General features: G+C 41.3%; 7 protein-coding genes across 10 annotated transcripts; 2 read left to right on the top strand and 5 right to left on the bottom strand.

Moving 5' to 3' along the window:
* Window positions 1-5288: 5288 nt before the first annotated feature.
* Window positions 5289-55239, bottom strand: chd3 (chromodomain helicase DNA binding protein 3). 4 transcript variants are annotated; one of them, XM_083937000.1, is made up of 40 exons: window positions 54858-55239; window positions 52285-52412; window positions 51990-52178; window positions 51788-51912; window positions 49686-49924; window positions 48955-49088; window positions 48698-48833; window positions 48428-48603; window positions 46456-46719; window positions 45302-45505; window positions 44973-45196; window positions 43803-43934; window positions 42394-42499; window positions 41458-41649; window positions 41162-41362; window positions 40186-40323; window positions 38537-38658; window positions 38220-38393; window positions 36953-37094; window positions 36534-36665; window positions 36196-36313; window positions 32940-33064; window positions 32619-32850; window positions 32347-32531; window positions 31899-32076; window positions 31483-31569; window positions 30989-31074; window positions 30358-30491; window positions 29756-29900; window positions 28523-28685; window positions 28234-28397; window positions 27492-27687; window positions 27265-27375; window positions 27040-27171; window positions 25243-25351; window positions 23748-23880; window positions 21563-21758; window positions 20460-20623; window positions 20026-20152; window positions 5289-7407 (listed from the first exon to the last, which is right to left on the bottom strand). In XM_083937000.1, exons 1-40 carry the CDS (start codon window positions 55024-55026, stop codon window positions 7304-7306), a joined length of 6216 nt encoding a protein of 2071 aa, XP_083793126.1. In that variant the 5' UTR covers window positions 55027-55239; the 3' UTR covers window positions 5289-7303. The 4 variants fall into 4 exon arrangements, with proteins under 4 accessions (XP_083793126.1, XP_083793123.1, XP_083793124.1 ...); XM_083936997.1 differs by lacking the exon at window positions 5289-7407 and adding an exon at window positions 14242-14776 and having other exon boundaries at window positions 27265-27378; XM_083936998.1 differs by lacking the exon at window positions 5289-7407 and adding an exon at window positions 14242-14776.
* A 6261-nt stretch (window positions 55240-61500) lies between these two features.
* On the top strand, window positions 61501-63790 carry naa38 (N-alpha-acetyltransferase 38, NatC auxiliary subunit). Its single transcript, XM_083937217.1, has 3 exons — window positions 61501-61593; window positions 61762-61936; window positions 63074-63790. The coding sequence occupies exons 1-3, from the start codon at window positions 61555-61557 to the stop codon at window positions 63196-63198; spliced, it is 339 nt and encodes a 112-aa protein (XP_083793343.1). The 5' UTR covers window positions 61501-61554; the 3' UTR covers window positions 63199-63790.
* A 3380-nt stretch (window positions 63791-67170) lies between these two features.
* dnajc3b (DnaJ (Hsp40) homolog, subfamily C, member 3b) lies at window positions 67171-73624 on the bottom strand. Its single transcript, XM_083936765.1, has 12 exons — window positions 73218-73624; window positions 71040-71150; window positions 70659-70783; window positions 70441-70515; window positions 70189-70332; window positions 69846-70027; window positions 69596-69715; window positions 69407-69512; window positions 69190-69310; window positions 68593-68731; window positions 68329-68477; window positions 67171-67329 (listed from the first exon to the last, which is right to left on the bottom strand). Exons 1-12 carry the CDS (start codon window positions 73300-73302, stop codon window positions 67181-67183), a joined length of 1506 nt encoding a protein of 501 aa, XP_083792891.1. The 5' UTR covers window positions 73303-73624; the 3' UTR covers window positions 67171-67180.
* Window positions 73625-75870: 2246 nt separating this feature from the next.
* On the bottom strand, window positions 75871-79078 carry cldn15a (claudin 15a; the record flags this gene model as incomplete). Its single annotated transcript, XM_083937172.1, has 5 exons — window positions 75871-75967; window positions 76926-77033; window positions 77119-77200; window positions 78513-78677; window positions 78862-79078. The coding sequence occupies 5 exons, from the start codon at window positions 79076-79078 to the stop codon at window positions 75871-75873; spliced, it is 669 nt and encodes a 222-aa protein (XP_083793298.1).
* A 6677-nt stretch (window positions 79079-85755) lies between these two features.
* On the bottom strand, window positions 85756-90468 carry fis1 (fission, mitochondrial 1). Its single transcript, XM_083937173.1, has 5 exons — window positions 90406-90468; window positions 89032-89164; window positions 87839-87915; window positions 87634-87739; window positions 85756-86609 (listed from the first exon to the last, which is right to left on the bottom strand). The coding sequence occupies exons 1-5, from the start codon at window positions 90448-90450 to the stop codon at window positions 86506-86508; spliced, it is 465 nt and encodes a 154-aa protein (XP_083793299.1). The 5' UTR covers window positions 90451-90468; the 3' UTR covers window positions 85756-86505.
* Window positions 90469-91193: 725 nt separating this feature from the next.
* Window positions 91194-93640, bottom strand: LOC310964056 (cytidine deaminase). The gene is made up of 4 exons (XM_083937045.1): window positions 93523-93640; window positions 92167-92278; window positions 92030-92087; window positions 91194-91396 (listed from the first exon to the last, which is right to left on the bottom strand). The coding sequence occupies exons 1-4, from the start codon at window positions 93593-93595 to the stop codon at window positions 91283-91285; spliced, it is 357 nt and encodes a 118-aa protein (XP_083793171.1). The 5' UTR covers window positions 93596-93640; the 3' UTR covers window positions 91194-91282.
* A 2993-nt stretch (window positions 93641-96633) lies between these two features.
* tm4sf5 (transmembrane 4 L six family member 5) lies at window positions 96634-104134 on the top strand (the record flags this gene model as incomplete). Its single annotated transcript, XM_083936908.1, has 5 exons — window positions 96634-96807; window positions 98667-98747; window positions 99688-99830; window positions 101777-101969; window positions 104000-104134. The coding sequence occupies 5 exons, from the start codon at window positions 96634-96636 to the stop codon at window positions 104132-104134; spliced, it is 726 nt and encodes a 241-aa protein (XP_083793034.1).
* Between the last annotated feature and the right edge of the window lie 9908 nt (window positions 104135-114042).

Here is a 114042-nt window from a genome sequence, read left to right as displayed (position 1 = left end):
ATATTGCTTAAATAAAAATTTCACAACAGCTGAAAGTTATTGAGAACCATAGTAATAAATGGTAAATGGACTTGTACTTATATAGCACCTTTCTAGTCATCTGACTACTCAAGGCGCTTTCACAGTGTCCGTCACATTCACCCATTCACACAGACATTCACACTGATGGCAGTGGACATCTACATACCATCTAATCTGATCTGATCTAACCATTCACACCACATTTACACACCCATGCGCAGCACGGGGAGCAATTCAGGGTTCAGTGTCTTGCCCAAGGACACTTCGACATGTCGACCGGGGGGAGATGGGGATCGAACCACCAATCTCTCGAACAGAGGACGACCCACACTGCCACAGCCGCCCAATAATAACCCTTACACTGAACAATGCCTCTTCTGTTCAAAGTAGTTCATTACAAACTGCAAAGGATGGCTGTAAACTTTATATTTAACAATTTACCATCTTTTATTGCAGTTGTGTCGTCTAACCAGAAACCTTTAGCAGGTCAGAATTACAAAATTACATAACAGTTGTAATTAATCCAGGTAAACACAGAATAATACGTCATCATTGTTGTATATTTATCATTATACTCAATTTATTGAGATACACGACCCGGCCCTGCTGTAATAATGTAACGCGACTTTATTACAGAATGTGTCCATTTGTTGCAATAATATAATAAAAAAATAAAATAATGTTAATGGTACATTTCAACACATTTAGGTACATTCTGCAGTGAAACTTAAGCCGGTGGTGGACTAAGTAGCTAAGTACATTTGTTCAAGTACAATTATATTAAAAAAAAATTCCCTTTTCTGCTACTAAATATCTCTATTCCACTACATCTCAGAGGAAAATATTGTTCTTTTTACTGATCTGAAACTTAAGTTACTAGTTAGTCATTGTTATTATAACCTGCCTGCTTTTATATTATTATTACTGATAAATAATATTTTTGGTATTATTATTATTATTATTGTTAAAATTAAAACCTGCCTGCTGTTATATTATTACGACTGATAAATATCATTATTATTATCATTATTATTATTATTATTAATATTATTATTATTATAATAACCTGCCTGCTGTTATATTATTATGACTGATAAACCTTATTATTATCATTATTATTATTGTTATTAATATTATTATTATAATAACCCGCCTGCTGTTATATTATTATGATTGATAAATATTATTATTATTATTATTATTATTATCATTATAACCTGAGTCATGCAGCCTGAGTACTGATAATACTTCTGTACTTTACTTAAGAACATTTTGAAATCAGGATTTGTACTAAAAATAGAGTATTTGTAACTATGGCAATTCTACTTTTACTTTAAAGTTTCTTAACATCATGCCTTAAACATAATTGTAAAACGAACGCACAGTACAGAAGAGCATATACGGTCGATACATCATCTATAACGAGCCCATCAGTGTGGGAGTCAACCTCATCTCCAGACTCTCCCAATAGAAATCATGAAGCAGCGATAACAGTAAACAGTGACCTGTGTGGCATCAATCTGTCCTGAGTAACAGAGCAGGGCGACTCCCCACCTTCAGTTCCTTTAGTCATCATGAATCACCAACCATCTGCTCCTCAGGGCTGTCGTGTGTGTGTGTGTGTGTGTGTGTGGGAGACACAGGAAAGTGTGATAAAGGCCTGTGAAGAGGAGACGCTGAATCACTGCGTCACTCCCACGGCCGCAAACAGTGACGTGTTCACGCTTCCACGCAGCATCCACAGGCGTCAGAGCAATTATTAGCCTCTGTTTGCTCAGTTAGAAGTTTTATTCACCTATATTTATCAATCAAACGCTACTTTTTTCCTGCAAAGCCATGCTTCAAACTGTCTCTTGAGCATCCTGATATCTACAGGCTTGTATTTAGACTCTGGAGCTGAATAAACGACATGATATAAAACCTGTATTACGTTCAAATATACGCAGGAAATAGGACAGAGGACATTTTATTTGATCATTTTTGGACAAGAGTGGCACCCTAAATGTTAATGCCTCTCCATCTGCCTTTACATGAGTCAAGCGTCCACTGTGCGATCATAAAACAAGTTAAATAAGCAATAAAGAGAGCATCAATGTATATGTGATGGTTTGCACAAATTAAGACATGGCAGTTATGGTATTTCATTTGTTTTGAGATTTTAAAGTAAGACTATGTAACTGTTAATATAACACAACCGTACTCTTACATATGAAAAAGTGAAATTCATAAGCAATAAAATGCAACCTTGTTCAAATACAGTGGGGAGTCGCTGCACCAGTACAGTCTCACTTGGTCTGGAAGAGTAGATTAGTGTCAGCAGATGTTCATAGAAACTGCTGTGGTCAATATCCTGGAGTTAATGACGCTTCTGTGCGACCAATGTTCAAGGATGGACAGAGTACTAGAATATTTAACTCAACTAAAACTAATGCTACTTTAAAGGCATTTCACTCAAGTACACTTTATTTGTTTTTTTCAACTGGCTCCTTTCAACTCAAAGGAGCAGCGGCTCTACTCCGAGTTCCTCACGGTTGCTGAACTTCTCACCCTCTCTCTAAGGGAGACTCCAGCCCCCCTCCTGAGGAAACCCATTTCGGCCACTTGTACCCGTGACCTCGTTCTTTGGGTCCTGACCCAGCTTTCATGACCATAGGTGAGGGTAGGAACCAGGACTGACCGGTAGAATGAGAGCTTTGCCTTCCTCAGCTCTCTTCTCGTCACAACGGTGCGGTAGAGCGACTGCAACACCGCCCCTGCTGCTCCGATTCTCCGGCCAAACTCACGCTCCATCGTCCCCTCACTCGTGAACATGATCCCGAGGTACTTGAACTCCTTCACTTGGGGTAAGGATGAACCCTGGGCGCCTCCCTAGGGAGGTGTTCCAGGCACGTCCAGCTGGGAGGAGGCCTCGGGGAAGACCCAGGACCAGGTGGAGAGATTAGATCTCCACACTGGCCTGGGAACGCCTCAGGATCCCCCAGTTAGAGCTGGTTAATGTGACCCAGGAAAGGGAAGTTTGGGGTCCCCTGCTAAAGCTGCTGCCCCCGCGACCCGACCCCGGATAAGAGGTTGAAGATGAGATGAGATGAAATGAGACACTTTATTTGTGTAAAAACGTACACAGCTCAGTCAAATGTACTCTAACGCTAAATGTTACTTGATATGGCAAAAATCTTCTATCACGATATAGTTTATTTTAAATCACCACAACAATATATATAAATATATAGATATTTTTTTTTCCTGTTATGCTATTTTTGTCATTTAAGTCAATTTCCTGAACATGTTAAAATGATACAAACGCAAAATAAAACTTATAAACAACAAAAAGGAAAGAAAAAAACTCAACAATAATATCATTCATGTTCAAAAAGAGTAAACAATATTATTTGAGTTGTTCATTTGTTTTTTCCTATTTTATTATTTAGAATAGAAGATTCTAACATGTTCAATAAATTGACAAAATACAATAATAAATATATTTCTGAAATTACCAGAAAACCAAAAAAGTTAGATTCACAAATTGTACATATAGTGGATAAAAGATACAGATTACAGCAATCACTGAGTTTTTAAAAAGGGGTCGGATTAAATCAGTGTAAACTTCTTTCTGCTCCTTTTCAGACAGAATTAACTGTATATATGTTGTTTCAGGTTGTTTTTTTCTCTCTTATTTGTTAAACTAATTTAATTTTGTATACTTTTGTATTGTTTTTTTGTCTGAAATAAAATTCAAATTCAATTAAAAAAGACAAATACATTAAAGCACAGAAAGAGCCTACTCATGGCACACAAGTGACAAAATAAAAAAGGGGGGAAAACGGTTGCAACGTCATAGCACAAACTGTTACTCTACTACGCTGCTAGGCAACAGCAGCAGTTGTGTGTTGTGTGTTGTGTGTTGTTGTTGTTGTACTCACCTTACTCTGTGAGTCTGGTGCACCTGAAGTCCTCCTAAATCTGCTCCAGGACATAAAACAAGTCCACCTTAACTCTCTCCTCACAGTTTTCCATCTAAAGATGACTAACACACTTCACTGAAGGTCCCAAGTAGATCCACCAGTTAGCATTTAGCTCATCTTTTAGCTACACCCAGCATGCACCTGGGGCACCTGCTGCTGGCATCATCATGGGTGTGTTTGATCTGGGTCTCCTGGCAGGCCGGCCGGGTGGTGCTGCATTGAATAAGTCATTAATGTAGACACATGTTTTTGTTTGTTTGTCTTTGAAATACATTATAATCTTTCATAATATGTGGAGATAAATTAATTTAGCACCACGTTAAAGTCAATTATGTTTCACTGAAATGCTTGCTGATTCATGCTAGCTTTAGCTAGCTCTGTGAGACCTTGCTTGTACAGTGTTGCTGTGAGCTAAATGCTAAGGTCAGCATGCTAACACATTGCTAACATGCTGATATTGAACAGGTATGCTTATTATATTCAGGCTAAGTTTAGCATGCTAACATTTGCTAATTCGGCATAAATACAAAGTAGACTAACATCTGTTTTGCAGGAATAATGTCATAAACTACATTTTAGAACCAGTTGACCTGATGATGACGCTGGATTCAGAGTCAGGGGATCACCAAAGTTATTACAATTTATCGTCTAAAATAATTTGAATATACGTAGCTAATTTCATGTCGAATCCATCCAATACTCGCTGAGATATTACAGTCTGGACCAAAATTGTTCCCGGGGTACTATGTTCCCCGCATTGTTTGTTACTGGGGAACATCGGACCCTTATTTTGAAAAAAGGTCCGGTGCTCCCAGTTTGCCACAGAAAGGGCCCTGTGTTCCCGGTCTGTTTTTTTTTTTCAGAATTCCCCCGGCAAATAGGCTCATGTAGACCCTAACACTACCCCTTAACCCTGACCCTAACCATAACCTCTAACCCTGACAAAATACTGAATTAAATCTGCGAGGGCAGAGGCTTATGCTACCGGGGAACATGGGACCCTTTTAGGGAACATAAGGATGACCCCAGCTCTGTGAGGCCTTACTTGTACAGTGTTGCAGTGAGCTAAATGCTAAGGTCAGCATGCTAACACATTGCCAACATGCTGATATTGAGCAGGTATGTTTATTATATTCAGGCGAGCAAATTGCACGTCAGATCCATCCAATAGTTGCTGAGATATCACAGTCTGGACCAAAATTATGGACCATGAGCTAGGCTAGGCTACTAGCGCTACTCGCTAAAATAAAAGATACAACAATGTGCGTGAAATACAAACACCTACTCAAACACAGTTTTATCAGTTCATTCAATTTTATTACAAACAAAAAAACAAAAGAAAGAAAGAAAAAAAAAAAGGAGTTGCGTCATCATTGACATGTTTCACTGCCACTCATCATTTGATGGGCACCACTACGTACACAGTGACACAAGATACCCAGAAATGAACACAAAGATCTGGAGAGAGGACAAAGTAAGTGATAAAAAAACAACTGAGCGCTTTGAACATTTTAGGTCAGGGGTTGCAAAAACCTTTGAATGAAACATAATTTGTAAAATGGACTGGATTTCGGTGTAAAGTGTCCGGGATTTATTCATTGATTGATTAAATTATCTCCTACGTTAGCGTTTTTTTTTTGTTTTTATAAACTTAAAGCAGACTGACTGGGTTCAACAGGTTGACATCGGGTTCTTATTTCAGTTTGATGACTTTACATTTGTTCAGCTATGTTTATTAAGGCGTTTTTTTTAATGATGCGGTATATAAAACGGATTTCCAGCCTTCGATTTTTCCCGATATTAACCGTGTAATTTTACGGGGGTTAAGATAGAATACATTATCTTTCTGCTCATAGAAGCATTCAGGGTTACATATGGCCTATTTTTCTATATATGTATATGTCATTTGCAAGCCCCAAATCTAAAACGTAAGCAAGAAAAACAATTTTCTTGTAATACATCTACCTCTGAAGTTAGCTCAACTTCTTCGTTTGCGCGCGCGCGCGTGTGTGTGTGTGTGTGGTCGCACATACTGTATCGTTTTTCATCGTTTTCCCGTTACAAAAAAAACATCTCTTTTGGTAGAAGCTCTTTCTCGGAATAGCGACAGCGAGAACAACGGCAAACGTCGACAATACTCATAAACCGCGAGAGTAAAAACACGAGAACACGAATGAGCTGTTTAAATATGCAAAGTATAATCACAGGATTTTGTAGAAAGAAACAGAAACTTTGAGAAAAAAGAAGATTGAGAGGGAAAGGGAGGAGAGGGAAGGAGTGTTCAAGGTGTTGGAGGAGTTTTATTAACACTGACTTGCCTATGAAAGGTTATAAACATTCATAGGAGGTTTTTATGAGAAATAGCATCGCCGCAAACCCCCTAAAAGACCTCAAAGCTCTTTACATTAACTAGATCCAGGGAAGCGGGGGGGTGGGATGGCGGCAAATACTTAATGTGGTCGAACAAGTCCTGAATACAATTATCATCTCATACCTTGCTGCACGTTGTTTTATTTTTTTATCCGAACATGTACCACTGAAAAAAAAAAAAAACAACATAAGAAAAAAAAGCGGTGCTCGGAGCTGCTCGGACTGAGAAACGAGAAGCTCTGCCTCTTCTGGGAGAATTAGAAACAGTATTAAAACGCGCTTTTTTTCCAGCGGACAGCGTTATTGTGATTAGAGCATGCTTCAGGGGATGGAGTGAGGCGGGAAAAATGATTTTAGTTTCACATGCAGCTTCCTGTCGAGGGGAGGAAGAGGAGGATTACATGGTCTATTGAGAGATCTTGAGGGTTGAGGTGGGTTGAGCGTTGTGTGAGTGTGTGTGTTTAAGTGTGTGTGTAGATGAGGTTAGAAGCATCCCAAGAGGAGGAGGAGGAGGAGGAGGAGGAGGCCTGTGTGTGAAGAGGCCCGCTTATGAGGAGTATAATGGTTTGAGGCAGACAAGAAAAGGTCACAAGAAATTATGAGACAACATGGACTGCATGTATTTAAGGTGTGTGTGTGTGTGTGTGTGTGTGTGTGTGTGTGTGTGTGTGTGTGTGTGTGTGTGTGTGCGGACAGTAAGTGCACATGTGCTCATGTGTGTGTTCATGTTCCGTATGTGTGTGAGAGATTGTAGACTCTTGTGGGTGTGAATGAAGCAACTACAATCACAAAGCGGGTCAGTAAGTGCATCCTCAGTCAGTCGATTCGTTTTAATAGTGGGCGCGTGTGTGTGCGATTAGCGTTTCAGGGAGAGAAATTGCAAGGTATCGTTGCAGCAGATGGGTTTCAGTGTGTGTGTGTGAGTGCGTGCGTATATGTGTGCGTGCAGTCTAGTCGTCGATGCAGATGACCTCTCCGCTGCGCTGCTCCCGCCGGTTGAGTAGCAGCTCCGCTTCCCGCTCCTTCTTTACGGACATGGGGGGCCCATTCAACACTGCAAGGGGAGAGAGAGAGAGAGAGAGAGAGAGAGAGAGAGAGAGAGAGAGAGAGAGAGAGAGAGAGAGAGAGGGTTCGTGTCAGTCGGTTCAGCGTGTCTTTAGTTCCCGACGTGTCTCCTCTGAAAACAGAAAATGATCTGTGACACGTTGTTCTCACTCACACAGGAACGCGCAACGTGCAAACACACCATTTTAGATATCGTTGCAAGACTGCTTTAAAACATCTTTTAAGCATCTTTTGAGCATTTATCACAGGTTTGTGAAGACCACTTGTGCAGAAAAATGACTCAAATACATAAAAACATTCAACTTTAGATAGAGACCAGTAGTCCTGAGTCTATTCTGTATCTTCGTGAAAAGTTGCTGGGGACTTGATTATCTACGGATGTACAGTGGGATTTATAGAGCTGCACGATATGAGGAAAATAAGCAATAACGTTAATGACAGGATAACAATATTTCTGGCAATAAAAAACGTATTAAAATTATAAATTATATTTCACTGAACACAAAAGACACAATTAAAAAAAGAACAATAGTTAAGTTATAGTGTCTTTCACCGTGTGTTTATTGAACAAGTTGATGACGGTAAAAGAAAGATTTATTGTGCAGACGTTGCATTTATGGACACAGTAGTCCAATAGGACATCTGGACATCTGGACGTTTGTGGATGTACTACTAGAGTTATTGTTTCTCATGTTATTCAAACATTTTAAGGGTCCTGCAGTTGATTTAGCATTTTTTTCATCAATGACAAAGTGTCATTACAGTCAATCAGACCATTACGGAGAAGTTCATTCTCATTCTTGGGTATTTATCTGTGCAGAATATTGATGAAATCTGAAAATAAAATAATAAATAAAACAGATGATGAAACTACAATTTGTAGTGCAAACACAACAATTTCTTCCTAGTGCACATTTACCTCAGAGGAGGTCATAATTTTGTTGGTCTGTCAGAAGGATTACTGAAAATCTACTGGTCCCCATATCCAGGAAACTTGGTGGAGCACAGAAGAATGGACCCATTAAATTTTGCAGCAGATCCTATACAAATAAGCCATGGAGACAGTTTTTTTCATTGATCGCATATTAACAGAGAAATCCCGGGGAGTTGCTAGCAGCCAGACATGGCTAACACTGATTAGTTCGGCGTGGAGCGCTGAACCATCCAAAACGTCTTTTTTAACCACTAATATTGTTCAAAATAGCACCAAACCTCTAACCTGAGTCTCGCCAGATGAATTTCCTTCCGCCTTGCTTCCGCCTAGCTCCACTCAACCATCTGGGATCGATCCAATCCCATCGATACAAGCCTTAGCAGTCGGCGTCTTCCATATTGAGAGGCAGTCTGTACAAGTGTAATAGAACTGAACTCCGTTATCGACTTGTTTGGGCTGCCAGTCAATATGGACATAGCCAGGTGCTTAGGCTTGTAACATTGTAAAACAGTCTTTCATTGTAAAACAGTCTCCGCCCCGAGCTCCTCAGTGTTAGCCATGTCTGGCTGTTAGCGACTCTCTGGGATTTCTCTGTTAATAGGTGATCAAGGAAAAAAATTGTCTTAATGGCTTATCTGATGAATATTCATGCCGATCATGCCGATGATTGGGAGGAATCAAAGTGTTTTAAAAAATCAGGATGTTTGTTTATCATGGCTTTGATTTATAGAGCGTCTTTCTCAGTGCTCAAGGCGCTTTACAGAGTCCAGGTTCCGTTCCTTCACACAGACACGCATGGGGGTGGTAAACTACGCAGTAGTCACAGCTGCCCTGGGGCAGACTGACGGAAGTGTGGCAGCTAATCAGCGCCTACGTCCCCTCCGACCACCTCCGAAAACATACAGCAGTCAGACACATTCACACGAGGCGAGGTCGGTGAAGTGTCCTGCCAAAGGACACAACGACCATGACACAAGTAGGGCAGGGGGATCGAACCGCCGCCGGGGGATCGAACACCCTTCGGACATTGGCCGACTCACTCTACCAACTGAGCCACAGTCTCCCCAAAGTGGATATTTAAATTTTTCCACGGACAATTGATTTGATTGTGTTATTCTCTTGAGGAAATCAAAATCTTTTGCAGCGGAGGTGACGATTGGGACAGGAAGCAAAGTTTATGATAAATACGACCTCATATCTGTGGTTCATGGGGGAACCTGCCAATCGTCTCCGTCTTATTTACTCACGATAATGCAACCATGGCAGCATGAATAACTGAATAAGCAAACAACTTGCATTGGAGGCTGGCTTGATAATACTTAGATAATCTTTTTAATGAGCAAACATACTGCATAATACAGTACATCAATATATCATATTACATATACAGTATCATGATTACAATGATGGTAAAACCTCAGAATGTAGAACTGTGAACCTGGAGAAAGTGAGGACGGCGATGAGTGCAATCACACACACACACACACACACACACACACACAGAAACACAGACACACACACAGGCACACACACACACACAGGCACATAAGGTCACAGACACTCGAACACACACATGCTTGGAAATTAACTTCTTTCTACACGACTGCACAGCTGGCCCGGCTAAGCTTCCCACATTTGTGCGCTATCATGAATCTGCTCGGGGAGTGGAACGGCGAGTTTAGCGCTCCTTTCTAAACAAAGCCAGGAATAGACTAACAGTGCACTACTCTCACTCGCGCCACGGGGAAAGATAAACTGTCATAACACCCCCGTGCAGATCAAAGATGCGATAAAGAGCGTATTGAGTTGAAGACATTTTTCTGGTGGGGGGCTGTAACTCTGTGTGTGTCTTTAGAACTTATGGGAAAACTCGTGGCACTTCGCCAACGGAGGCCAACAGAAGGGAAGAGAGAGAAAGAAGAGAGACCGAGTCAGTAAGTGTGTGTGTGTGTGTGTGTGTGTGTGTGTGTGTGTGTGTGTGTGTGTGTGTGTGTGTGTGTGTGTGTGTGTGTGTAGACAAAATCTGATAAGCAAAACAAATCAAGGTAAAGACTAGGTGAAAGAGCAAGAGGAATTACTGGTGCAGAGTGAAAGAAAGATGCAGATGCAGATGATAGAGATGAGACGATGAGATGGGGAAAAGAAAAAAGTGACAAAAAAAATAGAGCCTGACCGATACGTTGCCATGGCGAATAAAAGTGCGAGAAAGATGTGATTACATACGTTGTCCAGCGGAGAGCGCTGACAAGTATATTTTTCACTGTAAAATGTCTGGCTCCAAATTCGATTAAAAAAAATTTAAAATTAAAAGATCCTTATCAAAACTTGTCCTTAGCCATTATGTCAGATCTTTTATAAAGATTTTTTTAAACCTCCTCATCCAAAAATTTCCCTTAGCCATAATACTTTTGGCAAATTAAAAAAAAAAGTTTTAAACTTCCCTATCAAAAATTTTCCTTAGCCCAAAATATTATATTATTATTATAATATATTTTTTTTCAATCCTCTTGTAGATTTTCATGAAATCGGAACAATTGACCACATCAATATCAGTTTCAGTGTTCACTCTACGGACTCGAACTATAATCTAACACTTCCTCCGTCTGCTGCTTCACATTAAAAGCGTTGAACACAGGAAGGCTTTTATTGTGAAGCGGTCAGAAAAACGTAACAATTTTGGCATCCTCCTCCTCCTCCTCAAAAAAAAATGTCCTGTATGAGTTGGTCTCTACAACAACAATGACACTGAAGGTAAAGAAGCTTTGAAGATAAAACCGGAGTGACCAGACACTTGTATTACACCGGATTACACCAAATTCACCCTTCCATGCTTCACCTCTGTCCATCCAAACTCCTCCTCTATCTCTTTCTCCACACAGATCCCTCGCTCTCAGCAGCTTCACAGTAGCAGCAGACGTTAAGACGGATATGCTCTTGTTCCAAATTAGGCTGGCTGATAATTATAGTTACAGTAAAACTATGATAAATCCAACAGCCCACATCTGGACGAATCTCTAAGAATTCCTAAAACCTAAACCATTATTCATCTGCTACGTCTCAAACTCTGGATGGAGCATCTCAAGTCCAGAAAGGCAATAAAAACATTCCAGGCCATCCACTATCTGATACAAGTGAACGCTGCCATCTTGGCAGGAAACAGCAGCATTTTCTGCTTTGCTGAAAAGCTCTGCGTGAGTGTATCGATGCCAGGAGCTTTCATCGGGAACAACCTTCTGCCTATGAACTGTCAAAGAGTTTGACTTCAGAATTAAGAGTCTGGTCCAACTGAGACTTGAAAAGACTTTCAGAAATCCATGTGTTGCAAGAGTTCAATCGAATCATCAATCAAGGATTCCACCGTTCACAAAAAAAATAAATATTTGCATGCATGTCTGTGCTCCTCTGTGTACATGTAAATGCGTGTTGGGATTTCTGTAATCTCGCATTCAGGTATGTGGGGGAAAGAAAGCTCCGGGATCTTTTTATTCCTCCTAACAGATCACAATGGTTTTGGGTCCGTGCTAAGCTCCAGATGCAGCGACGGTGCTCTTGCATAACAGATAGTGGAAGGGGCCTGACATCCAGGTTGGCACTAAATGATAAATGCTCCACTGTGTTCACCGGCTGGTCACTAACTTTGTTTGGTGCGGGTCGGGTAGTGCACAGTGGGTTTATCAGCTGCCTGCAGCTGGTTAACAACGTTCAGGAAAACGCTGAGACTGAAACCAACCTGTACGACTGCGGACCTTAAAAACCAAAACAACGAGCTGAAAGATGCTAAAACGCTCTGTAGAGCTGTGCGATAAATCTTTGTGGGTTTGTCATGATGAGTGACTCCAGCCAGTTGAGCTTGTCACTAACGGTTATGCTGCATTCACTTGTAATCGGAAATCGGGAACTTCCAACTTCTAAATCAGGCTTGTAGTAAGGGCTGAAGTGTTATAGGAACGTGTGTGTGTGTGTGTGTGGATTTAAGAGGGTAACGTATAGGGGACGGACTGGAAGTAGAGAGGTGAAAGTGTTTCAATAAAGTTTACAAAAGAGCAAAAAAAAGAGTCAACAGGCACACCTGCAGTTCCATCTTACCACCAAAGAGGCCGCAAGAAACAGCGTTACGCAACTCTTCCGGATTATGACTTTAACTGTATTTTAGAATGTACTTTGGTCAAACTATCGTACGTTGCTTAGTGTTATATTAAATATTTGAGAAGTGAGAGGTGTAGCTTATTTGGTGAAAAACATTCTTATATTTCTTAAAGTTAGGTATCCAAAAGAGTTTGGATTTGGATTTAGTAAAGACATGCAGCTGTCACATTGGCAATAATACCCAGTCTTGAGAAAAATGGCAGTGCAACCATGCACACAAACACAACACGTACTATTCGCGCACATGCACGCACGCACACGCACGCACGCACGCACACACACACACACTTGAGTCCTCATTGCAGGTCGCACCACTACCACACTTCTCTGGTCTTTAAGTTCTTCTAGCTTTAAAGGGAAATATCACTCAATAGTAGCTTAAAAACACTCATCCTTCTGGAAACAAGGCAGCGGAGTTTGTCCTGCTCCTTTAGTTTGGGATGTCACACTGATGTACGGCTTTACGGCTCTACTGCGCGCACACACACACACAGACAGACACACACACACAGACAGACACACACACAGACAGACACACACACACACACACACTGAGCTGGAAAGAAACGATGACACAGCCCAGAGTGTTTTATTTTCTCGGGGATCAGGGGGACATTTTCCAGCGTGGAATCCATCACACTGTCACAATAAAGAAGCTCGAGCAACGGGAGAAAAAAAAAAAAAAAATGTCTCCTCGGGCTTCAAAGTGAGTCTCCCCTTTTTTTCTTTCAGTGATAGATTACAGTCTGTAGCTTTGGGGAAGAGCTGCTCGTAAATACAGATTTTTCGCCGCGTGGATAAAAAAAAAAAGGAAGTTCGAGTGGAGTGATATTCCCCTTTAAGTGCCCCCCCCCCCACAAAAAAGGTGCAATAGTAAATATGCTTTGTAATACAGTACATGGGTCAGAGCAACGTTGCTACTGACTGTTGGACAAAGGCAAAGTTTTTTTATATCTATGGTTCTTGCTTCTATGCTCGGTTGGACTCAGGAATGCTAGGCCAAAAGAGTCCATGGGAAGAAAGTGTTTTATACTTAGAAAACTCTTTTTTCCTTCTCTTTCTTTTCCTTCCTTTTATTGCTAGATTATCTGAGTTCATCCCTTCTCTATTTTGAACTTCGTCTGCCCGCGCTACGCGGAGAAATGAAGTCCTTTGCAGGTTTTTCAGGTTGTGTGTGAGGTCCACGGTGTATAGATTATACAGTTATAATGTGTGAGGCTGAGAAAAAGAGAGAAAGAGACGGAGGAGAGGAGTGGACGGCTGCGGAGGAATGAGGGAGTACAGGGTCAGAGCGAGGGGACAGGCTTGTTCAGTCAGCCGGCGGATGAAGAATTGATCCGGGGGGAGATCTTTTTTTTTTTTTTTCTCGGCGCAGAGGGAGAAACAGAAAAAGAAAGAAATCTGTCTGCGTTTAAAATAAAAAAATAAAAAATTCCTCCGCCTTCATATCTGAATTCCTGAAAACCTGTGATTGCATTAACATACCCCCCCCCCCCCCCCCCTTCTTCAGTCCAGACATATTTCCCTTCAAAGTCTTTCTGGGCCGTTTTTTTTTCAGTAGCGCCTTTCCTCTTTACTCGAGGATTTGTTTGTTCCAGACAGGTCATCTCTCTCTTTTTTTCTGTCTCTCTGCCTCGTTCCGCCCCCACGCATCATTAGTGCTTGATCTCAGAGCCAGTTTTTCACCTCTCCGCTCTCGTTTTGGCCCTCTCTCCCTCCCTCTCTCCGCAGTTGATTGCTTGTTTTCTTTCAAGTGCCGCCACGTCTTTTTCAATTTCATGTCCTCTCCTTTTTGTCCTTATTCCATCCATCCAGTGAGCTTTACTTCTCCCTTTTATATCCCTCGCATTCCAGCGGTGTCAAAGTGCTCTGTCCTTTTTTTTGCTCCTCGTGCATTCACGTTTTTCCTCCCTCCTTTTCATCTTTTCACTGTCTCTTTTTCAGTCTCTGTGTTTTGTTACATTCCTGGATGTTTTATCCAAATGTCCTCTATTCTTTGTGAGTCCACCCCCCCTTCAGGGTTTCTTTGGTCGCCCGTTGCGCGGTAGGTTCTCCACAGTGTTGCTGAGCCGGTACTTGACGATGATGCTGTGCACCGTGGACTTGGGCATCCTCAGCTCCTGCCCGATGGCCCCCTCTGACTTGCCGTCCTTCCAGAGGTCCACCACTCGCTGCCGCTGCACCACATCGTGCTCCTTGGTCTTCTGGCAAGCAGCGTTTGGCCCTCCGGCGGCTCCCCAAGCAGCTCCCCCGGTGGCCCCAGCAGCGGCGGCGGCTTCTGTGGGGGCAGACAAGCGGCAGACTGTAGTGGAGACTCGGAGAGGGGAGCAGGATAATGTCACACTTTACTGGTCCCCGTAGGGAATTTCTCTTTTAGTCTGCCTCCCTCCTCTGCAGGGAGGTCAGAGGTCAGGGGGGGAGCTACTGCAGCTGGCGGGGATTCAGTGTCCTGCTCAAGGACACTTCAGCTGGGCAGGTGCTCGCAGACATGAGGGCTTGAACCAGTGTGCTCCACTTATTTCTACGCCCCTAAAAGATGAAGTTTTGTCTAGAATGTGGGACTCCTTTTTGTGCAGATGTTCCTCTGATGGCTGAAACAGGTTTTCCAAAAATGCATTTCAAAATATTGCCATGTGTGAGACAGCACAAAACAATCCTTCATCGGAGCATTTGGTGTATCATTACATTTTGTAGTTCACAGAGTGCAGCTAAAGTCGTAGATGTGCAGTTAAAAAAGTGCCACAGAAGACAAATGCGTATTTCTGGATATGCTTTGTGTACTCAAGTGAGGGAGCTTCTCTCCGGAGAGGGCTATTAACGGAGGGAAGCTAGGAGGTCGCAGAATCAGAGAATTTTGTTGTTTTAACTCTGTCCATTTCTCCTGCTCATTTTCTTCTCCCTCCCCGGCTGAGTCTGAAAAAGGTCAGGAACCAGCGCGACCCCAATCAAGACCATAACTGTGGCCTCATTTGCTGCATGCTTGTGCCCTGCCAGAGTTCAGGATGTTCAAACTGCATTTTCGACTCGGCTCAGCTCGGCCTGTGCTCAAGCTCGGCTGCTGGCCGCGAGGGCCCCCGCGAGCGAAAAAAGCCACGGAGCAACACAGCTCGCGCGTGACTATTTCTGAACAGCCAGCGCCGGGGCCCAGCCCTCCGTCGGTTCACAAGTCACAAAACGACGTTTACACAACCAAACTCCTCCTGTGGTTTCTGTCCCTCTCAAAATACCTTGGTACAAAGTCCGAATGTTTTCTTGGCACGGCCAGGCACAGAGCATAATGACATTTTCAGAGATAGGCCCTGGCTCTCTAAAATGCAATGCCTTTGACAGATGTCTAAGTCTACAATTACATAAATCAAGATACACTGAGTGAGAGGCAGGCGCAGCACTGAGAGAGCTGGGTGTTGTGGTTTTTTAAGGCAAAGCTATTGGGGAATATCAGGTTTTACCAGTTATCTCTGCCACATCGCTGCTATCTAAACATCTCCAAACACGAACGCACATGCACAGGGGATAGTGTGTCTGGTGAGCATATGCTGTTATCAAAGTAATTATGAGAAAATAAATTCACAAACTGCCAGTGCTGCTCTGACACACTGCAGGCGAAGGAGGAATGGACGAGAGGCCAAAACCGAACAGATTCTTTGTTTTTAAGGATTTAAAAAAAATATATTCCGAAGCTCTTAACTCAACAAGTAATGAGAGCCACAATAGGTCTTCATAAGGGAAAATAAACACTCTTGAAAAAAAGAAAAATACTCCTCAGACAGGTTTGATAGCACCCCAGACTGTGCTTTATGGTCCTACGGTTGCACAATGTGTCGTTACTGCTGAGTATTGAGGTTTTGAGGTTGGACATGTTAGGAGATGAAAATGCCTTAATATAGCAGCGCAGCACGTTTGTGTTTGAATTTGGTAATGTCTATTTCAGGTGTCTATCTGGCAGCCACATCAGACACTCAGCAGCAGATGTGTTTTTCCAATATGGACTCATTTCTGGATTATTGCAGGTTTCACAACTTGAGCTGCTCGGGGAGATAAAGTGTCTACTCAAAGTGCATTAAACGTGCTGCCTTAAAAAGCCATGAGGTAGTTCTTTGCTCCACATATTAAAGGATTATGGTGAAATCTAAGACTTAAAGGGCACATATTATGTTAATGTTCAGGTTCATGCTTGTATTTGGGTTTCTGGAAGAACATGTTTACCTTCTTTAATGTTCATAAAACACATTATTTTTTCTCATATTGTCTGTCTAAATATACCTGTATTCACCCTCAAGCTTCACTTTATAAGCCTTTGGCGCTGGGCTCACTGCGAGGTCAGGCACAGGGACCCAGTTAACGGCTAAATCGGCATTAGTTTATAGCAACTGTTAGCTCGTAAACTGCCTATTCATAAACCTGGTGTGATGCTTATAAACCCTAAGCGTTACGTTTTCTTCTGAGATCGCGAAACGACTTCAACGTGACGTTATATAGTTTGGGAAACTCCATCTTTCTGAGCGGTTTCATTTTGCTCTGTAGTTGCCTAGGAAACGTCACACTCAAAGCTTCTATCTTATTGGTTGTGCTTTTGAAAGGTCAGCTGCATCTAGGTCAAAGTTCAACTGATTTGAACATGGAGCTTAGCGGCAGAGGGGCAAATCTGAGCGGTGCGCGCCGCTACATTGGGCGCCACTGCCTCCTTGGATGGTGCAAAGCCGGGTAATGACTGTAACATCACCGTAGCAGCACTTTTTGATACTTTCCCAGTATTTATATAGCAACTCAATCTGCTTTATAGTAAAAAAAGACAAGAAAATTTCTCTTTTACAATATGGGACCTTTAAATGACGCTTTACTTGATGATAAAACTTGCGCGTAGAAATTGTCCTGTTATACTAACGTCCCAGAGTGAGTAATTTTGATTCTCCTGACTGAATGTTTTTCCACTGCAACATAACCATATAAAGATGGAATTCCTCAGATGATATCTTTAAATAGAAGCAACATTTTGGACTGGCTTTGCCCATCATCAGTGCAAGTCGTCAAGTAATCAAGTCCAGATCTCTGACGCCGGATCTATGCTTCTCTGTCGGGTTGTCATCGTGCACATCAGCTCCAGAGACCACAACAACTGGGATTAGTGAGCTTGGTGCGTTTGTGTTTTCTCACACAGATTGGTAAAAAAAACAACACGGACAAAGTTGAGTTATCGCTCAGTAACTGTCGGAAATGTTAGACAACAACTATCGTGCATTCACCTCCTTGCTGAAGATTTGCAAGAGCTGCATTATTATGAAATATTCCTGTCTTTTATAACATTAAGCTACAAAAACACTGGATCCTACATTTCCCACAATGCAACACAGCCTTTCCCTTAGACGCTGCTCTTCTGCATCTTTCAAACTCCATGCACTCAGTTTGTAGCGCTTGCTTACTGTTATAAACTAGTAGTGTCCAAGCCCGAGCGGAGATCACCCTGATGACATCACTATGACGTCATCAGGGCTATTTCCCCGTCCAAAGCCACAAAAGATTTTAGTTAGTGTTCACAGGCTGAGTGATACACCTTAGGAGTGGCCCCTTTGTCATCCTTTAATTTGATAAATTAGTTTTTTACCATCTCTTCACATAATTATCCTCTTTCACCAAGTACAATCATTCACCTCCGCAAGGAAGCATAAATCTGGCTTAAAGTGCCAGCTTGCCAACTGTCAAACAAATCAAACTGGTATTGTTGTGTAAATTATCTTAAATACTATAATTAAGGATGCTTTATAATCCCTTCTGATGTTTGTTAATACTGAATGGAACACATCCACCTCGCTCTTTTCTCTCTCACAGATTCACACACAGAGCACAGAAGCCTGAGATGGCTCTTCACTGCCTCCTGAAGCAGTTTCAAAGTAACAGAAAACATTTTTACACACATTTACTGAGATATCAAATACCAAAATGCTGCACCTAAATGGAAAACGCCACACTTGTAGGGCATCATTTAAAACACATTTAACCTGAAATTCAACATATTTCATATACTTCTGAACTAAACTAAACCTGGAAGTGTCATTCCTGCGCAAAATCATCCAATGGTCTTTTTCGCCACTTACATACATCAAATAAACCATCGAGACAGTTTTTTTCGTGTATCAACTATTAACGGATCAATCTGGTAGAGTGTCTAACAGCCGGACGTGGCTAACACTGATTAGCTCGGGGCAGTACGGTGAAGGCATTAAAACCTCTTTTTTAACCACTAACACTGCTCAAAATAACACCAAACCTCTGCAGCAGCATGAGAAGAGTCTCTACACATAAAACAAAGCACCAATGGGCTCCTTCCTTTTGGATTGACTTTGGTAATCCACTTGAATGGACTTTACTATGAGAGGAGCTGGTACAGGGGCCAGTTGGTAAGTCTTTAAAACACTCTTTTAATAAACTCTGGGTTCACTAACTACATTTTTGGTGCTTTGTTTTATATGCAAGGAGGTTTGGTGTTATTTTGAGCAGTATTAGTGGTTAAAAAAGACCATTTAATGCCTTCACAGTTCTGCCCCGAGCTAATCCGTGTTAGCCACGTCCGACTGTTAGTGATTCTCCAGGATTTCCCTGGTAATAGCTGTTTAATGAAAAAAACTGTCTCGATGGCTTATTTGATGTATGTTAGTGCTGAAAAAGACCAAGGGATGATTTTGTGCAGGAACACTTTGAAGCCCCCCCACACTAGAAAATGCGTTTTTCTTATGTTCCCTAAAATGTCTGATGACACTCACTAATCTCACTTGTACGTGCAAAGTTTGTCACTAGAGGTGTTTTTTTTTACATTCCTGTCTTGAATGTGTCGATGACTGTGCACCTCTATGAAATCTGAGATTCAAACGTATCCCGTCCAAGCTTGATTAGTTACGTCACAAAGTCGAAAGGCAATCGCTGGCTTATACACAAAAAGCTGGCAAAGAAACCTGAAACCTCCAGCACATAGCGGACTGACAGTCCAGAGAGAAAACACACCGTCATCGCAGCTGTCAGCCACTGACAGATACAAGCTAACAAGCTAACAAACAACAGGAACAAATAAAAGATGCTACCTTCACTCACCGTTCTGATACACCTGCTAGGTGAGGATGGTAGTACGCAACATATTCCTCATTTGAGTCTGGGTCTGACTGATGCTGGGTGTAGACAGGGCGCCAAAACTACGGTTCCCCAAGCTCACAGACCTCGTGAGACCGCTGTGAGCTAGCGTGGCTCCGTAAGTCGTCTATCTGAACCCAGTGTGAGGCTAAAACCTGTAGGCTTATGGCTGAATCTCTTCGACATTTCGTCGCTAGGTGCTAGAAATCCTCCTTTTCAGAGCTTTTTTTATGTGTGAAAACCATGAAAAACAAACTATGAATCACCATAAAGTATTTCTACATACTCCAAAACGTATCTGGAGAATTTCTTCTGCTCAATACTCGTCTGCCCGACTACATGGCTGCCGTTGCTGACCAAGCCATTGTTGACAGTTGTAAAGACGTCAATGGAGTTTCAATCACTGACCTGATATGAAGGATCCAGGCGGCATCTGATTGTAGTTGGCCCCTCCCATGTGTAGGGCGCTCGGGGGGGCGGGGGTGAAGGGGGCTCCGTAGTTGTGAGGGATTGCGTAGGGTCCTGGAGGTATGGGCTGCAGAGAGGACGTGAAGTTAGTTTATTTTGTGCATGCTGCATGTGATTTATGAAAATAAGAGGATATGACAAGATAAATAAGACAAACCATTTTAAAGTTGTGTAAGCTGACAAAAAAAACCTGCAGACTAAACAGTTACGGAGGGAAAGTCCACAGGTGGATGACAACATAATGGGCTCTCTGTTATTTATTGGCCGTCCTCCATCTATTATTTCTCCACTGAATGCAACTTGAGCGAGTTTCAACTTGTGAATGTGGCTGGTTTTTCTTTCGTGTGTGTGTGTTTGAAAAGCAGGCTGCTGACCGGGGGTGTGTGCGTCTCGGTGCCCTTGCTGGCCAGCCGGCTGAGGATGCTCCTCTCGGACATTTGTAGGCGGGCGGCGATGGGCGGGACTCTGGAAAGCGTGGCCGGTAGCCGGGTCACGTCAGCCTTCATGTCACTCAGCAGCTCCTCCAGCTGGTTCAACACTGCAATGACAACAATAAACATCCACAATTACTACGACTTCACTTCTGAGCCTTAATTTCACGTTATATCTTGTACTTCCTGCTTCTTTTGCACATTCTAATGAATCATTTAATACTTTGCTTGGATACTTTATTGATTCCTCTGAAGGTTGAGGCTTAGGAGTTGGTATGTATTCAGTTTGAAAAGTGCAAAGTCAAATCATTTATTTCCAAGGGTCACTTCAGCAGTTCAGAAACCACTGATATGATGGACTACTACTCTGCACAAAAATGTCTCCCTAGTTCTTAAAAGTTATTATTAGTTATATTATCATTCACAGGGTCTGAAAACTATAAACAGTATGTTTAAAAGTCTCCTCTTTACAGAGTTATGGGCTGTTTATTTCCACAAAAAGCACATTTCTCCTTCTATTTTTACAAGAGATTTCTGCTCCCATCATTAATTATCTCCTCGCTCCGTCATCACATCCTAACACAGAATTAATCACTGATTAGAGAGCAGCACAGTCACTTGGAAATATGATATGAAAAAAAAGGTTTCATGAGAATTCATTAAGTTCAGCACTACGTGCAAAAGTACAGAAACGACAACAGTAGTGTATTGAGCATGTTATCCTTTTTTCGACTGAACAATATAAACATGGACAGACTTGCCAGGGAGTCAGTGAGGAAATGTTTGGAGCTATCACTTAACAGCGTGTAAGCTTATCTGCTCAGCTTCACGAAAGTTGGCTTCAGGCAGAGTGATACGGTCTCTGCAGGAAGGAAGAAGGATTGCACAACAGCGCAGTGAGATGTGTTGATGTGTACCTCTTGCGGTACGCCTATGATTACCTCTCCCACTTTGTCCAAATCTGCCTGCACGCCTGTCTCTGCTTCAGTTTTTTTTTTTTACACACACAGATTTTTAACCCTAATTACTGACTTATCATCCCCGACCTTTGTGCAGGACAGCGTTGGCTGGCTTGTTGCCCGCCAGCGACTCCTTGCTGAGGTGCTGGTGGGACTCGGCGAGGCACTCCACCTCTGTAAAGCGTGCGTTGAGCGCCATGGCCGGGTGGCTGGGGTCCTGGGTCATGTTCAGGTAGGCAGCCCGTCGCAACTGCTCCTCTATCACCAGCGCCTGCTCCAGCAGCTGCAGGAGAAATGGGGTCAAAGACTGACATCAGTTAATGTAGAAACAAGACAGAATCATTCACTTGCCTTTTTCAGTTGTTCTTTAATTTCATTGGGACAGTTTGGTCCGATTTTATGCATCTTTTCCAACCACATAAGCACATTTTATTGTGTCTGTTACAGAAGTAATAATGAATAAGAAAAGACCAAGAGAAACAAATGTTGATTTACTAAAAAAACAACAACATCGATTGGTATTTTCCTTCAAGACTTTTCTAAAGTGCAATAAAGCTTTTTTCCTGCTTTATTTTGATATAAAAGTTGCAATTACACCTTCTGTCTCTCTGTTTTACACTGTTTCTATGAAAAAGACAGAAAACTAAATGTTTACCCAAAGACTTTGCACTTTTTTGTTCCAGGATCATCCTCAATTCCAACAAACAATTTGTTTTAATGTTTTACAGCTTTGAGAAACTCCTCTATTTCCACTCTGCGCTGCTCGTGGGACGCCATTGTAGCGGTTCCAGCGTGAACACACCCTCAGCTCCGTTAGCTGACCCACGGGTCACGTGTTGAATCTCTGTGAGGAGGGTCTCACCTCAGCGATTATTTCTTATCAAACGTGTCCTCATCACCACACAACATGCTCAAAAGCTGCTGAGAATTAGTATCAAGTATGAAACACAGCTTTGAAACTGAAAGCTGAAAAACAAACGTGTATTCCTTATGTTACAAAAAAATTATTTTAAAAATGTACTTAAAGCTCTTATAGGTCTGATTGTCCCTCTGTTTGCACCGTACTCTTATTATATTCTGTCGGAAAACTACTCCAATCAGCAATATATCAGTGTCTTTCTTGGTTGGCATAGCAACAGTAATGCAAGAATTTCAAGGGAAACCAAGCATTATACAGTGGATCAGTTGTGCGTGTTTTGTCCAATAAATAAATGTTGTAAACATGATACACAAGAAGGTTTTTCTTACTAAAAACAAATTAAGGGGAAATCGATGTGACAGAGTTTTATTTTGCGCTGTCTTGTGCATTGTTGATGATGAAACAAAAAAAACAACAATCATTTACGAGAGAGATAACAAGAAATGCAAAAGAGACAGAGATACAGTAAATGAGGATGTTGAGGGCAGGATCTGAAACATGTGCGGCGCTCAAAAACAGGATGAGAGCAGTTCCAGATATGCAGCGGTCAGCATTACCCTCCAGCCAATATGTGGGTCTAGGGGCATCTGTCATCGGACCATCAAACGAGTCAGGTGATCGAAGACACTAGTACTAGTATAGAAGTATGGCTGGCACCGCAACGTGTCCGTAGCACAGAGTATTGAAAGTTGGCTTCGAATGGTCATCGTCGTAATCTTCTGAGTTAAACCAATCAATGACTCACCACGCGTTACCTTGAACTCTTGAAGGAAACTTGTTTTTCTTGGACGCGTCCACGGCAAGCGAAGATTCCAACAACTGAGAAAAGTCTTGATGAATTGAAGTCAAAGGGTTCCACATTTACTAACAGCAAAACTACATCAAAACATCCGTTTAGAAACTCTCACGCAACTGGTGCAGTTTAATCAAGCCTTGTTTATCCAGTCGTGTGCTCAGTGCTTCCCAAACACACGCATTTGCGCTAAAACTTCACAATTCAAAAGACTTCCACGCAAGTGTGAGATCATTTATTAAAGAATTTATATTTGATTTCTTCCTTCATCATGGAGGCATTCGAGAAAAGTCTTGTTCAAGAGTCCAAGGTAACACGGAGTGAGAGGTAATTTTGCGGTATTAATATTATATTATTATATAAGTATTCCTGTTTCATTCTGGCAAAGTTCTTGTGTTTGACGTTGGAGAATGTTGGCTTCTTTTGTTAAATGAAAAAAATAACATGTTTATACTTCTCAGGTACTGGAAAAAAATATAATTATGTTATTAGTAGAGAAAAAAATAAATCAAACTGACAAATAGATGTGGGGTGTCTCCACTCGCCGCGCCCCGTCTTACCTTGAAGCGTCGAGCCAGGAACTTGTTCTTCATCTCCAGGAAGTTGCCTTTATTAGCCTGCGATTTGAAAGGCTCATTGACGATGGCGAACTGGGGGTCATTCTGGATGTCCTGCCACCGGGCGTAGCCATGACTGGCACAGGGGTCAAGGGTCATGAAACATTTTTGGGTTATAGACAATGTGAAGCAGCGCTGTGTGATAAAGTAGCAGTAAGGTTGAACAGAGGAGGTTTTCAGATTATATTTGCAATGAAATGAAAAAGTCAGAAAGCACAAATATGTTTCATGAGAAGGTCGTCGCTGTGTTCATAGAGATTAGCATAAAGAACAAGGGGAAACAGCTAGATCACACCTACCAATCGAGTCTGGCATCTAAATTAGCAGCTAGCTAACGTTAGCTATGAAGGTTTATGAGATTTATAAGGTTAAAAGACAGGGTTAGGGTCACATCTCGTTACTTATAAGGTTAAAATATATAAATGAACATCTGAGTGTTAACGCCTGTGTGTCAACACAAAACAACCTTAACCCTGGATAGCTAACGTTAGGTAGCTGCTAACTTATATGGTTTATTCTGTGACTCATCCTGTGGGCACGATAAAGCATCTACCCAGCTAGCCTGGCTCTATCCAAAGTTCAAAAATATGCCTCCCAACATAATACCTGAACCCTAAAAAGCCAAACTGCACATTTCTGTTTTGTACGAACTAAACAAATGAGATATAAAATGTTTATTAGTGAGCTTTAGAAAGCGTTATGACAACCAAGCTAACGTTAGCTGTTTCTGGCTCCTGCTGGCTTTAGCTAAATGCCTCTCAGCTCTAGCTTCAACACTTAAATATGCGTATCCATTTTCTTCACGAGTCTCAAAATTTTACATTTAAACTTTATAGCCAGCAGCACATTAGTTTACCATAAAAATGGGAAACAGCTAGCCTGCCTCTTTCTGAATGTACGCCGACCATTTCTGTAAAGACCACTGATGAGCTTACTGTAACTACTTTGCTTAATACGTTCACAAACAGAATTAAAGTGCAACATGAAGGCTATTTTGACCTTTAGACAGAGCCAGGCTAGCTGTTTCCCCCTGCCCCCAGTCTTCATGCTAAGTTGAGCAACAGACATGAGAGTGCTTCGATGTGACCAAATGTTGAGCTATTCCATCAAAAACAAAATTGCAGTTATTTTAGCACTAAACAGGTTTCAGGCAGCTTCTGAAACGGAGCTGTTCTCTCCTTAATTTCAGCCGACCCAAGCCTCACAATTAGCTTGCAGAATAATGAAAACAGTTTTATGGGAATGCTGCATTGCCTTAATTATCATAATAGAGGGAACAACATGAACTAAACGACCCACTACATTGGCTTCCAGCAGACACAGTTTGCTGTTTACTGAGCTCTGGCTGGCTTGTTGACTTATTACGCTGGGCTTCTGCCGGCTTATAGAAAAATAAACACACCGGGGTCATCGCTCGGGCAACCGCCGTCAAGGATACATCACGATTCCCGCCAGCAGCCAGAAGTCGTGTCGGCGGTGCCAGATCTCGTTCATCTTCCCCGAGGAGATGGCAGCCCGCTCCTCGTTCTGCCAGAGAGTGTGCAGCTCTGCGGGGTGAAGCCAACACAAGCTTGAAAACTAGTCCGCTCTCAAAATGCTTAGCTAGCTGAAACCCGGCTGCAGGTGTTTCCACGGCACAAAGAGCTTTTCTGGGTTTGTGATCAAGGCGGAGCTCATTTTGGCTTTTCTGCAGAAGCTCGGGTGAAGCGAGGGGGAATGTTTTTCTTTGTTTCACTTGAGAGTTTTATGTTGTTTGGACTGCTTAGTCACATGTTTGGACAAGTTTATAAGTTATTTTCACCTTTTCACCTTTCTCTCCTCATCTTTCACCGTCTAAGCTACATTACATGTATGTGTGTTTACATGTGTTATTAGGAATAGGGATGCAGTGGTTAAATATTGCCCAGTCACAGCTGTCATTTATAACGTTTTAACCTGTTTTTTTTTCATAAATCAAATAGCTGAGAAATTAAAACCAACTAGAGAACATCTTGTGACGCCAAACCGGACCAGGGGCGTAAAATGTTGCTGTCTGCCCCCTTGCTCAGATCACAACCATCTCAGAACTTGGCTTCCAACTACACACCTTTAAGGTTTCGTGACTGTGTCTTGCACGGTTGTGACGCTAAAATCCGGCTGCAGATTAAACACCAAGAAATTTTTGCAAACGTCCTTTGTGCTAGTTCCCGCTACACCACGGTGACACACACAAAGACTTACAAGGTGAAAACAACACCAGCGTAACTGTGGAGTCTGGTCAAGAACTACCTAAGCTGACAGAAACCATCTTTTGGAAAAGTATATTTGATTTGTACTTTGTGTAATTATTTTCTATTTTGAATAATTTGTCAATATTTCCATGCTTTTATTTTATGGATTGCAACACTTTGTCGATCGATTCTGATCAGTTCCTTTATGTTTTATGTCTTGTTTTTATTGTTCATATTGTAATGGATGTATGACTATCAAGTGCGAAACTAGTTTACCCTTTGGTATGAATAAAGTAATCATGGGCCGATGCAGGCTGCTGCGTTTGCCGGCGTTATTTACTGACAGGCGTCCACAGGCAGCTCCGTGTGGCCGGAGACGCCTTTTTTAGGTTCAATTAATCATTATATCATTTTTATGATGTAAATTGAGGGAGCAATAGTAGTATCGGCTCCAAATTTCGTCTGTATCAGTCATCGGCTAAGGCTGATGAAAAAGAAAAAATCAGTATCGGCATCAGCCCTAAAAAATCCATATGGGTCGATCCGTACAGTAAAGTAATCTGAACCTGAACCTTGGTCATTTTGTAGTTTGGCCTGCTAACACTGCTAACACGGAGGAGGCGGGACTTATGACCTATACAGCAGCCAGCCACCAGTGGGCGGTCCAGATGTTTTAGCCTCAGTTTAAGGGGCCGTCAAGCTTCCTACTCAACAAGAGGCTATTGCTGCATTCATGTCATATCTCTGAGGTAATATAATTTCCAGATTCTGACTCGTAAAAGACATTGTTGTCAACATACGAGTCAAAATTGTAACTGGAAAACTCACATTTTTTCGGAAGGTAATTCATTATTTGCCCTTCATTTCTTGATTGTGTGAGAGAATTGTCTACAAATGGTCAAAGTTGCCGAAAGAGAATGGAGTAAAATCACACATAGAATCCTAAAAGCTATTTACTGCGTGTACGCTACCACCCGGATCAGATGAATCGGCTCCACAACTGCAGCGGGTGAATCAGTACTGACCCGTGAAGCCGCCGTCTGCAATGTTGAACATAAAGCGAGGCCGCTCGATGGGAGGCCTCCCGTTACCCTTTGGAGCATCCTCCTTCACGGCTCGGACTTCTTTCCCAGCATCCTTTTCACCTTTGACTTCCTCTGTTATCGAGAAAGATGGTATCTTTTTAGCTAAAAAAACAAACACAACGCTCATGTATTTACGCTGGCTCACTATCAGACAGTGAAGCGCACCTTTTTTCACATCAGACGCCTCGGTCTTTTCCTTGGCATCTGTCGTTTCGGTTGCCGCGGGGGTCTCTTCCCCCTTTTCTTTGTCTTTTTCCTTCTCCTCCCTGGCTTTTTCTACTTTTGCGGGGAAAATACAAACATTATTATTACATTATTATTATTATTATTGCACGTCGTTGGATATCATCAAACTGACTCGTCGAGTTTCTTTTCTTTGATTTCGTTTTTACCTGATTTCTCTTCTTTGACCTCAGGGTCTTGCTTCGTCTCTTCTTTACTCTCCTCCTGCGCTTTTTTCTCGTCTGTTGAGGCAGCTGGAGCGCCGGTACTTTCCTTCTTCTCCTCGTTCAGGTCGCTGTCGTCTTTGCCTTCGATTTTAAGACTAGGGGACGCATTTTGGGCTGCGTCTTTTGTCGAAGAGGACAGCTAGGGAAAGTAACACAATATGCTATCAGCCACCAAGTTAGTCTGTTTTGTTGTGGTGTGGTCAAATCTTCAAATGTCCGCTTTTAGTAATTTATATATTTTTTAATTCTTATTCAGTTTATTCTATTTGTAGTTCATACATATACTCAACATTTTCAGTATAGTGACTATTTTCCAGAGCATATTGTAGAGGTTTTATTTGTGTTTTTCTACCTTAAAGGCAGTTTTTATTGACTATAGCGCTATAATTCCACTGAAAGCATGGACTTTTTGAAGTCTGCACTCTTTGCCGTGCAGTAACAATGTCCCCTTTGATTTTCAAGCTCTATGAAACTGAACAGAAACCAACACACACACAGAAAAATAACAAAATGCATTGGAAAACTGTTGAAAGTAATGTAAAGTCTATGGGATTTGTGGTAAAAACACGTTTACTACAATGCTACACATCTCATACAAGATGCAAGAACAGAAATCTATATTAAAATTCATTAATTGGCTGATGGAGAACAGAGAACGTAGATGTTTCAGCTGACAGTGACCCACCTCTTCAGCGTCTGCGGTCCGGTTGCTGTCAACCTCTTTGCCTTCATCCTTTTCTTTCTCCTTCGCTTTCTCTTTTTCAAACAGGGCCTCGTCTTCCTCTTTGTCCTCCTCTTTCTCCCCCTCTTTTCCGTTCTTTTCCAGCTTGTCGGATGGAGCAGGGGTCGCTGCATATCAACACGTAAAAACACACACACATTGGACTGGATTCAGCTCCGACTCTATCTGGTTGCCCTTTCCATGGAGTGCCCCCTGCTGGAGCTGGTAAATGTGATCATGCATGTTTGGCTACCTGGCTTTGAGGTGCAAGGTGTGTTGTTATAGCTGGCGTCGGGGGTGGGCGTGGTGGTCTTTACAGCAGGAGAGGAGGCCCTGGAGGAGGATTTGTCGATGATGACCTCAGGCTTGAGCTCTGGGAGACTCCACCGCCCGTTGATGTGCTCAAACTCCTGGATCTGGACACAAAACACTCAGCAAAATGAAAAAAGCTTGGCACGCGCTCGCTTTACTGAATACACCCTTATTTAAACTCGCCACCCACATGCCCTGCTCGCCTGGCAGTAAATCATACATTCCCCCTGGCGTAGATAGCAGACCAGGATGTCAGCAGGTTTCAACACGTCAGACTGAAAACTGGATTTGAAGATGTTTGGATGAATTTAAACTGGAACACTGAATGTAGGAGGGTCATCAATCAGAACGTCTTTCAAGATGTCATGATTGATTTCCTCACTTGAAAAAGACCTCCGACATTTAATTTACGGCCAAAAGAATAGCTTGTCTTTGTAGTTTGTTGGATTGAAGACATATTACTGCTGTAGGCACCCTGCTGACATGGAGGCGCCCTATTCAATTTATAATCCTTAGGATTTTCATAAAAAGAAAACACTTTTTTTCAGTACAATTTATGATCTGTAATTTTTTCGCAATTACCATTTAGAGCTGCAACGATGAGTCAATCAACAGATTCCTCCTTAAAGTCATTTTTCATGCACAAATGTCAGAAAATGCTGTTTTCAGCCCCTCAAATTTGGATATTTCTAGATTTTCTCAGTTTTTTTTAAATAATCATGGATATCCTTGGGTTTTCGACAGACAAAACACAACATATAAAGTCATGATTTTATGTACAAATTGTGGAAAATAATCAGCAAACTAATTACTTACTACTTATGAAAATAATCATTATTTAGTTAGTGGCGGGGATCGCCGTTCCCTCAATGGACTAGAATTAACAGGAAATGATACATGTATGTATTCTCGTGTTAGTATTTTTAATAGTTTCTTTAAATATTGATTTCCACTCTCCGAACATGATATCAGAAGGTTGCTTCACAATAAAAGAAGGCTTTTATTGTGAAGCAATCGCAGGAAACTGAATGTTTTGGTGGCAGCTGAAGGAGTTTACTGTTGTATAACACCGCATCAGGACTGAAATCTTGAGGATTCAAACTTTAAATTGTCATAGCTCGCTTCATTCACCACATTTGTCTCGACTTAGTAAGGCGGACGGCGTTGGTCTGACCTTCTTCTTGACGAGAGACATGACGCCGATCCGGGTGAGGACAGGTTGGCGACACAGGCCCTCCCTCGGCACTCCGTCTGCAAACGTCTCGGCCCCGTCGGCCACCGGCTCGCACAAGTGACGCATGAAGAGAGACACGTAAGCTCTTGTGGAGAAGAAGAAGAAGAAGAAGAGGAGGAAGAAGAAGAAGAAGACGAAGAACAAGAACAAGAACAACAAGAAGAAGTACAAGAACAAGAAGAAGAACAAGAAGAACAAGAAGAAGTACAAGAACAAGAAGAACAAGAACAGGAACAGGAACAAGAAGAACAAGAAGAAGTACAAGAACAAGAAGAACAAGAAGAAGAACAAGAAGAACACGAACAGGAAGAAGAAGAACAAGACGAAGAAGAAGAAGAACAAGAAGAACAAGAAGAACGAGAAGTACAAGAAGAAGAAGAAGAACAAGAAGAACAAGAAGAACGAGAAGTACAAGAAGAAGAAGAAGAAGAACAACAACAACAAGATCAAGAACAAGAACAAGAACAAGAACAAGAAGAAGATAAATATATGGTGAAAGAGCCCAGAAATGATCAATGTGAATGACTTCAGTTTCCCCTTACTTGAATTCTTTCTCCGTCTTGCCCCTGAGGTCTCTGACCAGCCACTGGGAGGAGAAAGCGTCCTGCGACGGCATCCCCCAGCGCATCACTGCGTTCAGGAAAGCCTTTCGCTGGCGCGTGTTAAAGCCCAGCACCTAACGAAATTACAGCATATTTCACAGAACATTTTTCTTCGTTAGAGCTGGCCGTGGAACCAGGGTTGTTCAAATCTATCCTTGTATTTTGATTATTCTGGGAGACTTTAAATGAAATAAGAAGGATAAGATAAGAAAACACAACTTTCGTCCGTGTATTTCTTAAACTTCACAGTGCCTTCTTTGAAAAGGTCTAACTGCCTAATAACGCTAAAATAAACGTTGAGTCTTTGCTCGAACAATGCAGGCCTTTATGAGCACGTCCACCATTATCTGGATGATAAATGAGTTTGGAAGGAACGGAGTCTTTGGAGATGTACTGTAACAGCCTCGCTTCCATCTCTGATTGATTGTTAGAAAAATATCTAAGCGTGCAAGTTCGATTTTAAAACAAAGCTGTCGGATTCCAGCAACATCATAATTATTTAAAACACACACACACACACACACACACACACGAAACGAGAGCAGAATTGGTTCCAGAGAGTTGTACGAACCTCAAGGTTGCCTCCCACTCTGGCCAGGAGAGGAGGCAGAGGTTTATCCTTCTCATTCCTCAACTGGCGACGGGACTGCCTTCGACCTGCAGGTAACAGGAGGTGAAAAAAAAACACACGCGGGGGTTGCAGTTTTATTCAAAATTAACAGTTAGTATTTCATCTGTAACGTCAACGTCCACTAAATCAAAAACTTGAAAATGCTCCGAGCGTTTTTTTTCCTCTAACTGTGTGAATTTCAGGGTGGAGGAGGTGGATGGCGGCTTGCATTTTTTGGCAATCTAACGCGCTCGACTCTGCCAGGCAACTGTTACGACTAAATCAATTTCAACATTTAATTCAACACAGACCTGAGTGTGTGCGTGCGTGTGTGTGCGTGGGTGTGTATGTGTGTGCGCGCGTGTGTGTGTGTGTGTTCCAACAGGCATCTTTCATCGTTCATGAACAGCTCTGCTCGGATTCTTTGACGTCTCTATTATTTCATCTTTCCCTACCTTCTGGCCGATCGTCAAAGTCCTCGTCCTCCTCCTCGGAGCCCACTGAATATTCGGACTGGTTATCTGAAATGTCAGCATGCCACTCTGAAACAGCACACAGTGGTCTGTCAATAGGCCAGGCCCATTCACTTCCACTGTGCAAAAGCCATGACTCAAACACAAGACAGATCATCTAATGTCCTATTAATTCCACTAAGATCATAGGATTAGAACAAGAAATGCCATAAATCTTCATAATAAATAAAAGATACTTTCATGTAGCAATCAATCTTAGGATCCTGTGAAGGAGGATTCATTCTCAAACCCAGTGCTTGATATGAAACAGCTTACAGGAGGACTTTACTCAGCTTACTTGAGCTTTTTTTCTTCTTTTTTTTTTACAATACCCGGTCCAAACAGCACCGGGTCCCTACCTTGGTCTTCCTGCGCGGCGTCGTTGTAGTTGACGGGTTTGCGGTTCCTCTTGCCTTTGCCCAGTTTGCTCGCCAGGTCCTCTTGCTGCTGCTCGTAGTGGTGCCGCAACAGTTTCTCCCAATAATCCGGATCCACGTTCTCCTCTTGTTTGATGATCTCCCGCTCGATCTCCTCGATCTGGAGCAAATTATTAATACTTGACTGAACCCAAAGTGTCCTAAGAAATCAGTTTAATTTGGAGGAGGAAGTGTCAAAGTCCAGATCTAAACCCCATAGAGAGTCTCTGGAAAACCCTTAGCAACAAAGTAATGTCTAAGAAACCCACTACAGTTACTGAACTGTGAAGAGAAGAAATCACATTTTCTAATTTTGATTTCCAGTGTATATGAGTCACTTTTAAACATAAAATCTATCGTTTTAATTTGCAGCATCCAGGCCACCTCTCACCTTATCCTCCTCTCGGACCATGTACTGCGCCACTTTAAAGGAGCTGAGGTACTCGTTCATGTTCTGGACGTCCGAGTCGTCTGTGTCGTCTTGGCTTCGGTCCAACAGCCTCTCGATGGCGACGCTATCGTAGTGGATCACGCTGCCCTCGTCCTCGATTTTATCCCCCGAACTATTCTTCATACCTGCGGCACGTTAAAGAGTTGAAAAGGGGGGAAGATTCGTAACACTAATGCTCCCACGTTGTTATGTTTAGATAAAATATTCCTCACGTTCTAATTCGTCCTTGAAGAGCTCTTCTGTTCCAAACTTGAGGATGTCGTCCAGTTCCTGTTTGCTCATGGAGCCGGCTTTGGACCCCAGGCCCGGCCGGACCACCAGATGGGTCAGCATCATCTTCCTCTTGGCCACCTGGGTGATACGCTCCTCCACGCTAGCTCGCGTCACAAAGCGGTAGATCATCACCTTGTTGGCCTGCCCGATTCGGTGGGCTCGACTGAACGCCTGCGCAGAGAAGGACGGAATCAAACATATGAAGTTTTACATCGTTTTGAATGATGATGATGATGATGATAATGGTCAGTCCGTCGTACCTGGATGTCGTTGTGAGGGTTCCAGTCAGAGTCGAAGATGACGACTGTGTCCGCAGTGGCCAAGTTGATGCCTAAACCTCCGGCTCTGGTGGAGAGCAAGAAACAAAACTGACAGGCACCAGGAGCTGCGAGCAGAGAGACAGAGAGAGATTGTGTAATATTAATCTTTTATCTTTGATGACAGGATCCTTTTATTACCCGTAACTTATTTAATCTGTATGGTATTATAGTTTTCACTGAGGATTTTGACCCTTTTCCATGTGCTTTTACTTTCCTTGTTTTTACTGGATTCAGGATTTTTTTTTTTTAATTATTATCCAGTATTGTGATGTGTGTTTATCTGTACCGCTGCACAGTTACATTTCTGTGCGGCTGTGGCTTGGTGGCAGAGTGGGTCGTCCTCTGATCGAGAGATTGGTGGTTCGATCCCCATCTCCCCCCAGTCCACATGTCGAAGTGTCCTTGAGCAAGACACTGAACCCCAAATTGCTCCCCGTGCTGCGCATGGGGGTGTTAATGGTTAGATCAGATTAGATGGTATGTAGATGTCCACTGCCATCAGCGTGAATGTCTGTGTGAATGGGTGAATGTGACAAACACTGTGAAGCGCCTTGAGTAGTCAGATGACTAGAAAGGCGCTATATAAGTACAAGTCCATTTACCATTTTACCATTTCCTCCCTTATTCTTGTTGTTTCTGGTCAGTGGGGTTTACTTTGTGTTGTGTGTTTTTGTGATTTAGTTTAAAATAGTTAACCTCTGAAACTATTTGATTTTTGATAACAGATCTGGAGGCTCATATTTACAAGTGTTGGTGTAACATTATATCGATTATATCGCAGCTGAGGGGCGTGGTTCGGCCAGATGCGAAGCATTGTTTTAACAAAGAAATAGGCCCTCCTGGCTGGCGGTTGCTATGGAACATGGCCTACTATCTTGACTTAACTCCGCCGCTTGCTGCCCAGCCTAACCTAGAGTAGCGGTCACATCCAACCTCATAACCAGTGTTATCAATCAATCAATCAATCACGTTTATTTGCCACATGTAATCATATAAGGTACTATGGCAACCGAGACACTAACAGCGGAGATGCAACTGAAAAGTAGGCCACCACGGAGGTCGAAGTTGCCCATAAATGTTTCCATTTTGTAGTAGTTTGTTAGCTCGATAGCCAGTTTGATGCTATATTAAAGAGACAGACGCACAAGAAGGTTTGTGGTTGCTTAGGAACGGCAGGAAGTCCCGAGCACCTTGTATACAAACACGAAAGCGGAGTGATATAGAATGGTGTAAAGGAGTTGAGATGGCAACGCCGTGATATCACGGCTAACAACCAGTCAGATTGCTTGACTGGAGCCATCCTTTTGATGTTTTTTGTTTGACCACTTATTTTGTGCCTGTACAGTCTTCATCCTGTCTCTTGTTGCCCTTTTTTTCAGCTTTAATGCAGTGTGCAGATATTCTTCTTGTTCCCCTCAGCACTCACACTATTATTCAGACTGTCTATTGCCATTTGTTGCCAACAACTGCTGAGTGCCACGTTCCACATGAAAACAAACTCAGCATGCGACCCCGCGCTCGTCATCCTTTATACTAATGCCAGCGTGTCATCCTGTTGCCTGACTTCGTCTCCTTCTAACATTGGCGCGCATTTCCATCTGTTTTGTGAAACGGAGAAAATCCAACGGTCATAAACACAAAAAAACTTAGAAGTCTAAGAAAAAGCCTACAAAGGAAACAACAGCGCATTTGCATTATGATGTTTCTTCGTTTGACATTTCTCTTTGGAGATTGTTGTTTTTCTTTAACTAGCCGTCCCCTGGCATTAACCTGTGTCAGGAGGAAGTGGGGACGGGAAACAAACGTTACTGCTGTTTTGATGAAGCTTTTAAAGAGTACGGGGAAGTAGCTTTTGGCTAACTTGAAACATTATTTCTGTCACTCTTAGAAAAGCGTTCAAGGGAGCAGAGGGAGAGTACAGCTGATACATCCTACATGGACAACTTAGTGCTCCTTTAACCTTTAATTGTTGCAACGGGCCCGGGCGCGGTCGTTTTCGTTTTTTTATTGGCTGTAGCAGGCTGAGTAAGGTATCCATTGGTAACAACTACGTCATGCTAGCTTGTCGGTAGGGGAGCAAAATAACACTCCAAAGCTAAGCTATATTTTGGCGAGGAGAAGAACTGCTGAGGCCCCTTGACCTCTGACCTCAAGAAATCTGAATAAAAATGGGTTATATGGGTACACACAAGCCTCCTCTTTACAGACACGCAAACTTTATGTTAATACAGACAGTTTGGGGTCCATAAACAGTCTGGGAGTTGTATAAATCGGGTCTGACTGTAAAGCTGAGACTCTTGTGGATTCAATAAGCCCGACTGTATTCATGTGTAATGAGGTTAGTCTCCACAGCAGCCATAACTCGAGTGAGAACATTCTTATAAAACTGTCTAGAATGAGCTGTGACCTCTAGGATAATCACAGCCTCATGAAACTTAACAACCATTAACTAGAGATATAGCGCATTGAGAGGATGGGTGACTTCCCTACCTATATTGACAATAAGGGGGTTCCTGAGCAGTTTAAACAACAGAAGTTTATCGCCATCCATCATCAAATGCAAAGTGTAATTCTTGCATTCATTCATTTATTCCGATCCCTGCTGACATTGGGTGTGGGCTGGGGTCCACCCTGGACAGCACGCCAGTCTATCACAGGACACATAGAGACAGACGGAGACAGACAACCATTCACACCTACGGGTAATTTTAGAGTAATCAAATAACCGAACACCTCGGAGGAAGCCGGAGAACCCGGAGAAACCCCATGCAGACACGGGGAGAACATGCAAACTCCACACTCTTGCTGTGAGGCGACAGTGCTAGCCACAACACCACCGTGCCGCCGTAATTCTTGCAGATATCTTCAAGTTTTTCATCCCAAATCACATCATGTATTTTTAAATGGTGTTCCTAAAGGTCTGGGAGTTTTAATGTGGTGTTTTGGAGGGACTTTTAACCATTTTCATCAATTCTCCAGTTGTAAAAATTGGTTAAATGTAGCGCCAAAGCTGTGTAACGGTATAAACCCTAAAAGATTGCTGCAACATCTTGCAACATAACAGTACGATAATGTCCTTTATAAACTCTATAAATGAATGAATTAATCTTTATTACAGCTTTCAGATGATGTACACCCCTATGTGGTGAATCAAACGCTAAGAGGTTAAAAGAGAGCACGTAATCTGGCAGCTCACCGTTGAAACGGTCGATGGCCTCTTGTCTCAGCGCCCCTGTTACGCTTCCATCAATTCTTTCATACTTGTAACCTTCATGGTCCAAGAAATCTTCGAGTAAATCCAGCATTTTAGTCATCTATAAACAGAGGAGAGAAAGAGAAACGTGTTGTGTGTGTGTGTGTTTATACTCGATTACTCACACGCAGCTGTTATCAGTCTGCCTGCTGAGCCTTCTGGAGGAGTCATGGGACTAATTGGACATCTGTGAAGGGAGGTGTCCATCTGGTGTGTCTGCGTACACTTGCCTGGGCTTTATGCATACTGTGTTATGTGTGCGCGTCCATGCCAGTGCGTACCTGCGAGAAGACCAGCACTCGGTGCCCTTGATCTTTCAGTTTCCTCAGCATCTTCTGCAACAGCGTCAGTTTCCCAGAGGCCTTGGTGAGGGCCGACCCCTCGTAAGCACCGTTGGGGTTTTTTTGGGCTTCCTACAAAAAGGAACGAATGAAAGTCTGCATCCCTTCTGTCATTTTTATCATCTCAACAATTCAAATATGATACAAAAACACTGCTGAACATCACCACAAGGTGTCACTGTTGTGCAATTCAGGGATAATTCAAAGCAAATGGTTTGAAAATAAGTGAAATACTAGGAAATGATTTGGTTTTCCTTGATTATATTTCACTAAAAGCATTATGTTTGGCTATAGAAGGGGGATTATCAAGGACAAGAGTGTGTGTGTGTGTGTGTGTGTGTGGGGGGGGGGGGTTTTACCATGGAGGCGACGGGGAAGAGGTAGGGGTGGTTGCAGCACTTCTTTAGGTCCATCATGATGTTGAGCAGAGAGACCTGGTTTCCTCCGCCTTTCGAGTTCAGAGCCTCAAAGTTTTTGGTCAGAATCAGCTTGTAGTATTTCCTGTGTTTAAAAAAAACAACAACAACATGAAGATAAATGATGAAATGATAACGGCAGTGTCGCACACACTCACACATCTAAAACCACTCAGAACACAATGACTGAGATAAACGTCCTAAATGTCCTGAAGAGTCTCGTTTTCTACTTTCAAATATTGCATAGTAAAACATAAGAGTAAAGGCTCTGAATGCCTTTAAACCCCATTAGTCAGAGGCAGAGAGGAGACTTTTGATTGATTACATCTCATATTTAGTCCATTACCAGTATGAGGGCTAGTACTTTCCATTAAATGTATAATGTAATCTATTTTTGATGTGTTGCAGCACTTTCATAGAATTTATTTAGCTTTAACATGAGCCATTAGACCTTTCAAAGTGCAATTTATCACAGCTAATTAACCACAGTTTAAGTCATTTGCAGGTTAAAAACATGCCTAGTCACACTTGAGTTGTTTTTTCCTAAACATATGTGACAACTCATTCTTTAGAGTATTTTTATTGTTTTGTTGAATGATATTTTCTATATATTTGTATCAGAAATTCTCATTTCACTCCTGTACTATTTTGAATTGTGTGTTTGAAAACTTTGAAAACCTCAATAAAAAGAGATAATTAAAAAAATATACTACACAGATGTCTCTGCAGTGCAGTCAGGTAAGATGGTAGATAAAACAACATGCCTAGTTTGAAACTAGGCTAAAATGGATGGGAAATAAAGGTTATTTTAAATGTTTGGGTTGCAACCATTACATCAGTATTTCAGTCACTATTTCGACATGCAGCAGGGCTTTTAATGAATCAGATACACACTGAAATATGGTCAATGAAGACGTGTTTAAACAAGGTTTAAATGTAACATAGATGTCTAAAAAAATCGTATTTCTCAAACAAATGAAGTGAAGACAACAGATCGTTGTGTTTACAAGACTAAAAACGGGTGGTTCAATGATTGCCTAGCGTCGTAAGACACAACTGCAAAAGTGCTCTGTCTGATCAGGGCTGAAGTGGTCAAAGATGTAGCTCGAGCTAGCGTTTATGTCCACATTCCCACCCCTATACCCTACTGTGTGTGTGTGTGTGTGTGTGTGTGTGTGTGTGTGTGTGTGTGTGTTTGTGTGTGTCGTACTTCTGCATAGGGCTCAGCTCCACTCTGACAATCAGCTCAGTCTTGGCGGGCATGTTCTTGAAGACGTCGGCCTTCAGCCTCCGCAACATGTGAGGCCCCAGCAGGTCGTGGAGCTTCTTGATCTGGTCCTCCTTGGAGATGTCGGCGAACTCTTCCAGGAAGCCTTCGAGGTTGCTGTTGCAGAGAGAGAGACGGACAGCACAGTTTACAAAATTATTTCGTACTTTCTGCACTTGGGCTTAGTTTACCCTTGTGTGTATATGTGTGTGTGTGTGTGCGTGTGTGTGTGTGTGTGTGTGTGTGTGAGAAAGTCGTACTTGAAGCGGTTGGGTGTGAGGAAGTTGAGCAGGTGAAACAGCTCCTCCAGGTTGTTCTGCAGGGGAGTTCCCGTGAGCAGCAGCTTGTGGTCGATCTTATAGTCGTTCAGACGCCGGAAAAACTGCAAAAAGCAAGACAAGTCACGCTCCCTGTCATACGGATTGATTTTTTTTATAGATTTGAGTCTCCTGCCCTGCTGCGAGTCTGTGAAAACTTGTAACTTTCCTTTCTCACCAGACTCTGTAAAATTCATGGTTAAGACCGTCTTCCTCCCTGACAAAATATCTCTGTAAACTAACCTCGAACCAATCCTCCCTTCCCGTGCTACTTTCTTATCTATCGATTCTCTGAGCCCCGCTTCATCTCACTTGTGACTATAATCATGAATGGATTACTGAACGGGGCCTAACGGGCACAGGTCCAGTGACCCATAAAGTCAGGGGACTTTACTCATAAAAGGTTGCTAAAAAAAACCCACAAAATTATCACAAAGAGACAAAAAATTACTATAGGAATGCAAAACAACCACGGACAGATGCTAAATGACTGAAAATAGACACAAAATGACCACGAAGAGACAAAAAATCACAACAAAATAATAAAAAATAGATGTGAAATGACCACAGAGAGAAACAAAATGACGACATTGAAACTTAAAATGTCTAAAAAATAGAAATAAAGAGATAAAACCACCACAGAGATGCAAAATGTCTAAAAATCAATGCAAAACTATTACATACATACAAAACAACTAAAAATGGACGTTAACTGATCACAAATAGATGCTAAATGACCGCAAGTATACACAAAAAGACTTAAAACGACCACAAAGAAAAAAAAAAATGGGGATGCAAAACGATCAAAAAGAGATATTAAATGACTGAAAATAGACACAAATGACCACATAGAGACAAACAATGACGACAAAGATGAAAAAAATTACCAAAGAGAGAAACAAAATGACGACAAAGAAATGTAAAATGTCTAAAAATAGATGCAAAACCACAACGAAAAGATGCAAAATTAATAAAATTAGGTGCACAACAATTACAAAGACAAAACAACTAAGAATGGAATCAAAATGACCACAAAGAGCTGCTAAATGAGCACAGGTACACACAAAACGACCAGAACAAAAATGACGACAAAAACACGCAAAATTATTAAAAATAGATGTAAAATGACCACAGAGAGAAACAAAACGACGACATAGAAACGTAAAATGATTAAAAATAGATGCAAAACAATAAGACAAACAGACACAACTAAAAATGGACGTAAAATGACCACAAAGAAAAAAGAGAAACAACTAAAAATAAGTGCACAATGACCACAAAACGACTGAATGTAGACTCTTTGAATTCAGGTTTCTTGGTCATTATTATCAATGTAACTGTCTACTATACATACTACTATTCAAAATGCTTTAATTGACTTACAGGTTTATTGAATTGTTATAATAACGAGAAGAATTTGCAGTAAAAAATTGGAACAAACATCTTTCGATACTGTAGTTAACTTAGTGTTTCTATTACATGCTTTGTCCACCAGAGAGCGCTGACACGTGTGTTTATATTTTTCATATACACCTAAATTAACCTTTTTTTTATTTATTTTAACATTAACACATATACACTAGCTCCAGTACCTTGGACTGGTTGTTCTTGAGGCGGTGAGCCTCGTCGACCACTAGACACGCCCAGTCGATGGACTTGAGCGCCGTCTGGTCGATGGTCACCAACTCGTAGGAGGTCAGCAGCACGTGGAATTTGATTGGAGCTTCTCTCTGCAGAAAGACGACAGGCACACAGGATGTCCTTTTTTTATTATTTGTTTCTATTTGTAGCCTTTTTATTATGGTGGTTAATGTTTAATGCTATGGTAACAGGTTTACGTTCACTAAAAAAAACAAAAATGTCCCTTCAGGGCTTCTGTAGGAGGAAGAGCGGCTCAATTACCGCAAAAATCATAATTTATTTTGGGCAATATTCATGTTTATTAACACGATTATTCACTTACTTTGGAAACATCATGCATTCATTAAAATCTTTTTAATTCATTTTTAATTACATTTATATAATTGTATCATAATTCAACTGAAAAGCAAGTTAAAATAAAATTAGATACATAAATAAAAGAAATAATAGCTAGATATGTATTTAAATAAATAAATATAAACATTAATAAAAAATACATTTGATCAAAATAACCACTGATCAATACTAAACATATTGAATACATAAAAATAATAAATAAAAGTAAAATGGACCAAAAAAATGTAATATGTTGTAGTGCACGGCCACGTTGTTTGATCTGGATTATCAGATGTTTTCATACTCGTTGGAAGTGAAGGAGAATTGTAAATTTTAAAAAAGTGATGTGCAGTCGAGCTGAAATCAAAACACATCACAATATTTATAGAAACATATATCAGATTAGGGTCAAATGATGGTTTCCATGGTGATCAAACTCTTCACATATAAAACCAACTAATTCCGTTTGTTTTGAGCTACATTTTGACGTAAAGTATTAAGGATTAAAAAAAACAACAATACCATGATGGGATCCATTAATAACACCAAATTATTGCCCAGTCAGCGTTAACACACAGATGTTGTCCTCACCCTGAGCTTGAAGGCCTTCTTCCCTCCTTTGACGGCCGTGTCGTCGAAGGAGAACTCGTTCTCTCTGATGATGGCGCGGCTGTCCTTGTCTCCCGTGTACGTCACCACGTAGAAGTCGGGCGCCCACATCTCAAACTCCCTCTCCCAGTTGATGATGGTGGAGAGCGGAGCGCTGACCAGGAACGGACCCTTAGTGTGACCCTGAGGGAGGAAGAGGAAGGGAACGACTCAAACTAAGCGGCCGTTCCAGTGAAAGAGGACAAAAACGCAACCGGGGGGGGGGGGGCCTCCGGTACCTCTTTGAAGAGCGAGTAGAGGAAGACGATGGTCTGGATGGTCTTGCCGAGGCCCATCTCGTCCGCCAGGATGGTGTCCGTGCCCTGAGCCCAGGAGAACCGGAGCCAGTTCAGACCCTCCAGCTGGTACAGGTGCAGCGTCCCACCCGTGGACGTCACAAAGTCGGGCTGCTCCTCATACTTGATCGTAGGCTGGACGGAGAGAGCCAAGAGGAGAGATTGGGACAGTTATTTTATATATATATCAGTATGATAAGTATTAAAAGCAGCAATATTACAGTAATATATTAGATTTTCATTTATATTTGATTTAATCAATTCACTGTAATTATATTATTTTTTCTGTACAAGACGAAATCAACTCACCTAAACTATTCTACAAATATTGAGTAGATTAATTAATAAACTCTCACTACTCAAAGTGATCACTGACATGCACCTTATCTCACTTGCACATTAAAATCCACATTGCACATTTTAATATAGAATATATATATATAATATAATATATATATATATATAATATATATAATATATTTTATCTGCAATACTGTACTTCTATTTTATTTTATCTTAGTTTATTTTATTTTATTGTTGTTCATATTTTGTATATTATATTTTATCTTATTTTTAGTACTTCTGATTGCTCTGTACCGCTGCTACGATGACCTAATTTCCCCTCGGGGATAAATAAAGTTATCTATCTATCTATCTATCTAATGTAAACATAAAGAGAATAGGGTTTGGAACAGGAAAGATACGGAATATGCGTAAAAGAACGTACATTTAAACATCGTTTTCAAACAATAAAAAACCCTGACTGAAGCTCCAGAGAGTCGGAAACAAAAGTAAAAGACTCGTCTGGAGCTGAGATTTTGGTGTAAAATACAGACAGGAAGTAACTGTAAATCAGACTTGATGATGATGATGACTCACATCAGTGACCGGAGACGCAGGAGACTCAGGAGACTCCTCTTCACCCTCCAGGTTTCTGCTCCTCATCCTCCTGGGTTTGTCCGGGTCCTCCTTCATTATTGTATCTCTGTTAGACAGTAAGTTATCACTGCGTCAAGCACGGACGTAAACAAACGAGTAAAGACGAGTAATAAAGGCGTATTTTTTGCAGAGTATTCTATATGAATTCAACTAGATTTTTTGTATACTTTGGGATGATCTCCAGTCCCCCGTAAAAAACCTAAAACAATATTTTAGAGAGTTGAAGCCCCTCCTCTTCTGGGATCTTTTTTTTTAAAGGAAAAACCATGTTAACCAATTAATTTAAAAGATCATTTTGCCGCGGTTTGTCGTAGTAACACTTTGTTTTGTGTGAAACCGGGCAGTGAACCACATCTGTCGTCTTGCACAATGTACGTCATCTTGCTTTAGCTGCTAGCTAGCTCGCTAACTTACCTATGTTCCACAACCAAGCCCCCACCACAGCGACTTCCTGGTTGATCCAATAAGGAAGTGCCAAAAATGTCAGTTCGCCCAGTGTCACCTAGGGGCACGTTTCATAATAAAGCAGTTTCTCATTGCCCCCCATGTTAAACAGGCCGTTTTCACAGCATCATTAAACCTGTTTAAGGCCTGGTACAAAAAAACATTTGAGTCTGTAGGTTTAGGTCATATCTCCATGACAACACTGAGGGGGGTGGATTTTTTGTACCAGGCGATTTTTTTATTAATTATGTAAGTTTATGAATAATTAGGGGCGTGGTCTCTTGAGTGACAGCTAGCCTCTGGCCCTCACTTCAGTAAACTTCAGCCAGATGGACGTATCTCCCTCCCCCCAACGTCACATACATGCCCTTTTTTGGTCAGAGGAAATGAGGCGGAGTCAAAGTCTAACAAGATGGAGACTCCCGTAGGCGAGGACGATTGGATCAAGTTGAGGGAACAGACCCCGACGGAGAGGCTACGTCCATTTTTTATACAGTCTATGTTCCACAACACATGTAAAAGGATCTAACCTGATCTCTCTCTCTTTATCAACCAGGAGGTAAACGAAAGAGCGAGACCTGTTGTCAGTAACAACGGGCAAAACACAAAGGGATCTTTGGCGAGGTGTCACTTTAGGTTAAGTAGCCTTTCTAATTACATATTTTCACAGCCACTTCAACGGTTTTACAACAGACTGAAACTTTCTTTACTTGCTAAATCTTTTCATCATATGTGTAATTTATGGAACAATACACAATTCACGCCCCATTCACTATTGGACTTATTACATACTGTACGTGGTGTTTCTATTGTTTCTATTACTACAGTCATTTGGAGAAATTCAAAAGTATTTTTTTCCCCAAAAAAAGTCAGTGAGGGTGAACAGTGTTTCCAACAGGACCTACCTGTGTCTCCAGTAGTTGCCTTTGTGAATTGCAAACTCCGGGATGTCCAGGTCATCTCTCTCCCAGGTGCACTGGTCATAGGTCAGGTCTCTCCATTTGACCAGGTAGTGGTACGTCCCCTTCTTATCCACACTGGCAGGGAGACACATGTGTGTGTGAACGTTGGTGCAGAGCCATAAAGCAGATTATGAAACAAAGATAATCGAGATAAAATGATTATTGTGCTTCATTCCACTTCATAATGACGCTCGTGTTGTGTTATAAATCCAGGGCACCTCTGAGTTACTGACTGAACTATGTTGGATATGTTGACAAAAATGTTGATAGTGTTATTACATCATGATCTTATTTATTTTATTTTAATTTATTTCATTGTTTTTTTAATCTAAATGTATATTTATATTTTAATTTACTATTTTAAATGATTTATCTAAATGTGTATTTATATTTATATTTTAATTTACTATTTTAAATTACTTATCCAAATGTGTATTTATATTTATATTTTAATTTACTATTTCAAATGATTTATCTAAATGTGTATTTATATTTATATTTTAATTCACTATTTTAAATTACTTATCCAAATGTGTATTTATATTTATATTTTAATTTACTATTTTAAACTATTTATCCAAATGTGTATTTATATTTATATTTTAATTTACTATTTTAAACTATTTATCCAAATGTGTATTTATACTTAGACTTGAATTTACTATTTTTAATCATTTATCTAAATGTGTATTCATGTTTTATATTATTTATTTTATTAATTTATTCATCTATTTCTTAAAAATGAAAAAGATACATTTCTTAAGTTTTAAATGATTTAATTCTTTTTAAATTATATTGTAAGTTAAAAAAAATCTACTCTTAAAAGAAAAATAAAGTTCAATAAATGTGTGATGTTTCCCGTCAGCGAGTAATCATGTTAAATAATCATGATCTCAATATTGAACAAAATAGACCTGAATGTGATTTTTGCCATAATCAAGCTAACCTATTGAACGTGTAAAAATGTTTTTCAGTCCTTCGAAAAACTGTTTGTAAGTATAAATAAATCCCACTGGCTGATCCTGAAGTGCATTATTAATCAATAACAACACACTCAAGAGCTCAAAACTTATTGTTTGGCATGCTTTAAAGTAATTAAGTACTCTAACTCACCTGTGGTTGATGATGCGGTGGATCATCATCCACTCAGGCTTGATGCCGTATTTGTAGTACTTGTCTTCCAGTATGGCGTACTCTGGGTCCTTGGCTCTTCTCTTCTCGCTCTTTCCCACTCCGGTATCGTCCTCTCCGCCCGACCCGTAATCCAGGCTCGGAGGCTCGTCCATGTCCGTCTTCCTCTGGTAGTTTCTGTACATCACCGAGTGGAAGATCTCCAGCTGGAAGGAAGGAGGAGGAAGAGGAAGATGATCTTTTTTTATTTTGAGACTAATGTTCAATCTCTTCACATCCATCCCTCCGTCTGTCTTTCTTCTCTCGCTCACCTGCAGCTCGGTGATCCAGGTACAGTGCCAGTAGGACTGTCCGGTCAGCTTGACAAAGAACTCCCTCTCTGCTCTGCCCTTCATGGGCGGCGGCAGAGGGGCGTCGGGTGGGGCGTCGGGAGCGGGGGGAACGGGGATGGGAGGCGGAGGTTCACCCCATCGCCAGTGGAGGATCTTCTGGACGCGCCCTTTGATCGGCGGACACTAGAGGGAGACACACTCACGAATTAATCCAAGTGGGTTTCTTGTGTACTTGACATTTAAGAAATTAAAGTGTAATCCCACCGTAAAAGCATCCAATAAGCCATCAAGACAATTTATATCGTTGATCACCTATTAACAGAGAAATCCCAGAGAGTCGCTCGCAGCCTGACATGGCTAACACTCATTAGCTCGGGGCGGATAAGCCAATTACCGAATGCACTGGAGTTCAGTCCAATACTTTCCTCCTTGAATTAACTTGTATGGACTGCCTTTAAATATGGACCAGCCGGCTGCTAAGGCTTGTAGCATTGCAAAACACTTTTTTTAATAAACTCCGGGTTCGCTAACTACATTGTTGGTGCTTTGTTTTATGTGTAGGGACCTTTTATCAGGCTACTGCAGGGGTTTGGTGTTAGTTTGAGCAGTATTAGTGGTTAAAAAAAAGCCATTTTGGATGACGCTTCTCCCAGATATACTCAGTGTTAGCCATGTCTGGCTGCTAGTGACACTCTGGGATTTCTCTGTTAATAGGTGATCAACAAAAAAAAACTATCTCGATGGCTTATTTGATGTACAGTATATTCATGCTGAAAAAGACCATGGGATGATTTTACACCAGAGTTACACTTGAACACATGAAAAAAGCCTACTGTTGCACGAACTGAACAAGCAGGTATCATATTGATAATTCAGCTAAATGCGACTGAACAGACACACTCATAATCCAAAAGTAAAAACACCAATTGGAAAGTCCTGAATGGAAAAAAGGAATAGATACCTTTGATTGTTTTCTATTACTCTACTTCTATGTCTGAATCTAAGAAGGTGTATCTGCTCCCATCATATATCAATAAGTGACATTTGTAAGCCTGTAAAGCAACAATTAAAGTAGATGTAGAGAGTGAACAGTGTCCTGAAACTGCAGTGAAATAAAATCAGGAGCAACTCACCGTGCATCGCGGACACAGCCACTCTCCGTTGGGGATCTCCGGCAGCGGCGGGTTTAGACAGTGGATGTGGTAGGAGGAGGTGCAGGTGTCGCAGCACAGCAGTTCGCCTCCGTCCTTACACACCCGACAGAACTCCATGTGGTCGTCATCCTCCTCCTCCACCCCAGTGGGGACCCTGACCTCCGAGATCACTCTGTCCTCGCTGTCTTCCTCGAAATCCTCAAAGTCTTCGTCCTTTGCTTCCCACTGGATTCCCTCTTTCTCCTGGGAAAGGAAGCATTTTAGTTGAGTGAAACTTTGAGAGTGACATTTCTGCAGTCAAGGTGGATCCAGTCACTCTGAAAACCAAGCAGCAACCTGCGGGGAGGAAAAGTTCAGCTAACACACAGGTGCCAAAAACAGCAGTTTCTTGAATGGCCACTTGAGGCTGGCTCCGAAAGAAAGACAATAGTGTGTGACTCTGTTTTAGTATTTTAACAACACGTGCAGACAACAACTCAACACCTCAGCAGTCCTATTAAATGTACAGGTGCGCAGAATTGTCTCTGAAACCATTCGTATCCGTGTCTTATAACATTTATAATATAATCCACCTGCCTTCCAAATCCATTGTTTTCTCCGCTTTAGAGAGTCGCACCTGCGTGCACATTTCCGCTCCCTCTACCACTCCCTGTATGAGGGTTTTGTGCGCTACGGTGCAAAGTGTCCATTTAAGGCAGCAAAACTAAAATCTGTAGTTATAAAGTTGAGTGAGGAAGTAGAACTAAACATTAAACTTTTGAAATAATCAATGAAGCGGCTGTTCCTGGTGTGGACCCCCTGTTATGGGGACACCGACACACTTAACTGACTGAAAAATGACATTTTTACACTTTTATCTTAAAATGCTCCTAATAAGCGTATGACTGTAAAAAAAAAAATCCACCAGGTGTTAAAACTCATCAATATTCAACTCTCATATATTTCTAAAATATTTTGACCAATCATTTTAATTGGTCCGAACAAAATTGTTTGCCGAGCTTCCTGCCTGTCATCTGTCGCTCCATTTCACTTGCGCTGCTCATGCTGCGTTCAAGTGTCCTAAATCCTAAGTTTCGGGCCTCAAACTAGGCAGAGTGCACAGGACTACCTGTCAAAGCGGAACATCCTACTCGCAAATCGGGGGTAGGTTGATCTCCCCTGAATTTGCTTCTAGGAGGTTCTACTTTGACAGGTATTCAAGTGCACTTTGCCCAGTTGGAGGTCCAAAATTTCGGACTTCCAATGGCACCTGGAGGCAGCATTATTCTCTCAACGCTGTGTAAGGAGCCTCAGAGGTCAGGCACGAGGAAGAGGGTGGGACTTTGGAGGAAGCGGAGTGCTTAACATGAAAAACGCCATAACTGTAACAATTGCTTTAATGTGATTTATATTTTCCTGAGTGATGCATTATTTGATCCACCTGCAAACCCATCCTCTGTTAATCAGAATGTTATTTATTTTTGAAACCACCCACCCAATCCACAGATTAAATCTGTAAAAGCAATCAGCGCATCACAGTTCACATTATCTGAGCGGACTCATTGTACTGAAAGAGACAGTTCGCTGTGTCATGGTAACTAAAAAAATTAGATGCATTACTGAGTAGATCAGTATTCAGGTGCCTGTCTTTGTCTGGGCAGGATTGTGTGTGTGTGTGTGTGTGAGTGTGAGTGTGAGTGTGAGTGTGAGTGTGAGTGTGTGTGTTTGTGGTTGTGTTTGTGTGTGAGTGTGTGTGTGTGTGTGTGTGTGAGTGTGTGTGTGTGTGTAAATGCAACTTTCCACTGAGATTTGTGATGCAGCTACAAAACCTCGATTCACCTGGTGCTAAGTAAAAAACTTTTCACTGGGTTTTTCTCACTCCAAGTGGACGCTTCGCTTCAAGATAAATATGTGAAGACGCCATAAATAAAATAAAAGCAGGGACAGACAGACGTGTTCCCGCTGTACTCACGCAGTGCGGGCAGCTCCACTTGCCCTCGGGGGCCTTGTCCAGCTCAGGCTCAAGGCAGACGAGGTGGTAAGCTCGAGGACAGGTGTCACACAGGATGATCTCTCCGCCCTGCTGACACACCTCGCAGTAGTCCTGATGATCCGTCTCGTAGCCGTCCCCCTCCTCTTCACCTGGGACTGAAGGGACGAGCACAGGAAATGTCTTAAACGTGTCTGAAAAATGTCTTTTGTTTTTCATTTTGTACATATAACAAGCAGGTTGCGCTCGTACTTGCACTTTTCTTCTTCTTTTTGGCCGGCCGCCCTCGCTTGTTCTTCTTGACGCGGCCGGAGCTGTCGGAGCGAACCGAGGAGCTGTGGACGCTGGAGTCCTCCTGCTCGGACTCGTCCTCGTCCATGTCCTCGCTCTGACGGAGAACCAAGAAAAGTTGAGTCAAGGGAAGGGAAAAAAGGGGTTTCACAGGGAGAAGTAGAAGAAGAAGTTGTAATGAAGACGGAGAAGGGGGAGCGCAGAAGCTTTGTACTCACTGAGCAACTCTTCTTCCTCTTGGCGCCTACGGGCGATAGTTTGATACGAATGGGCGCCATCTTTTTAGCCTTTGCTAAAGCCTTTTTCTTGTCTGGAACTCGAGGACTTTTACTGCGCTTTTTAAAGCCGGGGCCTGGAGAGGAAAGATCATATGAAACATTTGGCATAAAAGAATGACGAAGTAGTGAGTAAGGTCAGTTTTTTGTCTTAAAGTGTAAGTCCAGCGAAAATGGACACCATGTCTACCTGTCAACATGACCCTACTGGTAAGGTACAGACTTGTAAAACAGTCTTTTTAAATCAAGTCTTAGTTCGTTAACTACGTTGTTGGTGCTTTGTTTTATGTGAGGGACTCTTCTCATGCTACTGCAGAGGTTTGGTGCTATTTTGAGCAGTATTAGTGGTTAAAAAATGCAGTTTGGGATGTATTCAGCACACCGCCTAGAGCTAGTCAGTGTTAGCCCTTTGGGGCATTCTCTATACATAGTTGATCAACAAAAAAAACTGTCTCAATGGCTTAATGGATGTACTTTCATGCCGAAAAAGAACATGGGCTCCATTTTTCGCCGGACTTACCACCACAACATAAAAACAAACATCAGCTGTTCACAAGACATCGGCATGTGGTGAAGATTTAAGCACGTGCTTCATTTTACGACGGCGTCTGCTTGATTGCCAACAGTCCACTTTGACACAGAAGCTAGATTGGGCACATGGTAAGGGAGTCTACCTTTGCCCTCTTTCGTCTTGGCCTTTCTGATGGGTGGCGGAGGCGGCGGTGGCTCAGGCGAAGCATTCGCTGCGGAGACCTGCTCGGCGACAGCGATCGCGGCAGCTGCAGCGGCCGCCGCGACAGCAGCGGCATTGCCCTTGAAGGGGTTGTTGGAGCTGAACTCCCTCCACTTGGCCCCAAGGATGGTCATCATCTTTGACATGGGGATCTTAGGATTCTTCTTGGCTATCATCGGCCTGGGGAGCGAGAGGTTGGGTTCATTCAGTTGCTTAGGAAAGAAGAAGCCATATGAGCGAAACATCTCTGATTCTAAGAGCTGTGGCATACCTATGCTCAGTATACTTCATTGACTTCTTTGCTGACTGAACGGTATTTACATGTATTAGTCAGTTAAGTTTTCCACCATAGTGGAGTCGAGACAGCCTAACAATTTCCCAACAAATACAAGCGGTGGACATTTTGGATTTCTTTGTGTTATCAGAGCGAAAGCAGGTATGAGTCAGCCGCAGAGGCTCCGGCTGCCGCTGACACACTGACAGCACAACTAGCGGGGAGGATAAAGACACAGCTGCCGGAGGAGGACAGAGGCAAGTTGTTTTCAACCCACGCCACCTGCATCTGTGTTAATATGCTGCTGTTGGTTTAAGCGTGGACACCTGTTGACAACAAGAGCCTTGGAACTATTTTTTTATTCTATATACCCTGGAGATCAAAATTACAGAACTAAGTATTAATACTTGATTTTTCTGAAATATTGTTATTTTTTATTGTTCATTTGATAGAACATCCACTGTGACTATACCACTGATGTATTTTCCAGAGATTCTCTATGGGGTTTAGATCTGGACTTTCATTGTTTCAATATTCTTAGCGTCAAGGAACTGCGTAACCTGTTTAACAGGGTGACAGGGGGCATTGTCTTACATGAAAATTTCAGCTGATTGGGAGACAATTGCAGTAGAGGTATTACATGTTGCTGAAGGAGGTTCACATAAACATTTGCATTCACCCTGCCATGTAGCTGTACAACAGGCCCAACTCCTGCTGCAGAAAACATCCCCCAAACCATGACACTTCCTCCTATATAGGAGAATATTTTCAATAGGCTGACTTGAAAAGTAAAAACATAAACAGGCTCCCACGCCTTTGATTTTTTTCTGTCAGTGTATTACTGAGGACCCAAGAAAGTGCGGTGTCAAGTGCGAGCTCTTGAGATCTACTGGACGTATTTATAAGTAGTATGTCATGTGTACACAAAGCCCCTTTCACACTGCCGGTTTGTTGCGGGGGCAATTGCAGAAAGCCAGCGAGGCAGAACGACACAAAGCAGTGGACCCACAGGAGGGCCCAAAAGTGACAAAGCAGTGTTCAGACTAGAGTAGCCTAAATAATTAATAACTTACAGAAACACTGCATGCAATAGCCAACCGTTTCTTCCCCTCTTTCTTTTATCTCTCTCTCTGTGCTGCACTCCTTCATCGGAGCTCTGTTATAAATCTTCTTAATTAGACAACAAAACTACTTGGTTATGTTAAGGGAAAAACAGTGGTTTGGATTAAACCATTTCTGGCAGAAAGTCTTGAAATCTAACGTCTCCCATGTGCTATTGACTGTTACGCCTCCAACAGCATGCTCTCCGTCGCTCGCTACAGTACATTCAAGAACAGATGAAGAGAGAGAGACCGGAGATGATACAGTGTAGCAAACATCTACGGGATGCAACTATGTAATGGCAGGTGCATCGTTCAGGACCGAAGAAGAGTGTGAAGTTGTTTGGATGAGCGGCTCTCGAGAAAGCTGCGAGTAGCAATAGCGGAAGCCAAGCAAACGGCCGGTTCCCGACAGAGCAGACTTGAACAGGCACAGCGCTAGAAGTTATAACTCAAGAGATCACGATGACAGATTCAGCATCAAAACAGCACTTTGGTTTGATTCCTCAAATCCTTCTTTGGAGCCACTCTCAGCACCTCAAAACGTAATCCTGTTCAGAGCAACAGCAGGCTTGAAAACTGAGAAAAAACAGATTATGTGGGACATTTAAACACCCCGGCGCGCTGATAAACACTTGCTACGCAGCTGCGTGTGAAAACAAAGTGTACCTCATGAACTGGCTGAAGGCTTTGTAGTTGGTGAGTTCCCTGTAGTCCTCCTCTGTGAAGGTATGATCAACATCCTCCAGACCCCACTCCTTCGCCAGCTGGGCCGAGGTCTTCTGCTCTACTGGCTGCAGAGAGGAAACCAACCATTCAGGACGGCGGGATAATGGACGTGTCAAAGATGACTCTTTGTGTCAGTCTTTACCTTTGTTGTTTCCTCCTGACTGCTGTCTCGGTCCACGTCGACTTTTTTCTTCCTCTTGGTTTTCTTCTCCTTCCTTTCTTTATGCTTCTTCTTCTTCTTTTTCTCCCCGGAGCCATAGTCGCTGGCGACGCTGTCCGAGTTCTCGCCGTAGTCTCTTTCTCTGTCCGAGTCTCGCTCTACATCGCTGTCCTGAAGAGGAGACAACAGAGGGAAGACAATTACGCATGATGAAGACTGTGTAATGTAGTCAGCAAAGTAACAAGGGGGGGAAAAAGCCAAAGCGTGATAAACTCACAATCTTCTTGCGTTTTTTTGCTTTAACCGGTTTCCCCTCTTTGTCTTTCTTCTTTGCGTCCTTCTTTTTCTTCGGCCGCCCTTTCTTCCTGCACGGGACCTCTCTGTCTGATATCTCTGCCTCTTCGTCTAGGACAAGGGGGTTAAAGGAAGCGTGAAAGAGAGACAGATATCACAATCAGATGAGCTATAATCTCCTCAAACGCTTCACCAACACCCAGCTAATCCCCCGGAAGCACATAATTGCACACAACAAAAGCTGCGTGATCCCTGCGGTTGGCTTCGGTGACCTCTGACCCCCTCCTGAATTGTGACACATGGCTAAATTAGATGCAGTTTTGTTAGAGGGGCTGTAAGTAGCTTTGACAGCCTGGGGGGGTAATTGGTTTATCTGCATCGTGCAAAAGTGGGACCACCGAGACTGAGGAGCATCCGTAAATCCTGACGTTTAAGAACTGACTAAACAAATGTAGTAGTATATCTTTTAAACTTTTGATTTAAGGGAACGAGGCGTCTTACAAATACAAGACTGTATTCTGCTTTCGCTGCCAATGAAAGAGAAATATGAGGCGAGTTATTCCCTCCTGGTTCCTATGCAACATCACCACATTGTAAGCCATTTAACCTGCAACCTGCAACCTGACCTGGCTTGGAGCAGGAAAAGAGAACAGACACAGACACAGAGAGCAGCAGCAGCAGCTTCAAAAGACAAGATGCAGCAGTGCATTAAAGCTGAGCCGAAATATGGTTGCTGCGGTTTGGGGAGCCGTGAGGCAGTGCAGCCTTTGGTCTGATGTTTTTTATTATCTGTCTGCCTTTGTTGGTGAGCGCTATCACCACCAGCAGTGGCAGAAACACAAACACCACCTCCTCCTCTTCCTCACTCCCACCCCGTCAAACAAACAACCGACCGACCGACCGACCTCGCCGTGCAGCGCGCAGCCGCCGAAGTCGCGCCGGGGGCGGCGGCGGCACACACGCGGGGCTCGGTGATTCAGAGGCCGGTGGTGGTGCGCGACTCTGCAAATTCCCACACGGGGACGACCTCCCCCCTGCTCCACCAGCACCACCACCAGCACCACCACCGACCACCGCTGTGACCACTGCTACAGAGGTCGCGAGGGGGTTAAAGTCCCCGACGTGGGAAGCTCGACACTAATAAATCTGTCTGGCACGGCACGGCACGGCACGGAGTCGAGCTAATTAAAGACAAAGCCCTGTCTGATTCCTGCAATATTCATAAAGGAAATCGCACTTTTTTTTTCTTGCATTCTCACATTTGTCCTCCCTTATGACACTTTTTTTTAACTTTCAGCCCTGCGCCTGCGTCACATCCAACCCTGAATATGCGCCTGTTTGTTCTTTTTTCCAGAATAAACGGCAACCTTTAACGCTGCTGCGCTGTTTGTTGACTTCTCTCTGCCGTTGCAGTGTGGTTAACCAACCGCTACTTTTCTGCACCCTGCAAAGCCCCCGGCGCAAGCTTCACATGTCAACGGAAACTTCCAGAATGTCATTTTAACCATGCACCAAACAACAACAACAGCCTACCCTTTTGTCATATGCATACATGTAATAAACATGCTATTGTGCTAATTAGTGGGCATGTATGCTAAGGGGGCTAAACAGTCACACCTCAGTGTCCTGTAGTGAGCAGCAGCAGCAGCAGCAGCAGCAGTGTCCTATTTTGACCTGTTAGAGCGACAATGGGGCAGGGGGGCAGGTTTGTGTCTGGCACCATGGTTTCACACTATGGCCCAGATTTCAGATGCACGGCTCAAACGCATCCACTCCTCTCCAGATGGGTATCAAATATATATAGCCTCCAGCTAGGGGAGTCCATGTTTTTTTTTTCCATGTGAGCTATTTAACCCTTAAGGGCGATTTTTTTTATTGTCATTATTGTTATTATTATTATTATTACCCGGCTCATTTACATGTCATGCATGTCTTGGGGTTGGATTCGAGGCAAACTGCAACTTTTGATGTTTGGAGAAGCTGCGACGAAAAAGGCAGCAAGTTTAGTTTGAACTTTTTTTTTCTAGGGATGACCTGCAAGGGAGAGGTTGGGGAAGGAAATGAGCCTTTAAACAACAACAACAACAACAACAACAACAGAACAGGAACAAATCTTATTCGCGTTTTGTTGCGGAGTGGAGAGAGGAGTTTCTGTTTCCAAAGCGCGCTCTCGTCTTTTTTATTCTCCCCCCTCTCTCTCTCTCCCCCTTTGCCTCTCTTGCAAACATGGCACCTATATGACATATTAGGTGCAGCAAGTGGCGGATACATCGCGCTTTAAGGTGGTGAAACGTGCATGTTTTTCTCTTTTTTTTGGAAATCTGGAATAGTAAGTGTTTCTATTTGGTGTGCGCGCACCCGAGTCCTCGCTGCTCTCTGGACCTGGAGACGCATATGGGTGCACAAACTGTCGGGTCCCGGCTACTTCTAACATGCCCCCCCCCCCCCCCCCCCCCCTTTTCCCTCCAACATTTAACCGCTAGTAAGTGTTGTTTTTTATTCCCGTGTGCGCGCTCCCGACTTGTCCGCCAGTTTGCCCCTCTTTTATCACTGTACCTGGCGCGGCCGCCGCTGTTGCAGTTTCCCGAGGCGCCGCCGGCGAGTTTATGTCGCTTGCGTTCTCGTCTATTAGGTCTCCGTCGCCGTCTTCTTCATCAAAATCTCCTCCCTCGGAATTAACCACCATGCCCTCGTCTTCCTCACAGGACCGGAGAGGAGAGGACATTATATTCCCGTCATCGGATCCCCGTCCTCGTATTTAAAAAAAGCGTATTCTCGCCTCCCCCCGAATGTGTGATATTTATTTAATATTCAAATCGGCACGGGGAGAGGGGAAAAAAAGTGGGGGGCGGTTTTGAAATATTTTACACTAGGCAGAGCAACAAAGATGGCCGCCCTCTTATATTTATTTTTTAACAACCCCCCCAATAAGAAAAAAAAATCCCCTTACATAAAAAATGGCTGACTATATTATTTCAGAACGCACCCCCCTCCTCCTCCTCCCTCCTCTATCTCTCTCCGTCTCTCTTTCTCCCTCTGCGCGCCCCCTCCCTCCCTAAAAACGTACACATTGTTACAAGAGAAAAGGGGTGTGTGGCTGCATGTAAGTTACATTGTTACTTGTTTGTTTCTTTTCTGTCTGCCCCCCCTCCCTCCCTCCCTCTTTCTTCTCTCTCTCTCTCTCAAAAGTAACGAATCCGACACACTCGCCTGGTGTCACTGACACTTTGCAGGATCACACGCAACAACTCTCTCTTTCTGCATTGCAGAGCCCCGACACAAATCTATCAAATATGGCCACCTTATATTCTCCGGGAGCCCCCACCGTTGCAAAAAAAAAGAAAAAAATATTTTGGAGTTGAGTGTGAGTGCTGGGGAGGGATTGAGAGAGAGAGAGAGAGAGAGAGAGAGACAGAGAGAGAGAGAGAGAGAGAGAGAGAGAGAGAGAGAGAGAAGGGGGGTTGGGAAAATCTGCCGCAGCCATGCCCAGACTTACATCAGATTGTGTTGCTTAAAAATTAACTACTTGTGGTGGGGATGAAAATAAATTCACGCTCTGCAAAACTGTACCCCGGCCTTTTTAAACCACCGCGTTAACCAGCTCAAAGCGCACGATCCGTGTCCAGGACAGAGGTTTGAGACCGACACCGGAGGTTTTGGGAACTCTTACTGTACAATCTCACAAGCAGCAGAGCCGTGTGCGCAGGCTGGATGGCAGTAAGGCCACGGGAATCCCTCAGACAGGGCCAGCCCCCCTCAGTGGCTGCTGCTGCTGTGGCTGCTGCTGCTGCTGCTCAGGGCACTTTTTTTTGTTTGTTTTGAGAAAAGAGATTTTGGTTTGCCTTTCTCCTCATTCAGAACCTCACCACCAAATCGAGGTCAGGCAGGAGAGAGTGACAGATGCAAGATAAGGAAATGATTTAAACATCCTGATGGGCGTCTTATACAGAAAGAAAGTCCATGGAAATTTCTATATTTGTAGTTTATGTATTCTTATGGCCAGTGACGTGGGGGGGGGGGGGGGGGGGGGGTCTCTCTTGGGAGCCACAACGTGTGCTTAAGTGCCCTCTTGGAGCCAAAACGTGTGCTAAAGTTCCCTCTAGGAGCCAAAATGTGGGCTAAAGTGCCCTCATGGCAGCCACACGAATGATTAAGTGTCCTTGGAGCCAAAGCGTGTGCTAACGTTACCTCTTGGAGCAAAAACGTATGCTAAAGGTCCCTCTTGGAGCCAAAGCGTGTGCTAACGTTACCTCTTGGAGCCAAAGCGTGTGCTAAAGTTCCCTCTTGGAGCCAAAACGTATGCTAAAGTTCCCTCTTGGAGCCAAAGCGTGTGCTAACGTTACCTCTTGGAGCCAAAATGTATGCTAAAGTTCCCTCTTGGAGCCAAAACGTATAGTAAAGTTCCCTCTTGGAGCCAAAGCGTGTGCTAACGTTACCTCTTGGAGCCAAAGCGTGTGCTAAAGTTCCCTCTTGGAGCCAAAACGTATGCTAAAGTTCCCTCTTGGAGCCAAAGCGTGTGCTAACGTTACCTCTTGGAGCCAAAATGTATGCTAAAGTTCCCTCTTGGAGCCAAAACGTATAGTAAAGTTCCCTCTTGGAGCCAAAGTGTGTGCTAACGTTACCTCTTGGAGCCAAAATGTATGCTAAAGTTCCCTCTTGGAGCCAATGCGTTTGCTAAAGTTCCCTCTCGGAGCCAAAACATGAGCTAAAGTGCCCTCATGGCAGCCACACTTATGCTAAAGTGCCCTCTTGGAGCCAAAACGTGTGCTAACATTCCCTCTTGGGGCCACAACGTGTGCTAACGTTCCCTCTTGGAGCCAAAACGTGTGCTAACGTTCCCTCTAGGAGCCAAAACGTGTGCTAAAGTGCCGTCTTCAGTGGCGAGGACGCGCTATATGCTTTTTTTTCCTTTTCGCCCCAGCCCTTCAAAAAGTCAGTGCACGCCACTGCTTATGGCCTAGATTTAATCACATTCGGCTAATTTTATTGCATTTATTCTTGAAAAAAAAGCAACAACAAAGCATGTAAATGAGGAACAACAATGCAGTAATAATATTTCTTATAATGACTGAGTGAATTTCCTCAATGCAGGAAAGAGGACGTTAATCACATGAGTCACTTAAATATCTCAGCGTCGTTCACAGTTCACTTTTGGCAACTGGAAATAAAAACAATCTTTACAAAAACGTCCACTTATGAGATGTTTTTCATTGGGTTAGTCTCTATACTACAAGTGTCACTGGTGTTTTGACCTTTTCAGCCTTCGGAAAAATTGGAAGCTGTGCCAGAAATCCCCACTCTCTTTCAGGAGGGGGTCTTAAAGAGACAGGCGCTAAAACGGAGCGTTTCAGACAGAGGGTGAATACAGGAATATTCAGACAGACAGGATGAGAGAAATAATGTGTTTTTGAACATTAAAGCATGTAAACTTGTTCTAGTAGAAACCCAAAATACAAATATGAACCTGAAAATAAGCAGAATATGGGGCCTTTAAGCTGCTTCTGTTTCTTGGTCATGGTGTTGTGTATGCTGGTGTTGTCATAGTTACCGGGACGCTCGTTAATGATATTAGCAACACCTGTGCTTTCCTTCCTGTATACCACAATGTTCAAAATATATATATATATATATATATATATATATATATATATATATATATATATATATATAATGATATTCATTCACACATCTAAAGTAAAAACATCTGTCAGTCAAGAGGGTTATCTTCTGTATAATAATAAAAATAAAAATAACGGGCAATGCCACATTGTTGAATGCATTTACTCAAGATGTTTTTAAAGGGTTAGGGTTAGTGCGACTGTTTAACTGTTAACTGACTTGTTACTGTTTACATAGGCCTTTTGATATATTTTGCATCTTTCACTGATGCTTTTGTTATTTTCACTGTACTCTTTTTCTGCTGTAACACTGAAAATGACAACACTTGATTATCATCTAAACTTATTAAGCATGTGTTACTTTAATATGTCTGTGATACATGTGTAGGCCTTTATAACATGATCGTGTGCTGGTCACTACAGCAATAAGGGGGCAATCAGTTAATTGGATGCAACACTTAACGAGTGACTTAACGAGATGCCTGAATTCAAAATTAAACTACAAGTCTTAATTTTGGAAAAATTTTTGCTACTGAAATGCATTTGCAAGCTGGTACCCCTTTGGTTTTCAATTAAATCATTTTGTACCTTTATATAAGAATAATTTAACCTAAAAACAACCCGTAAAGTGGACTAAAGTGTTTCCCCAACAAATTTGTAGCCATATAACAAATGTGCAAGTGTGTCCATCCCAGGATCACGTTGGATTTCTGGCCTTTTCCAACCTTTTTTTGCATCTTGTCTGTGTATGTTACGTTTCTCAGTCAGCTGCGGCTCTTTACGCCAATAATTGGATGTTGTGTAAACAGGCGTTTCAATAACGCCTCGTCTGCCGCACACGCTCCTCTCTCTGCTGCAACAGGTGCTTGTGCCTCGGCTTCCCTGTGCCTGGGCATCCCCGCGCCCACAAAAAGACGAGAGAGGAGTCCAACGGCTGCATCTGCCAAGAGAGACACTGTGCCATGCAAGACACACTGGGAGGGAGGAGATGTGTGTGTGTGTGTGTGTGTGTGTGTGTGTGTGTGTGTGTGTGTACTTCATATACTCTCACCCACAGCATCCGTGTGCGTGCGAGGTTATTTGTAGCCATGACTGTGCACGTGTCTCACTATGAGTCTGCAAAAAAAATAAAAATGGGTGAAAAGTAGCCAGGACTCTGATGTGCTGCAGGTCCTGACACACTGCACTACTGTGCTGTGGTTACCTCCTCCCCCTTTTCCCTCTGCCCTCCAACACCTCCCCCCCGTGTCCGTTTGGCAGGGAGACATGGCGAGGATGAGAGGGGAAAGGCGCCTCCCCTGGGCACAGCACTGTAGCTAACCCAGATTTTATGCAGTGTGGCACACAGAGGAAGACACCGGCTCCATTTAGAGCGGAGCTGTCTGAACCGAGGCGACCCGGGGAGCAGATAATCTTTAAATAACGTGCGAGCAACGGGGGCTAAGGAGAAAAAGTTGGCTTTATGTATCCCAACAAAGGGTTTTAAGTGAAAGCATGACATATTCTCTTTGTGTTTAGTCAGTTAAAAGGTTCAAATTAGAGCTCCCTTAGAGACTTTGAATAGTTTCAGAACCTTTTATTCTGGTTCTATCAAGGTCTCAACCCTCATCTTTGTAACAAAAGCTGCTCAGATCTCTCTTATTGCCTACAAAGTACATCCATGTACAGGACAGTTTAAAGTGACAGTGCACAGGCTGCCATGTTACAGAGAGACAGCAGTCACCGATCAGAGCCACGTTGACACAAAAACATTGGGTTTTTTAATGCAATAATGAGATTTTGAGATATTTTACTTCAGACTTTTTTCAGACTAGTGGAAAGAAAACACATTTAGATCTTTATTCTGTTTGCATCTGTAGTTTTCTCCTAAATTCACTGAAAGTTAGCATAAGATAATGCCTCATTTGCATATTTAAAGAGAAATTTAAAGAAAATTGTCTTTAATTTTAAGTCATTAACTGCAGATGTTTCATGGTGATATCTATTAATTAAAATGTTTACTCTATTGAAAAACGTGTGCTAAAGTGCCTTCTAGGAGCCAAAACGTGTGCTAAAGTGCCCTATAGGAGCCAAAACGTGTGCTAAAGTTCCCTATAGGAGCCAAAATGTGTGCTAAAGTTCCCTATAGGAGCCAAAACGTATGCTAAAGTGCCCTCATGGCAACCACACGTATGCTAAAGTGCCCTTTAGGAGCCAAAATGTGTGCTAAAATTCCCTCTTGGGAGCCAAAATGCGTGCTAAAGTTCCCTCTTGGGAGCCAAAATTTGTGCTAAAGTGCCCTCTTGGGAGCTGAAATTTGTGCTAAAGTGCCCTCTAGGAGACAAGACACGTGCTAAAGTGCCCTCATGGCAGCCACACTTATGCTAAAGTGTCATAGGAGCCAAAAAAAAAAGTTATTGTGTGAAAGATGTTTTAAATCACTGCCTTAAAGATAAAAAACAAAGCCAACCTTACTCACCTCCAGCTGTCACACTGAGATGTCCCTCTGCAGTCAGTGCGAGGGCCGAGATGGGGACGCGTGCACTCAACCTCACTGTGGGTCAAAGCCTGAAACAAGAAGACACAGTGAGTCAGGAGTAAGGGATATTAAAGGTGTGCTGCATAAGAATTTACAGTAGACACCTTGTTTCTAGTGGCCTCTGTGGTGGTAGCGTGTAAAAAACAAAATAAACTTAATTTAACACACTATGGTGTGTGTGTGTGAGTGTGTGTGTGTGTGTGTGTGTGTGTGTGTGTGTGTGTGTGTGTGTGTGTGTGTGTGTGAGAGAGAGAGAGAGAGAGAGAGATTTGTTGTATCTTCTATCTCCTATACAATTTGTTTGTTTGTGAATCCTGATGTTTGTTGGCAAAATCTTTGACAATTTGTATGTACATTTCAAAAACAGTTGATAAAAAAAGTAAATAAAAAATAACAGTCATTCCCTTTTAAAAAAAGTAACTAAAAACAGAAAAATAAAGGTTGTACCTTTTAAAATAAGGTAAATAAAAATAATAAAATAACGGTTGTTCTCCCTTTAAATAAAGATAAATTTAAAAAATTAAATAACGGTCGTTCCCTTTAAAAAAAATTACAAAATTAAAATAACGGTCGTTTCCTTTAAAAAAAGTAAATAATAAAATTAAAATAAATGGTAAATATTTTTTGTAAATAAAAAATAAAATAACGGTTGTTCCCCTTAAAAAAGTAAATAATAAAATAAAAATAACGGCCGTTCCCTTAAAAAAAGGTAAATAAAAAAATTAAATAACGGTCGTTCCCTTTAAAAAAAGGTAAATTAAAAAATTAAATAACGGTCATTCCCTTTAAAAAAAAGTACAAAATTAAAATAAAGGTCGTTCCCTTTTAAAAAAAAAGTAAATAATAAAATAGAAATAACGGCCTTTCCCTTAAAAAAAAGGTAAATAAAAAAATTAAATAACGGTCGTTTCCTTTAAAAAAAGGTAAATGAAAAAATTACAACGGTCGTTCCCTTTAGAAAAAGGTAAATTAAAAAAATAAATAACGGTCGTTCCCTTTAAAAAACAGTTAATAAAAATAACGGTCGTTCCTTAAAAAAAAGCCGGATGTTACGTTCCGGTGTAGCTGGTCCGTCAGACAAATTGCTCCGTCAGTAAATGTAGGCTAAGAAGGAGTAATGTCAACAATGATTGAAGAAAATGGTCCTTCGCCTCATGTATGTGTATTTATCTCTTTTTATTTTTATTTTGAATTATTTTAAACGCTGTGTTTACGTATTTACGCTGATTGTACCACGTATTTGGAGCCGTAACGATGCTGTGATTGATCCAACGTTTAACTCCGTGTGAGCCTCAGTCTGTTACCTTTCCGTCCACACACACAGGAGCAGTCTGCGGTGTCCTCGTCGTCCCAGGCTCGGCAGAAACTGGAGGGGCTCCTGAACAAGAACATGAGGATCCGCATGACAGACGGACGGACTCTGGTGGGGCTCTTCCTCTGCACGGACCGAGACTGCAACGTCATCCTGGGGTCAGCTCAGGAGTTCCTCAAATCCACAGGTAAATTAAGACAATAACAGACTAGTGCATCATGCAGTAAGTCTGAGCTCAGGGGCACAGTGTAAGGATCCTGCTTCCTATACACCTCATTTGCTTTGTGGCTGTCAAACACATTTGTTCCCCCCTCATAACAAGCTGCTCCACCACTGTGAGCATGGGTGCAGATCCCTGGGGAGACATGTCTTCCCCCCATATCTGAAAAACATACATTTTAGATTCACATCTAAAAAGAAAGGATTGAAACGATGGAACAAATAATGTTAGACAAATATATTTCTGACTCTGCACTCGTCTCTGCTCTCCTCCAATACAACACAAATGAACGGGTAGTTTTTTACGCAGGCGCTGATGACCTGCAGGCTTTAAAATAATATTATACACGTATTTTGATATTCATCCATATCAATTAATCACGCTTAAAGTAGTCCCCTACACTAAGAGACGAACATAAAAACAGATTGGTGAAGACCATTAGATTACTTAGGCATTTCAAATTTTCTCAGTCGCATGTTCCCGGACTGATCTGTGAGTAAAACACAGTGGAGCTTGTGAGATCAGGATGTTGTCATGAGGCTACTGAAATTATGATTTACTTATATAAATATGTAAAATTAAATCACTTTAGTGTCCCTTCCAACCCTGACATCGGCTCTGCACCCCTGACTGTGAGAATAAATGGAGAAGGGGTGGGATTAAATATGTGCAAACGTCTCCTGTCGTGAAAGACAAAAAAATGTTATCCATGCATCTCTAAGCTAGCTAGTTGTGTAATATTTTCATTTTATGTATGAACTTTTCTGTTTTCTTTTTTACATGTTTGTATTAAATCAAATCTTTAAAGTCAAATATTAATTGGAAAGGTAAAGAAATTCAGCACCCTCTTTGTCTTCATTAGCAATTTCAAAAGGAGATGTTTACTAAAGTTAAATTGCTTTTCTACACATATGAAGTGGAACAATAACACAAGATTAAACTAGAATTATGGAACATCTGTTTCCCTCAATAGTGTCTTTTAACACCTTTTGTTAATGAAGCTTGTGTTTTTTGAAGTTCAGTGTCGAACAACATGTTCTTTGTTTTTTCGTGAACAACTGAGCACTGATTTTTTCTTCTTCTTTTAATCCTTTTTGTCTTTAGACACGTTCTCCCAGGGCGAGCCCAGAGTCCTGGGCCTGGCCATGATCCCCGGTCACCACGTGGTGTCCATCGAGGTGGAGGCGGACAGTCTGGAAGACGCACAAGGATTTGGAGCAAACCATTGATGACGCCCCCCGCCTCTTTGAATGACACTCAGTGTGACCGTCTGTCAGTGTGACCGTAAAGGAGAGTGGACATCTTCGTTGGACGATTTCTTTCAGTCATTGCACCTCAAAAAGCTCCTGTGTCAAGATCCTGGATTCAGCCATTCTCTCAATGCTTGAAGCGACAGCTGTTCAATACATCGTGTGTGCGTGCGTGCGTGCGTGTCTGCGTGCGCGTGTTTGTGTGTGTGTGTGTGTGTGTGTGTGAGAACAGCAGCTACCTGGATGTGTGTGGAAATGTTTCAGTGTGAATAGCACATTTGTTTCAGGATGTTTTAAAATACATTTGCTGTATGTGATACTTTGTGTTTAATGGATAAAAAGTTGTGTCCGGGGATTTTACACGTTTAGTAAGTTTACAGGTTTTTAGGGAGAATAACTGCATAAGTGACAATAGCTGTAAAAAAAAAAAAGAAAAGAAAGCCTTTGGTGCCTCCAGAGGGAGCCGCAGCAGAGTTTCATGAATTGCCCCGTCGACTGGGGTTCAAAATCTGAGGGTTTGGAGGGAGAAAGAACTAAAGTTAACATTTGGGAGCCAGAGTTTCACGAACAGAATGCATGGAAATAAAAAGAAGATGATAAATCTGCACCGATTTTGATCCCTTTTTGTGTTTATAGTGGTTCTGATAAAGTTATAGGAGTGCGATGGGAAAAAACAGTAACAGTAACTATAATAATATCTATAGTAATGTGAATATGACTCATATGTTATGGCAGTTAATACAGTAGAAAAGTAGAAACAAGCACAGCTAAGGTGATAGAATATGACACTGATAATAATTACAGTGGTAAATATGATCAAGGCTACACGGCGCCTCACAGCGAGAAGGTTCCAGGTTCGCATCCCGGCCCTTCTGTGTGGAGTTTGCATGTTCTCCCCGTGTCTGCGTGGGTTTTCTCTGGGTTCTCCGGTTTCCTCCCACAATCCAAAGACATGCACGTGTTTGGTTAACTGATGACTCTAAAATCGCCCGTAGGTGTGAATGGTTGTCTGTCTCTGTGCGTCTCTATGTGCCCCTGTGATAGACTGACGTCCTGTCCAGGGTGGACCCCGCCTCACGCCCGATGGGATCGGCTCCAGCCCCCCGCGACCCAGACAGGGTAAAGCGGTTGAAGATGAATGAATGAATATGATCAATCATAGGAGTGGTTGTAATAACAGCTGTGATCCAATGAGAAATATATCACTACAATCCTTGCAGCTGCAGTTGTTCTGTAGCTGTCCCCTGCATGTTTACGTCATGAAATTGGGACAAGATTGGATTCGTTTCAATATTTTAATACACTTGAGCATGTCAGCTGATTCAGTATGGCAACAGTAGAATCGATGCCGCCAACAGCAGAAAGACCCTAGAAAGGAAAAAAACAACCCAGAAACAGAACCCGTCCCACTCAGTCGATGTTTTAAACAGAGCCGGTCACATTTGGTTCACTCAGTCGAGCAAGTAGACAGGATTCATCGTCCTTACAGTCACTGGAAATCAGATCTTCCAACAAATATCATCTTAGTTTATGGGTTTAACTGACGTGTGTCTACCCCGGCTGCAGAGCGGGAACCTCATTTACAAAGCTGCACTTTGATTTCATCTGCAACTTAATACAAGTTCAAATGGAGCCTCCTGTTCCTAATATACTGTTTATGAATGACATAAAATATGCTGCAGAGCTGTGATTGATGTACCACAGCAGCTGCAGCTCAGCATACCATTAAAAGCCTTTCTGGAAGACCATTCTTCATATCTAAACGAGACTCTCGGGTGACCATTGAAGACACACTTGGTTTGTAAGGAGGCTTCGGAAGGCTTTTAAAAAGCCCGCAGTAACATTTCAGGAGTGGAGAAGATGTGGAGTGTTTTTTAAAACAAAGGGGTAAAAAGTGCATGTTTTCAAAGTGAGTGAAAAGGAAGAACGCAAAATACTCTTGATTCATCAATTGCTACACTTTTGTCCAGAATATTGATTTTTTTTTTTTTGGTTTGTTTTCAGTTGAATACATTTATAGTGGGGATGGGCGTGAGTGATCGATTCCCCGAAACTGGAGTGCCGTCTCTTTTGGTAAACGACGGCACTCCAGTTTGTCTTGTGCACGCGCAGCACCTCTTGCTTCTGCGCTCGACCCGAGAAACCTTCGATTTTTGGAACCGCTTCTTCAACACCATTCGAGAAAGGTGTGTGACCTACACGACGGGGTTACTGTGCAAGGCCCAGACGATGTGGAGGGGAGAGCAGTGACGCTTGGGCCTTAAAGTCGAGGCACTGGACACCCTCTTCGGGGAGGACTGGTTCGAAAACAATATGGATGTCAAAGAGCTGGAAACTTGTTTCAGTGAACCGTGCATTCATCCTCAGAAAGTCCAACAGATCCCTGCCACCTCTGTGCCCGCGGAGCACATGTTCTCCACAGCAGGACTGATCATTAACAGAATGAGAACGCAAATCGAATTACGTTTTTGTAAGGAAATATTGTTTTAAAGTTGTGTTTGTAAAAAATAAATCCTTAAAGGGTAACTGTGACCTTTCGGAGAATAAGCATTGCGTAGCATTGCGTAGTTGGAAAAACGAGTACTCGATCGGCCCTCGGGGAATAGACAGGATCCCTCGATCTTGGAATGAACTCCTCGTGCCCATCCCTGATTAATATGTGAGTTTTTCATGCTAATCCCATCTATAATGTTTGGAACTGGATATAAAGCCTGTTAATACAACATTTCCACCCAAATACACCATTGACGCATTATTCCAATTACAAAGTTGGTGAAAACTAACCTGTCTCTCGCCAGATGACTTTCGTTCCGCCTCGCTTCCATCTTGACTCCGCTTAGCTCCACTCCACCGTCTGGTTTCGCTCCATAGTGGAGTGATTTCAGGGTTCGCAAAAAATGGTCAGGCCAATCAGGAGCGCCCGGCGGGGTTTTAATAGATGTGACGTAGCGGAGAGAAACGACTGTTGTGATTCAGACAACAATAACGGCTCGCATCGAGGAAGCAGGCGTCAACACGGATGCTGCTTTTCATCCGTGTTTTCCAATCTTGAGAATATTTCTTTAAAAGAACCAGAGAACGGCTCTGAAGGCTTTTGTTGGTGGAATCGATGTCGGCTGTTCCGTTTGGCTTTTCCCTGCGTCGCTCTCATCAGTGTCACGGGTTGGTTTCGATGTGAGTGGTTGAAGTAGCACGTCGGATGGGCGAGTGAAGCAAGGCGGAACCAAATTCATCTGGCGAGAGTCAGGTTAGGTGAAAACAAAAGGTCATTTAAAATAAAATCAAAAACAATCACAGAGCGGCATTCATTTAAGATCCATAGGATTTCAAAACTTACAAGTTTCCTTAAATAGTGCTGAAGTCTCACCTAGCTCTCACTCAGCTGAACAAAATGCCTCCTGATGTCGTGCTGTATAAAAATCTTGGTTTTTCTGGTATAGAGGAGGTTTGACATGGTCAAAAAATATAGACTGAGATCGGTAAACGTGTAATTCCTCTAAAGAATACTGCGATCACTTACACTTACAGTCCTCCTATGAATGTCCAAGTGCCTACTGCATTTAAAAAAAAAGAAAAAAGGGAGTCCCTTGATAAAAAGGTTCAAAGAATGGCACAAAGAAAGAAATGAGTAAGAAGAGCGGACACCCACATCCACTGCTTTCACCCTCCACCTTTTCCGCTCCTGAAGGATCTCAAGTGTTGACACACGACTTCCTTTTCTTCTACCACAGTTAATTCAACAGTTAGATTCTCCGTTTTAGTGGGAGGAAGTCCAGGTTTCAGCTCGAGCCCTCCGCTGCGTTAAAAATCAAAAATGTTCAAGTAACCCACAAATCCGTGTCCAAGCTGAAGCACAAATTCTGAGGAAGACTTCTCCGCAAATCCGCCGTTGTTCTCCCCAAATGTCCCCCGCTCCCCCCACCCCTCATCCTCCTCCTCCCTCGTGTTCGTCAAGTCCTCTCTAGTTGTGGTTGAACTTGAAGTGGAAGCTGCCGCCGGGCTCAAACGGGTTGAAGTGATGAGGCCAGCCCTGTCCCTGACCGCCACCTCCGCCTTGCTGGTTTTCCGGGTCCAGGGGGTCCTCGCCTGCGTCAAACTTCTGCCTCATTTCTAGGACAATGGGAAGCACAGAGGGACAGATTAGATTGTGCTAATCGTCTTAGATGACCCACGCTAGTGTGTACATTGTCTGTAATAGCAAGGCATAAAGCTGTTTCAGCCTGTGTCCAGATCTCAAACTAATTATCTTGGGATCACGGGAAAATAAAATGTGTATATTGTATGACCCTTTAGGGCTTCCGTACCTGATAGCATTTACAAGCATTATGACATTTCTACCTGTCCAACCTCCTTCAGATTTCTTAGACTCTGAACAGACTTCATATTTGTTTAGGCTAATTGCTAAACGGTGGACGACTGAAACACCACAGGTTTCTTTCTTGTTACATTTTAGTTACAGGCGGCCATAACCATGCTAGAGCTTTTTGGTAAATCGGCCATTTCAGGAGTGTTTACTGACGGAGATGAGATTTTTCAACCGATACCGATTTTAGACGGGAAAAATTCACCGATTACTGATATGTCGGCTGATACAGTGAATTCCTGAGCTGTGGTTTAAGCAATAATAGAGCAAAATTGCTCTATTATTATTATAATGATTCTTATTATTATTCCTGGAATCAAGCATGGTGCCTGAGAGCTTTAATTCCTGCGTTACGCTGTCAACCAATTCTAGAGATGACTCAGAGAATAAAGCAAAAAAAAAAGAAGCTAAATAAACATTTTCAGCATCAGTCAATCACTGACCATTTAAATAATAAATAAGTTAAAATAAAACAAATAGCTATATGACACCATGTCTAAATCACCCAAGCATCGTTTTCAGTATTATATGTTCTGTAAAAAAGGTTTTCGTACCGGCCCATATCGTAAAACATAGAAGCCGATACAGACAGGCCATTATCAAACGATATTAGAAATACTGTATATACCCATATATTGGTTCTTCTTTCCAAGAGACCGTAAAAAAAAATAATACTGAAAGTCACTCTGAATAAGTGTCGGCTAAATTCCTAAAATGACAGCGTAATAACCGCCTCAGCTCCTGACCTGGGTCAGTGAGGACCTCTTTAGCCGACGCGATGTCGATAAACTTATTTTCCGCTTCTTTCTTCTCCGTCTCGGACTGGAAGTTGTCGGGGTGCCACTGCTGCGCCAGCTTCCTGTACGCCTTGATGATCTCCTGCTTGTTTGCATCGCTGAGGAAAGACAAGAGTTATTTGGCGCGATCTGCTCGATAAGGTGGATGGATATGGCGTTCAGTGTTTGTCCCGAAGAAGTGAACACTGTAATGAAGCTGGTTGGACTGGTTACCTTTTGACCCCGAGGATCTTGTAGTAGTCCCTCTTACGAGAGATTTTGAGCAGTTTCTGTGCTCGATCCAGCCCTTTTTTGAGATCGGCGCGGTCTCCTTCGCTGTCGAACTCTCTCGCTTCTTGGTAGTCCTCCACGGCTGAAATGAAACAAAGGTGTTTGTCTGCCGCGCTGGGGCTGGGATTATAACTGAACAATACTTTATTTTGTTTTAAAACACCTTCATTTATCAGTCCAGATCTGACAGAAGACAATAAAAGGACGTAATGGTGGAGACGGGAGTAGCGAGACACTAATCCTACATGTAACTAACATCTACGTAGAAGTAGTTAAATAACCATAAAAGAAAATAGAAATGAATCTTCTAAATCTGTGTTTGGCTGAATGGTACGCAGTTATGTTTGAGATCTTAAACCACGAAGAACCTGCTAAAATGGACACAATCCAGATATTTTTCTGTATATAGCTCTAAATCAAAGACTGCGTCCTGTGAAATCGATGTTTTTCTTAGAAACGGCTCGGGACTGTAACATAGGACGGAAATGCAGGAGGTTTTACTGCAGTTGTCACTGAGAAGGCTGTAGGAAGTCCCGCTACCTTTCTCGTACTCCTGGTTGAGGATGTAAGCCTCGGCTCGGTCTCGGAGGACGTTGGCGTTGCGGGGGTCTCTCTGGTGTGCCTCTGAACACACGTCTATGGCCTCCTGAGCCAAGTTGATCTAGAATTGGCGAGACGGGAGAGATATTGTGTTGGGTTTGAGCGCTGGGGTTGGTGAGTTTGCTGCTGCTTTAAATGTACAGACACAAGCGCTCACCTTGACGAGGCAGAAGCAGATCCTCTCTTTGGCCAGGTTGATGTAGTATGGGACATTTGGCTCCGTCTTCATCACTGATTCATACTTATCAATGGCTTCCTGATACCTAATCGTATGAAAAAAAGGAAATACAGTCAAATAAATGCATGTTAGATGACCTAAGAGGATGATTATTTAGGAAGCACTGACCTGCCGTGCTGAATCAGCTCTTCTGCTGCGCCCAGCTGCTTGCTGAGCTTCTTCACCTGCTTGTAGTGGCCGAAACACTCTTTGTCATCCTGGTCCAGCTTCAGACAGTCTCGGATGTGGCTGCGCGGAAACAGACGAGTGTGATTTGACTTTGACTTTCGAGATGAAAATCAGCGTCATTTGCATGACTCTGGTTGGCAAAAAAAAAAATTCAACGTTGTTTGTTTATTCCGGCGGCGAAAGAACTCACTTGAGTGACTCGTGGTGATCTCCGAGGCTGTAGTGCAGCATGCTGAGCTTCAGGAAGGCGGCGCGGTTGTCATTGCGAAGCCTCGTGGTCGGCGTGAGATCCTGGATGGCTTTCTGTGGATCCCCCATTCGGATGTAACATTCGGCGCGAAGCTCCCGCGAATCAGGATCCCGGGGAGAGATCTGAAGAAAGATGGCAACTTAAATAGAGCGAATTGTAGAATTTACAATAAAATGCTCTTTGTAATATATGTTTGACTGATATACATTATTAACAACGGACAAAATGCACGCAAGAGCTTTTTCTTTTATCTCAGGAGACCTTTTCCAGAGCCGACACACACCTCAATGACTCTCTCCAGCACGGCGATGGTGCCGCTGTAGTCTCCTTGGTGGTACGCAGCATGGGCGTCCTCCTGCAGCTCCTCCAGCTTGTTTGCTCTCATCAGCTGGTCCTGAGCTTCTTCGTGGTCCGGGGAGCGCTGGAGCTAAAAAGCAAAAACAAAAAACAGATGCGTTATTCTGGCAGAATGCTGCTTCGGGTAAAACACACAAAAAAAAAGGGATAACAGCAGTGATTTAGGGCTTAAACGTACCACTGCTTCAAAGTCCTCCCTGGCCTCCTGTGTGTTGCCCTGCTTTAACAGGATATTACCTCTCTGTAACCTGGCCTGGGAATACAGAAACATAAAGAGGGGGGACGACAAAAGGGACAAGAGACCGGAGGAAATAGGATAAGCACACGGACACAAAAAACAGACAGAGTGTTCTTTGGACTATTTGTTTTTTTCTGGTTGTGATCAGGTGAACTTACAGCCAGGAAGTCGGGCTTGAGCTGAATAGCTTTGGTCAGGTCGGGTAAAGCGGATTTGGATTTCCCCATGGCCAGGAACACCGCAGCTCGCTTGTAGTAGGTGAGGTAATTCTTCGAGTCTCCCTCTGTAAAATGCCAAGAACACCACATTTATATGTTTTGCCACCAAACGTCATTCAAACAAACCTTTCTTGCCTGGACTGAAGTACGGAAGAGGATAGGTATCATTGGAGCAGAGAGAGGCACAGGCTGAAAATGTCAGCAAGTATAAATGTGTGTGTGTGTGTGTGTGTGTGTGTGTGTGTGTGTGTGTGTGTGTGTGTGTGTGTGTGTGTGTGTGTGTGTGTGTGTGTGTGTGTGTGTGTGTGTGTGTAACCTTACCCACAGCAGAGTGGTAGTGGGACAAGGCTTCGGCCAGCTGACCAGCAGCCAAAAGTTTGCGGCCCATCTCCAAGTGGTGCTCGATCTCGACATGAGACGCCCCTAAGACACCTGTAAAATAAGACGGAGCTTGAGCCTCGCTAGAAATATATCAACGGCTCCAAAATTGTAACAGCAGCAATTTGTCATATATATATATATATATATATATATATATATATAATAAATCCAAATATTTAACCAAATCGAAAGTGTTGATACTGCTTTTTAGACATTAGGCTGACTCGATGGGGTATTCAAGTCTCAAACGTGCCACACCACAATCATCACCCTAATGTGAGATTAATGCTTCCTCATGTCAATATTGAATTTATAGGATTTTAGGGATCAATGTGATGGGAGTGCCTCGACCTGTCAGGTATTTCATTCGCCAGATGGGTGAATCTCAGGGGGCTTAATAATTTGGATTATTATCTTTCCCAGAAAAAGTTTGGTTTAACATGTTTTCTTTCCCCCCAATTTTTTTTTTTCTGGAAGCACATCTACTCTTCTCCCTCATTAGGAGAAATCCCTTCACTTTAAGTTTGTAATGAAAGAAACCCATGCTTCCTGAATCTGGATTTTAGTCATTGTTGCACTGAAGTTTCAAGATGGAAATGCTCAGTTACGGCGCTGATACGTTTCGAACATAGACGTGTTTCTAGAGTTATAAAGGGGTCTTTTAATCACTACCTGATTGATTGATTGATTGATTTAAATTGAATTCAAACATGTAAAAAAGAAAACAGAAAAGGTCATAAAGAAAATAAAAATGTTGCAAAAACTAGAAAGCATAGAGATACATGAATAATAAATACTTTATTTTTTTTGGTTTTCTTTTTTGACACGTCCGAAAAGGAGTTGGAAGAAGTAAACACTTATTTAATCCCATCCCTTCTCAACAATTTATTTTTCGTTAACAGCTTTCTATCAAATATTTATTTTCTCATTTTGTTATTGTTATGATTATTAATATATATATATATATATATATATATATATATATATATATATATATATATATATATATATATATATATATATATATATATATATTACACTTTCTCTCATATTTATTTAATCAAAAATTATAAACATATTGATATATTTTAGTATCCCAAGTGTAAATGCATTCAGGATTTAAAATAAATAAATAAGAGAAAACAAGTAGATAAAAAAATAGTGAAAAGGGGTTAATTAAGAAAGAATAAATAACAATCTAAACAAATAAATCTTCATATAACATGGCATACTGCACACCATGACTGTAAACCTGTTAAATTTTGATTTTACAGCCTAAATAATCTTTATATTAGAGTGACCAATACAGTAAGTGTTATTCTGAGCAGGTGTCAAGGGGTTGGATAATAATGTAACAGAGTAAGTTACTTTAACGGCTACAAAGGAGCAGGAAATGTACATCAATGTATGAACTGGTGTTAAAGACGCTTTTTAAAAACGTATTGGATAACAAAATAAAAACATACATAAACAGAGATAAAAAAACATAATAATTATATATGTTTTTAAAGGGAACAGGGGCATGAGCACCAAAATGAAACTAAATGAAAGATATTAAAGTGGGAGCACAGATTTATAGTTTAGGTAGTTTTCTTGTTATTAGCAGAGGACATTGACTTAAATACACCTCCAGTTCTTTCATGAAAACACACAAAAAATGGGTTTTTCTTTGGCAAATCCACACTAGTGGATGTAAAACTTTGTAAGAAGGAGCTCAAAATCACAGCAGACATGATCTAAAATGAATCCACAAGTATCTTAGCCACAGTTTACGGGTATATGCACATTTACAGATTTCACGGGGTTGGTCGGTTTTGCCTGCTGAACGTACTGCCGAAATTAGAGGTGTCAGAATTGCCTGTTTTTCAAAGAAATCACTGTGTTTCTGTAGTACCGGCTCTCCCCTATACGGTTCATTAATTCAACTGTAGTGTAGGATCGGCACCGGGTATCGGCTGATACGCTCAGCACAGGTATCGGTATCGGATTGGATCGGAAAACACCGGATAGGAGCCTCTCCACTTACTACCAGACTTACTGAAGCATACTTTAACAAACTGGTGAGTGAGTTAGATCAGTAAAGGCAGCATCGAGCACAGAAGTTAAAGCCAGTCTTACCGTCCAGCTGTATGTCCAGGATGACACAGAGCAGTGACAGGGAGCACAGGACCCCGCTGAGTCCTGTCCGCCGACACGACTCCATAGCCGGGTTAAGTCACACTCTCACACCGGAACCAGCAAACGTAACGGCTCTGCTTTCACGTGTGGCGGAAACACCCTTGAGTTTCATTGAAACGGTGACATTATTAGACCAAAGCTTCACCTTCTTTCCCTCCTCTGACAGACCACAGGAACAAGCTACGACGACGGTGTATTTACGGTCCCGGTGTGACAGTGTTCCGTGTAGAAATGACGGCACGCACCTGAAAGGTTCCTACTGAAACGCTTAACGGTTTATAACGGCCGTTTCCAACTACTTGAACTTAAAACACCTTCAGGTAACATGACGACGGAGAACAGCTGACAGCCCGTGGTACTTTGTTCGCTAAACCTCGCTGTGTCCTCCGGTACTGTCGTCCCCTCCCTTTATGCCCTACGTTAACGTGGTTGGTCCACGCGCCGCACATCCGTGTTGGTATGGAAACGTGGGCTGCTCTGATTGGACAGACTATTTTAACACAGCTGACACGCCCACTCCCCTGCATGGTTACCGTCACCAAGCACCGGTTAAATGTAAATACCTGGATTAAGGAAAACGAAAGTTAACTTCAATGGGACTCTGGTATGGAGGCATTTTACTGCACAAACTTAAAAATAAATGTTTAAAATAAACTAGATAGACTAATTATATTATTAATACTGATACTACTACTACTACTACTACTACTAATAATAATAATAATAATAATAATAAGCTAGATATGGTTGTTGGGAGGGATTTTTCTATTTCACTATATGGCAGACGCGTTGATGCACTATACAACTGTTGTAGTTTTTCTTTTTTGCCAAAATTCAATAAAAGAATTGGAAAAAAATACAATAAAATAAACTAGATATATTACTACTACTACTACTACTACTACTACTACTAATAATAATAATAATAATAATAATAATAATAATAATAATAATAATAATAATAATAATAACTTTATTCATGGACCTTTTCAAAGATGAAAACATTTTAAATGTGCCCTAGTTTATTTCCTGTTGCGGTGTATGTGAATGACATCAGCTGACAGGAAGTTAAAGGTACGTAGAATCTTTATTAAAAGCTATATTAAAAAATAATAATACTCCCACGGGGCGTTTTGAGGGGTACAGAATGAAATTTTCCAAAAAAACATATAGTTTTTCTGAATTAATATTTTAAAATTTTGACAGGTTTGACTATGACTTCTGATTACATTGTAAAGCCAATAGTTGGGCATTGCTGGTTGCCAGGGTTGTCTGTTGTTGGTTGCAGCTACTGTAGTCTGGCACTGGGTGAACTGGAGTTTGCTAATCCTGCAGCTGCTTATTTGTCCCAGCAGCTGAGTGACCGGAGACGGGCAAAAACCAGAGTCAGTACAGGCCAAACATTCACTCCATGGGCTGAGATAAAGGAGTTCAACGGCATTAAAACAAACACCCAAATGGCTACGTTTCTCCTTGATCGGTAAACTAACTTTCATGTTTACTTAGCTCTAACAGCTAATGCTAACTGTCAGTCAAACTCCTCTAATATTTGTTTTTATGGTGGATTTGTTTTTATGGAGGATTTGTCGGAGAGGATGGGTTCAAACAGGCTTAAACAGACTCCGGTCTCCTGTAGGCTGCTGGGCCAACCTGGCAACCCGAGTGCTGGAATTATTTTTTGTTGTTGCGACTACGATCTTGAGACACTAGATGGCGGTGTTCTGCTCATTCACCATATTCAACCTTTAACTTCAATGTGGCTCTTGTATGGAGGCATTTTACTAAACAAACTTAAAAATAAATGTTAAAAATAAATTAAAAGGCTAGATGTAAAATAATAATAATAATAATTTATATAGCACCTTCAAAAACAAATGTTTGACATTTTTTGACTAGGTTAAGACATAAGCTCAAGGAATCCACACATACATACATTACTCAAATATTAATAATAGTAATAGGATTTTTAGAATATATATTGACTACAGGAGTACAAACTCAGACAGAAATGTTAAGCATAAGACATTTTATTGTGCGTAATTGTAAAAAACAAACAAAAAAACCCATCAAAATAAAGAAAACTGGTCCTCAACCCTATTTCACAGAACCTATCTATAAAACTGTACAAAACAACACACAAATATCTGGATTATCACAGTTTTGACCTTCCCCTTTTTACAAATGTCTAGAAGTGTGTTTGCAGATTATCAGATGATTGGATTCCTTTGAAACTAAGTGACTGTATGTAAATGTTTTTGTGCTAACATCGTCAAGGAAACATAAATAGAATCATTGCAAGCATACAGTATGTTTGTTCGCTGACAAGTAGCTTAGCTTTTTACAACTTTTACATCTGCAATGCTCTCATTTCGATGCTATAATTGTTAAAGTATACACACTTGATGTTGTGATCATATCCAGTTCAGTGTTATTTCACGACAGACCTTTAGCTTCTCCTCGCAGGAAAAAAAGGCTCCTTCTGAAGTGTAAAAGCTGATGTTTCGACAAAAACTGAGGCGATAAAAAAAGTTTACCTCAGGATTTTTTTTTTGTTTTTGCGTTGCGGTGACAAAGTTCAGTTTTCATATCCCGCTCAAACGTAAGCATTTCGGCCGTAAGTACTAGCAGCCACGCTTCGGGTTGGTGCAGGACCAGAGTACACGGTTCCCCTGGGTTGATACGGCAACGGGCTGCAAAACAAGACAAACAAAAAACATCAGCCACTGGTGAATCAGGACAGTGAGACCAGCATGCACAATTCCATATAATTGTATTATTGACGCATGTATTTTCCCACTGTGACAATCAAAATGTCTTCTGCGAACAAGGCGTATTCCACAATACAATTATCAGAATGCTATGTTTAAAATGTATGCATCTTAAATGTTGTTATCAGCCTCTTGTATTTCACCACTGTGTGCTTGCAGCAGTGTCTTTTCCTATCCAACCACTGGGGGCGCCATATTCAACATTCAAATCCAGGTGCGCCCTTTTTCTTTGTCCGGAACAAAGAAAAAGGGCGCACCTTTGTTCTCTGTCTGCCTGTTTTAGTGTCTGTCTATTTGGTTTATGATTGTTCTGTTTTCCCTGGTCTCCTGCATCTGCGTCATCTTTTTTTACCTACTGTATATATAGAATAGTTGTGACATCACAACTGTACAAAAAACCTGACAGATGATCTGAATCAGAGGATCATGACTTAGCATCTTGTTTGACTTATATTCTCCTTTCTACCCAACCCGTTTGACGGTGCAGTTTGTTGATCTTGCACAATGACAATTAACGTCGTCAAACAGAGACAGAACTTTCCTTTTTCTACGTCAGAAACAGGAGCACTTAGATGGGCGGGCACTTCCAACAAGTTCAGGTGATAATGTCCAAATAGATATGTTACACCCCACAGGTGAATTAATAGGTTTTTGCCACAACAAGGCGCCAGAGAGCCGTGAATTTCAGGTTCCATTGCTTAATGAGATGCTTTATTACTGGTGGTTTTTCCATATGGAAGAACTAGAGAGCAATGGAAATGATTGTAAATCAATGCATATATTTTTACAAGCAAAGAAATTAACAGCAACTCCATCAATAAATGAATGAATATTATATTTTGGCAGACAGAGGAATTCAACAGTCTGAAATTGAACTTACTATTTTTCCTCTGTGGCCATTTTGCAAGAGCAGGTGAGACAGCATCCTCCAGCGATGGCGAGCACAGCGGAGCACCAGCCGATGTAAAGTCCTTCTCCAATTTCATACCTGCGACACACCAGCAGAGTGTCAGTCAGTGAGCCATGTGAGCGTCATGTTAGCTCCACCACCACCACCAACACCACTATCTTACCTTATCCCGGGATAGAACGGGTCAAAGAATTCCTGAGTGATGTTGAAGGCATACCAGGACACTGCGACCATTGTGCACACACCTTTTGATATAAAAAAAAAAAAAATTAATTAGTGAGAAAGCAACGGGGAAGCTGTTTGACATTCACACAGAGGTCCAAAGTCCTGCAGGGAACCAGGAGTGAATTTATGATTATTATTGATTTGAATGTGCAATAAAACATGAGTATTATTTATTAGCGCTGTGGAGAAGTTCCTTTATCGATGTTTATAGCACGATCTCATGGGCGTATTATGGTGTGGGTGAATACTCTCTTGTGATTGGCTGACAGGTGTCCGTTTAAAAGTGTCACGCCATGGTCTGAGTGAATACTTGATTCTGATTGGCGTCACGCCGTCACAAAAGCGTAAATAGACGCCTACTAGGTATCCTAGTTCACCTGAAACTGTCACTGTTCCCCTCCGGTTAGACCTACAATTTATTAACAACACAACAAGCTAACATGCTAACAATGCGTCATCCTCAGGGCATCACAAGATGGAGATTGTAACACACAAATAGCAGAAATTATATTTATGGTTTGTCAACCGAACGCAATGTTATTAACTTGGATTCTTGCTAGCATAACGTTAGCGTTAGCTTTCTGGCTCGTAGCTCGGGTGCTATGAGCTGATCGGACCAGAAATATCTCCTGTTGCCAAGTCGTATCTAAGGTTCGTCCTGTTTAGTGTGAGTATTAAATGTTTCCGTTCCATAAGAACCTTATGTGACGGGATTGATTGTTCCAGGTATTAGTCAAACCCTCAGGCGTTACCAGGGAAACTGTATTGTATGTTTGAAAAAACTTTAGATTTGGATTGCAAAATGCTTGAAAATATAAATTAACTAATTTTATTTAGTACGGTATAAGCAGAGGCGCTGCTTGCCAGCAAGCAAGGCAGGCAACTGCTTGGGACCCACAAACTTTAAACTACAGCAGTGACAATGCGAGAAGTTGGACTGACCTCCCTAAGGGCGCCCCGCCCGACTCCACCCATTTCTTTACTGCTATGGCAAGTGACATGCTTGATTCAGTTTAAACAAACCTACAGAGGCGATGAACTCTGGTTCAAGGGGCCCCCCTGGTTAATTTTTTTGCCCAGGGCCCCAACAAACTATAGAAACGCCTCTGCTTATAAGAAAGTTAATGTCCTTCTAGTTGTTAATGGAATTCGGCGGAGGCAACCATTAATCGACGTCCATTAATTCCTGATAATGGACACTTTGTCTGGGTTTAATTTTAACCCTTAGCCTACATAAGGTGGTGTATTGGGAGATCAGACTGGTTGTGTGACTTATCTCAATTTTGGACACACTTTTTGACTTATTTAATGCATTTTTCTTATCTTTGGTACCTTGAAGTATGAAAAGGACTCCAGCAGTGCCGGCAATCCTTCCTTTGAGAACATAGTTTTCCCCTCCAGCCTTCGAACACTGCACTCCTATGAGAGCCGCCAACAGTCCAAAGGTGCCCAACACTATGGAGGTGATCATCAAGGCACGAGACGCTTGAATGTAACCTGAACACAATGTGGAAACAGACAAAAACAACAGTTGAATGTAAAAATGTCTTATTACGAACATTCAAGGACTCATAGAATCTAATCTTCTTATATCATAATCAATTTTTCTGACAAAGCAAAAAAAGGAATCTTAAATTCATGAATTAAAATTAATTAGAATTTTTTTTTTTTTGTCACATACCACTCAAAGCGAGCAGCGAAGGGAACTCCCTGCAGTTGTGCACCCCGGTGGCGTCCGTCGCACACGACATCCACAAGTTTTCATAGATGGTGGAGGTGGTGATGACGTTCCCGTCGACGGTTGAGGTCCTCCAGTACCGGTTTGGCAGAGCGACCCCCACCATCACCCAACCGATGAACCCCAGCACCAAAGCCACTACTTCCACAATTGGATCCATGACCTCTTCGGCCCAGCAGTCAAACAAAACGTATATCCAGATATCAGGTTTTTTTAAATCGGTAAAATTTGTCAGGTAAAAAATCGGAACATGTGGTGTCGGTGAGTCTCTGTGGGTCTGAGTGTCTGTTCTGTGTCCAGCTCGACAGATATGTATAATGATTTATATGACTTGCTTTCTCCTGCGCCCTCCCCTCACACACACACACACAGGCATGCACGCACACACACACACACACACACACACACACACACACACACACACAAACACACACACACACACACACACACACACACTTTCTTTTACACCCCTGAAACTGAACAGGTGTTTATCGGCTCACTCTCAGGGTCCAATGGTCATCAGTCGCTCTTAATGACACTCCACCGTTCGTGTTTGTTAAACTTACTCCACCACGTTTTTTCTTCTTCTTTGATGAGCGACGACAAACATCATTAGCAACTTACAAATACTTTTAAATGTATCTTTCACAAAAAAATGTTGTATCTTTAATACCCCAAGCAGAAGTATGGCCGACACAGCACTTCTTAAACAAAGCCAACTGCATCTTGTTTTAGTTTGATTGTTTTGATTTGGACACCTCAAGGCCACGAGATACAAGGTCATAGTCACCGAGCGGCAACATTTTTGGAAAGGCATCAACATGTAATTGGTTCATGTTAAAGGGGACGTGCGGCCATTTTGAAAATTCCTTCACGTTATTCATATGGTCAAAGACAGTCAAAAAATACAAGTAAACAACTGTGATGTCATAAACTATAAAGTCTGGGACTGCTAATGAGACGTCGGCTGCGTCCACAATAGCATACTATGTGAATACCGTCACTGTTGTTCAGCATACTTTAGTGTGCTGAACAGTACTGTGTAACTTTTAGGACAAAATTAGCTATGGTTACAACATCACTTCCTGAGAGCCGTAACCATGGTAACCACTGCCAAACTCACCTCTACCGGCGTCGCCAGATAATGCTTAAATGACCGGGAAAGGAGGGCAACTAGTCCTTAAAGTCGCCGTTGAGGAAATAACTGATGGAGGATTTAAAGGTTCGTCAGTCTGGACATTGATTGACAGCTTGATACAGTTTAAAAGTTATTTACTGGGAAGAATCGGGTTATAAATATACTCCACACAGAGTCAAAGGTAAGAACGTCGGAATAAAAGTATTATTCAACTCATTTGGGATACTGTTATTTTGTTGTTTCTTTTGTTTTATATGTGACACCAGAAGAGAAGAAGAAGAAGAAGAAGAAGAAGAAGAAGAAGAAGAAGAAGATGTATATTAAATAGTTGTGGGACAAATGTTTTGGCACGGAGATAAAATATGAATGAATGAATGAATGTAGGAATACATAATTATAATAATAATTGAAGAGCTATTTGCGTTATAGAGCTGCATTAGTTGCCGTCAGTTTGTCTGTTATGAACGTTGTTTTAACTTCTGCATTTCACCGTGGGATATTTATGCCTGTGTAGTGCCAAGTGTTGCATACTTTTATACTTCATAATAGTATTTTGGACGAACTAAAAAACTCAGTTTTAATCTACTAAATAGCCTTTTAGTATGGAATTTAGGATGCAGCCATCGTCTGTGCAGCAGCTCCAGACTTTATTCTTTCTTTACGACATTACAAGAGAAAAAGACAGAGTAGCTCATGTTCACAACTATGGATTGAACTTCCCTAGGCCTTGGAAATATTATTATTAAACATTTTTATAACGGTGTTCCCCTTTAAGAGGAAAGCAAATAGCAAAGGTCTATCAGTCACCCGGTTCATCTTGTAGTCTCTGTGTTTGTGTGTCTTCATTAATAACCCTCCTGATTGCCGGGTCAGCGTTGCCAAATCCAGGGCACAGAGTTTACAACACTGATAATATTAAGATAAACCTGCACGTCAGACAAAGCCCTCATGTGTGTAGAGGTGAGGAGGAGATCTGTTTACCAGCAAAACCCCCATCTGTATTAAGGTCAAGAATGAGGCTCTAGAGAGAAACGAGAAGGAAGTGGGAGGTGAAAAAAAGCCTCTGTGTAAAAGTCTTATTGTTATATTAACAAGTGAGATGTGTCATAGGAAGTGTTTGAATCAAGTGTACTATTTCTGGCTTGTTTTTATATTGATTAACTATTTGTTGTTGTGATTTCTTCAACCCCAAAGTCCATCTTTGTAAATGAATCCGTTCCAGGAATAACACATTGACTAACATCACGGACGCTCGAAAGGTATTTCTCGTTTTTTCGGTCGTACAAGTTGGATGTCTCACTTCAGAGTCTCAGTTTTTGTTACGACAAAGGCAGAAATTCCAACCACAGGTAAATCTAATCTCATTGGCCTATTTCATCTGCCTCACCTCCACCTGAGCGCCTCTGAAAGCTGGATCCTGCCCCGCAATAAAGCTCTCATTTTATGGCCGAGCTGTTTGCAAAGCCCTTTTTTTTTACAGCTGGCTTGTCTGCGGCGTCGGCCCCTGATGAGTTTGTGTTATTAAATGTGAAAGTCATAGCGGCTTGGTCTGTGAACACAAAGTTTATGTGATTTCTTTTTATGTGATACCTGGAAAGAAGTCTATCATTTTTCCATGTGCTTTCCAGGAACAACTCATCGAGCAGCTGCACAGAAGACTGCGCGGATTGGATAAATGCGATTTAAAAATGATGTCTGAGTGTGATGGTTTATTTACAGAAGCAATATGAACAACTACTGTAAAAAAATATTCATTTAATTTCAAGTTTTAAGAGATAGGAACGGTTCTCTTAAAACCCTCTTATAGGTCTTTATTAAAAACTTGCAGTTCTTGGTGCAGATTTAATTATTTTATAACTATAATACATCTTCTGAAATGCTTAAGATGTGTTTTAAGCAGTTTTTTTAAGGGGAAAAATGTAAGATGAAACCCAGAATTTGACATTTCAATCTAAATGTTTTGAGACACTCACACACACGATATAAATCATCATGTATTTATGACTTTATAGTGGATATTTATGGAAATAACTGGTTCTTTAAATGTGAAAATGTGCAAAAATAGGCTTATTACTATGACCACTAGGGTTCAACAACCAATTTGGTGTGAAGTGGGCGGGGCTCATTTGGAGAAAAGGTGATGTCACATCCTTCTTTGCATCAATCAGAATGTTTGATTTTAAATACCAATAATAATGTTGTTTATGTTGCCAGGCAACGGCGAGAATGAATGGTCTGGAAGGGACGGGCGACGGCAGGACCCGCCTTCTCTTCCTCTGATTGGCTTACCTTAATAATCTTACACTAACTTTAACCAGTCTCACGCCTCCTAACCAACAGAATCCACCAATCAGAGGTGGGTCGTGCTTTTGCCCGTCCCTCCAGATCATCTAGTCTAGCATCAACGGTTTATGAGTGATGAACTTTCAACCTAACAGCATGTTCGCCATATTAGTTTAGTGTGGTAGCTCTTAACGTTAAGTACAGCTGAGGATGTTTCTAGACGGAGAATTGAGGGTTTACCAAGGTTATTACAATTACATCCTAATGGGAACATGAATGTGTCGTACCAAAAATACACAAAAGACAACTTTATGGTGGTGCTAGAGGAACGCTTGTACAACAACGATTTTGTGCCAATCATAGACTGTATAAAAAATGGACGTAGCCTCTCCGTCACAGTCCTTTCTCCTTAACTTGATCCACTCATACTCGCCTATGCCATCGTGTCAGACTTTGACTCTGCCTCATTTCCTCTTACCAAAAAAGGGCATGTATGTGAAGTTGGGGGGAGGGAGATACGTCCATCTGGCTGACGTATATGACGGGCCAGCGGCTAGCTGTCACTCAGGAGGCCACGCCTCTAATTATTCATAAACTTTAACCTCCACTTACATAAAAACTAGCCTGGTAGAAAAAAAAATTCAGCCCCCTCAGTGTTGTCATGGAGATATGACCTAAACATACAGACTAGCCTTAAATAGGTTTTGGCCTATTTAACATGGGGGTCAATGAGAAAATTGCTCTATTATGAAACCTGCCTCTAGTGGCCACACGGCGAACTGCAGTTTTTTGCACTTTCGTATTGGATCAACCAGGAAGTTGCTTGAAGTTGGTGCTAATGGTTGGTGCCAATCCAACCCAAAAAAATTGCAGATATTTCACTCTGGACCAAAGTGGTTAACCAAACAACTGCCAACAGCCGAACACCGCCTCCCATAGAGTCATGGTGCCAGCATGGATAAGAAGTGTGTGTCCAAAAACAAACAAAAACTTATTTTGTACCTTTAAAGAGATATTTTGCTTATTTAATCCAGTTTTGTATCATGGCAATGGGGGCGGTGTGTGAACGGGGTTTGGCTTCCTATGTGGCGGGAATTCTCGTGGAATGGAGTATCGTTGGTCCGTCAATTTTTGCCGCGATTGATGGTCCGCTCCGTGGGTAATTCCACACGGGTCTATACCCACTGTCCGCGCTGCCATGATACAGAACGGGATTAAAATTGGCAAAATATCCCTATAAAATGGCCCAACATTTTCCACTATCTGTGATCCCTACAAGGTTGTTTATGTCTTAAATACATCTAAGAATATGATCAATAAAAAGACAGAGGTAAAATAATCAAAGACTGGAACAATATTACACATTAACTGAAATTCTGAATGTACTGTCTCTCTGCCCAAAGTAATATAAGGTGACAAGCAATAAACTGCTGTCCTGCTGGATTATCCAGTAACTTCAAATTACTGTGTGATGACAAACATACAGGGTGTAATTTAACCACTACAGCATGTTCCCAGACGCATTCACTTTCTTCATGGTGATTACACATTAATATCTCTCAGTCAAGTCTTTAAACCGGCGCATACTCAATGAACATTGGCCCCCGTAACTGAAACTCACTGAGGCCGATCTGAATTACACTGGTTTTGATGAATCATCGATGTTGAAGTGTGTTAAAGCGGCACATGGGATGAGCGTGACGACAGTCCCGGCTTTGGTTAGTGATTAAATTGATTTTCTGCTCCTCTGTTTGGATACACAGTTTTTGGGAACCTCTACTGACCCTTTACTCTCCTCCGTTTACCCACTCGATCACCTCTTTCACACCAAAGAAGATGATTGTTTTCACTTGTCTGTCCCTGGGGAGTTTCGGTCCCATCGGGTGGGTTAATGAATAACACCCCACGAGGCTGATAACACCCCACACAAGCGATAGCCTCCACACGCCTTCCTGTTGTAAAAACTGGGCCAGATCTATCCAGAGGTCAAGATGAGAGGATGAACAAGTCCCGGCACGTTTTTTTTTGTTCAAACGTGTAACGCCCAATCGTAGTGCTCACGACTCACACACTTAGATAGTGATCGTAATGCTCTCTCCTACAGTTTCCACCACAATCCTGTTGTACATTTAATAGTCAATAAATGGCAGATAAGAGTTGAATTGGACTTTGCTCCATCAACAAAAGTTTCTTCTGAAAATGACTTTGATAAATTGATCAGATGCTGGCTGACATCAATGGAAAATTACCGTTTCCTGATCTTTTGTAACAGTTTTTATGGAGATGACACCGTTTTCTGAGCACAGCGCGGTCTTTATTACAGGCTGCTGTCAAGACAAATTGCTCGTAGAATAATAAAATAATAATAACTGCTGCATGTGCTACCATGAGACACGACTCGGGTGTGTGTTCACAGCATCTCAACAACACAACAGCGTATTCAAAATACTCTCCTGAACATTAACATCCTTACGATCGTGAACGTAACTTTGCCCTTTAAGATGCCAATGTAGTTCGTTTTGGCGAGCTCTGTTAGATGCTGCTATAGTTGTTCATTCTCTACTTAAAGAAAAGGAGAATATGGAAATCATCCTCCGGGGCCTTTTTACCTTTTCTCCTATTTTTCATGTGTTCTCCATGACTGTGAAATTGATGTTCCAGGATGCGCGGGAACATCGTTTAATGCACGTAATCTATTTAACAGGCACTATTACAGGGTTCCTACAGCTTTTCCAAGGTCAAATTAAAGCCCTTTCAAGCATTTTCGAGCTTTTCCAGGACCTTACAGCTGTAATATATTCCATATTTCTACAAATACAGCCATATTGAAAATGATAATTTCACTTTTTTTGTTATCACGCTAAAAGAGATGGCATTATTCTATAAGCTGTCATAATACCAGATAATTCATTTACATATTTAAACTTTTATTCTATAGCCATTTTTTGAGAAAAAAATGCAGATGCCACTAAAATTCAAGCACCCATACAAACCCTGCTATTAGTTACTTTACTGCTTACATCAAACACATACGCAGCTCGTAAAATACAATGCTTTGTTACAGATTAAACTACCCAACGTGACTGGAGCTGAAGATTGACTGTTTCATTGTCATATCATGCAAATATGTCAGACATTTCATGTTCATCTTCTCAATTGTGAGGATTTGATGCTTTTTCCTAGTTATGTGAATCATTTGTAAATGCTATGCATAATTGTCTGATTGTTTCTGATGCTGGTGGTCTTTCAGCATGTATGTGACTATATGTGTTGTCTTTTTTTCCTGCACTTATTTATTCTGCTGTGCTCAGCTTTCCTTAAGGAAACAGACCTCGAATTAGATACATAGCCGTGCGTACTGTGCTCCAACACTGAGGCAGTTGTCATTGAACAGCTCCACACAAATCTTCTCTCAGTTCAAAATCATTTTATTGAACAAGATGGAAAACTCAGGCGATTAAGTGTAGCAGAGGTAAATGCATTTTAAAGGACAAAAGGTATTCATTTCCAATACGTGCGTCGTCTCCCGTAATTTAAAGCGGATTCAGAACAAATGAAAAGACACGACATGTCCAAAACAAATGCAAACATCTTATTGCCTCCTCAGCAGCAGCTGGACTTCCCGGTCTTCGAACCAGCAGTCCGCAGAGTCGCTGCGACCTCACCAGGGGAGAAATCACATGTTGCTTTTGGCAGCTACACTTCCTTCTGCACCATTAAAACACTTTCCATAACAATTCTTTATGTCAAAAATAATTAAACAAGACAGTTACAGAAGCCCAAGGGCGCTTTTATAAAGATATTCTTTAAAAAAAAAAAATTAAATATGAATTTAGGAAGTTTAGGCTGAGGTGCAAACGAAATAAGAAATAATGAACTTGAGCTGCACCTCGACAATCCTAACGTATACAAATAATGAGAAAGTGCCATGCCATGGTGTGTGAATAGACAGCTAAGTAATGTTACATGTATGGTGTATTCCAACCCTGTTACAATATGGTTATCAATGGCATTATTCAAACCCTTTAACGTGTTGCGGTTAATACTCAACTTCAAACCAAATGTTACATCCTTCAAGCTCTCTCTTCAATCTTTTATTTTTTTTATGCAGGGAAGAGTCAGTGAGTCAGTCCAGCAAAATGAAGCCACGTCGTCTCATGTCCACGTTAGGACTTAGCAACTCCCTTTGACACAGCCAAGCCGATGAGGCCCGCCAAACCGGCCACGCCGAGACCGATTCCCCCGACGATCGCCATGCCGACCAAGCCGTCTAGATGACAACAGGTGTTAGCATTAGAGGGTGTCGTTTTTTGACTTCGATCTGGTTCTTCAACGATACTTTTTTCCAATACCAATTTTATAGTATAGTAATTACAGGACATTAAAACATGACAGTACACATCTATTTAGATTTCATTAACAACAACAACACACAACCGTGATCCCTGTCCTTGTGTGTGACCTAATGTTTTTTCTTGTATGCCTCTATGATGTAATGTTCGACAGCCAATCACCAGCATTATTAGATCTTGGTACAAGTATGCAGCGTGCTCATTCAGTGTGTTTTAAAGCAGTTTAAAAACCTGATTATATTCAGGTTATGGGTATACCTCGGTTTCTCAACGTGCATGTAAACAACCTTCCCGGAGTAATATCGGGTACGCGTCTGCGCATGTTCTGTCTGTTATAACTCTCGCTCCCCCTCCGCGGTAGTGGCTTTTGACCCGGAAATAGAATTACAACGACATGAAAAAAACAACAACAATAGAGCGTTACCTTTAATATGAGGGAGGACTTTGCCCTGGCAGGTAACATCACTACCAAGAAGATCCGTTTCTGTCGTAATTCTGTCTAAAAGTCGGTAATTTTACCCCCGTTTGTGATTTTGACAAAGGTGAACCTGAAAATAACGCCGTATTCCGACCAGCATGTTGGTGGATCGCCACCTACTGTACCGGAAGTCGAGTTACTCCCATCATTTTCCTCATTCTCATGTAAACGGATAACTTCAATAATCTGATACTAATCTGATTATTCCCTTAACCAGGGTTTACTGATGTGCATGTAAACGCACTGATTGGTTCACTGATGCTGATAAATTTACTCTCTAGGTTTTGAAATTTTGTCTTAAACGACAACATTGTTCCATACTATGGGGGGAATTTGGTCTGAGCCTTAAAGTATCAAAGTTTAGTTCTCCTAGTTAGCAAATAGATCGTAGGTTCACATTCAAACTATAGCGTCAAATAACTGTTCAAATACGTTATAATGATGTTACTGAGATTGGTTCGTACCTTTCTTTAAAGCCTTGACGATGAGTACCTCCAGCTCGTGAGCCTGCTTGTTCCCTGGTTCGTTCTTTAGAAGAGTTCGGATGTACTTCAGGGCTCTCTCATATTCCTGGAGGAAGAACAGGGGGAGAGGAATGAGCTTTCAGTTAGAAAACCCAACAAATTTAAACACTGTCAATATTGTGATGGCTTAAGGAAGGGCACTGACTTTGAGTCTGTAGTTGGCCACTGCAAGGTAGAACAAGAAGTCCCGGGAGTCGTCCTTCGAGGCTTTCTGAACAAGCTCTAGAAATAAACAAAAAACATTTATTGAAACGGTTTTCAATTATGAAAACATCCCAGCTAATGTGTAAAATGATCGAGGGTCGGCTTGATCCGTTAATATTCACTTTAGTGCACACATCACAAACAAACCGGCAGAGGAAAAGCGTCTTTGTAAACAAGGCATCAAAGCATTAACTGCTCCGCGTTACAATGTTCCAGTTGCCGTGACAACAGAAGTTCTATTACATAAACTATACGGTTTATGACAATATGTTAAAGCAAATCCTCAAGCTGTGAAGCTATCATGCCCCTTGATATATTATTTCAAAGACGTTATTTAGATTATACTATTAATTACCTACCTAATTTCAGTTTATCACAGATATATTTATTAGTAATACTGTACATGAAAGTTGAGCACTACACAAATCACAATACAGAAATGCAAGAAGTATTTCTACAGTGTTTTAGAAACGGAGTCACCTTAACAGTTTGTCCACCATAAAGTTTATATAAACTGTAATATAATAATATATTGATATAGTGCTTAAAAACAGATGTAACAAAGTGCTTCACAAGACAAAAGAGGACACAATAAAGTAAGTATATATCAGAATTAGTGATAGACCATCAGCCGGCCGATATTTGTGTTTTTTAGGTGCATCGTATCGGCCAATGCGAGCTGCTGTGTTCTCCATCGTTTTTTCCAGCATTATTTACAGACCGGCGTCTCCAGCAACGCGAAGCTTCCTGTGGACGCCTGTCTGTAAATAATGCTGGAAAAAACGATGGAGAACACAGCTCTTTTAAGTTCAATAAATGTTCCTTTTTAAAAAAATTGAGACAAGTACCATTTGTTGTCATCGTTGTGTATTCTTTAAGATTTAAATCGAGGGAGCAAAAGTAGAATCGGCTCCAGATATCGGCCCGAGAAAATCATCAGCAGTCCTTATTGGTCACCCGCTAAGGCTGATGAAAAAAAAAATCGGCATCGGCCCTAAATAATCCATATCAGTCGATCCTTAATCAGAATTCTTTAAGAACCAAATTTAAAGGATCCTTACCTATAATTTAGGTTATTAAATATCAATACCAGCCTGCAAACACTTTAAGTCTGAACTGCAACATGTAGCTTACCCTCCAAGAGTGCAATTCCCTTCTTGATATCGTCCGTGTATTTACTCCTGATCAGGCACCACGCATACTCAAACTTTGTTTCCTTGGAGACGGCTCCCTTCGCCAGTTCACTGTTGTATTTATTTTCAAATTTCTGTCAAAACAAAGCAGAAATAAAGCAACAGAGTTTAATTTGTTTATCATTGCATGTCTTATTTGATTTAAATGTATTACAAACATGTAAAAAAATAAAACGGAAAAGGTTATACAGTGAAATAATATTATTACACAACTTTTTTTGTCTTTTATTTTGTCTGAAAAGAAGTGGAAAGACGTATACACTTGTTTATTCAGGGGCCGTACATCTTTTCCAAGGTCAATTTCAAGCTCTTTTAAGGTCCATTTTCCAGCTTTTCCAGCACCATAAGGCTGTGATAAATAACATATATTTCTACGAATGCATATTGAAAATTATTATTTCCCCTTTTTTTAAATCACATTAAACAGAGATGGTGTAGTGCTAAAACAACTAAAATTGTGTTTTTAATACCAGAAGGATAAGAAATTATATTAACTTTCTTTTCTATAGCTTTTTGTTGTGAAAGAAATTCAATACAGATATAATTTCAAGCATTTGAAGCAGTTAGTCCAAAATTCAAGCACTTTTCAAACCCTGAAAACACAACATTAGAATTCAAGAAATTTTCAAGCACTGGTACGAACCCTGTTAATTCCCCCTTCTCCATAATTCATCGTTAGTTAACAGCTTCCTCTGTCATACATTTATTTTCTTTATTTTTTATTTCTTCATGTTAACATAACAAGTCTCTTACAAAATACAATTTATTCCTTGTAAATACCTAATAATTAAATATATATTACAATTTCTTACATATTTATTGAAATGAAAATATATAAACTTATTGATTTGTTTTAGTATCCAAAATAAAAATTCATTCAGAATTTTAAATAATAAATAAAAAATAAAATAGAATGGAAAAAGGGAAATAAAGGAAGAATAAATAATCCAAATAAATAAATAAACAACGAACAAATTGAAAATAATAATATGTACAGGAAGGAAAGTGTGTGTGATTTTTCCAATTGTCATGGCTTTAAGTTATAATAAATACATATAAAGATATAAACATATAATACTCAGCATGAGTCATGTAAATAAAGAAACTAGTTTTGATCATAAACAGACTTTCGTTAGCATTAGCTACCGTTAGCTATCAGTGACGCGTCAAAGTATCTTCCGAAACCTCACTTTTTTACCCCAAACCTCGTCATTTACCGAGTGAACACGCGTTGTGAGGACATCCGTGTGTGTCGTGAATGTGTCAGTAAGTATGTTTTATGAAATGAAGAGGTTTAATAATGTGAAAAACGTACCTTAAGATCTTCTGGAGCTACAACATCGCTCACAACAGCCTCCATGTTTCCGGAAACAGATCCAGGACCCGCCCACTTTAATGACGCAGCAGCTGTTTGTGACGTCTTCGTCAGCTCTCTAGTAAAGTCCAAAAATGCAAATAACAATAAAATAAAAAATAAAAAATAATGATAATAGTATCAAAATAATAATTATAATAAGTTGTAAGTCTCTGCTGGAATTTTTTTTAAATAAAAAAATAAAATATATAACAACAATGGCAATAGTATTAAAATAACAACAATCACGCAGATGTTAAAGGGGAAATATTTTTTGTTGTTTTCCTCATTTGCAGTGTTGTAAGTCTCTGCTGGAAAAAAATAAAAAAATAAAATATATCACAACACTAATGATAATAGTATTCAAATAATAATAATAATAATAATAATCGGAAAAATCAAATAAAAAATATATATCAATGATAATAGTATAATAATATGAGTAATAATACTATTTACTATATTTACTACTATATATTTACTCCTATATTTATTAGTATTAATATTACTCTTATTATTAAAATTATTACGTTGCAGTGACCCTTTTCTGTTGCACACTTTGTCTTGTTTTGTTGATTTCTTTGTCTGTAACTTATTTTATGACTTGTTTTTCTTTTTCTTCTTACAACAATAAAAGTTGAGCAAAGATTTGTTGTGCATCCTGTATAATGGCAATAAAGATTCATTCATTCATTCAATAACAATCATGCACATGTTAAAAGGGAAAAATGTGTTTTATTGTTTTCCTACTTTGCAGTGCTGCTATAACAAAATTCAAGAGACATTTGAAGCTAAAAAAGACGACAAAAGTACTAAAGATGATGCTGCGGAGGCGTCATCAGTTCTTTGCGAGGTGGGCCGGGGAAAAGGCTAGAGGCAACAGTTCACTAAGGCTTGTTTCTTTGTAAGATCCGTCCGGCTTGGTCAGGTATACTATCCAGTCTGATCCAAACTGGGGAGAGAGAGAGAGAGAGAGAGAGAGAGAGAGAGAGAGAGAGAGAGAGAGAGAGAGAGAGAGAGAGAGAGAGAGAGAGAGAGAGAGAGAGAGAGGCACAGTAGTGAGGGAGAAAGTACCAACATGCAACGTAAAGGTGCCGTCATGGTCAAGATTTCTATTAACATTGATGTCATGAGTCCAACTCATTTATGTAGGCTTCACCTAAAACGTATCTACATTTTTAATATTTCTCACTTTGTATTTATTCAGTTAATGGTTTAATTATATTTTCTGTGTATTTTATTTCCCAACATAAAGTGTGAATGTGGTTTTAAAGTCTTTTTGCTACTTTATCGTGATTTTAAAAATGTGTAGCCTCCTTCAAATAACACACAGAAAACCGGCAAAAAAAATTAGTAAATTGTTCCTGAAATGACAATAACGTAATTTCATCACAATGCTGGAACATTTTACTGTGCCAGATTATTAATATATGTGTTAAAATTCTAAATTTAAAGTGCTAAATCTTAAAGTGCTTAATTTTAAAGTGCTAAATTTTTCAAAATGCTCCTGCTGACTGCTCTTTACAAAGAGCTTTAAGAAGACTTGCTGTGATTGTCTGCGCCGCTTATCAAAGAGAAGTCTCACCTCCATAAGAACCTGCCGACATGCTCCACATGGCCCGACAAAGCGGTCTTTAATGTCACTGCAGAGAGGAGATCAGAGGATAAATGCATCAGAACGTGCGTGGTATGAAACTCTTCAGGCGTCACCATGAGTCTCACCATGTTACAGCGATGGCAGTGAACTGTCTGTGTCCTTCCACCACGGCCCTCTGGATGGCCGTCCGCTCAGCGCACACGGTCAGACCGTAGGAGGCGTTCTCCACATTACAGCCTGAAAACAATTTTACATATTAATGACATATGTTTGGTTTCTAAATCCCTGAAATGTATTTTATTTGCTGATGACACGACTGTGTTCTTTAGCGGGGATCGTCTGGGGCAGCTTCTGGATCTGGTAGAGAAGGAGCTCCAGAAATTGAAAGAATGGTTTGATTTTAATAAATTATCACTCTCGGTAAAACAAAGTGTAAACAAAGTGCATTATATTAAAATAGGTAAAACAAAGTGTATTATATGTGGAAAAAAGCCCAGGAATTAAAGCAGAAACTTAACAATAAATGATGCAGAAATTACATTCATACCTGAAACCAAATTTCTTGGATCGTTGATGATAAATTAAATTGGAAATCCCACATAAATGAAGTCAAATACGAAACGTAAAAATTCAATGCAATTCTCTATAAAGCCCAAGCTTTCCTCTCTCAACACTCACTAATCACTTTATATTATTCATTAATTGCCCCATATATGACATATTGCATTAAGGTTTGGGGAAACACATACAGAACAAATACAAATTCTATTATTTTATTGCGAAAAAGCCGATAAAAATCATCAGTAATAAAGCTTTCCGTGAGCAAACCAACCCACTATTTAGTCGCTTGAACATTTTGAAATTCAGGGACTTAGTTAACACATTACAGCACAAACCATGTCACAGAGCAAAAAATAAACTTCATGAATTCTATTTATGTTGTTATTCCTTTCACATGTTCGAAATAAAAACTGCAGGAAAACTAAACGAAACTATTTCCTTCTATTAATAATAATAATAATAATAATAATAAACGTTATTATTAAGTGCCCCAACATTGTACTGTATAATTATAATAATACTAATACTAATAATAATAATAATACACTTTATTTAGCTCTTTTCATATAAAAAATGCATCTCAAAGTGCTTTACTTTAAACGCATAAAAATGAGAAAGACAACCATTAAAAAACATGAAACATGCGCAAATCAATAGGTGGCACACATGAAGAACCGCGCTTACAGCATTAAAAAAATAAAATAATAGATGAAAGAGAAGAACAAACAATGGATAAATAGTTAAAACATAGAGGAACTGAAGTGACGAGCATTAAACAGTAGAAGCAGCCGCAAATATAGAGAAAACCATACAATAAAACACGGATATATTTAAAAAATAATATGTTTTAAAAGCCCTGACTTCAGTAAAGTCTCCTTCAATAATTGCAGCTCTCCACCGCTGCACCTGTGGGTTGGTACCTGTGATTATAGCGCCCCCTGCTGTTAGAACCGCAGCGCCGACGGGGAAGCGGCTGTAGGGGCAGTACGCCATGTCCCGGGCCTGCAGGCACTGGGACACGAGCTCTTTAATCACTATATCTGCGCGTGACACAGAGGAAAACAAGGTTATAACACTGATGAAGAAGCATGCGTCAAGTGTGACCGGAAACTGTGTGGAATGGACTTGCCCGCCATTGCAGAAGAAGACGTTTGGACAGTGTGTCCCCCCTTTAAAGAGTCACGAGAGTTGTGTCAGTGATTTCAAGTTACATGTCCAGGCTCCAGCAGCTTTGGGCGACGACAGGAGCGAGAGCGGGGTCCACGCGCATTGTTTACCTGCATGTTATTGGCTCGTGGATCAGGCGCGTCATCCACCGGTTCGGGACTGGACTGTCACCGGACGGGACCAGACTGCTGTTAAAGGTTCTCGCGAGAACAGAGGGATGGTGAATTAACGGTGTTCAGGGCTCAAATAAATGGACTTTATTCAGATTTTAAATAGACTTTATTTTAAAGAAATAAAAACAAATGATAGGCCCTTATAATAAAAATAACACAAACAGAACAAACATAAATAAATGGACTTTAAAAAGTAAAAAAAAAAATTTATTTCATGAAACAAAAACAAATGATAGGCCCTCATAATAAATAAAACACAAACACAGCACAAACATAAATAGATGTTAGTAAGTGCTTTGTGAGGACAAACCAGTTCATTTATTGGTGGAGAAAAAAGGAAAAACAATTATGACAAAGAACCACAACAACAACAACAACAACAACAACAACAGCAGGAGCCAAGTTTAAGATAAGATATTCTTTTATTAGTCCCCAAAAAAAGTCGCAAATGCTTTGGTACATCCGTGCAAATGATCCCTGCTGTTTCCTACATTATCAGTTGCTTCTGTCATGTTAATTAAAGTGTATTAAAAGGGTCTCTGTTGAATACCCCCCCCCCCCCCACACACACACACAACATTCAGGCATTAGTTCATCGCGTAAGTCTTTCGATGCAAAATGGTTGAACCCGTTTTCATAATATGTCGAACATATTTCTGTACATTTGCAATTTTTTTTCCTTTTGCCTGCCCTGAATTGATGAAATGCTCCCAGGTTGTTAGATTCGAATTTCCTTCCCCTATAGACAGTTTTAATAAGTTACTGATCCATCCGTCTGTATTATAGTGGATAATAGGATAATTACAGGACTTTCTGTTAGATTGCGTCTGTGGCTCAGTTAATCTGCCCCAGACTCTCCTGGCGTCTTTTATCTCATTCTCTGACAGGCTCCAGACACAGCTGCAGGGTGAGACGATACCGCTCACCGTCACTGGGTAACACTTTGCGTTTCCTGGCTGGTGTGAATCCTTAATGTCATGTCTTTGCATTATAGCCAGTTGGATGTTAGCACATCTCCTCTTGCTGTCTCGGACCACCTTCTAGTAGAAGAATCTGATCTTTGCGGTCTGAGCCTTAATGAGGTGGCTTCACGCACAAGGTCAAGACAGATGTCCTGGGTCTGTCCGACGTTCGCCGCCACCGTACTCTACGGGGGAATTGTTGGGTCTATGTAAATCATAAATAAGTCATAGAGTGTGGTCTTTACCTACTCTGTAAATGGTCCTGAGATAACTTTTGTTATGATTTGGCACTATAAATAAAATTGAATTGAATTGAATTTATTTGACTAGTGTTGAGGACTCTTCTGTTCTCCTTGATCAAGCATAAATAAACTCCTTCAGCATAAGACATACAGGACTCTGGTACTTTCTCTTCTTTTCTAGCACTTAAACAAATTCCTCCCTAACACAGGTGGATCTCGACTTTCTCTAACGAAGGGAAATGTGTGGATGAGAATCTGCGGTCCAACAGACAGGAACGTCAGGAGGTACAGGAAGACTGCTCTGTAGTTTTTACAGCCCTGCGTGTACAGTTTTCCATAAGGAGATTGTCCTATGTTCACATTTTTACTGTTGTTTTATTATTTATTTTCCCTGTGCTGCAGTGCTGTCTTTTCCTTTCTATATCACAAGGACATGGTCTGTCAACGCAGTACAAACAGTAAACGCGTAAATGTGAATCTTATCCAGTCTCTTGCATCAATCACCCTCACACACTAGGGTATAACTTACAATTTACAGTAACTGTCATCAGAACTTTAGCCATATTTACATCCAAACACTCCTCCAGAGTACACTGTTATACAGACAGCATGACTTAGCAATTTCACGTCTTATCCGTACGACACAAGGACTTGTCGTTCTGATGGCACTGACATGTTCATCGACACAGATATTGACCTTTGAAAGATGAACTAAGGACTTTGAGCGAGAGACTGGCTTTTGCAGGTAATCCGTGGTGTTTTGATAATTGTACGAATTGCTTTGAGAAATGCACTTACTGTTCTGCGAATGTCAAGGACGATTCGAGAAATGTACCAAAGCGACAGAAAAAAACTGTAAATGATATGTAATGGAAGAAGAGGAAACACTACACCTGAAGAGACAGGAAATTGAATAAACAGATGTCTGCGGGAGAAAAAAGGAATATAATGTGAGGATCAAGCTTTGTTTTGTTTTCTTCATTAACGTGGTGTTATTATTATTATCGTGGTATTGTATCTTTGGTTGACAAGGACTGTTTAATCAGGCCGTGCTGTAGACCAAGCCCTGTTTTATATTTGCTCAAGGCCATAAATAAAACAAACAAACTGATATCACCATGAGCAGGTTTCAAAGGCCGTCCAATCGCACGATCGAGCCCCTAAACACACCAACCCCCACTCTCCTGTATGTGCCGTTGGTTTGAAGTTTAATGATAGTCCTGCTTTTTTTTTTTACACTAGCGAGGATTTCATTTTCATGTGAGAAGATACACAGGTCTGAAATCAGATTGCAGGCAGCCACACCACAACTTGGCCTTTGTTCCCTCTCACCTTCCTGCTCTAACCGTCACTGTGTTGGACTTTCACAGTGGGACGGCGGCGAGCTTCTCTTTTGCCTCCTTTTTTCGACTTCCCTCTGACTTTGAGAGGGACAAATACTCGTAGCAGAGAATAAAATTATAAAGAAACAACAATAAAGAAGAAACATGTGTTGTACGGGGAAGTGTGCCCGTCTGGTGGGCCTGATCCTGCTGCCTTCAGCGTTCATCTGCATGATCGCCAACCTGCTGCTGTTCTTCCCCGACGGCAAGAGTCTGGAAAACGACCAGATCTCCTTCCAGGTCTGGCTCATGGGGGGGCTCATCGGAGGAGGCCTCTTTGTGAGTAAAGGATTATGATCTGTGTTTATTTACAAAGTCTGGTTTAATGTTTTATTGGGGTTTTTCAGTCATTAACTCTGCTCTGTGTAAACTTGTACAATCTCAAGTTTTATTGTGTTATTACTTTGGGGATGGAGCTTTTTTTTTAACAGTATAACAGAATGTTTTATATAAATATATATGTTTAATTTGTAATACTTTTATTCAGATGTTATGTTTCACTACTGCCTTACTTTTGACTCTATGTGAAGTATATTTGTAACCATATTCTTCACAGTAAATAACTCTTAAACTGTACTGAGCTGTCAATCAATGTCCAACCTTAAAAAACTTTACTTTAAATCCTCGTTCAGATCGTATACGTTTCCATTTCTTTAATATCATTTTTTCAATAAGTATCATTACATACACTCATGCAAAAAAAAGTGAAAGTTAAACCCAGCAAAGGCAAGATTTTGCTTTAGGAGCCCTTGAAACAAACGGATAAAGTACAATTTTAAGATTGTTTTTCCATTTGAGTTTAATTAATAACACTGAGAAGATCCTGAGGGACCTCCGAACTATATATAAATATGATATATTGTAAAAAAGAGTATGTATGTAAGTCAATTCTTCAACCTACACCTTTTCAGTCAGTGTTGATCATAAACGAATTAAAATGACACTGTGTGAATTCAAGTTTTAACTGTTTATGTTACGTATGTGATGTTGTGTTTCTATGTGATCGGTATAAACTAAACTTTAGACTTCCACTTCTCTACAAATGAGAGTAAAATTAAAAGTAAGATTTTACAATTCATTATGAAATGTACAACATTAAAACAGAATATGTGAGGGACAATGTCCGACAAGGGGTCCATTATGAGGAATTCATGTACAAATACTTACTTAGGTACGTTTAGCTGTTAATACCTAAATATTTTTACTTTTACTTGTGTGTATGAACTTGTTATAAAGAACTTTTAAATGAGAACCTTTACCATTAAGAGACTAAAGCACTGATCTGCTGCACTTCCTCACCAAAGAGACACACACAGCAGATCTGATTAAGTGCGTTAATAACCTGAGTTTTAAAGGTTGACCGTAATAAATCATTAATAATCTCATAAATGGATCAGAGAGACTTTGAGTCTTTATAAATGTGATACTACAGTTTGGAACGAGGACCAGGAAGTTGCATTTCTTTCCTATGTGGATGTCTTTGCCTGCTGACGAGAGAGCAAAACTCAGGATTCACAAATATTTGCTTTAAGAGATAAGAGAAGACACATGCAGATACACACACACACACACGCACACACACACACACACACACACACACACACACACACACACACACACACACACACACACACACACACACACACACACACACACACACACACACACACACACACACACACACACACACACACACACACACACACACACACACACACACACATTTAAAATAAAGTAAGATATCACTCTACGAAACCTAAGAGATAAGAGAAGACACATGCAGACAGACACACACACACACACACACACACAAATGCAAATGTGTACGGAGGCACGTGTGTATTTATAGACACACAAAAACACACACACACACACACACACACACACACACACACACACACACAGACACGCACACACACACACACACACACACACACACACACACACACACACACACACACACACACACACACACACACACACACACACACACACACACACACACACACACACACACACACACACACACACACACACACACACACACACACACACACACACACATTTAAAATAAAGTAAGATATCACTCTACGAAACCTAAACATCTCGCTTGATAAATATTTTTGTCTCCTTTTCAGATGCTGTGCCCGAGCTGCTCAGCTATCAGGGCCGGGGGCAAGGGTTGCTGCGGAAATGGTTGCTGCGGAAACCGTTGCCGGGTGAGTGAAGTCATCTGAGAGATTTACATTAACGTGCCAGTGTGGGGAACGCACCGATGATGACGGGCAGTAAAAGACGAGCGTGACGTCGTATCAAATACCAAAGGACAAACTGGAATTATTTTATTAGTTATCCCCCATCATGTTATTATATTTAGAGCTCGTACACCTGTTCAGGTCAAATTCAAGCACTTTCAAGCACTTTTAAGGTCTGTTTTCAAGCTTTTCCAGCACTTTAGGGCTCTAACAGATTACATATTTCTATGAATACATATTGAAAAAGATTATTTCACCTTTTTTATCCCATTAAAAGTAACAAAAATTGGGTTTTTAATACCAGAAGGATAAGAAATTAAATGAAATTCCTTTTCTATCTATTTGTTTTGAAAGAAATGCAATACACATACAACTTCAAGCATTTTCAAGCACTTCATCCAAAGTTCAAGCACTTTTCAAACCTTGAAAACACATTAAATTCAAGCATTTTCAAGCACTTTATCCAAAATTTAAGCGCTTTTCAAACCTTGAAAACACATTAAATTCAAGCATTTTCAAGGATGCCAAGCCCCTGTACGAACCCTGTATATTTTATTATATTAGCTCTACTGTGATGACTGTTTAAAGTTTTGTTTCGGTGAATATGTTTTACAGAAGTATGGGATATGAAGAGTTCTCACTTCTTCTTTAATTAACAGGAAGTACACTGTGAGTGCGAGTCAAGGTCAAGTTAATTTATATTGCACATTTAAAGCAATCACAGTTGACTTAAGGGCTATAAATAATCAAATAAAAGAAGATAAAAGCACAATAGAAAATGAAGCCAAGAAGCTCAGGTCACATCTTCCGCCTTAAAGAGCAACATAGAGGCAAGACAGTAAATTATAGAAAACAGTAGGAGACCCATTTCAGGGGGCCAGTCATTCATAAATCTCTCTTCCAGATGCTGAACTCTGTGTTCTCGTCTGCTTTCGGGCTGGTCGGAGCGATCTACTGCACCAGCGTGGCCTCTGCGGGTCTGGCTATTGGACCCAAGTGTCAGCTGGCCAACGACAAATGGGAGTACCCCTTTGAAGACCTCGGCACGTGAGTGATTCTCCCGTCAAAGCTCAGTTAAAATGTACTTTTTCTTGTCATTTCCACCAGTTACATTTACTTTGTTAGTGCAGCAGTCGAGTTTCAGTATTATTAAAATCCAGTAGGTGGCAGACTGGACCAGGACTTTCTGCTCTGTGGGGTCTTGCAGCTTCACTAGTGATGAGCCAATTATTAATAAGCAACCACTCTCCTTTCAAGTCAAACAATAATCTCATCTCATCTTCAACCGCTTATCCGGAGTCGGGTCGCGGGGGCAGCAGCTTTAGCAGGGGACCCCAAACTTCCCTTTCCTGGGCCACATTAACCAGCTCTAACTGGGGGATCCCGACGCGTTCCCAGGCCAGTGTGGAGATATAATCTCTCCACCTGGTCCTGGGTCTTCCCCGAGGCCTCCTCCCAGCTGGACGTGCCTGGAACACCTCCCTAGGGAGGCGCCCAGGGTTCATCCTTACTAGATGCCCGAACCACCTCAACTGGCTCCTTTCAACGCAAAGGAGCAACAATAATGTAAAACCTTATGAATGCACGCAGGTCAGTTATTTTGTATCTTGGTCATAGGTCATATTAAGCGACAGATTCTTGGCTTTTTAAACTGAGGAAAGGTCACATGGCTCCTCGCCAGCCCCAAAATAACAGGATAATAGCACGATTGGCCCCACTGAAGCATTTTACAAGCTGAAGCATGTAAAACTGGATCACCTGATAGAGGCTCATCAGGTGATCGGGACAGTCGTTAATATATATGAGCTTGTTGTTAATAAGTAGGCCATTGCTGTCCATGACAGAGAATTTAAAGGGTGTCAGTGGTTACAGGGAGGGAACCAAGTTTGAATACTATAGGCATGTTGGGGATATTAACACTAAACCTCAGATTGACCTTCCTCCAGCGAACCTCAAGTTCCCCTTTTTCTGTTTTCCTGTCTTTTACACGACGTAGCATGCACCCGAAGCATTTTAACATTTCCAACTGGTTTAAAATGATTAGTCAGTTCATAGATTTATCAATCGACAGAAAATTAATCGTCACTTATGAAGCGAGGATGTCATGACTTGTCTTAGTTTCTCAAGTGTGAGGATTTGCTGCTTTCTTCAGTATTATATCATTGTAAAATGAATATCTTTGCATTTTGGACTGTTGTTCGCACCTAACAAGCAATTTTTAGATTTTAGATCAACAGATAAAATAAAATAGTTAGCAACCCTAAGCTCCAATACATTAAAACTCATATCAATGTTAGAGGTTTGCATAATATTGGACTTCTTTCCCCTGAAATAGCTATAATTACACAAAACAATTAATATTTCAAATATCCAGCTAATTGTAGAGCATTAGCTAAACATAAAGACCGAAACCGGGGGGAAACAGGTAGCCAAGTTCACTACAAAGTAACAAATATCCATAATGTGTTCTCTTTACACTTTGGTTTTGGACTAAAACAATGAGAAATAGCATGTAAATAAGTGAGTTTTAAATGTGCAGGTACACAGATTTAGACAGAGCCAGGTTAGCTGTTTCCTGTCTTTATGCTAAGCTAAGCTAACCGGCTTCTGGCGGTAGCTACACCTTTACTGTACAGACAGGTGTGTTGTATATCAAACTTCTCATTTAACTCTCAGCAAAAAAGTGAGGAAGCCAATTTCACAAAATGTTGAACCATTTCTTAAATTTTCCACTGTTTAGCCACTTTTTGTAACTTATTTCCATCGAGTACTTCCTTTCCTTTCTATTTTCCGTGTGCTTTCTTTCTCCACTCCTCACTTGTTCCATTGACCTTCTCACTGACACATTTTTCCTCAACTCAGTCATCACACTTTTTCTTCCCACAACCCCAAGCTTGGCCTGCTTCACACTCATATTTTCATTAATGCTGCGTGTCTGTGTGTGTGTGTGTGTGTGTGTGTGTGTGTGTCTCTACTGCTCTTCTCTCAAACAGTGGTAATAACAGCTACCTTGTAAACCAGACTCTGTGGACAATCTGTATTAACCCTGCCAATGCAGTGATGTGGCACGTCGTTCTGTTCTCTATACTGCTGGCCATGGGGGTGTTGCAGCTGGTGCTCTGCGGCATCCAGGTGGTCAACGGCTGCTTGGGATGCATCTGCGGGGACTGTCGCGAAAGAAAAGAGGTCGGTGAACAAATCCTGTTACTGCAAACCTAAAAAAAAGTACACCTTACGTTCCCAGAGTCAGTTATTAAAAGAGTGTTTTAAAGATTTACCAACTGGCCCCTGTACCAGCTCCTCTCGTAGTAAAGTTCATTCAAGTGTATTACCAAAGTCAATCCAAAAGGAAGTGGCCCATTGGTGCTTTGTTTTATGTGTAGGGACTCTTCTCATGCTGCTGCAGAGGTTTGGTGTTATTTTCAGCAGTAGTAGTGGTTAAAAAAGACGCTTTAATGGCTTCACCATACTGCCCCGAGCTAATCACTGTTAGCCATGTCCTGCTGTTATTGACTCTCCCCGATTTCTCCGTTAATAGTTCATACACGAAAAAACTGTCTTGATGGCTTATTTGATGTATGTAAGTGCGGAAACAGACCATGGGATGATTTTGCGCCGGGATTACACTTTAAATTTATCGTACAGACATGACAGTGGTATCAATCGTCTCATATAACTCTAGGCAAGAGAGAGAATAAGCATGTTTAAAGCAGCAAAGATTTTATTTCAGTGCCAATCAGTGACTGTAAAGACTTTGAGATTTGACGTTAAAACCCCAGGTGCCATCACTTTTCAATAGCTGAAAGGTTTACTAAAAATAAACATGATTCAGTACGGGGAACGGATCTAACTCCATAAAAGGTGCAATAAGTAAGCTGGCAGCTTGGCAGGAAAACTGAAAAAGTCCAAAGATTATTTATAATTTTGCATATTTTTTAACAGAGATACCTACACAGGTTGAACATTAAGCTCAGATTTAGTACATGGTTGAACATATAATAGTGAGTTCTGCTAAAAATGTTTCTGCTGACTTGCATATGGACACTAACGTTGGACAGGACTTCATTTGAAGGACGCAGCAGTTGTTAACGTGCAGGATTCACAAAGTATCCAAAACATTATTTCGCCGGACACATCCGTCATGTGTACTGTATCAACACGTCTACACATTAACATGATGCTCACATTTATTAACAGCTCTGTCAGCCATCTGAGATCGCTTCCTGTCCCAGACATGAAATAAACGTGACTTTTTTTTCCATCATACTTTTTTTATTGTTTCGTTTTAAAGCTGTGACAAATCAAATGACAATTACCAGCACTGTGTACATCTGATAGTGAAGAAAGAAATGTTCAAAACATGAACGTAGAGAGGCATAAGCAGGTAAACGAAGGCCAGAAAAAGAAATAAAAATGAGATTTCAACAATAAATATAGATATAATAATAGTAATAATAGGATAAAATGAAAAATATATATACAAATATATTTAATAAAATTATATAAATATGCATTAATTAATTAATACAAAACGAAAAATTACCCATACACATATACTCACATAAACATACAAACACATATAAATGCATATAGAATACTAAAAAAAAATAAAAAATAACATGAAATAAAGATTAAAGATGTGACGTCTGTCCCGTTGCAGGATGAAAGTGGACTGTGAAAGTGAAGACGATCGCCCGGCTGGAGGAATATTTCAGGATACCCCTCCATGAAACCTCTCTTCTTTCTTCTTGAGATTATTTTGAATTATATCAAAGCCTTACTCCATTATTGTGTGAATGTTATTTGAGCTGAGGGTTTGTGTTTACCTCCCGACGTATCTTTTAATGAGTTCTGCATTAAAACAATCCCTGAAATAATATTTCCAGTCTCCACAGAATATGTATGTATGTTTAAATGTAATTGTAAATAATTATTTGTCTGTTTTATGGGTTTTGCTGTATATCAGGTGAATGTGACAAGACAAAAAGAGCTGATGAATAAAAAATACATTAGAACATGTTTGTTTGTTACTATCATCATTAAACTGATCCCTTTGCTGCTGTTTTCTGTTGCAGTGCTTCCCCCTGAAAAACACACTGCTCTTTACAGGAACATGTGCAGCGAATGTTTAACTCTGATCGTCCTAGTTGAAGCATTTCTGCAGAATCACTGTCAGGATCTCTGTCAATTACTCACCTCATGCTGTGCTCATGCAGCCAGACAGATCTAACAGGATTATCGTGTGTCGAGACAAGGTCAAAGGTAAGAACGCCCCCTGTGGACGCTGCGGAGCGCTGCGGCTGCATACACAGTCCACAGTCTGGCCTGTTAGCAGCATAGGTGCAGGTTAAGCTCATAATCTTTTGCTGCCATGGAGCCACTTCACAGTAATTGTTACCTAACTTTTAAGTTGAAAGCCTGTTGCAGAACTGGTAAATATAGACGCCAAACAAACCAAAGCTCAAGGCTAAAGACGTGCCTCCGTGGCAGCACAGGTAAAAGAGATGCATCCAGGCGAACAGTAATTATGCCTTTCAGCTCTTCTGTGTGCTTTGGCTTCTTAACCATAAATAACACTCCTTGCAGATTTTCAGCTTCCTGTGTTCACAAACCTTCGGGTACAGGGAGGGGGAAATGATGTAGCCTTGGAAATAAGGCCTGCGCCCAACACCGTGACCGTCTTGGCAGGCGTTTTTGCAGCTTTCTTATATAATGCACGGCACAAAGCGAGGAAGGAGCATTAAGTGAGAAGAATTTGGAATAAAAGAATAGTGGGACAAAGGAAGGAACATGGGAAGGGGCCCAGTTCTCAGCCACTTCTCATGCAAATTGTAGCCACTCTGAAAGAATCCAGAGGAGCAAAGAAGGTGCTGTTTAATGGCGCGGTGGACAAACACTGATGTAAGTGCTCGCATGCAGTGTGGGAGAGGGGTCCTTCGAGAGGGAATGACAACGGGTCAAAAAGACAGTTTTTCAAGCACATACTTCTTCTGTTGTATCCGCCTTGTGCACTCGTTTAAACCCTGCAGTGAGGCCATTATTTAGAAATGTACCCTTTCCCAAAAACTGAGCCCCTCCTCGCTGTTTTTCCAGGCTTGACCGACAAAACAAAGAGGAGGCAGAACGGAAAAAAACAGGGTGACATGAAGCAGAACGGGCCAGTACGGGCCAGACTGGTGAAAACAGACTTTGAACAGAGCCGGACAATTAGTCCAACTCAATCTGTGCAAGATGATAACAGCTTTTAATTTGACATTTCTATATAACGCTGCTACTCTTTTACACTTCTTGTCTGCAACGTGGTTGAAATCCCCTCAGATACACCCACAACCGCAGTCTCATTTAAAAGCAACAGTCATGATGGCGGCACAAATATCAACTCATGCACACGTAAGTGATAACTCAGCAGTGTCAACCACCCAATAATTATGTCAACCGCACGATGACTGACCTAAGTGGAGCCGCAAAGCAGACAGTCAGGCACATTCAGCAGGTCCGTAAGCTTATTTACAACTCAGTCAACACGTCTGAAATTTCTTTACACTCGATGTTATTGCTCACCACGCTGCCAAATGAAAATGACACTTTATAATAGGGTCACACAGAAAGCCAGAGGAGTATGAAGATGGAGTTCTCTGCCAGGTCTTAATTTGAGTCACACTGGCTGTAATTTCTGCTAACAATTGCTTGAAGATGCTGACAGTGTAACTGGCACTATATTATCATATAACCCTGAAACATGATATTTTACACTTGGACCAGACATTACCAACATGACATAGTGTCACTGTTTTCCTGTTTGCATCATGGCAGCAGACACACAAAACGAGTAAAGTAAGCAAAGTGTTGCAGAACTGAGTGAGGTAGCGTTGCTCTGCATGGAGCGGAGAAGTTTACGTCCAGTAAGTTAAATCAGTGGCTCGCAAACTTTTTTCAAGGCAAAGAATATAGATCACATTAGGTCACAGACCCCCATTTGATATGATTTTACATCAGGGACCTCCATGTGAAAATATTTTGCCTGTTGGATATGATTAAGACCAGAATTTGATAGCTGAAGAGCTAACTGCGGAGCGAGTGAAACCTGTGATCAGACTCTTACTCACATTGGGCTCAATTCTTAAGTAGTAGTAAAACTATCCATCCCTAAAAGCATGAGCAGCAACATATTTGGTCAAAACCAAGTGAGTTAGTTTGTTTTGTTTTTTTGACAGAGGAGCAGCCAACTAGCCAGCTAAAGCAGAGATGCTATTGTTAGCTTAGCTAGCTGGTGAGATAGGGACATTTATTTGTTAATTTTCCCTATGTCTGTGGGTTGAAAAATAATAATATTAATATTATAATTTTAATGAATGACAACTTGGTAATTAAGTCAGTTGTTCCACTTAACTGGATGAGGCAGAAGCTGAATCCAATCATGATGGAGAAATCAAGCTAAACACCAGCTAACGTTAACGAGCTTAGCATTTCTCATACTTCTGCTACTTGTGATTCAGTGTGGTGGCTGAGCTAGCCTACTTTTAAATCACATAACCAAACTGTAAATGAATGTCTTAATTAGTCTATCACATTGAATTGTTGAAACTTCAGATAGTAGACAGAGTACTTCTACCAACACAGAGTGATTTTCACTGTATGAAGCAGGCTATCAACTCATCAAAATAAAGTTTTTCTTTCTTCAACATAAAATCAACAACAAGAGTGAAAGAACACATGTTGTGTTGTATTATTTGGGCATGGTGGGAATGTTTGGGGGTAAAATAAACATATCAAGAGTCTAAAAAGGTATAAATCTATATTTAATATAGAGTTTGCAAACCAACCAGAGTGTTAGACCTTTTTTTTCTTCTCAGTTTTACTTTTGTAGTAAAGTCAGTTTGCTCTTTGCCCTCACATAGTCTATTTACTACACCAAGCCGTATCTGCTGATTTACATGGTATGTATGATACAACCATGATTAGACCCCTTCCGCTGTGCACGTCAGGATTAATGTAATCACTGCGAACAATAAACACGTCATGATGTAAAAACAGGGAATGGTAAAGAAGTGTGAGATAAGTGACAGGATGTACAGATGGGGGAGCTGGCTGAGGAGGGTGACGGAGGCTGGAACCGGCCACGAGCGACCTCAGCCAGTCAGTTCTGGTGCCGACTCCACAGAAGCATGACAACACCGACAAAAAAACAAAATCAACAAACTCTGGGTGTGGGAAGTCTGCACGTCTGTGGAGAGAGGGAGGGAGGGAGGGAGCAAGAAACAGGGAGTTGGGGTGGGGACCAGTAAACAGTCCCACAGAGGACTAGACTGGTTTGACCCTGTTTATGCAGCATTTCAGTCAGTCTCTGAATGTATTTCTGATCCTATCTATAAAGAAGTAGCTACATAGGTACAAAGACATACTTTAAATCGATACCGCAGGGTCCAGAGGTTATTAATACATTTGCACAAGAGGCATGGAAGCAATTTAAAATGAAATTACCCTGGATTTAGATGTCATTACACACTAGTTCTCTTGTGCAAACTGCACTAATCTCCCTTTTTTTCTGATGCAAGTTCCACAAAAAAGGAGTTGGCTTGAGAAAAGAAATCACCCTTAACACTTGTTAACTCCTAGTGACAGTAAACCAGGGTTCCCAGACTCAAGACTCAAACTGCAAGCGTTGCGCTTTCAAGGTTGGCATCCTAGCTCCCTGGTCCATCAACATGCCTTTTTTTTTAATGTCACTCATCATCATCATCATCCTCCTCTTGTTGTCACAGTCACCGATTAATGAAAATACATCGAATAAGCCATCGAGACAGTTTTTTTGGTTGATCATGTATGGAGAAATCGCGGAGGGACGCTAACAGCCCCAGAGGGCTAACACTGATTAGCTCGGGGCTGAGCGCTGAACGCTTCCAAAACAGATTTTTTTAACCACTAATACTGCTCAAAAATACACCCACCCTCTGCAGTAGCATGAAGGCTGTTTTTCTTGACTAGTACGGCCTACCTGTCAACATGGACCTACTTGTAAGGCACAGACTTTTAAAACACTCTCTTTTAATAAACTCTGGGTTCACTAACTAAGTTGTTGGGGATTTGTTTCTCATGCTACTGCAGAGGTTTGGTGTTATTTTGAGCAGTATTAGTTGTTAAAAAAGACGTTTTGGATTCCTTCAGCGCACCGCCCCGAGCTATTCAGTGTTAGCGGCATTTGTTACCGTCTCTGCAGACATTCTCTATACATTATGATCAACGAAAAAAAACTCTCTCGATGGCTTATTTATGTATTTTCATGCCGATTTTCCCAGGACTTATACTTTAAACACTGTCGAAGAACTGAAGGTTTAAACTAATCATTTTGTTCAATCCAGATATTTTAAAGCGGGTTGTATGAGGTATTTAACCATACAGGCAGTGTATAATCTTCAGTAGATGTACTGTTTAAGTTTACACAGGGGGATCTGGATCCATCTCATCAAAGCCACCAGATTCCTTTAATAAGAACGTAATTTAATCTCAACAAACACATAAGTTTCTGGTCTACCTCCGCCTTGATCAGTTAGTTAGTTTGTTAGTTTCCATCACTTTTTGAAACATCAAAGTCACACAATTAACTCAGCAACGCTAAAATACATTGAGCTGCTGCACAACGTCCACGGCAGAATTTTGCCTAGCTCAGTGTCGGAGCTCCTGCCTGCTTCTCCAAACTGGGGCGTGCTGACCTGAAGTTTGTGTCACTTTGTCATGTGAGACTTTTACTACATGTTACAAATGGGCATCTTTCACCCCTGGCTGAGTATTTTTAGATGATGGACGGGCTACTTTTGACCCTCCCGTGTCCCCCTTTCTGTTTCAGTCTCCGTCCGTCCTGCACGTTCGCAGTGCTGCTATTCCTGTCTCTCGGCCAGTGGAGCAGAAGCTCAGAGGGATTAAATTACCGGAGGGGGCAAAAATTCACAGGGGATGATGTCAGGATCATGACAATGTCGTTTTCCACTTGCCGTACGGTTTTGTCCACCTGCTGATATCACAATGGCACTTGAGGCCAATGGGACAGTGGGAGTGGTTCGGCTCCTGATATCTGAGCTTCCTAGCGGGCTCGGAGGAAGCTATAGTGTGTTGCCTCATAATCATGCTCGGGCAGAGCGGTGGGGACATTTGTCACCTTACAAGGAGAGGAACGAATGTCTGAACGCACGTAGGTGACACCACAGAAGGGCCGCTTGACTCGTGCAAGTTTGGAATCTGTTGCAGAAAAAAAGAAAAGGGCTTTTGTGTTATATGCTTTTGTAATTCCTAATTTTCCGTTTATGAAAAGGCATCTGGGAAGGTTAAAGTTAGCATGCAGGAAAGAGATTGAAACATGTGTTTAAAAAAAGTCCTTGTATAAGACTATCATGGATGGATTACTGAACGGGCCTATTGGGCACAGCAGGGGCCCCGATTCATAAAATGTTGCTGAAAAAAAATCCCACAAAATGATCACAAAGAGATGCTTAATGACCACACCTATATACAAAACAACCAAAAATGACCACAAAGAGACAAAAAATGACTACAGGGATGCAAAAGGATGAAGAGATGCTAAATTATTAAAAATAGACATAAAATGACCACAGAGGAAAACAAAACACCGCCATAGAAACGCAAAATGACTAAAACAAGATGCGAAACAACAAAAACACACAAAACAGCTAAAAATGGACGCAAAATGATCATAAAGAAAAAAGAAAAACGTCTAAAAATAAGTGCACAATGACTGTAAGACAAATAACAGTAAATTATTTGAATTCAGGTGTCTTGTTCCTACTGTATGTAGACAGAGTGGGGGGGCTCTTACATGCCCATTGTCCCATAATATATCCATGAGGACAATCCATCATAAAAACGTGTGCCTAGTGAGGAATAATCTGTCATAATATCTTTTTCTTGTTTGATGCCTTTAATTTATGTTTATTTGAAAACTATAAAAACACAACAGCTGTTCTCCAAGTCTGCTGATCCGCGGTAAATCATCCGCAAATGAGAGACAATGTCCCATCGAAGTACGCCTGTCCTTCACCAACATCTGCAGCAGTAAAACTGTCATCGTGTTGGTGAAGACCGGACATTCCCAACAGATGGCAGAGATTTTGAAGCTGCTGTGAAACATGCAACAGTTAGCGAAATAACCTGTCGTCAACACTGACAGATTGTTAAAGGTCAGCTTTTGTAATACCCATTTCCGCACCAAAATAAGCATATATGCAGCTTTATTTAATGGCAGAAATCCTGCTAAAATCCTTTCCACACTGCAGTAGTCGAGTTTGCTTTTATGGGTTGTTTTTTTTCTGGTGTGTCATAAACTGCAGAAAGCAGTGTGGCTGACCGAACCGTAAAAGAAAGCCTGATCTACTGTGGTTGCTTTCTTTTTATAAAGCACTGAGCTCCTCCGCTCCATCCCATCGAGTGCTCGTCAGTGCGCATGCACCAGATTCCTGTGGACGCGCCTGTCTCTTCTCTCGTCGATAAACAGCATGGAGTCCACGCTACACAGAACTTACTTAAATAGCAACTGCTAACGTCATTTAGCGTATGCCTAGCTTGAGGCGAGGGTGGCTCTTTGGCGTGTGCACGAACTGTGATTGAGCGTCGGCTCTCACACAGCCCTGCGCTGAGTGGACAGGATGATACAGGCGCGGTGGATTTTAGCAACAATAAAAAAAAAATTCTAGGTGCAGTAGAGGCGTGTTTTTTTTCTAAAACTGGCTGATTTATGTTGTTCTATCGCTTTCAGTGAAAATGATCAAAAAAAGCTGTTACTTATTCAGTCTCTCTTCGAAACTCGGTGCCGTCTAATTTAGAATAATATTTGAGTGCTGCTTACAAGGAGACAGAATGTCCCGATAGGAGTCAAGCATCATTGCATCGTGCTAGAAAAGGGGCAAAAATGACGTCATGTTTTGTAATTTGTCCCAGGAATGAATGCCGATTGTAACCTTTCCCACTGAAGACAAAAGCCAGATGTTAGTGGGTATTAGTGGATTTTTCCAGTGGGAAGGGGCCTTTAAATCTCTCACTTTAGTCACTTTATTTTGACTTGCAGTTTGCAGCACTAAAATGTACTTCTTATAACTTAATAAGTATGTTTTTCACTTACACTTTGATGAAAAACTAACCAGTGTTGCACACCGTGTTGTTTGGAACAATAGGGAGCTCTTCAGCGTGTTCTGAGGAGGAAGTGCAACAAAGAAAGTGGAATGATAATGTGCACTAATGGTGGATGTGGAAGTATCCTTTCTGTGTGGTTTTGAATTATTAAAGCCTTGATGGTTCGCCGGATGCTTTATGGACAAGCAAGCCACAATTATGAACAACCCATTCATGTTATAATAATCTGAGCCCAGCCTGTAAATGTTCTTATATGTTCATTATATAGATCAAAGCAGACGTTTGAATTCAACGTGACGGATAAATACTGGCGTGTGAGTCCCTGGTGCGGAGTCTGCTGTTTCACAGACGGTTTCCTGGGTGATTTTCTAAGCAGCAGGCGCAGACTCACTCTCCGAGAGCTCATCTGGGTAAATTTCCACTCGGACAAATCTCTCCAACCACTGAGCTGCTCTGTATAAGCCTTTAAAACCCAGACCAGGAAGCTAATCAACAGCAATAAACCATCTTGTGGACAAAGAACAGCCCAGTCTCTCTCTCTCTCCCTCTCTCTCTCTCTATCTCTGTCCATCTTTATAGAGAAGATACGTGGGGACTGTCAACAAAGTCAGTTTTTTATTTATCCTCCAGGTTTTGCCTCCTCAGAACGCAACAAATGCTTTGGTTTCCGTTTTTTTGAGTTGATGTATTTGCAGACATTGTGGAGTAAACCTTTAGCCGTACGTTGCATTAAAGAGACTGCAACCAGCTCCACGTCACTCATTCAAGCCTGTGACAGTGAAGCAACACCTTTATTCCTTAAAAGCATACGTTACCTCTACCAAGATGGTTGTGTTTATGCTCTTTGTTACTTTGCAAGGCTCTCACTATTATATTTCAAAACAGCAAACAGGTTAGATATCTTTTAGACTGTCAAAAGTTTGATTCTACGTCCTGCAGAAACATTTTCATGGACACTAAATCTATTTAAATTAAGAGTGCTGTGTAGGGGGGTCTCTGTAATTCTTCTCGGTAGTTTTGATCCACTTCAGACTAAAACCCTCTCACTCTAACAGGATAGGTAGGGATTTCCACCTCAGCTAGGTCTCCCTTTTCCTTCAATGCTCAACACAAACACTGCTGTCTCACAGTTACATTTATAGACATAAGCACCAAAACTGCATTACATGTACCGACATGTCGCTTTTTGAGTTTGGGCCAGTAACGACAGCACATAGTGCCAAAGGACACGGGGAAGTTTCGCTTGTGGTTAAAAAGAAAAACTTACAGAAATCTTCACTCTCACTCACTCCGATATTATGGAAAGTGAGATCATGTCTTTTTTTTGATCATAATGCAGGTTGAGGTGTTGTATAAACTCTGTGAAAGTATCAAAACACTCAATCCACAGTAAAGTGGGGACGATCCAAAAAGACTTAGTTATTCACGAGAGGCTGAACGGAGGAAAGTTGCTCGACACACTGGCTGTCAATCATGAACTGGATCCTTGCATGAGCTTCATAGTTTATTGTTCCAGGTGTCATACGATACAGAGAAAACTGTCAAAATATTACAATGGCTCAATAGTCTCCCCACGCCCCGTCTCCTTCCATTCATACAAACACAACCCAGGTGAACAGCTGATAACCCTTACTTCCTACAACCCTCAACACGTGATCATAAATAATGATAATTGACGGTGAAGGGTTTGAAATAAGTACACACAGAGAAACACACACAGCCCGTATTCAGAAACTGTGTCTTTAAACAAGCCGTCAGGACTTCTGTGCAGTTGTGATGTCACAAATATACTGTGTATAAGTAGAAAGTGATGCTACAGTGATGTTACAGTCATTCCCCGGCTGCAATGATGGTGCAGAAACACTCAGTGCGTTTACATGCACAACAGTAACCGAAAACGGCCTTGCCCCGGTTAAGGGAATAATCAGATTCAGAAGTTCATCCTCTTTACATGAGCGGGGTTGAATGGGAAATTGTCGGGAGTAACTCGAACTCCGGTACAGTAGGTGGCTCTCCGCCAACATACAACTGGTCAGAATGAAATTTTTCCAAATCACAAGTGGGGGAAATGTTCGACTTTTGGACAGAATTACAACAGAAATGGGGTTTTCTTGGTAGTGATGTAAGTTGCCATGGCGAAGTCCTCCATCTGTTTAAAGGTAACGCCCTATTGCTGTTATTTTTTCACGTTGTTTTAGCCGCCGTTGCTTCCTAACTTATTCTATTTCCGGGTCAGAAACCACTGCCATTGAGTGGGGAGGGGGAGTTATAACCCACAGAGCATGTGCAGATGACAAACCCGATATTACTCCGGTTAAGCTGTTTACATGCACGAGAACTTCGATTACTGAAGGAGTTCTCCAGGTCTGTTTACCAGGATTCATTTTACCCGGGGTACGGTGTTTACATGGTGTTTGAGAAACCGGAGTATTCCCTTAAACCAAATATAATGAGGTTTTTAAACTGCATGTAAACGCACTGACAGAGAGTGCAGATGCGTAGACCCAGAGACGCTGACCAATCAGAGCAGACTGGTCTTTTTCAGGAGGGGGTCTTAAAGAGACAGGCGCTAAAACGGAGCGTTTCAGACAGAGGGTGAACACAGGTATATTCAGACAGACAGGATGAGAGAAATAATGTGTTTTTGGACATTAAAGCATGTAAACATGTTCAAGTAGAAACCTAAGAAAAAAAAAAGTCTGATACCGTCTCCTTTACCTTGAGGAAACCTCGTACCTGCTTGTTGCCATAACACCCACTTGTTTTGCAATTTGATTTAAAAGTGAACTGAATTGCATGGTCCCATAATTATTATAATAACAATCATAATGGTGGCTAATAAGCTCCATCTTCCAAATATAAAAGTACTTTACAAAAGATAAGAGGAGACTATTTGACCAGGGACAACGTCTTGTAGCTGATGAGGTGACCTCTGACCTCTATAGGAAAATAAGTCATGGATCAAGTGAAAATAAAACTTGATCAGTGATTAATACACTGTAACGACTCCCGGTGATAAAAGTCTATTGTTAAAAATGTGATTACATCTGGTTGATCATAGTTTAAGAGGTCAAAGCACCTTTACTCATGGTTTCAGTGAATGACTTTGACCTGTTTTCTA

Source organism: Echiichthys vipera (assembly GCF_963691815.1).
Source record: "Echiichthys vipera genome assembly, chromosome: 22".
Lineage (NCBI taxonomy): Eukaryota > Metazoa > Chordata > Actinopteri > Perciformes > Trachinidae > Echiichthys > Echiichthys vipera.
The sequence above is the reverse complement of the archived record's forward strand: the minus strand, read 5'-3'. Positions and strand labels throughout refer to the sequence as shown.

Excerpts from the sequence above, each read along its gene's own strand:
- naa38 (XM_083937217.1), top strand. The coding sequence starts at position 61,555 with ATGTCAACAATGATTGAAGAAAATGGTCCTTCGCCTCAT. Across the intron at positions 61,594-61,761 it reads AAAATGGTCCTTCGCCTCAT|GAGCAGTCTGCGGTGTCCTC; the intron begins GTATGTGTATTT and ends CCACACACACAG. Across the intron at positions 61,937-63,073 it reads GGAGTTCCTCAAATCCACAG|ACACGTTCTCCCAGGGCGAG; the intron begins GTAAATTAAGAC and ends TTTTGTCTTTAG.
- chd3 (XM_083936997.1), bottom strand. The coding sequence starts at position 55,026 with ATGTCCTCTCCTCTCCGGTCCTGTGAGGAAGACGAGGGCATGGTGGTT. Across the intron at positions 52,179-52,284 it reads CAAAAAAACGCAAGAAGATT|GACAGCGATGTAGAGCGAGA; the intron begins GTGAGTTTATCA and ends TCTCCTCTTCAG. Across the intron at positions 28,398-28,522 it reads ACCTTGCACCTCAAAGCCAG|CGACCCCTGCTCCATCCGAC; the intron begins GTAGCCAAACAT and ends GTTGATATGCAG.
- LOC310964056 (XM_083937045.1), bottom strand. The coding sequence starts at position 93,595 with ATGGCGTACTGCCCCTACAGCCGCTTCCCCGTCGGCGCTGCGGTTCTA. Across the intron at positions 92,088-92,166 it reads ACTGCCATCGCTGTAACATG|TGACATTAAAGACCGCTTTG; the intron begins GTGAGACTCATG and ends TCCTCTCTGCAG. Across the intron at positions 91,397-92,029 it reads GTCGGCAGGTTCTTATGGAG|TTTGGATCAGACTGGATAGT; the intron begins GTGAGACTTCTC and ends CTCTCTCCCCAG.
- dnajc3b (XM_083936765.1), bottom strand. The coding sequence starts at position 73,302 with ATGGAGTCGTGTCGGCGGACAGGACTCAGCGGGGTCCTGTGCTCCCTG. Across the intron at positions 69,513-69,595 it reads GAGCTGATTCAGCACGGCAG|GTATCAGGAAGCCATTGATA; the intron begins GTCAGTGCTTCC and ends TCATACGATTAG. Across the intron at positions 68,732-69,189 it reads CAACCAGGAGTACGAGAAAG|CCGTGGAGGACTACCAAGAA; the intron begins GTAGCGGGACTT and ends GTTTCATTTCAG.
- fis1 (XM_083937173.1), bottom strand. The coding sequence starts at position 90,450 with ATGGAGGCTGTTGTGAGCGATGTTGTAGCTCCAGAAGATCTTAAG. Across the intron at positions 87,916-89,031 it reads GGGAATTGCACTCTTGGAGG|AGCTTGTTCAGAAAGCCTCG; the intron begins GTAAGCTACATG and ends GTTTATTTCTAG. Across the intron at positions 86,610-87,633 it reads CGTCAAGGCTTTAAAGAAAG|ACGGCTTGGTCGGCATGGCG; the intron begins GTACGAACCAAT and ends GTTGTCATCTAG.